Source organism: Sorghum bicolor, chromosome 9 (assembly GCF_000003195.3).
Source record: "Sorghum bicolor cultivar BTx623 chromosome 9, Sorghum_bicolor_NCBIv3, whole genome shotgun sequence".
Lineage (NCBI taxonomy): Eukaryota > Viridiplantae > Streptophyta > Magnoliopsida > Poales > Poaceae > Sorghum > Sorghum bicolor.
Window position 1 is genome coordinate 51,729,437 of NC_012878.2, and position 126,152 is coordinate 51,855,588.

The window sequence follows — 126,152 nt, forward strand, 5'->3', positions numbered from 1 at the left end:
AGCGCCCCGGTTTCGCTATTTCCGAGATCTTAAGGGGGCTGCGTGGAGAAAATTGTATTTCGCTTTCATCCGCCTTCAGACTTTGCAGAGTGACAAATTATTGATAACAAAATTCCGAACATCATAACTGCAAAAAAAATCTTTTGACAAATACCATCCCCAACAAATTGCAACCCAAAGGTCAAAGAATCGTGGAAAAGCTCATCTAAACCGCAACTACTGCATTTGTTCCAAACTATAGTTTAGCTTGACTTTGTAATAAGTTAAACTTTTCTAACATTGATTAAGTTTTTTTAAAATATGGTAGAAACATCTAGAGTTCAGTTAAATGCACTTTCAATATGTATTTCATAGGTAACATAACTTACTAAACAAATTTCATGTTGTAAATGATGGTGTATGAACTTGTAAAATTTTAAAAATTAAATTATTGATAAAACCAAAATAAGGGGAGAACCCCTCTCCTTCGTGTACTCTCTGCATGTATATGTAACCTAGCCCACACGACTTATAAGGGGAGCCAAGCCTTCTTTCTCACAAGGTTAGATGATTGACTTCAAATCAACTTCCCAACAATTAACTTTCCCTTCTTTGAACACTTCCTACCTATATGACTGTAGCTTGCATACACTTTGTTGTAAGCCTTTTGGAGCACTTTGGCATTGAGGAACACATACTTAGAGGTCTGCGGCACTTAGAGCTTTGTCCTAAATTAGTATAATCCTTTGTTCTGAGTGCTAGCATTGAGTCCTGAATTTGATGCATGGGTATCATGGAAGTAGATGTGAGTACGTGTGCATGCATGTGAACATTACTTCATTTTGAAAAAAGAAGAAAGAGAGTAAGTTTACACAAAATCTATGAAGATATCACTTTGACTATTAACATTTTTAGAAATGTATTATTCAAATAGAGGAATTATATATTATGGAAGTATTCTAAACTTTATACAGGTGGTCTATCTAAATTTTAGATTTTATTAATTCAAATAAGGTTTATTTTCAATATAAGGAGAAAGTATTCACATTTTGCTTGCATTATCGTAGATCCCTTGAATCCCATGTACGGCTTCACCGTGAAGCGTGAACACCGACGTCTGAAATTTGGATCTAAACAAGACCTTAAGTGAACACAACAGTAGCACCATACCTTCGAACTCTACAAATCTTTTCACATCTTTAACGTCTCCAAAAATGCACTGACCAGTCGCCAGAATGTACGTGTTGACAGAACAGGTTCCACAGCACCACCCATATCTTTTCACATCCTTCTATACGGATCCAAAAGGAAGTGCTCGATCTAACGAGCATCACCGCAACTCGTGCCATTTGCCACCACAATTTCAGCACAAGATGCTCATTCCTTTTCATCTAGAATCACCTTGATGGCCAGCATTGACCGATTCCAGTCTGACTTATTTGGCAAAGTATCTACCTGCGTTGACCCATATAAAAGACTAAGAGCAACTCCAAGAGAAAAGTTATCCATGTTATGTATTCTATATTTGGCTATTTGGGGAGAGAAAAGAGAGTCCAACAACTATTGTATTTGGTTTGCTAAAATAGCAAGTCATCTATTCCGGAGTTCTCGCATGGTAAATATAGTTTGCATGTCCCGCTAGCCATACGATTAGACTGTTGGAGTTTTTTGTTTTTTTACATGATTTTCTATTTTAGAGGTTGGCTAAATCTTGAATTTAGCCATCCATTTTTATCAACTCTCTTGGAGTTGTTCTAAAGGGGTGTTTGGTTGGAGTTGTTAAAGTTTAATAGATACTGTAGCATTTTATTTTATTTGGTAATTAGTATCTAATCATGGACTAATTAGGCTCAAAAGATTCATCTCGCAAATTACTCTCTAGCCATGTTTTTAGTTTCGTAAATAGTATACATTTAGCATTTCATACATGTGTCCAAATATTCGATGTGTCGTAACCAAATAGGCCCTAATATCACCTACGCGAGAACCTTCCAATTAACTACACTAAGGTCTTGTTTAGGGTGGCTTATTAGGCTGTTTAACTTAAAAGCTAATCTCTCCAAAAAGGCCAACTTTTTTGTTTTGTAGCCTTTTTTCGAAAGATTCTCACAACTACAATCTTTTTAGTTTGATTTTAGAATCTAGACCCAGAGCTTGACGCCATTCACATCTTGGCGCCAGTGCCATTGGCGGTAAGCTCCTAGACCACGTGCACGTCGACACAGAGCTGGCAGTGACGTGTCAAGCACCTTGGCGCCGTCACATGTGGCGCCAAGCCTGTTGTGTCTTTGCTTTTTTTCTCCAGTCCAGACCATCATAGCATCAATGTTCATGGGCGTCCAAGACAAGCGAAAATACTATTCGCTGATTTATTATGAGAGAAAAATACTGTTGGCTGACAGAAAACTTATAAGACGAACACGCTCATTGTAAAGGAGAAATGACAGATTTTCTAATGTGTTGTATCACATGATGAAGGGAGGTGAAGATGGACCAAACGTCCCCAAGAGTTTTTTTCCTAGTGTTTCTACTAAATAAATCACACATGGGTTTTTGTGAAAGAAGTCCATAGAAAAGAGCCACCTTACACATTGCGCATGGGACCGCTAGGCCCATCCCCCTTCTAAGGGTGTCGGGAATGGAGATCTCTCCAAATCCCTAACCCCAATCTCAACACTACTCCACTGCCGATGGCCTCGACTATTGCTCATGATTTGCCACCACTAGTGCTCCCATATCCCGAATGGGAGGAGGAAGAAGACGTGACTCGCTAAATCGTGCATCGACTGATGTTGGTGCATCACTTACAGTTGTTGTGCCCACATGCTGTATAATAATTTTGCATGCCCCTTACACCTTGCCTTGATATTATTCACACAAGAGGATAAGGATCATCACCAGTGGTGGAACTAGAACTTTTGATGAAGGGGGTGGATAATACAATGACACCCTGTAAACATGATAAATATGTACAACAAATGTATATCTCAATAGCTTTTCAACACTCTTACATATATGTTTAGTACTTATAACGAAAACCCCTAAATTTTTTATATTTATTTTCAAAATTCACTGTGCTTTGGACCCTGCTAGCCCACAGTCATCGAAGAAGAGAAAACCGAATTAAACCACCTCAAAGCCAAGAGATCATGATAGGTGCGAGAACCCACTAAAGCAAGTTCAATAGTGGACTCCTATTATTGATAGGATTGGCAAGGCTTGAGTGCATAAGATTCAGTCTTACAGAAGGAGTGTGTAACATCCCCGATGTTACGGTTACTAAAACTGGATCATGTCATCATGAGCATTGCATAGTATATTTGTTAAGCACACACTGATGCACTAACTTAAAATAAGTTTGATTTGGATGAATGTGCTTAGGAATTAAAGTGTGCTTATATTGTGTATGGATGTTTGTGTTGGTGATTAAAACTCTAGGGTAAAAGTTTTCCGAGAGCTTAAGGGGAGAAACCCTAATTTTAAAACCCTGGATTTGCCCCCTTTTGTGCAATTCAAAAACCAAGAAAAATTTGAAGTTGAGTTCAAAAGCAAAGTTGTAGATCTTGTCAAGATGTACAACTTTCGTGTTTTGAGTTTTTGAAGTTTCAATACAAAATTCAGAATAATTGTGAAAATACAGATTTCCGGAAAGTGTCCCCTTTTCTAACTTGAATCTCCAATTCCAAATATGTTTGGAATTTTGAAAAATGGTCAACATGAAAGTTGTAGGGCTCAAAAAGTTGAACAACTTTCATGTTGGGAGTTTTTCAAGTTGTTATGGAAAATCAAAAGTAATTTTGGAAATTCTGATCTGCCCCAATTCAAAAATTGAAATTTCCCCAATTTGAGATTTGAAATTCAAACTGTTTTACTAAATTCAAGTTTTTCCACTCAGATTGAGCTTTGGGCACCAAAATATGTTTTGTAGCTTGTAAATTTCTGCACACTTTTATTTTGGTAAATTTTTTACTGCAGTTCACTTTTTGGTCGAAATTTTGCAAAACAGACAAAAAAATAAGGGGGGGATATGGATGGCTACAGTGGCCGATGTGGACCTCGGCGCCCTGTCCATCGCGGCCGCCGCCCGCGCAGCGCCGCCTGCGTGCGTGAGGGCACGCAGCTGCTTGGCTGCCTGTGTCGCCAGGCGACGTGGAGGCACGACGTCTCTTCTTTTCGCGATAAAAGCCTTTCCTGGACGACGCGCTCGTTCCTACTCTCGCACCGACGCCGGCGACCTTGCTGCGCTCCTCCAATTCGCGTTCCTCGCTCCCTTTCCAAGCCATTCGAGTGCACCAGCAGCTCCGCCTCGAACCAAGCCATCGATTGCGCCCCCGAGCGCAAGCTCTAACCCACCGGAGTCCTACACCGAGCCGTTCTTCTCCAAGCCCGACCGAGCGCCGCCGTGATCGAGCTCCACCATGGCCAGCATCACTCCGACCCTCTCCGCTGCCACTCCTTGCTCCTTTGAAGTCGTGGTGAGCCCCTCATGCTCGTGCGCCCTTTGGTTTGCTTTCTATCTGTTTGCAGTAGCCGGTGTCCGCACCGTTAGCCTCGTCGTCCGCCATGGACGCGGGCAAGGGGAGTAGGAGGGAGTAGCTTGTGCTTTGTATACCTCAGTAGGTGCGAGTGGAGTTGCAGAAGCTAGCCCGCCCTACCGCGGAGGCCAAGGGCTCACCGGTGTTGAGCTTGAGCTCGCCGGAGTGGAGGCGGAAGGAAGGAGAAGCTTCTGACGGGCGGGACCCGCCCGTCAGTGGCTGCAGGAGAGGGGCAGCGCCCGCGCGTGACGCGGGAGGCTCTTGGGCCGACTTGGGCCGTATCCAAGCGGGCCGGCCATAGGAGCAGTGACCCTTTTCTTTTTCTTTTATGCAAAGTTGTGGTATATGTTTGAATTTGTATAGAAAATTGCTTGCTGATCCAAAAATTATGAAAATTTTTGTGTAGGTTCTATAAATTTATTAGAACACAGGAAAAATATTAGATTTTATTTTATGATAGTTTGCATGTACATATAAATTGCCTCTGTTTATTAATAAATAAGTCTTCCATGATTTTTAATAATTTATGGGTATATCCAAAAATCATGAAATTTGACATGTGAACTTGTGTTACTGTTATCTAGCTTCAAGAATAATTTCAGCTCTTTTTGATAAAGTATGCTCTGTTTCTTAATAAAACTATTTAAAATAATTATAAAAGAAATAGAAATAATTAATCCTTTTAGGATTTGAGTGGTATTTTGGATTGATTGACAACCAGTGGTTACTTATCATGATATGCTCCCTGGTTATGGATTATTTTATATAAATGATCTTTGTTGTTTGATAGCTACACAACATTGCTTAATGAAGATGATAAAATTTGTTTAGTAGTAATCTATGCTTTGATAGCTAGATTAGTTTGTTTCTTTACCATGAAGGTAAATTGTACTCGAGGTAGTTATGTTTGTTGTTATCATCCAAGAACATGTAACCTGTCTTTATCATGTCATGAGCATCTAATTGATCATGCATATGCACCTTTACGTGTAGACTACGCTCCGGAGGAATCTAATCCTCAATGGGTTGCTTCCGAGTTTGTGGATCCATCTGGTTTTGCTGAGTTGTCGGACTTCCCTTCCGGCCAAGGCAAGCCCCGGACATTAAACCCTATCCTTGTATTTTCATAAAGTTATTTATATCACTTGAGTTAATATGATGCATTAGGTGAATAGGAGATGAGTGAATCATATTTGCTGCATTATCTACCTTGATGATTTCAATATTAACCTTGATACTTGTTTTATGAAAATACTTAGTATGCTTAGCCCTGCTTATTAGATAGGTTTTCAAATGGGAAAGTTTGAAGGGTTGTTGTGGAATACTTTTTTGGTCAATAATGTTTCAACTTGAGACCGGTCGGTGGACTTGCTTTAAGAATGGAGTCTTAAAGTAGTGTCTCCAACTGTGTCGATTAAGGACCGTTCCGTTGGTGGCCTGCTGTGTTTGAGACCTTTGAGTACGCCCACATGCGATGGTAAGCCTTACCTATAGCTATTCCGATACTTGAGAACGGCTAACCGCGTACTGGGAGTGGAGAGATGGCGAGAGTAGCGTGTACCCACCTTACGGATCTGAGATGACCGGGAAACATCTAGATTGGCTGTAGGATGGTGGTGTACTGTACTCTCGGGTGACACTGGACCCGTTCTTGTATGGGAGGATCTATAGAAACAGGTTGACATATGCAAGATTAAGTTCTACATATGTCGTGTGGTACTGAATCCCCAGCTGGGTTTAATCGATTCGAATCGCCGTGTTTCCTCGGATATGGAGCCTCAATCCTCACCCCATCATCGTAGTAATAAATGATCTTTGGTAAGAGAAAGAGGTGGTATGCTTATGAAAGTTTGATAATAGTTTTGGTTAGTCATAAATGATGATCTTGAGTTAAAACTTGAAAGTAGGTTTTACTCTTAGTAAGCTTTTATGCAAAAGAAATGCTTTATCTTGATAAAGCTTTACCTTAAATCCCTATAGCCTGCATACCTGAGTCTTCACCTCTTTTCTAGTCGGTTAAGTCTTGTTGAGTACTTTTGTACTCAGGGTTTTATAACCCCTGTTGCAGGTGCTGACTTAGACTGCTAATGGAGGTCATGTCGGTGGGCGCGACATGATTTATCCACCTCTTCTACCTTAGAAGCTTCACCTAAGATGCTTCCGCTACTCTATACACCTTTTGGAAATTTAGTTAAGTTTATACTTCATCATATGTTGTAAATTAAGTTATAAATCTTCCGCACTCTGATGTAAGTTATTTTTGTAACAAATGTTGTAATGTTGTGGTAACTCCATGTTGATCCTTGTAGGGGTATAAACCCCTATACCCTCATGGGCCTATATGGGCCGCACCATCAGAGGTGGCTCGGCCCACAAGATGAAGACGTGCGGCGCACGACTGGTCGGCGTGCACCGCAAGGCTACAAGATTTTGTACCAAATAGGATACTTTGCTTGTAACTCTGTCCCTTCAGGATATATAAGGAGGGGCAGGGGTCCCCTAGAGGACAAGTCATATACATCATATTCTCTCAACACAAATCAATACGACCAGACGCAGGACGTAGGTATTACGCCAACTCGGCGGCCGAACCTGGATAAAAAGCTTGTCCGTGTCTTGCGTCACCATCGAGTTCGTAGTTTGCGCACCGTCTACCGATAAACTACTACCGAGGGTATACCCCAAAGTAGACTGCCGACTAGCTTTCGTCGACAATCCTGTATGAGTTAAAACGTGGATGATTCGGGTTTTCCGAGGACACCCGACAGACTTCTTGAGTCATTTGGAACTCGTGCACGCTGATCAGAAGTCTTTGAGACAATGATGGGTGCATGTGGGCCACTTAATTCAGGAGGTTCTGCCACAGAGTGTTGAAAGGTCATGTTCAGAACATCTTCTACTAGGTGGGCTGTGAGATGAGAATCAAATTGTTAATAATTAGGTAGTTTTCAGTTGTATCTTGAGTCAAGGGTTCTATATTGCTTAGAGTTTATGTTTATCAGATCTCATTCTTTTATCTTCATTTTCCTATTTATTTTACAATGGCTGCGTGTACCATCTTTATTTGTAGCGGCAGGAACTTTAATTAAAATGACCTAAAAATTTCTTCATACAAAAAATGGGTTAGCTAGCAACTGTCTCACTAGTTGTCTCAATCTAGATAATAGCAGCTAATATAAAATATTAAAAACCATTTTACCCTCTAACTTACCCTCCAACAACAGCTAAATTAGAGTATTATAGACAAAACTATCAAGTGCATCTATATTTTATCTATCGGATCCAAACAATACCTAACTAATATTTAATTAGTTAATATTATTTATGAATTATTATTAGCTAGCTAAGTATTATCTGCAAGTAATTAATATCATAGCCTTAGGTCATAAGATAATCAAGAGATATCATGGCGTATGGTTACCATCTTAAGGGTATATAAATCTTCGTGTCAAATGCGCACTAGGGTTAGCGACAAGTATTTAATGTCACGATCTGGAAAAAAAGAGTGTCTAATCACGAGTATCCGCCAAAATCTTTTCGAGTGCTTGTTCGAGAACTATGATCTTTGGCTCTAGAACTGAACCAAAGCCTTGTTTAGTTCACTCCAAAAACCAAAATCTTTTCAAGATTCCCCGTCACATCGAATCTTACGCCACATGCATAGAGTATTAAATATAGACGAAAATAAAAACTAATTGTACAGTTTACCTGTAAATCACGAGATGAATATTTTAAGCCTAGTTACTCTATGATTAGATAATGTCTGTTAAATAAAAACGAAAGTGCTACATTTCCGAAAACTTTTCAGTTTTCGGAACTAAACAAGGCCCAATTTGCGAGATGAATCTTTTAAGCCTAGTTAATTCATAATTAGATAATATTTATCAAATACAAACAGATAGAACTAAATAAGGCCTGGGTCCAAGTTGGTCAAGATACTACTGCACGACAAGTTGTAGAAGGTATTGTGAAACAGATAGAAGCAGACGTTAAAATAAGAGGTATTTTTAGTTTATAAATAAAGAGTATTTGCATACTCAATTTTATCAACCAATAAGGAACGAGACATCAATTTATGTATACGTTATATAACGCCTGCTGATACCGGAAAGCATCATCAGGTAATGGGATCCCAAAACGTCCGGGTGCTATACAGACGTACCCAACTAAATTTGGCTTTGCTTATATGCTAAGGCCTTGTTTAGTTTCCGAAAAATTTTGTAAAATTTTTCAGATTCCCCGTCACATTAAATCTTTAGACGCATGCATGGAATAATAAATATAGACGAAAACAAAAACTAATTGCACAGTTTGGTCTGAATTGACGAAACGAATCTTTTGAGCCCTAGTTAGTTCATGATTGGATAATATTTGTCAAATACAAACGAAAGTGCTACTATTCCTATTTTGCAAAAAAATTTGGAACTAAACGAGGCCTAAATCAAGATAAAGTCGAAGATGCAGAGAAGTCTGCATGCTGCGAATGAAAGCACGTGTTGATTGAATGTGATAGGGCCATGCATATCAGCCTGGTTCGATCGGCTCCAAAGCCTTTCACATTGATGGCATTGTTCAGTTGAGGGAAATTTTTGGTTTTGGCTACTGTATCACTTTCGTCCGATCATGGACTAACTAGACTTAAAAGATTCAGCTCGCGAATTACAGGTAAACTGTGTAATCAGTATTTGTTTTTGTCTATATTTAATACTTTATGCATGTGCCACAAGATTCGATGTGACGGAGAATCTTGAAATTTTTTGGGAACTGAACAAGGCCTGAAAAAAGAAGAAGCTTCCATCTGAATCGGGAAGAAAGGGAGAGGGAGAGAAGCTTCGGTCGACAGAGCATCAGGCATTGGCGCGCAACAGGCAAGATGCCCCTTTATTTTCTACTCCACTCCTATCAGGGATTAGGATGCAGCAGGCTGCAAAGTACTAGGAGTAGTATCCAGCTGCGGTATTGCATTGACCACTTGGCACTTTTGACTTGCAGTTCCCGCTGCATTAGGTTCACCACGACCACGAGCACCATATCTCCGGCGGATCGGAGATCCATAGCAGCATCGATGCAGCCGGCCCAATGCAAAAAGGCTTGTGCAAGATGGCAACTGGGACCGACCGACCGGCCGAACCATTCGCCGGCGGATAAACTCGCTGGTCGCTGCGCTCGCACTGCTTCCCAAGATATTATCACGACAAGTGGAGTGGATCCCTCTCCCTGGCCGGAAAGCAAAGCTTTGTGTGTGTGTCTGCAGAGATGAGATATGCGCGCGTCAATAATTAAGCACGGGAGGCCATCCTTATCTCGTCATCGCTGCTTTTTTCAGGCCGGGCTCATCTCTCCGTCTCCTTGTCCTTGCCCAGTGGCAGTTGGAGGGCCGGGGCAGGCAGCAGGGTAGAGCCCAGCACGGCGATGGGTGCGAGAGTGATGCTGCATCCGGCGGCGGGCCCCTCCCAGCTTTTTATCCGTTTGACGTCAAAGGTGACTGCTAGCAGAGGATGATGAGACGAAAAAGGCGTCTGCAGATTTGGATTCAGAGAACGATCCGTCTCTATCCTCCCGTGCGGGAGTCTGACACTGGCAGCCTAGCGCGACAAATGTTCTTAGATTATCTAGTCTATTTTTACATTTTTAAAGCAAAAATTAAAGTCCAACAGGTGTGGTATCTAGTTTGCTAAAATAGCAAGTTTGCTATCCCTAAACTTTCGCTTGTCATATATAGCATGTCGTCCTCACTAGCTATCATATACAAATACTGTTGTGGAACTCTATGCTTTGAGTGAGGTTTTTATTTTACATAATGGCTAAATCTTAAAGTTTAGAATATAATTTTACCTGGTCTCTTGGAGATGCTCTTATTTGACCCTTTTAGGCCTTGTTTAGTTTGCAAAATTTTTGCTTTTTAGGCTACTGTAGCACTTTCGTTTTTATTTGACAAATATTGTCCAATCACGGAGTAACTAGGCTCAAAAGATTCATCTCACAAATTACAGATAAACTGTGCAATTAGTTTTTATTTTCGTCTATATTTAATGCTCCATGCATGCGACCAAAAATTCGATGTGATGGAGAATCTTGAAATTTTTTGCGAACTAAACAAGGCCTTAAGAAACTAAAATTAAGATATGGCAAGAGCAAATCAGTTAGGCCTTGTTTAGTTCACCTTAAAAACCAAAAAAATTTCAAGATTCCTCTTCACACCGAATCTTGCGGCACATGTATTGAGTATTAAATATAGATGAAAATAAAAACTAATTGCACAGTTTATCTGTAAATCGCGAGATGAATCTTTTAAACTTAGTTACTCTATGATTAGACAATTTTTGTCAAATAAAGCAGAAAGTGCTAAAGTGTGGAAATCCGAATTTTTTTCGATCTAAACAAGGCCTAAAATCAGGAGAGGAAGAGCTGAGAAGAAGCATCGATAGATATGGCAAGAGCAGCAAATCTCACTGGATACATTAGATCTCGAGGTGGTTTAAGGATAATCTAGTTTAATGCGCCAAGCCGTTATCCAGTTTATCCTGCAACTGTGCTCTACACTACACTACACCTACGTACGCGCGCGGTGCGGCGCACCCGGACGGACCCGGTGCCGATCGCCGCTCTGGGTGGTTGGGCGTTGGCCGCTGACGCGCGCGCGTCGGCGTCACCCAGAATAAAAGCGCTGCACGAGCACGGCACGGCACGGGGGCTCGGCGCCGCCGAAAAGTTGGCCGCGGGTCTCGTCGCTGCGTGCGTGGCGTCACGTGTCGCCGACGGACGTCGATGGGGACGACGGGATGGGAGGCGCGTCGCGTCCCTTGGCGGCGCGAGGGGCCGGGCCCGGGCGGGGCGGCAAAAGATCGCTGGCGATTGGTGGAGTGGGCTTTGGGTCAGTACCGCCGGTCTTTCATGGGTCGGCTTCAGCGAGTGGCGGCCGGGATGGGGTAGACTTTGGAAAGCCTGTTGGTCGGGCCCAAATGGCCCGTAGTTCCCATTCTTGCTAGGTCTGGTACGGGTAGCCATAGAGCCTATTTACTCAAAAACCTAAAAGTTTACAAGATTCTTTATAATATTGAATCTTGCGTCACATACATAAAGCATTAAATATAGATAAAAAATAATTAATTGTACAATTTATCTATAAATTGTGAGACGAATTTTTTAAATCTAGTTAATTCATAACTGAATAATATTTTGTTAAATACAAACAAAAATGTTACAATGTCAAAATCTATTTTGTATCTAAACAAAGCCGTAGCCTCAGATGAGCACTGACCAGTGACCAGTGACCACTGAGCAGGAAGTAGTACTAGGTTGAACAGCCCCTTCGACAAGTGTACAAGGACGACATGGCGGGGTAAAACTGACGAAAGGTAAAGCAGATGAGAGGGGACAGAACTGGGCCGAATGACAGCGGAGACCTTGAAATCGCTTGGACCTATGCTTGCTGGACTGGGCTCATCTTGCTTTCCCAGGCCTCCGTGAAAATCGAATTTCCTCTTGGGCCGTCTCGATCGGGGCTTCCAGCCTTTGCTTGCACATGACACAATCACACAAGGCACGGATTGGGAAATTGCCGTCCGACGAGACGCCTCTCCTGTATCGAGAATTCCCATCGAGGCGCGTCCAATCCATCGGGACCTGGCAGCAGCAAAAACGAAGGAACGCCGGCACGCATTTGACGTGCTCGTCCCGCCTCCCTTGGCCATGCCCAGCCGGGTCCTTTCCGATCGCGACGGCGACGACTGCCGCGCCTCTGTTGCACGCACCTGACCTGACAGACCCCTCCCCGGCGATCGGCACGACGGGCACCGCACCGGCACCGCGCGTGCGGGTGTGAACCGCCAGTCCGCCACGATGCGATTTGGGTCCCCGTCACCCGAGCGAGCGAGGTGACACGGGGCACTGGCGGTGTGGGCGATCTGGTCTCACGTCAGGCGACGCTACAAGCGGCGGTACCCATCAACGCGCACCCACCGCGCCACCGGTCCACCACCCGCCATCGGCCATCTGATGAATGAGATGGCTACGCAGCGAGCGACACCGAACCCGGTCCCACCAGCTCGCGTCGGTTTCCATCGTCCGGTGACGCCGACCTGGTTCTCGGACCTGTGCTCTCGCTCGCGGCGCCATCGGATTTGCCCGCGACGCGACCGCTGAGAGCGAGCGAGCGAGCGAGCGAGAGGAATTCAACAACAACAAGATGCCGCTGCGGCGCTGCTGCTCGAACTCGATCCGTTCCGCCCGTGCGTGCGCCGTGGCCTACCAGCCCGATCCATCTGCCGACTGCATGCGCGCGACAGGTGCGTGAATGCGAGATCCATGCGTGTGCTGGTGCCTGCGGTGGAAACGGAGCCACGCCTCCGCAGAGCATGAGCATCGCGCCATGCTGCGTGCTCTCTCTGTTTGCCCACGGCGCCACGGCGGTCGGGCAAGTTGGCCGCCCGCGCGCGGCAATTGGTTGTCGGGCGTGTTCCGTCGAGAAATTAGTAACCTTTTTCGATCCATCGCCGATTGGTTGGTTTGGCGCGGTTGGTGGGTGGCCGCGGGATGGATCGTTGATCGTTCCGGACGGAGCCGTACTACGTGCGCAAGTGCAGCGGCACGACCGCCCCGCGCACCTGAAGCCGGGTGCGCGCGCACTGGCACTGGCACTGGCACTGGCACAGCGACCTGGTGCTGTCTCATACAGTCCGCGAATCATCTTTATCTTGCTCCTGTCAAGACTGCGAGTTCGGTACACCGTTGCCGACGTTACGATCGTCATTTTGCCCGCAGCTGTCGGTCGACTTTTGTAAGAAAGGAACGTATACTACGCGATGCACTGACACCCAACACTCAGCTCGCGCACAAATCAAGTGCCAGGAAGTGGTGATCTTTATGGTTATATATGCTCCTTGGTCCCCGATGCTTATCACATTCTTCATGACTGTTGTCTCGATCCTGCGTGACCAACTGACCATCCACTCGGAACAGCGGCGGCCGGCGGGGCTCACCGCACGTTCGTTCGGCAGCAACCTGCGGAGTGACCGACAGCCGGCCGGCAGGACCAGGACGGCGAGGAATTGAGGGTGCAGTTGAGCGCCCATACGGGGGCGATGCGGCGGGCGATATCGAAAACCGCTGTGCCAGTCCACCATACACTAGACCTCGTAGTTATCGTCAGGACAAGGCACCTGCCAGAGGAACTGAAGCATCACGTCGTCGGCGGCGTGACACCGGTGGATAGATATGGGTCATGGGTGGATTGCTGCTATTTCCTGTTGCAGTGGCACATGCTCGTGGTGCGCTGGTGCTCGCTCGCAGAGTCGTCGCAGTCGTCTCCCGGTCGCGGATGGGATTCGAAAAGCCCACCCGCCGCACGATCGGTGCCTGCAGCCGTAACCGGAGACGACAAGGGAAGAATGAGTGAATGCAGTGCAGTGCCTGACTGGTTCATGTCGTGAAGACTGAAAACTCTCCCATGGAGTACTAAATAAAACAGTGCCTGCACTATCATTGCCGTGGTCGTGTACTCACGTGATGAAGCCAGGAAGGATTGATTGAAGGCACGAGCGGAGTTATGGGCCTTCATCACCGGCTGAGTACCTCACCCTAATCTGAATGCGAGTGTTGACGGACAGACGACCATGCATGGCTTGGAGTTGGAACGACCATGCATACCGCAATACGGCCATACGGGTATTGGGCCTTGTTTAGTTCCGAAAAGTGAAAAGCTTTCGATACTGTAGCACTTTCGTTTGTTTGTGACAAATATTATCCAATCATGGACTAACTAGGATCAAAAGATTCGTCTCGTGATTTACACCTATATTGTGTAATTAGTTTTTGTTTTCGTCTATATTTAATGTTTCATGCATGTGCTACAAGATTCGATGTGACAGGGAATCTTGAAAACTTTTTGGTTTTTAGGGTGAACTAAACAAGGCCTAGATTTCCAAACGGGCCAAATCTGGCGGGCTGGCACGGGCACGGCACGAAAAAGCCCGATCCGAAAACGGCCCGGCACGGCCTGCCTCGTGCCCGTGCTTGGGCCGCGATGGCAGCACGGTGACACGGCTCGGGCACGGCCCGCTTAAACGGTCGGCACGGGGTCGGCACTATATAAGCCGCGCGCCGCGGCCGCCCCTCTCCAACTGAAACCCTAAATCATTTCCCCCCCCCCCCCTCGGCCGGCCTCTCGCCCTCTCCTCTTCCACTCGCTCTCGATGCGGCGCCTCCTCCCCGGCTGAAACCCTAAATCCACCTTCTTCTTCCCTTCGTCCGGTGAGAAGCAGAGGGCCACGGCGGCTGATTGACACACGGATCTACATCCCCCACCCCCCCCTTCTTCCTTGCTCCAAGTCAATGTGAACGTAACCTCGTTCATCTCCTCTTATCCTCTCTCTCTCTCGTCTCCGTCGTCGACGCCGCCGTTGCCGGACTCCGGCAGGTTCGGTGCTCCGCTTTGATGCGTTGAGGTACCAGGGTGCCGGATCTTGGCAACGACGTCCTCGCCGTTGTCTCTGGTGCTCCGTCAAGCAAGGTGAGTCGTAACCCTAGATCTCGTTAGAGTTTGGATGTTCATTAGGGTTTAGATCTCGTCAAGCAACGGTTTTAATTCTCTCTTTTGTTTTGATGTTCATTAGGGTTTGGCGTTGAGGGATCAGAGACGGACGAGATGACAGAAGAGGATGAGAGGATGAGACGGACGAGATTGCTTTACACCTGCATAAGTATCAAAATGATGAACATATTAGATGTGTTGTGCAACCTATGATTGATAAGTACAATAAATACTGGAGAACCATACCTCATGTGTATTGCATTGCATTTATCTTGGATCCTAGAGCTAAAATTAAAGGTTTCAATGCTGTGCTTAGGAAGTTACATTTGCTTACTGATGCTGATTATGGTAATAAGTTGGGTGAAACTAGAACCCTGCTTTTCAAACTATATCATAAATATGATGATCTGTATGGTTCTGTTAGGGAGAAAAGGGCTGCCCCTCCAAGCCTATCTGGTAAGAAAAAAATAGCCTGGGCTGATATATATGATGATGATGATGATGATGATGATGATGATGTACTTCCTCCTAATCTTGATATGTCCAGGAGTATTCCTGCTACTACCTTGCTTCATGCAGCAACTGCTTCTTCATCTACTGGATCTGAACTCACATCCTATCTGGATTGTGACACTGTCATTCAGTATGATGATGACTTCAACCTCTTGCATTGGTGGCATCAGCATAAACTAACTTATCCTGTTCTTTCTACCCTAGCTAAAGACATTTTTAGGGGCTGTTTGGTTCCCTTCTCATCCCAACCAGGCCAGTTCTCGAGAGCCAGGCTGTCTTTGGCCAGGCTGGATACATGCAGGAAGCCTAGTTTGGTTGTATGCATACGTGGAGCCAGGCTCTGATTAGATGCTGTTTGGTTGCCTGTACGAAGGTAACTTGTATGAGATAAATATATTATAAGACTATGATTATAATTTTTATTTTTGTACGAATACACTCTTATAGGTATTATTTTATCTAATTATATCTTAATCAACTTCAAAGTACACTAATATCACTGAATATTTACTAATCACGCACTAATACACCGTTAGCCACGTAAACGGCTGCATCTGCCCAGCCTGGCTGGCCAGGAACGGCCGATTCGGGCGTTCCTCCTCAGCCTGGCTGAGGGCTCCTTTTTGCATGCCCAGAGCCTGGCCCAAAGCTGCATGCAGAAAACCAAACACGGCCAAGCTGCATCAAGAGATGCATGTATGGTCTCATGCGGGCAACCAAACAGCCCCTTAGTGTGCCTGTTTCTACAATCTCTTCAGAATCTACTTTCAGCACAAGTGGCAGGATCCTTGAAGAACAACGGCGAAGGTTGAATCCTGAGACTATGGAGGCACTGGCATGCATCAAGGATTGGGAAGCTGCTGAATCAAGGCTACAACATATGGTGGAGGACAAGGAACTCGAGGCTGCCTTTGAAGAGCTTTATCTTGATTAGTCATTTCATTTATGTAATGGTTCTGTAATCTTAAAATTCTGGATGTGGATGCTTTGGACCTTGGTTGATGTAATGAACAATTAATCTGGGGCTGGCTCCACTCTTTTTTCCTGTCTAGGGTTTCTCACAAGGGTGAGTTTTACCTAGACAGGTTTTTAATGAGGCAGCCATTGCACAGCCCCCTTCTTTTGTTATGTTTGTGTCTTTTGTGATCTCTGCGTGTTTTTCTGTTTTCAAATTCTGAGAAGTTCATTGAATTTGCAATTTTTTATGAGTTTTTTGCATGTTTTTGTAGTGTTAGTGCCTGGGCACGACACTACACTAATGTTCACTGGCGGGCTGCCGTGCCCTTGGACACGGCACGACACTAATTCTCGCCCTTAGTGTAGTGCCCGTGCCTGGAGCTTGGCACGGCAGCCCTACTCGGCACGGCATGGCTGGCACGCGTGCATGATAGGGCCGTGCCTGTTAGTGCTGTGCCAGCACCGTGCTAGTGCCGTGCCGCCCGTTTGGAAAACTATAGGTGCGGAGAATCCAAGTTCGATGCATAGCCAGTGACGCGGCGACGCATGCAGACGCACGTACGTACTCCTACGTACGTATGAGAGGTCACGCTAGATACGTACCAGTACCGCAGAGGCAGAGAGGTCAGAGGACCAGATAAACGTCGTAGTACGTGGGTAGGGACTACGGAGGGCCTTGCCCTGGGATCGTATCCTGGGAAAAGGCCGAAAGCACCGAGCAAGCATGAATGCGACAAACGTGGGCGGGCTCAGGAACAAAAGAAAATGGCGTCAAATCAGCGCTGCTGCTATGGCATCGTAAAAGCGAAGAGGGAGACCGGAAGAGGACGAGAGATCTCTGCGCCGGCCAAAGAGAATGTATTCCCGTATTTCAAAGAGCTCGTTTAGTTTTCATCTAAAATCTTTTTAGTCTGTCGCATAACATATCTTAATTTAACTAAATTTGTGAATAAGGTGATGATATTCATGATGTGTAACTAGGACTACTATTAGATAACCTATGAAATATATACTCCCTCCGTCCCCAAATACTGCTATTTCTAGCATATTTCGGACAGATTAGTGTGACAAACAAAAGACCATTCTACCCTTAATTAATTTAGGTTCCACCATTTAATCATGCACGTTAAGCCACGATTCTCTGGTTCCAACGAGCTGCATATTAATGTCAACTGAATAGACTCAACCAATTACCATGCGCCAAAGTACTACTCCCTAGAAGAAATTAAATGAGTTGGTGAACCATGCAAGTTCCAAGGATAATTAAATGGGTTGGTGGACTGAGTATGCTAGTAGAAATAGCAATATTTGTGGACAAAATTTTCTCCTAGAAATAGCAGTATTTAGGGACTGAGGGAGTATATTAGTATTATAAATCTATTTATTAGATATAGTTTATGTTGATAGCGCTAGTAGTGTTAGGCGATGTCTTCATCGACAGCGAGACGTCTGTGGTGATTTTGTGAATCTCGAGATCTGTCGACTCAGTCCATCGGAGATGAACATAGGGTTAGTGATTGTGTACGTGTATTCAAAGGGTGGATATGCGTGCGTTACGAGTGTCTATGTTGTAGTATGCAATTTTCAAAAAAAAGGATATCACCTCATGTCCCCCTCCACTCTCGTACCTATCAGTTTCGATGAGTGGGGACTTAATCCCTTTCCCTTCAAAGTTTCCAGTTAGGTTTTTTTTATCCTTATTGATCTAGGGTTTGGTTTCTGGTGCCATCGACGAGGTGATGAGTCTAATGACAATGATAGTGCTTTGGAATGAGGACCAATGAGAGTTTAATGTGTTACATCTGTTGATCCTCTTCGGATCTGGGCATTTAGTGCGCTTACCAACGAAAGCGGTTTGTTGGCTTTCATCGTGGCAATCTTAACCTCTTCTTTTGGTCATTCTATAGAAAGGTGCGGCATCTTCAACACTCTATTTTGATAACGAAAGATTGTAAGCTCGCGTTTCTTGGATATTTCCTTCAGGCGATGTTGTTTTAGTGGATACTAGATCTCGTTGTTAGCAAAGAGTGGCTTTTGTGGTCTTTGGCGAGGGTGTTTGCAAGCGTCCCTACTCTTATTGTCTTTTAATCCACTCTTCAAGCTCCAACAAGCAGTGGATGATCGAAGTGTATTATCTTTGTTTTCCTTGAGATATATATCAGCAGTGAGGGCCTCTTTTGAGTGTCTTTATTAAAAATGTTGTTAATAATATATTACCATCGGTTCATGTTTCCAACAATGAAATCTGGTATGGTTTTCACCACCGACTCACACCACCCGACGTCATAGTTATGCCTCCACCCCACACGCTTGACTCCTCCCTCACTCCACTCACATGTGCTCGGTGTCGCCTCCTCTCTCCCTCGCCCCCCCATCAATTCAGCAATGACGACCTCCAAGGGGTGGCGGCGGATCCAATCTTGAGGGTGGTGGTGATGCTAGGCCAAGTGCCTTGACGATGATGGCCTAGTCCGCGGTGGTGGCTTCCACGACGCCCACAGCCAAGTGCAGCAATGGCTTACAATGCAGCAGCGCGAGCTCATTGGGCATAGACAACAGTAGTAGCATGGGAGGCGAAAATCGAGTGTTTATTTAGGATTTGTTTGGTTCCCCTTGCTAAATTTTAGTTAGCTAAACTTTAGTCACTTTAGTAGCTAAAGTTTCAAATACATTGACTAAAAAGAGCTAAAAAATAGTTTAGTCCTACTAGTCACTCAAGAGTAGCTAAAATAATTATAGCTGGCTAAAATTCACCAAGAGGACCAAACAGGCCTAGTTGATTCTCATTGTCGGTTTGTAACTGGTGGTGATGAACTTCGTCTTTCACGTCCAATTTCACTGGCACTTTCTAAAGCTAGCGGTGATAGAGGGTTAAGAGCTGGCGGCCAAAATAATTGCGTAGGAATGACATGTTGTTTTTTTAAGTCTAAGGTGAAATAAATATAAAGTAAAAACATTCAGTTGTGGACGAGAAAAAATCCGTAGTAGTATCAAGCAGTTGTTGTCTAGCAGGAGTAAGCTGGCTTTCTCCAAACTCCATCCCTCTGAGAGCAAGTATTATATCAGGCTGTAAGCCAGCTAAATGCTGAGGTGGAGGAGAGAGAAAAAGAGAGAGTAAAAGCGGCTGTAAGCTTACAGCCGGCTCAGACACAAAAACTAAGAAAGTCTTTCAGATAGACAAGTGAGTCATGTATTAATAGTGATTAGCTAACCATTATATAAATGGATTGCAAGAAGGCTATAAAAAAATCTTACAGCCCAGCTGCTGGCTGTATATATTATAATACTTGCTCTCATGCACACTCAGATGCACAAAAACTCTCAAGGAAACAACGGGCTCCACGGCCCCATGCTTGCCTCCGTTCTGGCTCACGTGTACACTGTCACAAGGTGACACCCACCCCAATCGGCGATCCATCGATTAACCATTAAAGCCCTCGGCTGCTGCATGGACACGATGTCCGTAAGCCGATGATCACAGTGGGACCCCGCATCCATGCATGCACAAACACACAGCGAGACACGGACACGGACACAGCGCCCCATGGGCCATGTCCTGGCATGCATGCCTGCCTGCCTGCCTGACTGCCTCGGAGGTCGCGTCATGGGCTCGACGGGAAACTCGGGCGCCTCTGCTCTCAGAGAGATCTTGGTCGTCGTCGTCGTCGTCCCTGGGCGCTCGTCGTTGATGCAAAAGACTGATGCGTGCGTCGTCGTTCCAGTAGCGCCACGGCGATCAGTCCACGCCGCCGGCCCGAACAAAAGCAAACGTGTGTGCCGGTGCCTGGCTCCCCCCTCGTGGCGGTGTCTACTTGCTGTCTCTCTGACCGCCACTAACTTGGCGGGGCCCCTTCCCGTCTCTCTCTGCCGCGCGCCATGCATGAGGATTGAGCAAGGGGCGCCAATGCATGGGCGCCGGCCTGGCTGTGGGACAGGGAAAAGCACAGGGCGAGAGGCCGGCGGGCCGCTGTGTGCTTGTGCATGCGCTCATGCATGGCCGGACGACGACGGCCGCTGCGTTCCCCCTGTGAAGCCTGTGATGAGGCTAGCTAGACTAGAGTGACTGCGACCGTCCAAGCGCCGCGCTCTGGCCAATGCGCGCGCACGGTGGTACGTGCAGTGCCAGGAGTGAAGGCATGCAGCCGCTAGCCAGCTAGCTGTTGCTGCTCGCTGCGCGACGTCCGTGACCGGCCGGTCGCTGAGGCACGGGCACGTACGGGTGCGTGCGCCTGGACGACGACAAGAGTACCTCTACAGTGTGACTACTGTTTGTCATGCGTATTGATGAATCTCCTGGTCCTTGTCCTGCCGCAGCCCGCAGGACAGGAAACGGTATAGCTCTACCTGCACCGTGGCAGTTCTGAGGGCGTAATCAAAGACATCATGTTATCGGCAATCGTGAGGTTCAAGTTCAATGGCCCGAGAGTGTGTGCGTTTTAGTCTAAGGGTCTGTTTAGGTCTATTTAGCACCATGTTTCATGAGACAATTGGTTCTATGGGTCTGTTTAGCACCATGTTTCACACGTTATAGACTCGTTTTCTTGCCAAGGTTTGTCACAATTGTGGAGTAATTTTGTTCGTCACTGTAGCAGCCACAGTTTGGCGAATGTTTATAAAGAGAGAAGTTAATAAAGTTTCATAGGATGAAATAAAGTTTTGTGGATACAACACTTTTTTACATTGTTTACCACGTTAGAAAAAAATCTTAGAAATTGCATAAAAAAAGGAAAATCTTAGAAACAGTACATAACACTCCCAATAAGACCGCGCGCCTAAGAAACCCAGTTCCATTATAGTGAACGTTCATTAGAAACTAATCCAGCGAACGATCCAGTCAGCGCCTTCACTCTGCTGACGTCACACTGATGTCATCTAAAAATGCAAATCATTTATTTTAAATTGCTATAACTTCCCAACGGTTTATCCAATTTTCATTCCGTTTGCACTATTGTATTCTTCGTGACGAGACGAACAAAACTATATCCCACTTATAAATATTTCAAAGATTTTTTTCACGTAGAAATTTATATGTGTTAAATTACAACATATAACTTTACAACTTATGTACATAAATTGTATTGATTAACTTATATACACAAGTTGCATGGAATAACTTATGTACACAAGTTGGCTTTCATGACTTTTTATGTTTGTAAGTTTTGATATAAGTTATAAGTTAATTCGTTTCTTTGTGTGTTAATAATTTTTGTGTTTGCAAGTTTTGTCATAAGCTATAACTTAGTTCATTCCTTTGTTTTTAATAACTTTTTATAAATAAATTGTGTTTCATAACTCTTGCACTTTCAAGGTTTCATATATAAGTTATAAGTTATACATTATAAGTTATGTATTTTAAGTTATATATTCTAAGTTATATCTAATTATTTGGTACACATAAGCGATTACATATAAATGGTGTGTTCTAAGTTATATGTTCTAAATTATATATCCTAAGTTAGTACATATAAGTTACTCGTAGAACAAAATTCTTTGAAACGTATCTAAGTGGGGTCTAGTTTTATTCGTCGCATCGTGTAGAACACGCTGGTGCAGACGAAATTAAAAATGGACAAACTGTTTTTAAGTTATAGCATTTTTAATTTTTTTTTGTTTTTGTGGGTTATGTCAGTGCTGACATCATAGCCAGAGAAAAAGAACGAAACGTGAGAGGCAATAAGGATGCACGGGATAAGTGTTTCCTAAAAGGAAAAGAGGTGGAATTTTTTTTCCTAAAATGGAAAATTTAGATGGTTAGTTTGAGTGATCGTTCGTCAATTAGTGGCGTCGCCTAAGGAAGGCCTTGTTTAGTTCCGAAAATTTTTTGGTTTTCGGAGCTGTAACACTTTCGTTTTTATTTAACAAACATTATCTGATCATAGAGTAACTAGGCTTAAAAAATTTATCTCGTGATTTACAGATAAACTGTACAATTAGTTTTTATTTTCATCTATACTTGATATTCTATGCATGTGTCGCAAGATTCGATGTGACGGAAAATGTTGAAAAGATTTTACGGTGAACTAAACAAGGCGAAAGCCTCAGATCGGGGGCGGACAAATCACCCAACACTCCGTCGTAGTACGTACGTGTAGGTTTCCGAGTTCTGATGCATGATTGGTCTGTCTCGCTCCGTGTGCCTGCCGTGCGCCCGTGGCAGCCGCGTTCCGCGCCACATATCACAGACGTACGCGTTCTAGCGAGCCAAAGCCCAGGGGGCCGGGGACTTGCACGGTGACCGATCGAGCGTACGGGTGCGGTGCACCAGGCGTCCCCTTCAGCTTGAGGCCTTGGCCTTGTTTAGTTCCCAAAAAATTTTGTAAAATTTTTCAGATTCCCGTCACATCAAATCTTTATACGCATATATGAAGTATTAAATATAGACGAAAATAAAAACTAATTGCACAGTTTGGTCGGAATGACGAGACGAATCTTTTGAGTCTAGTTAGTACATAATTAGATAATATTTATCAAATATAAACGAAAGTAGTACTATTCATATTTTGCAATTATTTTGGAACTCAACAGACGCCATGAATGAATGGAGGCGGAGCAAGCGCGCGCAGCGCAGGGAGTGCAGCAATGGCGCACAGTGCACGCCGCTAGCGCCTGCATGGGGCCGGTCCCGTCCACGTGCCCGGTACTGTTGCTCCACTATGCCTCGACGCGTTGCCTTGGGGTCGGGATGATGACGCCGTGTACGTACGCTGCTGGCCTGGCGGTGACGATGCTACATCGGCAGCACAGATAAGACTACAGTAACAACGAGAGCTCGACCACGGACACGGAAGGACTGGTTCCTTCGTCCAGTCCAGTACCAGTAGTAGTGCCCACTCTCTCTCTCTCTCTCTCTCAGACTCATCTCTCTCCTCTCGCTGTCGTGATGGATGGACGTGACGTTAAATGGAAACAGCAGGGACGTCACCTCCAGAGACCGCCCTATCTACGTAGTACGTACCCTAGCAAAAGCATCACAGGCAGGATGACCAGCATTGCATTAGGGCCTTGTTTAGTTTAAAAAAATTGCAAAATAGATATTATAATACTTTCGGCTGTACTTAATAAATATTATTTAATTATAGAGTAATTAGATTTAAAGATTTATCTCACAAATTATAGTGTACAATTAGTTATTTTTTATATATATTTAAAGTTTAATGCATATGTTGTAAGATTTGATGTGATAAAAAATTTAAAAAAAGTATAAGACCTTTTGGGAAGTAAACAAGGCCTAGCTGTGGATCACACCAGTACAGTACGTAACGCATACGTGATATACGTACACTGTATCGTAATCTTTTGCGTCGCAGGACCGTATCTCGCCCGTATAGCCGGTAGCCTGGCCCCCTATGGGGACGTGACACGCGTCCCGTCCCGGGACCGCGACTGACATCCCTCGTCGACGTGACGACCGTATCCCGGGGAATCAACGTGACAATCCTCGCCCTACTGTACTGCTCTTGGAGACGGGGGAGAGGGAAAATTGTCCCACATGTCATTGGCAGTATCCCCCAGAAGAGTCCCGTGACGGAGACGGGCCTGGGCCAGCGCTGCGCAATGTTGCGTCGCGTCGGTGGTGGGACCCAGACGGATGCCCGATTGTTTATTTGGGGGTCCAATTATTAATGGGCCTGCTGGGGCCGCTGGCACGCTCATGCACCCCATCCCCGTTGGTTGATGCGGAGTACTCCCAACGGGGAAGATTGTTAATTAGGGCCCAAAAATCTAAAACTTTATAAGATTCTCAATCACATCGAATCTTGCGGCACATATATAGAATATTAAATATAGATAAAAAAGATAACTAATTACACAGTTTATCTTTAAATCACGATACAAATCTTTTAAGTCTAGTTACTCCATAATTAGACAATGTTTGTAAAATAAAAACGAAAATGCTACAGTGTCAAAATCCAAAAAGTTTTTAGATCTAAATAAGGCCTAAATACAATGATAATGTACACACGAATTAAGATATGATGAAATAGTTTATATTCATTAATTAGAGTGCTAATTAAACAAAATGATAATGTAGCACAAGTATTAAGAGATGAGGAAATGGTTTCTACGTGTATAGTCTATATGCATAGTATGTATAATATGGTTTAGCAAGTATAGAAGCTACCTTAGGCCTTGTTTAGTTCCTAAAAATTTTGCGGCACATGCATGGTGCATTAAATATACATGAAAATAAAAACTAATTACACAGTTCATCTGTAAATCGCGAGACGAATCTTTTAAGCCTAATTACTCCACGATTGGACAATATTTGTCAAATAAAAATGAAAGTACTACAATGCTGAAATCTAAAAAATTTTGGGCACTAAACAAGGCCTTATAGCTTTTAGTTCGGTCCCTGTAATGATGAGGTAATTGATGTGTGTGTTCTTGTCTTACAGCAAATTGATTTGAGTTGTAACTAGTAAACCGTATTTTGTAAATTAATATATAATTTATGTATGAGATTGGGTGGCTTAGAGATTTATCCACTGATGGTCGCTCATGCATTCAAATTCATTTTAGAATCAAACTATATATCATACATAAACACTCTATCGAGGCTTTTAAATTCTCTCCCTAGGCCCTCATTCCTCATGATCTTCGAGGAAGCCATACTTCTTAGTTTTAGCAGCTTATCTCCCCACCCCAATTGGAATCACAGTCGCTTGAGCTCGATAAGTTGCCACCTCGACTCCCCCATCTGACGCGCCGCCACATAATGCTGCCTCGTGGCTCCACTAGTGTACACCTCCTCCCCCAGCTCCACCACATCAAGCGGCTCTGCCTTTGCCCGGCCTCCTTTCTAACAACTCTGCCTCCATGTGGCGACGTCGCTGGAGCAAATGCGGTCTTCACCTGGTGCCTACTGTCTGACCTCCTTCGCTGGCCTCCTCCCATGATGGGAGTTGATGTCTCGCTCCTCTCGGTGGCTCTGTCGCCGCTTGTTCGAATATGGTGCTTGACGTCCTCCTCATGTCTTGTTCTCTTGTCCTGGGATGCGGCTCTACCTCCACTTGTTCGGATTCGGCATCCGCGGCTTTGCCTCCACTTGCCGAATCCAACGCTCAGATGGATGCGAGGTGCATAGCTCGATCAATGAGAGCTAGGAGGAGAGAAGAAGAGAGTGATGACTACGTCCTTTATGTCGGTATATGATGGAATAGATTGTATGCCACTTGTGTTGAGGGCTTTTATTGGAGTACATGTACAAAATTAAGCCATCAAAAGTAAAGGAGAGTCATCAAATCAAAAGTAGAAACCCTGATTGGAGGGTTCCTATGGGAGATAATCTTACCCTCCCAATAGTGCTACCATACATAGGTGGTTTTTCTACTCTCGGGTGTAGATACACCCATGATCAATAAACCATCTTGAGTATGGGTGCTCAATATCCATTTAGATGTATTCGTGCATACTCAATATCCATTTATCAATTTAAGTATGTTGCCTACCACTAAAAAGTAGCACTATTAGATTTTAAACAAATTTATAAAAATGCAAAAACTTGTGCTCAATCAAGAATTTAAACTGAGGTTAAAGCCTTCTTCGGAACAAGGGAAAAGCATAGGAATTTTAGAGGATTTGCAATTTTAGAGAAAAACTAATATGATGTTAGATTTTTTTGGAAACTTTGGTTCATGTGTAATTCCTATGTTCCATCTAAGAACTTCATAACAAAGTTGGCATTGTTTAGTTCCGAAAATTTTTTGAATTTCGGCATTATAGCATTTTCGTTTTTATTTGATAAATATTATCCAATTATGGACTAACTAGGCTCAAAAGATTCATCTCGTGATTTACAGGCAAACTATGCAATTAGTTTTTATTTTCGTCTATATCTAATGCTTCGTGCATGTGCTTTAAAATTTAATGTGATCAGAAATCTTAAAAAATTTATGAGAAATCTTAAAAAGGCCTTTGTTGCGGTATAGATTCCTATAGGATTGCAAACTTTGTAACTCTATACATGCGCTTCAAAGGAGGCCTACGCCTTGTTTAGTTTCCAAAAAATTTTACAAAATTTTTCGGATTCCCGTCACATCGAATTAGACACATGCATGAAGTATTAAATATAGATAAAAATAAAAACTAATTGCACAGTTTGGTCGAAATTTACGAGACGAATCTTTTGACCCTAGTTAGTCCATGGTTAGACAATATTTGTCAAATACAAACGAAAATGTCACTATTCATATTTTGCAAAAAATTTTGAAAGTAAACAAGGCGCTAACAGGTTCCCGCACGAATCCAGGTATGCCATTTCACCACCGCGTTTATGTGACAAGACTTTGATTCACGATTTGACATTGGACAATGGATGACAAATGATCCGGAGAGAGAAGGGTATTTTCTTGTTGCAATGATGGCTAGTCCATCCTACTCGTACTCGCGTCCTCGTTAAAAAAATTTTCACCAATCTCATTAAATCTTTAGACACGTGTATAAAACATTAAAAGTAGATAAAAAAATAAACTAATTACATAGTTTAGTTGAAAATTGCAAGATGAATTTTTTAAGCCTAGTTAGTTCATGATTAGCCTTAAATGCTACAGTAACCCACATGTGCTAATGACAGATTAATTATGTTTAGTAAATTTATCTTACAGTTTCCTGACGAGCTATGTAATTTGTTTTTTTATTAGTTTCTAAAAATCCCACCCGACATTCTTTCGACATATTCGATGTGACATCAAAAATTTTTCATCTCCAATTAAAAAAAAGCCCTAAGAGAGAAAAAAGTCTTCGTAAGAATCCGCTTGACCATTTTGGCGTCAGTCAACTTTGTTAGGCAACTCGAGTAGCCATGTAGTAGATGTACTATTCGGACACCAAATCAAAATAAAATAGATCCTTGCTAAAATAAAATAAAATAGATCCAACAGAAACTAGCATGTATATCAAAAACACAAAACATATATGAAAAACGAAATAGAGCCTGTTGGATCTACTTTGATTATCATAATCAGATAAAATAATTTAGGGTATTTAGATGATTATGATTATGATGATGATGATGATTATTATTATTATTATTATTATTATTATTATTATTATTATTATTATTATTATTATTATTATTATTATTATTATTATTATTATTATTATCTGAATTATGTATAGGATTATTATATTTATAATTATGAATTATAATAATGTTTTGGTCCCTGAAATATGAAGATTGATTATGTGGTTGGTTAAAGTAAAAATTTTATATTTTATCATTTACTTTGGTAAGTTGAACAATCAGTTGGGAGGTAAATTGGACTTTCACGAGAACTAAAGTGTAGACAAAATAAGTTGCAGAAAAGCATATTGTTTGGCGGTTAGTTTCAGCTTATTTTGGTCATAAACAGTTTAGGGCAGTCCTAACGGTTGAAACTATGCACAGTTTTCATAGCAGCCATGTCAGCAAGAAACTATCTATAGAAATCATCTCCCACAATGCAGATTTCTTTCCCTAATAAATATTACACATTATTTGTTTTTTCTTTCTCTCTTCTAAGGCCTTGTTTAGTTCCAAAAAATTTTGCAAAATTTTTCAGATTTCCCGTCACATCGAATCTTTAGACGCATGCATGGAGTATTAAATATAGATAAAAATAAAAACTAACTGCACAGTTTGGTCGAAATTGACGAGACGAATCTTTTGAGCTTAGTTAGACCATGATTGGACATTTTTTGTCAAATACAAACGAAAGTGCTACGGTGTCGATTTTGCAAAATTTTTTGGAACTAAACAAGGCCTAAATATGTGTCTGTGATCTTCCTCCTAGCCACGGGCGTAAGCTCATGCTCACAGGTCACCCTACTAGAGGAGCCTGCACGAACAAATAGCGTCGAGCAGAGGAGCGACGCGGCTGGCCTGATGCACGGTGGCGCACCTTGCAGCTTGAGGTGAGCCTTTATAGCATGGCAAGCCTTCATAGCAGCGGCGAGCCTTTACATTGGTCCAGCTTGTAGCTTGCAACTTTGCGAGCGTGACAGCAGTGGCCTGGTGCACAGCGGCACGGTTTATGTGGCAGCGGAGGCGAGCGCGGCAGCTTACTGCACCACGGCGTGACCTTCACAGCAGCAGCGGCTTGCGACGGTGAAGCGTGCGGCAGCATGCTTCACAGCGACGCGGCGGATACAACAGCGGCGACGAGCGCAGCAACCTGCTGCACGGCGGCTTCGCGGACGACGCCAACAGTCCCACCGTGGGCTCCACTAGAAGAAACCACTCGTTTCTCCTCAACGGAAAAAACATGGTTTCTTGCTGCCTCGTTCGACGAGTCGACACCGTTTCTCTATGAAGAAACCGTTTTTTAGTTTTTTCTTCTCTTTCTTCATTAATTAGACTGCCACATCATCTTTTTTATTAGCTGGCAAGGTAATTAATAGAGATAGAAACTATCATTAATATCCTATTGGGACTGCCCTTATAAGCACCAAACAAGCCACTGGGCTCGTGTGGATTATGGAATTATGATAATCAAAGATTTTTTAATTATAATAATGCATCATATAATCAATCCTATTTGAATCATAATTTAATTATGTAATCTGATTATGAAGTGGATTATTATAAATAAGACACTAGATTATAATAATGTTATAGTCTGTCTCGGCTAGCTTTTGGTGATTATGAGTATTTTCACTTGAACTTAGAGTAATTCATGAATCCAAACAACTCTGATTATTATAGCTCGTAATCTAGATTATAATAATACTATATGTAATCAAGATTATAATGATCGAGTTGTGATCCAAACATGTCCTTATGGATGCTAGAATCCAACTAGATTATAATAATCAATATAAATAATTTAAAGGTGACCCAAACACCCTTAATTATGGATTAGATTACAATAATCCAGCAACTAAACTATAATAATATTATAGTCTCTCTCTAACTTTTCTATTATAAAATTATTGTATTTCAACTAATAATAAGTCATATTTATTTTCCCCTCAAAAATATCCATGTTTATAAGCTAGATATTCACATAATCTAGATACTATAATCCATAACGAAGGATATTTTTGAGGGGAAAATAAATATGGCCTATTATAAACTTCCTTCGTCCCATTGAAAGTGACATTTTGCACTATGTGCCATCTTGTTTGCATGTTCGTCTTATTCAAAAAATTTATATAAATATTAATTATTTTATTATGACTTAATTTATTATTAGAGATACTGTAATAATAATTGATTTATTTTATAATTTACAAAAAAATAAATAAGATGACTGGTCATACACGGTACCCAAAAGTAAAAAATGACACTTTCAGTGGGACGAAGGGAGTATATTATAATATGTTTCATACTATAATCCATACTCTATATATTATAATATCATTCGTTTACAATTTAATTGGAATCAAATAGTCTTTCACATACAACCATGAATAAAAACTTGGCCGCATGTGATTTCAGTTGTTATATCTTGAGCTGAATTCTAAAAGTGTACATTGTTGACGCCGAATTAAATCTCAGATCACACCATGGGCGGATACACCGGGTATTCCTGGTATTCCCAGGAATACCCAACTTTTTATGCACTAAGTATATATAGGTATATTTATATATATGTATATCAAATATATTAGCATTTCTATATTTAACAAATAAAATTTCTCTCTCATTCTTTTCAAAGGAATTTGTACTAATTTGTTGTTTCTGCAAATGAAAATCTAATTATTTATCTTCCACATACATATTGACCATGTCACTAAATATTAGTACAGATCATATCTTATTTCTAATTTTTTTCCAAGATAAGGCCTTGTTTAGTTCATCCTAAAAACCAAAAACTTTTCAATATAGATGAAAATAAAAACTAATTGCACAGTTTGTGTGTAAATCACGAGACGAATCTTTTAAGCCTAGTTACTCCAATCTAAAATCTTTTTGGATCTAAATAAGAGAATATGCACATGGCAGCATGTATAATAAAAGTATTTTTTTCATGTGAGTGAATGAGACATGAGTGGGAGACAATTCTATAATCCTCATTCCTAAATCTCACCCTAGCCTACCAGACATGACGTGGTGGCGGTACTGCTGGTTCCCAGTGTCCTAAGCTCCTGGCAGCGTGGGACATGCAGCGCGGGCGCGACCTCTATCTCTATGCTATGCTTACATGGCGACCGGCGAAGGTGCACGTCGGTCGTAAGGTTAGAGGCAACAGCTGAATGACGACTCACTAGACACTAACAAGGGAATACCCAAGATTCAAATCCTGGCTCCGCCACTGGATCACACACCAATAAGGGCTAGCATGCCTGAGGTTGCACACAAATTTGTGAGTTCTAGTAGGAAACATATTCAAGACATGTTTTACAAGTTTCTCACATCAAAACAAGAGCGGAAACCGAGTTGGACTCTTTATCAAACTCGGAGCAGAGCTGGATCCTGAAACCGTCCTTGGGCCAGCATAGCTGGTTTTGGCAGATTGGGCAAAAACCCTTCTTCTTTGGGACTCTAAACGCGATGATCCAAATGTTATTTTTCATCGTCTTGATGTCTAGAAACCTCATGGTGGAGTCCTTTACACATGTCACATGTCATACATTTTTTGTTGTCAACACAAACAAATAATGGTATGTGTACTAGCATTCGATATACATATATAGCAGAGTCATTGTCGGCCCTAGGCTCCAAGCCACCGCTTCATAGGGCCCCTCTTTGTTCCTCTCCGGCAAGATTAGCGGTGGGAAGGAGAGAGGATCGACCCCTCATCTACCTTAAGTGCTTCTTTATGTTTAGTTTGCCTAGGTTTAGTACAACTAAATGTACTAGCTAGCAAAATTATCTTGCAATGACTTCAAAGGTGTCCATCAAAGTATTGTAGTTAAGTCAATTTCATCAACATGAGCGCAGAATGTAGCTACTACTCCCTCCTTTTTTACATGTCATATTAGGTTTATCCTAAATCAAACATTACTATATTTGACCATTCACTTCAAAATCTAGTTCTACAATATATGAATTATATTTCCTGAAAGTATTTTTTGTAGTAAATCGAAAGACATAAACCTTATGGCATGAATCTATATAATATTTTTGAAATAGATGGTCAGAGATATAAATGTTTGACTTAAAACAAACACAATACAACATATAAATAAAAATGGAGCAAGTATTCCTAAGGTTTTGGGTTGGTCGGTGGATTTGGCATGAGGACTCTATCTGAGTTTTGATATTCGACTGTGATCTATTCATCTACAATATCAACTGTATCAATTAAATCCACTGGGAAAGAAGACAAAAAACTTGGATAAATTATTGTTTCTTGTCTATTTTAAAATTTTTCATATTTGATTTAAGGATATATTGTGCCAAGATTTAATATATTTTTTCCTTCGAAAAGATCTATGCTCAGTTTCTCTTGACATGTAGTAACCTCTTGATAATTTTTCGAAGCCTGCAATGGATAACTAGGAAACTATAGAGGGCACAGAGTTTATAAGCTTCGTATCAACTATAATTACCTTTTACCTGTTCAATGAGGAATGAGCATAAAAGACCCTCACAACCAATCTCGTAAGCCCTCACAATCTCCAATTGAGAGTTCTCACAAGGCTTGTTCCAAAATCACTTTAGATCAATAGTCAAGTTAGGAGAATTAGAGCTTAGAAACAAGCTAGTCGTTAGACCTGCAGAGAACGAAAAATAGAAGAAAGGTTTTTCTGCTTGTTTCCGCACGTTTTCATTCATACAGCCACCTAGGTCATGCTTATCTAGTAGAACCCATTTGGATTCATGTTTTTTTTCTTTTTTTTTCTATGAAAATAAACTAATTTTTATATTAAGAAAATATAATTTCCGAGGCACTTGACTTTCCGCAGCCTGCTAATCTGCTACGCCGGCGAGCGGCGGCCACGAACACCTGGCGACGTCGGAGTTACCCGGTGCCGAGGACCCGAGGTACAAATAAGTCCCCCCTGACCTCTGGGCAGGGTCTCTACCCGCACGCCCAGGCGCGCGCCCGCGCCCGCGCCCTAGCTCGCGGCCTCTCCTCGCAGGCTCGCACCACAATCACACGAGCAGACAATCACCAACTCCCTTTCTGTCTTTCGCTTTCACTGCTCACCATTTCGCGTCGCCCTCTCGCCGTCGTCGCGGGTGCCTCCCTCTTTTTCACCTCCCTCCCCGCATCTGCCACGAACCTTTGCAGAAAGAAAGGTGCCCCGGGAGGTAGAGGCAGTAGATGTAGAGAGCCCCGGGAGCCCAACGCCTCCACCAGCAGCAAAGCACCAGCACCAGCACCACCACCAGAGCCGAGCGCACAAAAGCGCGCGGCCGGGACGCCGGCACAAAGCAACGGGCAGCCTGTACTGCCCGCTGCTGCAGCTACCCTTCCAGTCCCAGTCCCAGTTCCAGCCCCGGCCAGGCGCTCGCAAAGTGCGGGAGCCGCGCGCCCTCTTCGCTCGTGCTCTCTCTCTCTCCGCCCTCTCGCTCCAGGTCGTCTACGACACCCCGCCCGTACGTACGGACCCCGGCGCTCGTGCGCGGGCGAACATGTCTTCGGCGGCGGGCGGTGGTGGATACGGGGCCGGCGGCGGCGCCGAGCACCAGCACCTGTTGCTGGGGCAGGCGGCGGGGCAGCTCTACCACGTGCCGCAGCACAGCCGCCGCGAGAAGCTGCGGTTCCCGCCCGACCCGGCCGACTCGCCCCCGCCCACTGCCTGGCCGGCGCCCCCACCCTTCTACTCCTACGCGTCCTCGTCGACGTCGTCCTACTCGCCGCATAGCCCAACGCCGCTGGCGCACGCGCAGCTCGTGGCGCACGCGCTACCTGCAGGCGCCGGGGCCCAGATCCCGAGCCAGAACTTCGCGCTCTCGCTCTCCTCGGCGTCCTCGAACCCTCCGCCCGCGCCGCGGAGGCAGCTCGCCGCGGGGGTAGCCACGGGGCCGTACGGCCCGTTCACGGGCTACGCGGCCGTCCTCGGCCGGTCCAGGTTCCTCGGCCCCGCGCAGAAGCTGCTCGAGGAGATCTGCGACGTGGGCGGACGGCCCCCGCACCTGGACCGGCGCTCCGACGAGGGCATGCTCGACATGGACGCCATGGACGTGGTTGGGGACGTGGACCATGACATGGACGGCGGTGACCGCGCTACCGCTGAGGCGGTCGCTGTCTCCGGCGCCGAGCAGCAGTGGAGGAAGACCAGGCTCATCTCCCTCATGGAGGACGTGAGTTGATCCGCCTTCCCCAGCTTCTAGCTTGATCCTTCTAAGAAAAACACGGGTTTTCTGCTTTTGTTTCGTATCGCAATTATTTCTTCTTCTTCGGCGAGAAGAATCTAACGAACACCTCATGGTCACGTCACGGAGCCTACATCCTGGTTGAATCTCTATTTACTGTTCTGGCACAGCTTATTTCTTGTGCTTGTGATTTGATGATAGTAGATATGGATTGTGATTCGAGCTCTTTCGGATATGTTTCTTTGGTTATTATATGCATCAAATCATTGTTTTGCACTGTTGATGTTGAGCGGTTTTCCATTCCTTTTTCATTTCTCCCTTGTGAAAACTAGCAACATGCTGTGATGTTCTTGATGAACAGAATTGCTCAGCACTTCAAAGCATGAAATTGGAACATCAAAATATATCAGGAATCTCTAGTTTTACCCGATCCCGTATAAATTTTCAAAGTTGCTACTCGATAAGATTCCGAGAGGTTTTGTCTTCTTTCGAAAGGATGCCATATGCATCAGTGTAACCTGCAGAAAGATTCTGTTTATCTGGTCACCACTCTTTTGCTAAAATAATTCTATTGTTCACGGTTGGAATTTTGCCAGGTAAAGCACAGTACGTGCTAGCATCTTGGTTCCTGAACATACATGCTTTGGTGCAGTCTTGTCGAGCGGGAGGAAAATAAATTCTTGCTATGTGTCCTATATATGTTTAACTTCCTGAGTTTATTGGCTGCACTTAGTAGTTTTTAGTTATGTACTAAATTTTGGGTGTGCTCTACCTTTAAACTCAGAGTACATGAACCTTGCAGGTTTGCAGGCGATACAAGCAGTACTACCAGCAGCTGCAATCTGTGATCTCCTCGTTTGAGACTGTTGCGGGGCTGAGCAACGCCGCCCCCTTTGCTTCCATGGCTCTTCGGACAATGTCGAAGCATTTCAAGTGTCTCAAGGAAATGATAATGAGCCAATTAAGGAACACAAGCAAGGTTGTCGCCAATGATGGTATTGGCAAAGACGATATGGCTAACTTTGCGCTTATGGGTGGTGGAGCAGGCCTCCTGAGGGGAAACAATGTGAACGCATTCGGCCAGCCTCACAACATTTGGAGGCCTCAAAGAGGGCTTCCTGAGCGTGCAGTGTCTGTGCTTCGCTCGTGGCTGTTCGAGCACTTCTTACATCCGTAAGTATATGAATGTCATATCTGCTGATCTTGTTATCTTTGAAGTATTTTGGTTTTGGTGAAACTAATATTACAAAACATTGTACATAGTCGCATGTATACTTGTAGTTGCTATTGAATTCAGGTATGGAGCAGCAGTCCCACGTATTTGCCATTTTCAAACTACTATGTTATGATGCTAAGGTGAATGTGGTAACCATTGGATACAAAAGACATGTCATGATGATATGCTGCTTGCGCAACATGATCTTGATTACTATTAGTGATAAAATCATGAAAAGATCCGAGATATGGGATAAGTGCCTACACAGTTCTAATCAAACCAATGGCCAAAATCTTTGCTTTATTGAAAGTTTTTTTTCTTGTGCATTCACTTATTTTTTGCTAGTGATAGGTGCACATTGGCCACTGCTAGTGATAAGTCTGAGTTATATTTTCACAAATTGCTGAGAAGTGTGCTTGAAATTTTCTTTAGTCACAAATCGTTAAATATCATCGATGTTGATTCATTACTATCTGATTACATATTCTGATATGAATGACTCAAACTGTTAATAAATACACAAAAGGAGCCCAATTGCTGTTAGTTCTTCTTTATTGTACTTTGTACAAAAGCTTAAAAAAAACTTATATGCATCGACCTTAGACATGTACAGAAGTCTAGGGTAATGTTGTCATTATACTTGCTTTTGTGATCACCCTCGGGGGCCTGTGCATCCAACGCATGGGGGCACATGCCCTTAAGGGCAAAAACTCCACATCCTCGTCCACAATTTTTTGATTGATTGTTACATCTGTTGGAATAAAGCCTTGCATCAGAAGTGGAGTTTGTTCTGGTTGCGGAAACTGCATATTTCTGGTGTTTTTAGGCCCTGTTTAGTTGCAGAAAATTTTGAAAAAATGACTATTGTAGCACTTTCGTTTGTGTTTGACAATTATTGTCCAATCATGTATTAAATAGGCTTAAAAGATTCGTCTCGCTAATTACAAGCAAATTGTGCAATTAGTTATTTTTTTATCTATATTTAATGCTCTATGCATGTGTTGCAAGATTCGATGTCAGCATGTCACAGAGAATCTGAAAAATTTTGCAATTTTTTTTTTGGAAACTAAACAGCCCCTTAGTCTCATGCACCACCGGTTGGACAAATTACTCGTTAGAGACTTTCGAATTACATGCTATATGTAACTTTTATTGCAGCGTGTTTGTTTGATTATTGTTTGATCACTTGCTTTGACATGCCATGCGTGTGCTGCTATCTCTGCTTGCTTGGTTTCTGTATCCTAATTCTCATGTTTGGTGGTCATTTTCTAGGTATCCAACTGATAGTGACAAGCAGATGCTGGCTAAACAGACAGGCTTAACAAGGAACCAGGTGAGTAACCATGAATGCAAAACTAATAATATTACTAGAACTTTGCCATCAGCAATGTTTTCAGCTGTCAAAACAAACCTGCTGTATAAAAACATCATTGGTCATTGCATTTTGTGTCCCTAATAAGCTCGTGAATGCAACGAGCAGGTGTCAAATTGGTTTATCAATGCAAGGGTGCGGCTCTGGAAGCCCATGGTGGAAGAAATCCACAACCTGGAGATGCGGCAGGTGCAGAAGAACACATCGGTGGACAAGAATCAACTTGGCATGCAGCAGATTCAGCACTCGACGGACAGCAGTGGGAAGCTTTCTGACCCTTCAAACTCTCAGCGTGGGCAAAGCAGCGGCATGACAAGAAACCTCAGCTCTCCGGCATCACGCCATATCCAAGACGAGCTCTCCCAGATGCCCCACGACATGCCAGGCCAGGTGAGCTTTGCTTACAATGGGCTCCCCACACACCACGGTCTTGCGCTGTCACACCCCCAGCAAGCTGAAGCAGTCAGCGCCGGCATTGGCCTTGGCGGCGTGGCTGCCGGCGGTGGCGGCGTTTCCCTCACACTCGGCCTTCACCAGAACAACAGGACTTACATTGCCGAGCCACTTCCGGCCGCGCTCCCGCTCAACCTCCCGCACCGTTTTGGGCTGGAGGACGTGAGCGACGCCTACGTGATGGGGTCATTCGGCGGCGGCCAGGACCGTCATTTCACCAAGGGAATAGGTGGCCACCATTTGCTCCATGACTTTGTTGGTTGATCTCGTATTGGAAGTGTGTTGTCAGCATGCATGTATTGTATTATTAGGGGTAGGACAGTCGAAGAGACCATTTAATTTGGTCGTCCATGCATCCAAGAATGCTGTCGATATTTGACAATGTGAGGGCTATAGAGGGCATGACATACCGTTGAAGATCTGTTCCAGTTGTATGTTGTAGAGTTGAACCCTATTTGTTCTAATCCCAGGTGATCGATTAAGCGGTGTTAACACATTATTGTACCACTACCCCTTTGACATGCGATTGATGTGAAGGTTAATTGAAAACAGTGCTCCTGGAGGTTGAGATGGTTTTCCACAATAATTTACAGTGTAGCTTCATTGTGTAGCCCTAAAATATGACTGGTGGATAGTGGACAGGTGGTGGTAGCCTTATCTTGATGGTTGGATATATGTGGTTAGCCTTTCCATGTTACTCCATTAAACTAAGAAAGCAGGTTGGTGGCAGTATTAATCCGTGCCAGATCTTGCATCCTTAGATGGAGTACGCCTCCTAAAGCTTGGACAGGCCATGATTTGGCCATCTGCTACATGACCTTCGCATGCAGTTCCAGCACACGCATACTGTACGTTGTCATCACTCGCACCTAGCTAGCTAACCGCTAACAACACTTGCTGTTAGGGCTGAGCTGTGCGCCTGTGCCTATTGGTAACCAAGCTTTCGCCTTGATTTACGCACTAAACAACCAGCCAATTAGCCAGCGGCGAACATGGGCTACGCCATGATCTGGGGCTGTCCTGTCAATATTTTTTTTTCACTTTTCCCCAGGGTAAAAAGCCCATGTTACCTGGGATCAGTTATCCATGGCCCTCGGTGGTGCAGCGCGCCCGATTTGACGTACGCTTTGGCGAGGAGTAGAATAACAGCTGGGGGCTCCATGCACGCCCTTTTTGCGTGGAGGGAATCCATGCACGTCACTGGACTACTGCTGCTCCGGCTCTTCAGCTACTCGGCGTGCATGGACCGGTGTGTTCTTTGTTTAAAAAGGGCACTGTTGCGAGCCCCTTCCTTTGGGCTCTACTACTAGCGACCGCTGCTCTCTCAAGTGCTGCCTGCATGGGCAGATTATTGCCCTCTGATTCTGCATGCCCGCTGAGCAAGCCTTGTTTAGTTTGCAAAAATTTTCGTTTTTAGGTACTGTAGCATTTCGTTTTTATTTGACAAACATTGTCCAATCACGGAGTAACTAGGCTCAAAAGATTCATCTCACAAATTACAGCTAAACTGTGCAGTTAGTTTTTATTTTTGTCTATATTTAATGCTCCATGCATACGATCAAATATTCGATGTGACGGGAAATTTTGAAAATTTTTGCGAACTAAACAAGGCTCAAAACATGATGTGCTGCCTTTTTTCTATGCCTTGCCTTCATGGATAAAGCAGGGGTGATCATTGCCACTCATGGAGAGGAGGGAGAAACTGGACTTGCCAAAGCTTCAGCCTTCAGGGTTCAGAGCAGCAGCTTCATGGAGCATGCATGGGAGCTAGGAAAGGCTGCCGGGACATTACGGTTTCTATGTTGTTGCTGGCACTCTAGTGTTTGTTCGACGTGAAAAGGAGAACGCTAGGGTCTCTTGTCAAGTCAAGATCAGGTTAACTCATGTCAGCAGTTCATGAGCTGTAAGCATCTTTCACCAGAGACGCGTCGTTTGGCGTTCGAGCATGAGTGACGACGGTAGTGATGGTATAGGAAGGGATCCGAGCTGTAGGTGTTTTGATTTTGATTTTGGTGTGGAGGAGCTGTACTCCTCCCTAACTTATGATGGGACCAAGAAGAGGGCCATCAGTTTAGGTGCTTTGTTCCTTTTGTCGGCAATTTTGGCCTTGTTTAGTTCCGAAAAGATTTCAGATTTCGGTACCGTAGCACTTTCGTTTGTTTGTGATAAATATTATTCAATTATGGACTAACTAGGATCAAAAGATTCGTCTCGCGATTTCCAGCTAAACTGTGTAATTAGTTTTTGCTTTCATTTATATTTAATGCTTCATGCATGTGCCGCAAGATTCGATGTGACGGGGAATTTTGAAAACTTTTTGTTTTTTGGGTGAACTAAACAAGGCCTTGCTTTGCTCAAGAATAGACAGCTTAGATTAGCATTCATAAGTAGTATTTTCTACGTTTTGTCTAAGGTTAAATCTTTTCATGAAACGTTGATGCTACTAGCATGCTAGTGCCTACTCGTAGTAGACAACATCTTTTTTCACTCTGGCTGGCTGGCTGGCAGCTGAGAGCAACTGCAACACAGGAGGACATCAGTGCAAACGGTGCAATAATTCTCTTAAAATATGTCACCTCAATTCAGTACATGCATCCGAAACATGTTACAGTATTTTTCCTATGAATTGTTGTATATCTATTTTACATCTTGACTTTTGTGACAAAAGTATATTTGAATGAATTATGGATTTGTTAAGTTTGAAAGCTTTTTAATATCAATTCATGGACGTCACTGGAAAGCCTTTGCTTGCATCCTTCTCTGATCATGATCAGTAGTGCCAGCTTCTGCTTTTGACGCCAAGACCTTTTGCACGATTCCTTCTCCTTGTCACAAACATTTCTCAATCAAGTGACAGAGCATTGCAGCAGGTGTAGTGTAGGTGCATGCAGCTAGCTGCATGGGGCACACACCTGGGTGCCAAAGCACCCAAAGCTAAAGGCCAACGGCCTTTTGATCCTAGCAAAGCCTAATCCGCGTCAGGTAGTGAGTGAGGTTCCCGTTAAGCATATGTTCCTTCCACCCTTAAGATATGGCTGATCTGACGATCCGTCCCTGGATTTGCCACTTTCAAAGAGATGCCGTGCAATGCCGTCCCCTCGTGGCTTTTGTTTGTCTAATCCGAGTGGCCACCACCTCCTCCTCCTGCTGCTCCGTCCGGCCCGTCCGCGGCTGTGCCATGCTACACCAGGCCAGGCACCACCACCGCTAAAGATGTCAATGGAGCCCATGACCCGCGACCCGATGGGTATTTACTCTATTAGGGTATCAATATGGAGTGAAACCAGTATCCATGGGTACACAAACGGAGCAAACCCTTCACCCATTGGGTACGCGGGTATGGAGACGTTCTAGTAGTCCCCATACCCATTTACCCATAGGTGAAAAATACCCAGCCCAAAACTAAAGAAGCAAACCAGCTATTAGTCCACTGGCAGCCCATACACAGAAACCCTATGTAGTGCTAGCAAAGTACTACTCTCTACTACGTGATTTGTATGGACAATGAACTATTATAGTGTTGTGACTAGTGGTTGCAGCAGAAATTATTATGTTGCTATTTGCTAGGTATATGGTGAGGTGGCTATGTGACGATGCTTGTGAATGGCTATGTGATGATGCTTGTGAATTGCTACTACGTGACTGATGCTTGTGAATTGTTGATGTTTGACGGGTATGGGTGACCCGCCGGGTCTAATTTACCCATCCGGGTATGGGTCTGGAGAAATTCTCCCACCCATCACTGTATATGGGGATACCCGTGGTGTCATATTGTTGTCACGGGGATTGGTCTGAGAAGTTCATACCCGATGGGGGATTTACCATTCCAACACTAACCACCGCCTCCTCGTCGCCTCCCGCCGCAGCGGCAGTGGCGCAACGTGCTTTCGCCTCGGAAATGTCATGCGGCACTGTGCCCGCATAGAATAATTGCTTTTCTTGGGAAATGCGGGTGGCAGCAGGCAGCTCAGGCAGGCAGAGGCGGCATCGCTCTCCAGAACTGGAGTGCAAGTGAGCGTTCAACGGGGATTGGATGGCTTTTGCATCATGCATGCTACACCCTCACGGCACCCTCCTGCTCACCTGCAGCACTGCTACTGCTACTCTCTGCTAGCCTGCAGCTGCCTGTTGCATGGATGGATGGATGGATGGATGGATAAACAAGTCATCGGGACTCTAGCCTTTTTCTATAAAGAAATTGTTCAGTTTGTTGGGGTTGGGCCTTGCTTAGTTCCGAAAATTTTTAGAAAATGGACACCGTAGTATTTTCGTTTGTATTTGACAAATATTGTCCAATCATGGACTAACTAGGCTCAAAAGATTCGTCTGGTCAATTTCGACCAAACTTTGCAATTAGTTTTTATTTTCGTCTATATTTAATACTTCATGCATGCGTCTAGAGATTCGAAGTGACGGAGAATGTGAAAAATTTTGCAAAATTTTCTGGTAAGTAAACAAGGCCTTGATAGGTCGGGTTAGGCTTTGTTTAGTTCACCCTAAAATCTAAAAAGATTTCAAGATTTTCCGTCACATTAAATCTTGCGGTACATGTATGAAGCATTAAATATAGACGAAAACAAAAACTAATTATACAGTTTGTCTCTAAATCACGAGACGAATCTTTTAAACCTAGTTAGTTCATGATTGGATAATATTTGTCAAATTAAAATGAAAGTGTTACAGTAGCGAAATCCGAAATTTTTTCGGAACTAAACAAGGCTTTACAGGAACTGAAACAAATTAGGCACTTGTTTAGTTCAACCCGAAAACCAAAAAGTTTTTAAGATTCCACATCTTTCGACACATGCATAAAAACATTAAATATAGACGAAAGTAAAAATTAATTGCACAGTTTATCTATAAATCGCGAGACGAATCTTTTGATCCTAGTTATTCTATAATTGAATAATTTTTACCACAAACAAACGAAAGTGCTACAGTAGCGAAATCCAAAAAAATTTCGCATCTAAACAAGGCCTACGTACGCTGTTCTCTTCTCATTTCCCTGTGATGGCTGCTTAACGGTTTTCTTGGGCCAAGACAGCAAATCAGTGACGAAAGAGGCGAACATCATTGGCCAAATGTTAGCCACGATTTCAGCGAAAAATATTTTTTATATAAATGATCGTTTTGCTGCAATAATCTTGCATCCGATGGTGAATCTATATTTTGACCTCAAAAATTTAATTTTATTAGTTGCTCCGACGGTCGTATCCATGTGCTTTTGGACTTGTTGTATCTATTAAATTATTTTTTTATTACACTAAAACTAAGGACTCTAGATCTTAGATTACACAACTAATAATTATGATGCTACACTCGGTCCTGCTGTTTGGTTAGTGCCGTAGTTTGCTACGCTGAACCTTCGGGAAACTATGGTTACCTTAGAAAATGCAATGACAAAAAACAAAGCCACACTTATGATAAAAGTTTGGCACGAAAATAACCCTATAACATGTAGAACATTATGCTAAGAAGATATAGCATGCCATAGTTATGGAAGCGAGAACCAAACAACGGTTGAAAAAACCATGATATGACTAATCTTTGTGTGCCAAGTTTTGGTCATGAACCAAATAGGCTCTAAGGATCCCTTTGATAGGGCTTAGATTTTCTATTAAAAAAAGCAAAACCAAGAGAAGCCACATTTTGGTGGCTTTCGATTCTTCCTAAACGGTTTCGCGTTCACCATTGTTATCTTGGTTTTGATTTCAGAAATAGTTCTCATATGTGCTCACTTGGTAGTACTTTTGTAAGCCAGTGGATACGTATAAGTCCAATCAAGCTCTAAGTGGGTTTTGATGATGTTGACTATTTAATTAAAGGATGCATGCTTCCCATTCCTATTCATCTATAGTGTGTATGAAACCTCCACACCCCTTGTTTAGTTCCTAAAAAGTTTTGTAAAATTTTTCAGATTTCCTGTCACATCAAATATTTAGACGCATGCATAAAGTATTAAATATAGACGAAAATAAAAACTAATTGCACAGTTTGGTCGGAATTGACGAGATGAATCTTTTGAGTCTAGTTAGTACATGATTATATAATATTTGTCAAATACAAATGAAAGTGGTACTATTCCTATTTTACAAAAAATTTTGGAACTAAACAAGGCCCTAGAACGCTTTTGTATGTAGGAGTTGAGTGAGGTGTCTATACCTTCTCCTCTCTCTCCGGAACCGATCATCCCCTTCACTCATTCATTTTGACTAGCAGCTCCCTCTCCCTCTCTTCCATTGATGCCCAACCAGCTTTGTTCAAAATCTAAGTGATTCCATGAGGTGCTTGGCTCCGAGAGAGTGAGAAAGGTAGAGAAGATCAAGATTCTTTATTTTTGAACACTTGGTGAAGCTCTAGCTAGTCGGTGTGTTTGTTACTTACAAAGGTTTGCTTCTAGTCGACTAGAGGTTGCTCGAGAGCTTCAAATAGGTTGTGCTAGAGCACCAAGACATTTGTATTGTCATTTGTGACTTAGGTTTTGTTTAGTTCACCCCAAAAACCAAAAAAGTTTTCAAGATTTCCTGTCACATCGAATCTTGTGGCACATGCATGAAGCATTAAATATAGACGAAAACAAAAACTAATTGCACAGTTTACCTGTAAATCGCGAGATTAATCTTTTGACCCTAATTAGTCTATGATTGGACAATATTCACCACAAACAAACGAAAGTGCTACAGTAGCGAAATCCAAAATTTTTCCACATCTAAACAAGGCCTTAGTGGAAACCTCTAACTTACTACCTTGGTGGTGGGTCGGGACAAGTGGAGTGGGTTTAAAGAGACTTCATAGCCTTCATGGCTTCTTCAACAACGTGGTCGTAAGCAAGCCTTTATGGCAAGCCGAGGCACATGATAAATCCTTGTGTCACATGTGTTGTGCTTGTTGTTGCATATTACTTATGTTTGAATTTGCCTTTTAGAGTTTGCACCCGATTTAGAAAAATAGAAAATCGATGTGAAACATCTCTCTACCTTCTCCCTCTAACTCCCTTGAAACAGATGTGAAACATCCCTCTACTTTCACCTATTTAGGAAAAATAGAAAATTGAAAGTAGGGTGTAAGGTACTGCGAAAATACTATGGACAACAACGCTTCTCAATAAAAAAAACAGCTTGAAATTCTATTTGTTTGGTTGGTGTTATGCTTTTTTTCTTAGCAAAAACACTTTTTAGAAAAGATGAACCAACGGTCTTAGTAATATAGTTGAGAAAAAGGGAAAATGATGCAAAGTTGCTTGGTCGCCCAACCTAGAACTCCGGCGACGGCCCACGTCTGATCCAACAGAGTGATAACAGTGGCCCACGCCTGATCCGTCATAGAAACAGTTGGCTGGAGCCCTGACATGTGATCCGGTCCACGCCCGCATCCACGCAGCCCAACACTCGAACCACAAGGTCCACTGAACTCCCGCTGGGCTGAAACTGAAATCCAAACGCGTCTGCGTGTGCTCACCAGACGCGTTCGGCCTCCTCGCCGTTTCGCTGCACGGGCCACCGGCCGCAACACCACAGCGGCCTGCGTTTCTCGCAGCGGAAATACATAATCGATCCCGCCGGTAACGAAGGCGATCACAGCTTTGATCGGGCGTGGCGCCGCGGCGGCACCTCGGGGACGGTTCGGCCGGCCGTCATGGCCTTCCACTTCGTTCCACGCTCACACACCGTCCTAATCAGACGACAGTCGCGGTGCCACGGACCTTGGATGGAAGCCCTCCTATATTCTCTCGTGCAGTAAGGCCTCGTTGGCTCTTTGGTTCTTCTTACTAAATTATTTTAGTTACTCTTTAATGATTAGTAGAACTAAATTATTTTAGCTTGATTTAGTCAATGTGTTTGGAAGTTTATAGCTACTAAAGTGACTAAAGTTTAGCTAGCTAAAATTTAGCAAGGAGAACTAAAGAGACCCAATCCAACATTTTTTAGCAAAATGGACTCTATAGTAATTTCGTTTGTATTTGACAAATATTGTCCAATCATAAATTAATTAGGCTCAAAAGATTCATCTCGCAAATTACTGACAAACTGTGTAGTTAGTTATTTTCTATTTATATTTAATGCTCCATACATGTGCCGCAAGATTTGATGTGACGAGGAATCTGAAAGATTCGATGTGACGGAAAATCTGAAAATTTTTGTAAAACAACTGAAAAAATGTTGCATATACTTGCCGCAAGATTTGATGTAACTAGACTCAGTTTCGATGTGACAATTATTTCTATTTAACCCATTCTTTTGTTTTGATGAAGAGAGATGCTAAGAGCTTCATAAAAATAGAGATAGTTTTATAAAAACAAAACTTTTCTGCATCGTTTTCAAAATATGAAACTGAGCCATGAACCCTGAATGGCTTAAGATCGCACGAAATTCCCCCGAGCTCCTGGCCAAAAAACTCACCAGCACGCACATCACATACCAACACCACCATCACTGACCTCTAAGGCTGGTGGAACATTTTCTCTCGTGGAAATTAAAAGAATGAGCTAGAGATGAGCATGAGCATGGACCGTGACTGGAGAATCTTTGCAATTTGCATCATTTAACGGGCCATCCGTCACCCAATGACATCGTCCGGAAGACGGCAGCCTCACAATGTGGCCACCCACACACAAGAGTCAATGATAAGCCCCGCGCGGTTCTATTATCCTTGTAGCCTAGTATCAAAATTGTGCAAAAATGCTGGATAAACAAGAGGATATATACTCCCTAGTCCTAGCCTGTCCCTCTCGGCTCTCCCTCCCACACAGGCCTTGACAAGTTGGCCCGGGGTACTGTGGCGGACACGGTCTCGCCGTTAGCGACTTGCGTCGCCTAGCCTTCAATATCTTAATTTGATTCTGGAAGCTAAAGTAAAGGGATTATGTTAATCCCAAGTCGGGGAGCCTTTCCGGCTTGTGTGCTAGTGTGGCCACAGGCCTAAACAAGTCGTTGGCCTTTTCGAAAAAATCAGTTCAATGGATCCTGTGATCAACAAATAATCGAATGCATCTTACTTTCAATAGCCACGTCCCTTGCCATTACAAAAAAAAAAAAGTTAACCGAAAATATGAGTACATGCCTGGTTATTGTACATTATGTTTCTCTAGAGCAAATGCATGAGACACCAAGTATGAACCAGTCATTGTGCACGGCTGGTTATTACTACTGTATTGTAGATTGAGTAAAGAAAATGGTATGAATCACCAAGTACATATACATAGGCGAGTCTCAATGGGGTTTCATCAGGATGTCATGCACATTTATTACAACGCCATATCAGCAAAACTGTACTTTTTGCATGAAACGATGAGGAGAGAAAAGGAAGTAGTTTCACCATGGTGAAACTCCGTGGGCGTTGTTTCCCACGCGGTGAAACGAGATGAAATCCCCACTAAGGGCTAAATCGTTTCACCATCTTGCATGTTATGCTTTGCCCAGCCTAGGAAAGGTCAAGGTGAAACTCATGCATTGTGGAGGTTGTTTCATTATTCGTTTCATTGATGCCCTATCAACAGATTTGTTTTGGAAACAGTGCATTGAAACGGACCACTGAGACTGGCCTTATACCAGACGTGTTAGGTTTGAAAAGAGGACGTCCACTGTCCACGCCGAGTATTCGTGGATCGGCCATGGAGTCACTATGAGTATCCGATGTCGTCACCGTAGCATTGCTTTCCTTTTAAAAAAGGATTAAGTGAAGGTGAGAAAGCCACCACGATCTATGTTAGTACTCCTATGGCATATATTTAGGCCTTGTTTAGTTCCAAACGACACTAAAGTATATTTGTTTTTATTTGACAAATATTGTCTAATCATAGAGTAACTAGGCTTAAAAATTTCGTCTGACGATTTATAGACAAACTGTGTAATTAGTTTTTATTTTCATCTATATTTAATGCTCTATGTATGTGCCGCAAGATTTGATGTGACGAGAAATCTTAAAAAGTTTTAGGTTTTTGAGGTGAACTAAACCAGACCTTAAATTCACTTGAGCAAGTAGCGTGGCGCCGGCGCCCACTTTCTATCATGCTTTTGTGTTCTGGAGTAATAAATAATGCTCGCAAGCCATAACAAATTAGGAGTACTCTAAAATGTTTTACGCTCGCAGGCATGGTAGGAGTAAAGGCTAACCAGCATATCTTCAATGTATTGAAAATACGGTCTTTGCTTCTTCTTCTTCCGGGTCATCATCGTTAAAACTACTATAAGGATTTGTCATAAGCTTAGTGATAATATACTCCATGGTGATGAAGCATGTAATGAGACACCTTCAAAATTTGACTACAGACACTAATGTGGATTAGCCATAATTGATGCATTAGAGACATATTATTGTGATTTTCTAAGTTTTACCGATAATTTGTAACACGTTTTAAATTGGCTCTTATTTTGTACCTTGCACTAGAAGATGTTTGAGATATACTTTGTTTTAAACAATTTTCTTGTATCTAGTACTTTGTACATATATTAATTGGTACTTTGTATGAGGGGGTATCCATTTTTTGTTTCTTCTCAGGCCAAAAAGAAATATCTTATGAAAATATATTTTATAATAAATTTAATAATACTAATTTGGTAACATAAATCTTAAAGTTTTTTTCTAGAAATTCAGTTAAAATTTAAAAAGTTTGACTTAAGATTTTTTAGGAATTAAAGCTGTCAGAGACAGAGTGAGTAGTTTTCAATCCTTAATAAATATGAAAACCATACTGGTTTTCTCTCTCATCATGTTAGGCGGAAAAAAAAACCTTGGCGACAGTCGTTTAAGAATAGCATGATCCTTTCCACATCCCCGTAAGGGCCCCTTCGTGTCTCTGTCGTCGTGGACTCGTAGTTACTACTGCGGCACTGCACGGAGAGCTAATTAGGCTGTCTCCAATACGAGACCTATTTAGAAACCCAAATCCAAAATAGCTTTCCAACACGATACTTATAGCCTCCAACAGAAGATCTATTTTGAGTATCAAGAGAGGCATAACTCGTGTTGTCTTTTAGGTCTTGTTGTTGGAGAAGACTAAAAATAGATATGGAACCTTTTATCTGTAGCGCTACTCAAAGGACAAATGAGTCTTGTATTTTGGGTGACGATTGTTGGAGATATTATTAGTCGACGGAAATGGGACGAGATCCGGGATGGTGAAGCGATCGAGTGACGCGCCGAAAGGCCATCGAATCTCGACTCGCTCGACGACGTGCCGCGTGAGCGTGACGTGAACCCGCACGACACGAGCATCACGCCCCTGCGCCCCCGGCTGCTCTCCACACGCCTGAAACGCCCCCACGCCCTCGCCCGCGGCCGCGCCAGCCCCACCGAATTCCACCCCCATTTTTTTTGTGAAGCAACCAACGCGACACGCACCCTCAGCCCCGCCGCACCCAAGTCCCTCGATTTAAATATGGATTCCGTCGGAACCATCCGCCCGCTCGGCGGGGCCCAGCCGACGAGCCGCACCTGCACACCCACGCGCCCGCACCCAAGCGCCCGCGGCACCGTATTCTATTCGCCAAAAGCCAAGGGATGGGGAGGGGGCCGTCCAAGTTGCGTGTTGTTTAGACGCGCCAAAAGGCAAAAAGGGTGGGAGGAGGAAGCGGCAGGGCTCCCGAGCACAAGCACGCCACGCGATCCCCGCCGCTCCCCCGCACACGGCAAGCAACGCTCGAGGTCGAGGCTCGTGCTCGCCCCGCGCTACCCGCGAAAGATCTGTGCTTGCTTCGCTCGCTTGTGGCGGGTCTCGCCGCTGCGTGGGTGCCGATGAGCTGCACGGGGGCGGGGCAGGCCGGCGGCGGGTGGCTGCTCGATTACGGGCTGGTGGAGGAGGAGATCCAGGGCTCGGAGTTCATGTACATGGTCGACGACCCGGCCGTCTCCAGGTGAGAGAGCCTCTTCCTCCTTGATGCTGGATCCTCTTTGATGCTTCCTTGGTGGCTTGGATGGGTTCTTATGGGTGGTTGTTGGCTGACTGTTGACGATGCCTGGTTGATTGATTCGGTGTGCACTTGCAGCGTGATACTGGGGTTCGATGCTCCCAGGAAGGACGACGGCGGCGTCCAGGACAACTCCGGCGCCAAGAAGAGGCAATTTTTTCCTTTCTTCCTTCCTTTTCAGTTGATCTCTCCTCACCCTACAGTTAAGCTTTGTGAATTTGGCCTGCCTAGGAGCTTGCAGAGACATAATCATGGATGCTTTGGGATATTTCTTATTCCTTTTTTGTCGCTAGTATTAGCTTCTGCTTGAGTAATCTGGTATACAGATTACTTGATTAGCAGTACTCCGATTTGGTTGACAACAAAAGGTAGAACTAGTGGTATCCAGGAGTTGGCAACCTATTTCAGATTTCAGGTTGCAGTGAAAACTCAAGAAAGCTCATCGTTCTAGAAGAAAACTCGCAGATTTCAGGTTGCAGTGAAAAGACTTGCAGTGTTTGCAGACACGCCTAGCAAATTTGCTTTCTCATAATTAGACTCCACTTTGAGAGCTACGACTTGTGCAAATTCGTGGTCCATGGTCCCATTTCACTGCACTATCAAAGTCAGAACTAGCACAATAAAGCGGAAAAGTGTCACACATCACAGATCCTGGGAGCCATCACATATACTGTACTTTACGTCCAATTCTGTTGCCCCTGAAGTCCGTGAGCATAATTTGTTGTGGTTTTCCTATTTCACTTTCTTGTTACCAGATCCCGGCCAGAGTCCAGCGCACCACCTGGCACCAAGGCTTGCCGTGAGAAGCTCCGGCGAGACAGGCTCAACGAAAGGTGTGTTTCAGAGTTCAGACTCTCAGTGACCAATACCAATCTCCCCGCTGCTTCAGACTAGACATGCATGTTCAGCACTTGTAATACCGAGTATGATCATCTTTGATCATTCCCTCATGATGCACCATTCCAGGTTCAACGAGCTCTGCGCCATCTTGGAGCCCGGCAAGCCACCAAAGGCTGACAAAGTTGCCATTCTAAGCGACGCTGCCCGTCTTCTGAACCAGCTGCGTACCGAGGCCCAGAAGCTTAAGCAATCAAATGAATCACTCCAGGACTCCATCAAGAGTCTCAAGGTATGTCAATCAATCAACTGACAAAACGCCTGGTCAACCACCATTCGTCCAAATTGTATGGAAGTCTATATATTGATTTACCGGTGTTCAATGTGTGGCTGGCTGCAGGCTGAGAAGTCTGAGCTGCGAGATGAGAAGACGAGGCTCAAGGCCGAGAGGGAGAGGCTGGAGCAGATGCTCAAGGGCGTCAGCCACGCCGCAGTGGCGGCTCCAGCGCCCTTCGTCCCGCACCCTGCTGCTGCAGCCGCCGCTCCATCTTTCCACCCGGCGGCGGCGTTTGCTCAGGCTGGTAAGTTCGTGCCGTACCCCAGCTACCCGCCGCCGGCTGCGTTCTGGCAGTGGATACCGCCGACGTCCCTCGACACGACCAAGGACCCCGCACACTGGCCGCCGGTCGCCTAGTCGATCTACCTACCAGCTCGCCATGGCATCATTGATCGGTGATGCGTTGCCCGCCGTGTGTACTGAGCTTCTTGCTGTGTCGTATAGAATTTGACCAAAGCATGCCTGGAGAACAACTTCGGGTGCTGATTGTGTAGCAGTGTGTTATGCTTGTGGACGTGGCGTGCTAAAATTCAGGCGATCAAGGCCGATTGGATAAGTCTATGTAACAGCCATAATGCTAAAGCAATGAAGGTGATAATATAACTGAATCAGACTATTGTAGTAGTGTTTCCCGAGATCAGTAGACAAAGATCAGTGCCAAGAACAAAGCATATTTGGGTGACATTGCGGCCTACAGTATGAATATGTGATAGATATATTAGTAGCTACTACTTCGGCAGCAGTAAAGCTGCGTCTACCGCAGCTGGCTTCTGCTGTCAATACTCAATACAGTGATCTGAAGATGGCGTAAAGCCACAGCTACAGCATCTAACACACCCGGTATCAAGATGTCGTGTAATCACAACCCGGTTAGGATAGCTCATAAGAAACAAGTCGGCACAAAAAACCTGTGACATATGGGTTCGATCGCACCAAAAAAAGAAAATAAATATAAGAATATAACCGGTTTATCTTGTTTAACCTAGACACCCTCGGTACACGGTACATCAGTGCCCTGACTCCCAGCACTGCTTTATTAGGGAGGGTGGCCTCCAAGCTCATACAGAATGAACCACCAGAATGATGGTCTACACACTGACTGAACATTGCAGTCCATGGATTCACAGTCCTCAATCGAAAAGATTCACCATTCTCTGCTCCTATCTGATGAAACTATCATACATCACTGGATCGACACGAATCCTGATTAAGCACAAAAATGCCCTGCATAATTTCTTAGGTTTAGTACGCTTTTCCTACCATTATCATTTAAAAGTACTTTATAAGATCAAATGACTTGCATCAGCTTTATGAAAAAATAACCATTACCTGCCTCATTGCAAAGGAAGGTTCTTATGGGTGTATGCAATATCCTTGTCACCGTTCACCACTTGCCCACTCCCTCGCATGATCCTATAGGTTAAAGTGAACATCCATAAATATACAATATTGTTGTAACCAGTATTAAAATAGCAGAGAATTAGACAAACCAAAATTTAGAAAATCCACTATTCAAGAGCATATAAATTGTTCAGGTGCTTTATCGGGAAGGTGGGTCTCCAACCTTCGAACATATAAACTGACATAATAGTAGCTTTAGTCCATCAGTGCTCTATTACTTCCAGCACTGCTTTATTGGGGAGGTGGGGTCCCAAGCTCACACAGAATGACCAACGAGCTATCAATATTGTATATATTGAGGACTCAAATGCGCAAATATAAGGAACCCGTATAACATATAAACTGCAAAAACTATGTTTTGCAATATAGGGAGCTTTATGTTAAATACCCTGCACATCTTAGCGGAGAGACTCTCTGTTGCGAAGTGCAGGGTATTATTTATCAGTGAGAGCAGAGTATAATATCCTAGCACCAGTCAAGAACTCTACCAACTGCACATCTCAGTTTTACACTTCTGATAAGAAGCATGGCTGTGCAGTTATTAGGAAATAGGGTTACAAGAACAGAAGAATAACTGAAGGGTATAGATTGAATGGAAATCCACTTACCAGCGTGTTGTTAAGAGACCTTCAACACCCACAGGTCCGCGAGCATGTATGCGCCCTGTGCTTATGCCAACCTATTCAAGATATTCCAAAGGTAGAAATATTAAGATGAAAACAGTAAGCAATCGCTAGAAACGATAAACTTTATGCCAATGTAAGATATTCCCGCTTATTCCAAAATTTTCACTAAAAACGCCATAAAAGATAGGACGTACCTCAGCACCCAATCCAAAACGAGCCCCATCAGAGAATCGTGTGCTCGCATTATAAAATACAGCAGCACTGTTGCAATTGTAGAAGTAAACTAAAATCAGTGAGATATCTAATCATCATTGAATTCAGAACAAAACAACATTGTACATACAGTAAAAATGTATAAAAAGAAGGGACGCTGATGTTTAAACGTACCTATCAACTTGACGCAAAAAAGTTTCTGCTACTTTATCATCTGTAGTAACAATGCAATCTGTATGTGCACTGAAATAAAAAGCAGTGAATCTCAGGTTTACTAGATTTTCAACAATGAGGGAGGGGAGGGAGACTACCTTCCGTAACGATGTATATGGTCAATTGCTGACTGTACATCATCAACGAATTCAATTGTGCAGGCCATAGAGCTATATTCATGATGTAATGAATCTGCTTTTGGAATGCACAATAGTTCATGTGCAACAGGCCCTCCATAAATAGCAACTCCTGCAATACATTACAAGTTTCTTTTCTAAGAACAAGGAAGCAATCAGAAGTATAGAAGTATAGAACTTTGATGAAAGTGGTCAAAGAAGCAATCCACAAGTTCATAGAAGTATAGAACTTGATGAAAGTGGACAAATGGAACTGCCTTGCATAACCAGATTTATCCAAAATGATAACAAATGGCCACATACTAGAGATGTAGGCATCTGCTAACAAAATTCTAACAAGAGTTGAACGTATTACTTACATGTGTTTATTCTTCCATGCAAATATACCTCATTTCATGTACTAACAACTTATTTTGTGTGATATTAACAAAGGCATATTATGAGAACTACAAAGGATTGACTAAGTGCAGCCAAACAAGCCCTTAGTTGTATCTAGAAACAAGGAGCAGATATATACTACATTTTAAGGATGAGCAAGTAAACTTTTAACCTTCTGTTTTGAGTGCTAGCAGTAGGTCATCAAGACCTGGAGCATTTATGAGATCTTTATGAACAAGCAATGTCTCCTGCATTATACAAGCAAAATATGTTATATCTGAATCTGAAATAAGTTAAGGTGTCTAGACTTATGAAAAAAAAGGAGTAACAATATCATGAGTTGTACCGAAAATATCATACTTGTCACAAAGATCTCTACTGTGAAAGTAAATATGTTATACGAAAAGGTGGGTTACAAGGAATCAACATCTTAATTGACTGTAGTTATATATATTAAATTAATTTTTGAAAGAGAAAGATTAATGGTGAATCAAGGATTAAGAAGGATTTTCTTTATAAAAGAAAAACACAAAATACTAGGATGATTGGAGAGGCACTGAGTGGCTCATGTCGAGCACGCTCTTAAGTTGTCTAATGTGTGTAAAGGTTTTACTTGGTTCTCGAGTAAAGATGTGCCAACAAAAGTAATTAACAAGCTGAAAAGAGGCATGTTAAATAATATAAATTGTAGACATACCATAGCATTGCAGGCTGCTGGGTAATCAATTTTAGCGTCCAGCACTATTCGTTTTGCCATATTCATGTCAGCTGATTTGTCGATGTATACATGACAGATACCATCTACATAGGAAAAATACAGAAATCAAACACTAGTCAACATATTTTAAATATTGTAGAGAACTGTTTGTACCAAAACATACTATTGGGAGATAAATTTACCAGCATGACCAAGGACAGGGATCTTAGTTGATGACTTGATTTGCGACACCAGCTTATTGCTGCCTCTTGGAATGACAAGATCAATCACATCATCAAGCTGTAGAGTGTGTTATGAGTTCAGGCTTATTTGGCATATTGGTAGAATCATTAGTCTCAAAATATATAACACTCACCTTTAGTAAATCAGCGATTTCATCTCTACTTGTAACAAGGCCAATAAGTTTTTCACCCACGTTGCTAGGAATTGCACTAGTTATAACCTATAAGAAATTTATTACCAATTATAACCTATATAAGAAATTTATATCATGACACCAATCTAAAAACATGGCATGTCAGCATGAGAAAATACCTTATGCAGTATTGTGTTTGACCTCATGGCTTCTTTTCCACCTTTCAGGAGAAGACCGTTGCCACTTCGGATTGCTAAAGACGCAATCTACACAATGATATCAAGATCAAATATAGCTTATAATTTATAAATATGCTTAAGTACTAAGCATTAACAAAACAACAAGTCACATGGTGAAATGAAAAGTAAATGGTAAATTATGATTAAAAAACTACCTGGACCAAGGCATCAGGCCTGGACTCAAAAACGATCAATAGCACACCTAGAGGACAAGATGTTTTTTCGAGAACCAGATCTTCAGCAACCTGAAATCAATATGTAACATTTATCTTTGGTAAAATATGTTAGTCTTTCCTTTGTTAAAGAGTTTATAGTCACCTCTGTTCTTTTAATTATCTGATTGATTGGGTCTTCCATATATGCAAGAGTGCGAATGGATTTCGCAAGGCTTGCTATCTGTAACATGATAAAACATTAAGGTGAATCAAATTGAAAAGAAAAACACCAAGAAGAAAAAATGCACAACAATCCAATAAATAAAAAAACAAGGAACATGAAATTAATATACGATTGCGGTTATAATATATGCTGAAATATACACTAAGGCTACCTTTCCTGGCTTCAAAGTCAATCTCGCAACCAAAGATGGTTCATATCCTGCCTCTTGTGCTGCAGATACATCTATTTCATTCTCAGTTCTAATTAAATCCACATTCTCTTCCAAGGCATCTGCAACGTCCAACAATATTTTCTTGCGCTCATCAGATGACAAATTCTGTTTCATAAATGTCCAAAGTTAGCATAAAATATTCAGGAAAAAATGGGCTAGTATTTTGTGTCTTCCAGTAGGCATTGTTTTAATAAGATACCTGCAAACGCCTTGAAGACTCCCTTGCACCAAGGGCCATCTCACGAGCACTAACATCTTTGGATGGTTCCCACAAACTTGCATCCTTATGAAAGAGAGTACCAATTTTCTCTCCTTGGAGAACTCTAACAATGCTCTGAGACGCAAATCCACTTCAACGATAAAAAGAAAGTTAAACCACTTCGCTATTCGTCGTAAAGAGACAAACATAGATTACAACATATGAATTTACTTGTCTTGTCGAGGTGAAAAAAGAACACTATTATGACAAGCTAACTACTCAATCCATTTTGCAATGTTTGTCCATAACACACCAAGCGCAGGGACTAAGTACTATTTCCAAGAAAAACAAACTTAAAATTATACCATAGCATGATACAACTACTTATCAATTCAACACATTTAATTAAGGAACAGTGGAAACATAGCAATAAGATGTAAGAGCACTTGACTCCAATGCAGTCTACAACAAATATGTAGTCAACTACTTATCAATTCAACACATTTAATTAAGGAACAGCGGAAACATAGCAATAAGATGTAAGAGCACTTGACTCCAATGCAGTCTACAACAAATATATAGTGAGTCACACCAACTATCAGCTATTTTACTTGTTGAACATCACATGGGAATTTTGATATATCACCTGGACAATATATAAATGAGTAACGAAGGGCAGTTATCATTCTCTTGCTAAAGAACGGTACATACCTTGTAATAACAACAGGTGTGCCACTGTTTGAAGCCACGAAAGCAGCCTTCACTTTAGCTGTCATTCCTCCTCTACCTACACGTGACTTATCCCCAAAAGTAATTTCATTGTGATGTTTTTCTTTGATGTAGGTATGTATTATCTTTGATTGAGGTTCACTTGGTGGACCACTATAGAGGCCATCCACGTCACTGAGTAGAACAAGAAGATCTGCTTTGAGTTCTATAGCCAGAAGACCGGCTAAACTATCGTTATCCCAAAATATACCAGATGAATCCTGTAAAGACAAACTGTTAATGAGCATGACATCGAAAATGCTACCAAGAATTTAACAGACTCATGCATTGGTTAAGGTCCAGGTGCATAAGTAGCACAGAACCACAGAATAACATTTATCAAGCAGTGCAGCAAATGCTGTTGAAATTTTCAAAGTCATTCATGGTACAACACAAACCTCATATGGAGCCTTTCTAGTGCTGATGGCATCATTCTCATTAAATATTGGTACAACTTTAAGATCTAATAGTGACTCAACAGTTTCACGGAGCCTCTCCCGGAAGTTTGGATTCTCAAAATCACTGTCTGTCACAAGAAGCTGGGAAGAGGATACATCAAGCTGCACAACGGGAAGCTCAACATTAGAAACATATGGACACAGCACAGAACAGTCGACAAATTTCGATAGCAAGTTAACAAACACACTTGAGTAAATAGCATATCGTAAAGAGCCATGAGGCCACTCTGTCCAACGGCAGCACAGGCCTTTCCATCCAGCTCCATCTGTGGCTTTTGCAGATCAGCAAAGCTGCTATTGACAAGCTTCCTGTACTTAAGCCTCTGCTTCCCCACACCAACAGCACCTGAGGTCACAATGATCACCTCGTATCCTAGGGCGTTCAGCTCCTTCACCTGCATTGCCACGAATATTTGGCTAAGAATCTTTCCAGACTTCACTAGTTGATAGAACATTATGAAAGTTTGAATTAGAACTGCTACCTGCTCACAAAGAGCCCCTAATCTACCCAGAGCTAGTCGCCCATCATGCCTCGTGACAACTGCAGTGCCCACCTGTTGTTGTGAAAAGGGTTAGAATCAGCTGTAATCAAAACCAGAAGATCCAGACGGATATACTCGGATAGGTAATTCCCAAAAGTTGCCAACTTTGTGGTGGGGTGGGACGGCACACTGGTACTGACCTTGCACAACCCCGACCCCCGCAAAACCAACTTTTTTTTTCCGGGCAAGCAATTTCATAGTAGATAGACTAATCTAGCTCCCGATATTCCCAAAATAACAGAGGAGAAACAACCCGGCAATTCGAATAAAAAAAACAGAGAAGAAACAATCCGGCAAAAACAGAGGAGAAAGAATCCGGCAATTCGAACGAGTTGATTCGCATACGAAAAAAAAATCAGACAGGATGGCTTCTCTACGCACTCGCATTTCACATCTGACAAAATCTGATAAAAACCATATAGCAAACTAAGATTACGACACCAAAATTCCAAACATAGGAGTCAGCGTATCAACTTTCACCATCAACCCGTCAACTCGACTATAAGGGATAGAAGCAAAATATAAAACCCAAACAAAACCCTGCTGCCTCGCCACTTACACTTACCTAGACGAAGAAAACCCAGAATCGAACACGGTTACTCAATAATTATTCGCGCTATAAAAAAACACGAGTCGAAAACACACAAGAATATGAAAAAAAAAAAGGAACAACGCAATGCAAATAGCACCAAACAAATCGCGCGATTCAGATCTAACAGGTCGGCGGCCGTCGCCAATCGTACGATTCAATCACCTTGATGATGACGCGTTTAACATCCTTCATGAAAGACCGGGTCCGGTCCGCGGTGGCCATGACCGCCGCCGGCGCTTTTAGCTCGACGCCGCTCCTGGTCCTCCGTCTCCCCCTCGCTGTCAACTTCTCCCTCTCTTATCCGTTTTTTTTCTTGCGGGGCAGCTCTCTCTCTCTCTCTCTCGCCGACTCGTCGCCGCAATCGCGAGGAGGCCGGAGGAGAGATAGGTAAAGGAGGGTGGAGGAGAGAGAGGTGTGAGGAGGGTTTTGAAGTGGCTAGATGGGGCTGGGGCGAGCAGATCGCAACAACAACCTACCGCGGCGCGTGTCTGGGCCGCCGTCATCCAGATGGGTTTATCTGGGCAGGGTATCAACGGATGAGAGAGAGGAGGGAGCGCAGCCGGAGCCATCGGATGCACGAGGACTCGTTGGACCCACGTACTACTGGGATGTCAGGGACTAGTAGAGGTGTAGGGGTCGCAAACTCAAGCAAGCAAAGGGTTCGTGTGCGTGTGGAGCGCACCATGACCGCACTTGCCTGTGCCCGCGCCTCGCCAACATTAGAGACGACGAGCTTGCACCTCTGGTCTCTCCCCCTCTCCTTCCCAACTCCGGCGGGTATAGAAAGGATTGGCGGGGAGCGGCGGGCTGGTCAAACGGTAGAGAAGGTGGTCAGGCGGTTAGGGGCTTAGCGACGGTAGAGGTGGCCAGGCTAAGGAAGGGAAGGGGCGCCATGCCCGTGGAGCTCGCTGTCGCACGAAGAGGAAGGGGGAAAGGTGGCCATGTGGGGTACCAATCCCAAAATGGATGATTCCACGTTTTGTTTTGGTTCGGCGTGGGAATAAAATAGTTGACAACGTTAATAAATAACCCTCACACGGAAGCGGTATCTTGTTTCCACACGTCCATATCGGATATCCGTCATAACTGATTGAGGGGCCACTTGAAACAGACAAAAAACAGCGCAACTGGATAACAATGCAGATTACGTTACAAAATCTTCAACCAGATGTGTGACACGTCTGCGTGACCCCGCCCACAATACTGATGTCTCCTCCTTTGTTTTTGGTTGAATCGGGTTGCTTCGTCTCCCCATGTGTAGTGCTTTTGCGCTCGTGGAAAAAAAAGGAGGCGTCATTCATCGCTCGCCTCGCCACTAGCTCCTCCACCCCCTCGCACACCAATCATGGCGAGGTCGATGCAACAAAGGCATGGAGGGTGCGCTCGCGGCCAGACTTGACGCAGCGAGCGGAGCACGACAGATCGACCACGAGCGCGCCAAGGCGACACCCGAGGGGCGTCAAGGTTAGGGCATCGTTGCTAGGCCTCCGGTAGCGAAGTGGCGTCGGAGTGGGAGCGTGGAGGGGCGATTTGGAGGTGGTGAAGAATTGTGGTGAGAGAGGTACAACATTGGGGTCAGGTCCAAGGGTGTGGAGGTTGGAGAGGTCGCGGAAGGGGAGGCGGCGGGCTCGCGGCAGCTCATGGTAGACGAGGAGGAACACTCTAGAAGGTTTGGGGGCTAGCGTACATGGATTCGGGAAGGTTCAAATTCGAGGGGAACAGGGGAATCGAGGGGGAGGACGGGAGGGGGATTCGAATGGACGAAGACCTCCTTGGCCTCGCACGGAGACCTCATGTTCTCCCATTGTAGCAAGGTGCAACACCATGCTCAGTAGGGGCTATATCATGTGTGAGGTGGGGAAGAAGATGGATCAATTCCCAATTCCATGACATGCACATGAAAACAAGAGTTTATATTCGGCACTGCATTTGATTTCAACTAATAATCTACATCCAAACAAGTACTTTGTTATTGGTACCATTTTCAATATAAATCTAATTTGGTATTAGTACCAATTCAATTCCAAGTTTCCAACATCTCCAATATCTACGTTCAAACGGGCCCTAATACTTTTTTGGAATGTGGAATGTGGAGAGGTTTCATTTTATTCAGTGAAATTCTTGTATGATTTTTTTTTTATAGAAATTTCTGTGTTTCAACTCCCTTCTAGCCCAACGCTACCCACTCCCTTGGTGTCTGTGGATCCGGACTCGCGAGAAAAATCAAAGCACACTGTAGGACAACACTGACCAAACAAAATGTTTGTATCCCTCGCTAGTGGTTTTGGTTGCATCGCTGTGGCCGTTTCCAATCCTAAACCAAACAACACCATACGTCATACGTTACAGGAAAACAAAGGCGTTAAAGGCATGAACATGACTAGGATATGAGAGGAAGAAACGACCAGTAAAACCCACGTCATCGGATAAGTACGTTTTTAATAAATCTATAATCTCATAAATAAATAAATAATAAATAAATAAATAAATAAATAAATAAATAAATAAATAAATAAATAGTAGTAGATGAAGGTGAAGGTAACAATTGATGGCTCGTGACATTCCGTTAACATGAAACATGGAAAAAACAAAATTAATAAGAGATAATAATCTTGCAAAACTCCATGAAACCCAGGATGTTCACCCTTTTTTTTCAACCTTTGTAATTATTATTAATCTTTTATTTAATAAAAAAATAGGTAAAGGACTCCCTGCCGACTCGTTCTAGAAAGAAAACATAGTTTAAAATGTTGTGTATTATATTATTTTACAATCTCTTGGAACAACAAAGGAAAATCATTTTATAAGTTCGTGTCAAGCTAACACATCAATATATTTTGTCAATATATATTGGTTTGTTTGGAACTACCTAACTTAACTTAGTTAGCTAAAATTTTAAAATATTTTTAGCCAACTAAAAGTTGTCCTAGCTAAACTTTAGCGGGCGTGATTGAATTCTCCAGCTAATAGACATAACTAAAATTCAACTAGCTCTAACTGGATTGAAACAGGTAAACTCACATAAATTTCAGCTTGACTTTTTAGCTGGATCGTTTGGTCTCTAGCAACTAAATTCACCCAACTAAAATTTAGCTTGTGGATCCAAAGAGGCTCTACCTTGTTTACGCCTGTTTTTTGTTCTCTCCAAAATACGTAGGCACGCACATGTACTGCTAATGCTAATACAAACACAGGCCGTTGTGGACAGCAGAAGCGAACGCGTGTGCAGGTTTCTGGTGTCTTCAGCCAACGGGGCCGGCGAGCCGCTCCAAAGTCCAAGCGCGTCGCTGTGCGCGTTGCCTAACCTAGGCGCCGCTAACATGCCACACTCATGAACGATGGGAATATGGGATCAGTATCGCCCACTGGTATATACTGTATCGCGATGGGAGGACTGTGCAGGTGGCACGCACACGAGTGGCCAGCGATCGGCGATCGAGCTCGAGCACGGTGGCCTGGTTTCGGCAGCCGTGGCGAGCTCGGACTCGGAGCGCGTGCTCGTGGCGCACGACGGCACTGCTGTGCCTTCCGTGGAAAAAATGTGGCGCACGCGACAAACGTCTTTTGTTGGCAACCTGATCTGATGGGGTGGGGTGGGTGGTGGAATCTGCGGCGCTCACAAGTCACAGCCAAGCAGGCGCCGTCCCCTGACAGCGCCAAAAGGGGATCCACGCCGGGCCGCGCCGCGGCGTTTTGGCGCGGCTCGCGCACGGCGCACAGTGACAGGTCACAGGAGTTCCTCCCATTGGAACACTTGGCCGCGGCAGCGGGATGCGCGGCCACCTGGCCTTTACCGTCCCGTCAGGCGGTCAGGGTCTCCGGTTCACTCCGCTACAGGTGCAGAGAGCCAGATACCACAGACCAGACACGTGACGGAAGAAAAAAAAAGCTGTTCATCAGCGTTCTCTCAAAGGCCTTAATTATATTTTTTTATTTATATTTAATACTCTATATACGTGCCGTAAAATTTGATGTGATGAAGAATCTTAAAAAATTTATGAATTTTCGGGTGAAAAGTCTGTACCCGGAAAACTTGCCTGACTTTGATGCTACAGGATTTCTGCACCGTGCACGCATATGCATAACGCATTGGTTGAAGCCTGCGGTACACCGTTGACCAGGATAGGGCTGCGCGCACGGGACAGGACAAGTCACAAACGTCTTGGGAAGCAAACGACAACACGTCACGGGTCGAGTTGCAGCCAGCCCAGCAGTACCACATCAGGCTCACCAAAAGTTCAGCCCAAAGGTCCAAAAGCCCACCAGGCCAAAGCCCAAAGGTCACAGCCCACCAGGCCGACCCGGCATCGCGCGATGGCCAGTTCTCAGCCGCATGCGAAAAAGAGGAAACGCGATCGGCCCACTAGACCCCACCAGGCCGAGCGGCGGCGCCCCACTCCACCACGCGCACGCCACCCTCCAACCCAAGCAAACGAGGCAACGAAACGCGGCCGCGGCACACGCGAAACGGCAGAAGCATTCTCTCGTCTCCAGTTCTCCTCCGCGCAGTACTCCGCATCCGCGATTCCCCAACCCCGCAAGGAAGCCGACGCCCACCAGCGCGACCGGACCACACCGCCCGTCCGACGCGACCCAGCCGGTCCAGAAGCGTCGCCGCCGCCGCCGCCCGTCCTTCCACCACCCCGCTCGCGCCGCCGTCGCACGCTCGCTCCCCCTAGGGTTCCGCAGGGTCGGGATCGCCGGAGATGGACTGGAGTGCGGTGACGGCGGAGGACCTGGTGGACGCGCTGCGGGAGGTGGACTGGTCCACGCCGCCGCGGCCTGTGCCGGAGTTCTTCTCCCGCTTCACCGTCCCACGCTCCTACTCCAAGTGGACCAGCCGCCTCAAGTGCAACCTCTACTAGTACGATCCGCCTCCTCCCTCCTTCCCTCCCTGACTCTCACCGTATTGGTGCCTATAATTGCCTAGTATACCTTTTTTTGTTCTTTTCCCTGCCTCGTGCTAATCCACGATTTGCCCAGGTCTCGCGTACTGTATTGAATTTGAATAGTGGCCCATGTTTTGGCTGCTTCCACTTGGATTTGTGGGCATGTAGAGTGAATTCTGCTGGATCAGGCCCCCCCCCCCCCGCGGAAAAGATTAGATTTGTGTGTATGCGTGCTCGAGGTTGTACTCCTTTTGGTAGGTTCAGACTGCAGGACATGTTGCTCGTACGGTTAATGCAGATAAATCGGGTGCAGATTTCCCTGAGTGAACTGGTGAATTCCTTAGAGCGTATTTGTCCAATCTCAGCCCTTGTTTCATTCTCATGGTTCACATACTTGCATAAGATGTCAAGGCTATGAAAATGTATGCTGCTTATAGGTGTAAGCATTATTTTAGAGTCTCAGCAAGTCAGGTCGTGATTAAAGGAGTTACACAGGACTACAGGAGGATACCGTCTAGCTGTGGGTTAGCCTTTTTGAAAATTTTGATTGATGAATTGGTAGTTTCATGATACAGATCATCATAATGAGTAGCCCTCTGTATTGACTTCTGTGGCCTCAGCTTGTCTACTGGCTTACATATGCTAGATTAGGATATGTTGGAATAACTGGAATACACTTAATTCTTCCTAGTTGATTTTCATATATGTTCAGTGGCTTACTCTTGGGGTAATAAATGTGCGTATGTGCATATAAATTATGTACACCAGTCTTAGTCTTAGAGCTTTAACTTTGTGTAGTTCACGTAAGCATGATACACAAAACTTTTTTTTTCTTTTTGCTACTCTAGATCTAGATGCATCAAGCTTAGAGAGCCATATAGTGCACTAGCCAACTTGTTAGAAGGGCACGTAGTTTTAATTACTTTTGTGCCTAGAATTAATTTCTTAATTTTGATTTGCAGCTACAGGACAAACTATTTCATCTTGATCATGTTCATCCTTGGTAAGGAAATGATATATAAGCTTTCTTTTCCTCGTATTTATAGGCTTATTGACATGCAACAACGGGTATATGCAGGGATGGGCTTCCTTTGGAAGCCAGTTGCTATCCTTGCTGCTTTTATGACTGGACTTAGCATCGCATTTCTCAATGATAGGTAAACATTTCTGTGCTTGTGCCCTTATTCACCTTTCTTTGTGGTTTTTCAACTGTTCAGTTATTACACAGGTTAAGACTTCTGTTTACCCTGAAGTCCTGAACGGCTGAACTAACAAAGTATCAAAGATATTGTTAATGTGAAGTTCATACTTCTTTTAATAAAAAGCATTCTGCTTTAAACTGAAGTAGCAGATAGCTAGTAGTTTTTTTATCTTTGGATTAATGAAAAGCTGTTCAGTTTGAAGCTACAGTTTGGTGTTAACCCTGTCTAACAAATTATGTAATAAACTATACTTTGGGAATTCTATTCAGTTCATCATTAGTTTGTATGTACAAGTTAATGGGACATTGACAATTTGCAGTTTACTAGTTCAATGCTCCAGATTTTTTCCTTTTGGCTATGCTTTAAGCCATAGGTCCAGGTGTGTACTAGAGTTGAGAGCCATGATATTGTTTTCAAAATCCTCACAAACTACTAAAAATTGCATGGAAGTACAAATGTTGTTGAATGGATTCATAGAAACCAATACTGCATACATGATTTCGTATTTGGTCATGGCAGACTAAACTCCAAATTATACATTCTATCTGTGGATATATTGCATAGTGCCTTTAAACCTGATTGCTTGCATTCTTCTGTGCGTCTTTGCCATTCAGTGGCCAGTGTCTTTTCTAAAAGTTTACTGACCTAAAGGGAGTATCATGTAAATTTAATTCGTGTGCTGCAGTTTGTTCCATCAAAGTGTTATGCTCTTTGATACATAAAGTGTTTTAGATTTTATATAGTTTTTTTTCCAAAGGACGGCAAAAGCTTTGCTGCTGTTTCACTAGAAGAGATTGACCTATTTTTTTAAGGGGAAAACCTTGCCCGAAAACCTTTTTCTATTTTTTTAGTGATCATTGTTTTTGAGGTGTTGTGGTGTGGCGCGGCGCCAAACCCCCTTCACAATGCCTAGGCGCTTATGGCGGACGCCTAGGCGACGCCACATGCACATTTTAGGCGCCATGAAGGTGTTGCATAAGCTAAAATTATTATAGATACTAGTGCAGCACATACATGCCTTGTTTATTCCCAATTCTTTAGGCCAGCACATACTAGTAGAGCTAAGAGTACTAATCAGTAAGTATTATACTAATTAAAGGAAGAAAAACTTCTACTTTGTGTTCTGTAAAAGTGTAAAGATTAAAGAAAGAACCCAAACAGATATTACTCATCAAAGAAAGATCCACTTTGTGTTATGTAATGGTCAAAGAAGATAACAACCCAAGCACAAGCAGGCACTAGTCTACTCCGTATGTGGGTATGTGACAGGCCAATAATATAATATAAAAAGCGGAACACTGTATTCACCAGTATGAGCAAAGCCAGAGCAAACAAATATGAAAAGCGGCAGATTTGGTGAGCCAAAACACGAGATGAGGCAGGGGGTGTACAGGTGCGGACAGACTCGAAGCGGACGGACAGGTGCGGTGCGGATGGACCTGCGAAGGCGACAGTGACTCGAAGCGGGTGGACCTGCGGACGGCGATGGCTGCTTGAAGCTGCATTGCGGATGGCCGGCGGCGTGCGGAAGGTGCGGACGGCCAGCAGTGGCAGGGACTCGAGGAGGCGGACATCAATAGAGGAGCACCCAAGTGGAGATGCAGGAGCGGCTCCACGAAAGGTGCATAAGGCTGAGCGGAGATGCAGGGGCGACCGACCAGCGGACTCGAGCAGAGGAGCAGCCAAGCAGAGCTCGATGCCCGCCCACCCCTTTCTCTTCCTCTCCCCTTGCCCACCCCCTTCTCTCTTCCTCTCCCTCTCCTGCACTCGTGGTAAAAGCCTCGAGCAAGAGATTTCGCGCGCGAAGAGCAGTATAGGCCTGGTCGATTCTTGCCCTTTTGCTTTTGGCGCGGATGCGCAGTTGATTCCCGTGGGCCACAGTGATTTCGGCGCTTTTCCTCCGCAAGTTTCGCATATGCCGCCTAGTAGACGCCTAACCGTGTGAGGCGGACGCCATACCATCGGAGGTCGTGGTGACCCTGACGCCCAGCGCCTGTTGCACACCTTGTCGCCTAGGCGATGACTAGGCGACACCTCAAAAACAATGATAGTGATAGAATTTTTGTTTTGGGAACACAGAAACATCTCTACATAACACTGTAATTTCCTTCTAACAGTCCTCATTCCTTGATTCAGTACTAAGCTACCAAAATATCAGATATGATGGAAGTAATTTTCATAACTTGTCTTTCTTGGAACAATTGAAATATTGGGAGTAAAGACAAACAATTGAATGTCCTACTCTTGAGTCTTGAGTTTTCATTGGAAGATTTAACTATCCATTATTGACATTGGAAATATGAAAGGATCAATAGTATATCATGTATTTGCATTGCACCTAGAATAGTTATGACTTCCCTTGAGTTTATCTGTGATGCATGGTTCTCAAATTATGTGCCAAGGAATCATCAGTTCCTTTTCTAGTATATGGTTAGTTTAAACTAATTATCATGTTTGATTTGATATTTCAGTTTTGCAGTCACTTTCAATGAGAAAGTCACAAGGACCGTAAGACAGTTTTCACCACATTTAGCTGCAAAGATGAGGCCACCAATAACGTGGGTATCTTAGTTTCTGATGTTTCTTTTTTCTTTATATTATTGTTGGTAACTACAAAGTGATGCTAATGTCATTTTTATTTTCATTAGTCCTGTTCTTCGCGGTCGACCTAGCTCGAAGAGATCAATTCATATTTGTGGGCGACCTCGCTGGGTGTTTGTCCTGTTCTTTTCTGCAGGTGTGCAAACACTATACCTGGGCTTCGTAAAATTCTATATATCAGTATATCACCATAGTCTTCAAAACTGACACCACCTGTTTCCTTGGTTGCAGTTAGCTGTATGCTCTGGTTGACTTCATGCAGTCTTCTCACAGTCCTCTGGGCACTTCTCATTGCTCTATTTGGTATGACCAGTGTATGGTTTTGAAATTTTGTGTATCGCAAACAATACCCTTATGGTATTTTCTGTTGTCCACAGCAACTGTGCTCCATGCAAGCTTCAGAACACCAAATCTGAAAGCACGTCTGAATACATTCAGAGAGGAATTCCGGGCTGTTTGGCGGAATTATAGTGAGCTTTAAGGTCTCCTTTGTTTCTCTCATGTAAGTACCTCTTTGGCTTCTAGGTCCTCAGTTTATCAGTACCTGTATTTCCCTCATCATTTGTTTCTATGGCATGCCATTTCAGTAGGTTAATGTGGCCTGTGTATTCCATAGATGTAGATCCTCCACTTCCATAGCTTGTTGATTAAATGTATCTTTCATCACAGGTTCATGTGGTAAGGAAAGGTGTCTCGTGCTGAAACGTCCATGCTGTTTGTGAGTTGTGCTAGGACATCTAGTGGAAGGTGAAACGCCATTGGACATTACTACATGGATTACTTGCTCTTTCGGGAGGTGGGGATTTTGGTTCGGTTGACTCCGGATGCGATGCTATGCCTTGCACACGATCCCTCAAGAACAATAATTTTTCTTTCAGATTTCTCCCTAACCGAGCATTGGAGAGAGGACAGCATGTAAAGGATGTAAAAATGTACCTGTTCTCGATCAAAACGTATGTTGTTTGTTGAAATTATTACTAATTCGTATTGCATCCACTTTTGGATTATTTGTTTGGTGACTACAATTTTGCTTGAGATTTTGTGTCGAGTAAGCTGAGTTACAGCGAGTAGATACTTTCTATGATTCTATCCCTCCATTCGATCACTTTTGAGAAAATTGATATTTTTCAAAGACCCTTGGAAGGCCAGGGCCAGCCAAGTACTAAGTGTGCTGGAGGAGCACAAGATAACATGATGGCAAACCAAGGGGTCTGAAGATGAAAAAACTAATAGCCGAGTACTTGGCTAAAGATGAAAAGCTAACAGCCAAGTAGCTTTTCATCTTCAGACAAAGAGGCATCTTCAGAGGACTGTTCAAGAAGGGCTTTTGATCACTTCCCTCATATTTACTTTGGGATTGCCATGCCAGCTTTATAGCCTTAAAGGTTTGCAAGGCCATGAAGAGGAGATATAACTGAATTTTTTAGAAACTTGATCCATATAAAAACTTCTTATGGCACTGGAGTCCTAATGGTATGCTGAGTGGTGTCAGTTCTGAAATGTTTGATCTGGAGAAGTGTAAAGCTAGGGAGTTTATTATTATTGCAAATGTTTATGGAAAAAGGTTGAATAGAAATGGTCAGGGCCATTGTCATAAAACTCAGTTCCTCACTGAACTTTCTAACTGCTGGTTGAAAGTGAAATATCCTCTAATTATTGGTGGTGATTTCAACATTCTGCTATTCAATAATGAGAAGAACGAAAAGTTGAACATTAATAAAATTTTTGATATGTTCAATCGGACTATAAATACCCATGAGCTCAAACAAATGAAATTAGTGGGCAGGAAGTTTACTTGAGTAATAACATACATGACCCTCTCGGAAAAACTAGACAGTTCTAATGTCTGGATCCTATGAACAGGAACTACCCCTGTAATTAAGGATGAAACGGAACGAAAATATTTCAAACTGACCACTTTTGTTTTTTTATATTATGATACTGTTTTCTATATTTTGATACCATTTCTGACTTTTATCAAACATAAAAATTTGTTAGTTTTAGTTGGTTTCACAACCATTTTTTATACTCTTTAATTGCTAAAATATAGAAATACCCCGAACCAATCGAGTTCGTTTTCTATATTGTAATTCCATTTTCAATTGTTTCTGACCGTTTTCATCCTTACCTGTAATAACCTAGAAAAATTCCAAGATACATGTCTGACCATCAGCCTCTTATCTTCAATTCTAAGCTAAATGGCAAACAAATCTTCAAACTTTTTTGCTTTGAAAATTCATGGTTAGATCATGCTAACTTTATCCCGAAAATCACCAAAATCTAGGGCAAGAACATTATTGCAAGTAATGCAGCAAAAAGATGGTGCATTGAAATGAACAGAATTAAGAGTTCCTCAAAGTGTGGAGGTTAAGTATCAAAGGGCATAGCAGAAAATATAAGAACAATCTCAGAGATAAGCTAAATAATTGGAATTTTTGGAAGATGAGAGAAGCCTCTCTGCCATGCTTCTTGCCAGGAATTGTTTTATTCAAATTGAATTAAAGTTTATGAAAGAAGAGGAGAGCTGCCAGTATCTTGTGCAGCAGCTACATCAGCTTCATTCTCAGTTCTAATCAGATCCTCATTTTCCTCCAAAGCATCTGAAACGTCTAGCAATATTTTTTCTCGCTCATCCGATGACAAATTCTGTTTCATAAATGTCCAAAGTTAGAATAAAATATTCAGAAAAAGAGTGGCCTAGCACTTTGTGTCTTCCACCAGGCATTGTCTTGATAAAATACCTGCAGACGCCCTGAACATTCTCTTGCAGCAACAACCATCTTATGAGCACTAACATCTTTGGATGGTTCCCACATACTTGCGTCCTTATGAAAGAGAGTACCAATTTTCTCTCCTTGGAGAACTCTAACAATGCTTTGAGACGCTAATCCACTTCAAGGTTAAAAGGAAAGTTAAACTGCTTTGCTATTCCTCATAGAGACAAACATAGATTGCAACATATAAATTTACTTTCTGTCAAGGTGAAAAATGAACACTATTATTACAAGCTAACTACTCAATCCATTTGGCAATGTTTGTCCATAACACATCAAGCGTAGGGACTAAGTACTATTTCCAAGAAAATTCAAATTTAAAAGGACCAGCTATACCATAAATAACATGATATAACCTTCTCTTCTTTCAACACATTTAATTAAGGCAGAGTGGAAACATTGCAATAAGATGTAAGAAGCACTCGAGTCCAATGCAGTCTACACCAAATATACAGTGAGTCACACCAACTATCAGCTATTTTACTTATTAGTTGAACGTCACATGGGAATTTTGATATATAACATGGGGAATATATAAATGAGTAACCAAGGGCAATTATCATTCTCTTTTTTTTTGACAAATCATTCTCTTGTTAAAGAACGACAAACGCAATACATACCTTGTAATAACAACAGGTGTGCCACTGTTTGAAGCCACGAAAGCAGCCTTCACTTTAGCTGTCATTCCTCCACTACCTACACGTGACTTATCCCCAAAAGTAATCTCACTGTGATCTTTGATGTAGGTATGTATTATCTTTGATTGAGGTTCACTTGGTGGACCACTGTAGAGGCCATCCACGTCACTAAGTAGGACAAGGAGATCTGCTTTGAGTTCTATAGCCAGAACACTGGCTAAACTGTCATTATCCCAAAATATACCAGGTGAATCCTGTTAAGACAAACTGTTCATGAGCATGACATCGAAAATGCTGTTAAGAATTTAACAGACTCATGCATTGGTTAAGGTCCTGGTGCATAAGTAGCACAGAATCACATTTATCAAGCAGTGCAGCAAATGCTGTTGAATTTTTCAGAGACAGTCAATTCATGGTACAAAACAAACCTCATATAGAGCCTTTCTAGTGCTGATGGCATCATTATCATTAAATATTGGGACAACTTTAAGATCTAATAGTGACTCAACAGTTCCACGGAGCCTCTCCCGGAAGTTTGGGTTCTCAAAATCACTGTGTGTCACAAGAAGTTGGGAAGCGGATACATCAAGCTGTATAACGGGAAGCTCAACGTTAGAAACATATGGACAAGGTACAGAACTGTCGACGAATTTCGATAGCAAATTAACAAACACACTTGGGTAAATAGCATATCGTAAAGGGCCATGAGGCCACTCTGTCCAACGGCAGCGCAAGCCTTTCCATCCAGCTCCATCTGTGGCAATTGCAGATCAGCGAAGCTGCTATTGACAAGCTTCCTTTTCTTGAGCCTCTGCTTCCCCACACCAATAGCACCGGAGGTCACAATGATCACCTCGTATCCTAATGCATTCAGCTCCATCACCTGCATTTCCAGGAATATTTGGCTAAGAATCTTCCCAGACTTGCACCATTTGATAGAGCATTATGAAAGTTTGAATTAGAACAGCTGGTACCTGCTCACAAAGAGCTCCTAACCTGCCTAAGGCCAGTCGCCCATCATGTCTCGTGACAACTGCAGTGCCCAACTGTTGTGAAAAAAAAGGTAATAATCAGCTGTAGTCAAAACCAGGAGGATAGGTATTCCCAAAAGTTGCAAACTGATTGCTCAGACGATCCAATCACCTTGATGATGACGCGTTTGACGTCCTTCATGAAAGTCCGGGTCGGATCCGCGGTGGCCATGGCCGCCGCCGGCGCTTTTAGCTCGACGCTGCTCCTGGTCCTCCGTCTCCCCTCCCTCTTTTTTCCCCTTTCTTTTCCTTTTTTCTTTTTTTGAAAAATGTCTCCCCTTGCTGTCAACTTCGCCTTCTCTTATCCGTTTCGTGGCGTTTGCATCGTGGGAAATAGAGGGTCCATTTCCTTATCCCCAACCCTGCAACTATCCAAACAAGGGTGAGGGGACATTTGGTTGGCCCCCGTTGTGCGCCACAACTACCAACCGTTTTGCATATGGCCTTTGCATTCTTATATTTGTAAAAAAAAGTCTAAAAAACACTTATCCAACGGTTTCACAAATGAGGTTTTGCATTTTTATTAACTTGGCAAATACTAGAGAAAGATTCGCATATATGCAAGCCGAGCCCACTTGGCATTGTGACCTTGCGCGATTTCCGTCGCCCCCGCGCATGCTCCGGTGCTTAAATTTATTTTTTTGCAAAGTGAAAAATTATATGGATCCACAAATTCCTTTTTTTGCAAAGTAAAAAATGTCAAACCATTAGAGATTGACTTTTTTTATCTTTGACATATTTATTTAGGACTTGACAAACTCCCTCATTTGCCAAACAAAATATGTAAAACGTTGGTGGTCACCGCAACTTCAGCTTGCCACAAGAGCACGTGGCGAAGTATGGCCTCAAACCAAACAGGCTCACTATCCTACCCCTTTGCATGAGCGCCACAATCCAAACACCACGTCAGAGATAGATGCATGATTTATAAAAAAAACAAAAACCGTCTTATTGATAGTATCATATGGAACTGTAGAGGACTGTCCAATAAGGGCTTTTGATCACTTCCCTCATATTTAATTTGGGATTGCCACACCGACTTTATAGCCTTAAAGGTTTGCAAGATACACTGATATTTTTTTAGAAAACTTGATCCATAGCAAAACTTCTTATGGCACTGGAGTCCTTCTAATGGTAAATCTAGAGGTATGCTGAGTGCTGCTGAAATGTTTGATCTGGAGAATTGTAAAGCTAGGGAGTTTATTATTATTGCAAATGTTTATGGGAAAAAAAATTGAATAAAATGTGGCCCCTGGCCAATGTCATAAAACTCAGTTCTTCACTGAACTTTGTAGCTGCTGTTTGAAAGTGAAATATCCTCTAATTATTGGTGGTGATTTCAACATTCTGAGATTCAGTAATGACAAGAACATAAAGTTAAACATTAATAAATTTTTGATATGTTCAGTCGGATCATAAATACCCATGAGCTCAAAGAATGAAATTAGTGGGCAGGAAGTTTACTTGGAGTAATAACAAACATGACCCTACTTTGGAAAAACTAGACAGTTCTAATCTCTGGATCCTAGGAACAGGACCTTCCCCTCTGTAACCTTAAAGAAAATTCCAAGATATATGTCTGACCATAAGCCTCTTATCTTCAATTCTCATCTAAATGGCATACAAATCTTGAAACATTTTTGCTTTGAAAATTCGTGGCTAGAGCATTTTAATTTTATCCCCAAAATCACTAAAATCTGGGGCAAGAACATTATTGCAAGTAATGCTGCAAAAAGATTGTGCATTGAAATCGATAGAATTAAGAGTTCCTCAAAGTGTGGAGGTTAAGTATCAAAGGGCATAGCAGAAAATATAAGAACAATCTAAAAAATGAGCTAAATAATTGGAAATTTGGTAAAGGAGAGGAGCCTCCCTGCCGTACTTCTTGCCAGGAATTCTTAAAGTTTATGGAAGAAGAGGAGAGTTACTGGCATAGAAGATCCAATTCCACTTGGTAACTTAAGGGGGACAACAACATAAAATATTCCTAGAGTAGCTAATGGAAAAAAAGGGGAAATATCATTTTGTCTTCATAATGAAGATAATATCATGGAGGGTGATGAACAAATTGTTGAACATGCCGCAAACTACTATAAAAATCTCTTTGGCTCGGATGACAAGCCTAATTTCTCGATGAATTCAAATTTAACAAAAATAGTTTGAAGTTTGATTTATTCATAATGATCCATAAAGCTTTTTGCTTTGGTGCAGCTAATATAGTATACAGAAAGGGGTGCTAGGAAGCACACTGGCCTAACTCGATCTATATAAACAAGATAAAACACAATGAAACAGTTCTATTCCGTCGACTGGCAAAATATTAGAGACCACTAACTTCAATAATCCATCATTTTGAACGGAACATTGTTCTCTCAAGAAGATTTCACCATCTGGAGACATTTGAACTAGCCATATATTCTACGCAATCATACAGAATGGGTAGCTACAAAATGGTAGGCAGCTGGTTGTAACACTGAGAAGGAACAAAATCTCAATGAAGGTAATCTACAGCAATGAACACTTCTACTCGCAGTTGCTCCATTCCTGTGAAACTCAAGCAAAGATTCTCGCAGGTCGAGCACTGGCCCAATCAAATTGAGCAGTCTGATTATGTGGCAAAGCTTCTGTCGCCAGCATCCCCCAGTCCTGGAACTATAAAACTGTGGGCACAAAACAACAATGGAAGTCATTAATCAGCAGAAGCAAGGACCAAATGGGGTATTTATGCAGCAATAACAATTACTAATACGTCCTCCATGAGTTTTGCAATGAGCTGATAAGTTTAGAAGAATACCCTTTCTCATTTACTTCCGGATCAATTATTCCTGTGTACACATGGAGCCTGGAATGGAAGAAAATTGTAAATGCTGCATGCAGCATGTAGGTGAACTTGTTATAACACATAAGATTGTCTATTTCTTACCCAGGGAACTTGTTATTGAGCTTTTGCAGTGCAGGAGGTGATGCAACAGCAGATACCTGAATGGAGGAGGCATTAGAGATTGATAAAATGGTTAAGTAACAGAAGCATATGGAGGTTTTGACGAACTTACAACTTTAATCTGCTTGCTGGTAACTCCGCGCTCGATTAATAAGTCAATAGCAGCAACCATTGTCCCACCTAAAGAAACAAATTTAACCATGATTCTTAGAGATTTATACAGCAATAGCCTAGAATTTTCATTTCTACTCATTTCATATCTGGAAAAGAAAAGCAATTTATCATATATCGCAACTTGTTTAGCACCACGTTGTTCAACCACTAACAACAGTTTTTTTGTGCATAATGCTGGTTAGGTACAGGAACTTATTTTAAATTTTCGTTTTGAAATTAATTGGTATGTGCAAATTTAAGAACCTTAGGCAGAAGCAGAACATAAATTGTTTATGCAGAGCTAAATGTTTACCAGTGGCCAGCATTGGGTCAACAACTAGTACACGAGTCCCCTCTGGAATTTTGTCTGGCAGGCTGGATTGAAAGAAGAAAAAGAAAGAAATGTTAGGGGTGCTCAAATTAGTGTAGGCATTTAACTATTTATGAAATTTTACAGTGCTGAACAGATCAGCACAATAAAGTGATACTAATTAACACAAAGAATGGTATATGTTATAATGAATAACTACTACATATTAATTTTAATCAAGATAGCAATGGGACCCTTGTGTGCTAATATCTGCATTCCATACTATTTTACACAGAGAGGGATTTACTTGGATAGGAAAAAAAAAACTTGCATTTGCAATATTTTATTCTTCAATAGTTCTGTAGGGTCTCATGATCCAAGAGTGACAATCAAAGCAATTGCATAAACTAAAGCATGGATGACCCCAATTGTTCAATCTGGTAAAAAAAAACTTTACACTTTTGACTTTCATGGTTTCAAGGTGCAACTTTGACCACTACTTTCTGTTAGAATATACTTACAGATTCTAATACTTTTTGTGAGATTATGGAAGTCCTTGTAAGAATGCCCACAGATTTTTTTGTTCCCAAACCAAATATTTTAGAAGCTATTGACATTCCAAGTTTCTAATGATTGGATCTTGGACAAAACAGTGTGTGAGAAAATAGTGTGTGAGAAAATAAAGTAGAGCTTGCAGTGTGTGACCAAAGGGAGCACAAAACAGTGTGTGAGAAAATAAAGTAGAGCTTGCAGAAAGGAAACATACTTGTTCAGGTATATTGAAGGTTGAAGTGTTTCTTCATCTCTACGGAGGCCTTCATTTTCAATGAAATGGAATGGATAAGAATAGTTGCTCATAGCTTTTGAGATGAATACTGGTTTGTGTAAGTAATTAAAATAGAGCCACTAAAATATTGTATTTACAGAGCATGTAAATAGTTCAGGTAATCTTATTTGTTTATTTAATATTTTTACAAATGCATTATTAGCAAGCAGAATAATAGTAGGATGTGGTGGTTAAGTACAGAATATATGGATATTAGTCTGCACATTTCCAACTTTATTCATCTGACCCGCAAAGATGCATGCATCAAATCAAGAGTATCAAACATTGATTTGGTACACAGAGAACAAAACAAATCAGCTTGGAGTGCTGAAATTTTGGTCATGAAGCTTATGTTAGCAATATATGAGCATAAAAGTCTTACTTTGATTTCAAAAATACAGAACAAAATTTGGCTCTAGTTTGCTTAGACAGAGATACATGGACCATTGTTTAATTAACTTACCAAGGTGATAAGTCTTGGTTGCTGGCAGAACTGATGAAGCAAGTTCAGCTAGTGCAAGACCAGCTCTCAGTATCGGAACAACCTGTTAGCCATGCTAGTAGAAAGACTAAATATAATCGTAGACACTACAAATGCCATGTACAATATCTGGTGTTAAGAAATAGACTTACCAGAACAGGCTCTCTTGGATCAATAAATTCAACGCTAGCTACAGCTACGGGTGTTTCAATCTCTCCTGTGATTGTAGGCTGCAAGGGTTCAGCACGATTTATCATGACTCCTGATGTTCTATTGACAATGAAGTGTTGATTGACGTGTATAAGAATGACTGTGATCCACACATCTTTTTATGGCGCAACACATTGTTCATGATATAGAAAGATAAGGGAACTTGTCCACATATGACTTGGTGTTGTGAGGCTGGATTCTCATAAACAATACACAACTATGTGTTTTAAAAAAAAATACATGAGAAAACTGTGGCAAAAGAAGTGGCCATGAAGACATCTAAAAAGATTAGTTTTGATTCTTATGTTCCTGGCATTCAACATTCTTCCCAACAAATATTGTCCATACCATGTCAAAACTGTGTTTTACTCTGACTTCACTAGCAGGTTAATTTCAACCTTAAAACATTAGAAGAGAAAAAAGAATAACAGAAAATGATTAACCAGGCAAAAGATTTCAACTCACCAACCAATCTCTGGATGCTTCATATATGAGCAGCCGACCAAGCTCTGCCATGGCACTCTCTATGACAGCAATTAACAAAGGCTCAGTGAAATCCTATGAAATGGTGTTCAATTGCTACTATATCCAACTTCTACTAAGGGGATGTTTGGTTAGGGTTGTTAAAGTTTAACAGTTTGGGCAATTAGTGTTCAATCATGGACTTAAACATTTGATGTGACGGATGGTAAACTACCGCAGTCAACCAAACAGGCCGTTCCTCGGAACAAAAAAAAAATACTAAGCCGTTCAGAAACACGCACTGAAGATGGCGCACGGTGTCTGTTCGTTGCGCAGCACGGAGACCCAATGCTTTATCAGCGGGTGCGGCGGGACGAACACCTGCGAAAAAAACACGTCAGACCCTGTCACCCCACACCATCTAAGCGGATACGCACGTGCCAAATGCTGTATGGATAAACAAAAGAAAGCCAACGAGCAGAGGGAGGCAGAACCAGATCCGCACCAACATCTGGCCGCCAGATGTGGGCGATCTCGCGCCCGTGGCGGCGTCGTGGCTTGCCGCCCTCGTCGCCGTCGGAGGCAGCCTCAGCGCGTGAACGGGCAGCGGGGCCGGGACGGTGAGGCGCCCGGAATTGGGGAGCGCGCGGGGTGGGAGGAAGAAGAGGGAGGTTTGAGGGAGGCGCTGACGCGCGCATGCGATGCGGTGGAGAGGCGCCGCGGCGGCCGCGGCGGCCGAAGGCATCGCGAGGGCCGGGCGGGGGTGTGCGGACTCCGGATGGCGAGCGAAAGCGAGAGCAGTGAGGAGGGGGCGAGGGGGATACGGTGGGGTCGCCAACGCCGTTTTATGGTTTTCTTTTTCATTTTTCAGAAAAAAACTTATATATATTACGGTTTTCGTTAGGCCATCCAACGCATCTACAGTGGTGAGTCCCGGCTCCTTGTTCGTCAGTCATTCAAAAAACAAGTTGTTGCGTCTGATAAAACACAAAGGGACGCTCGTATGCGTTGTGGAGATAGGAAAATTTTCAAAACTAGTTAACCAACATTTAGTTAGATATTTAGCTAAAAAAATCAGCCCAAATTCTCATATTTAGATACACTAGAACTAAATTTAGCTAGCTAGCGATTAACTCTTATATTATAGAGACCCTAAATTTGTTTAGACTTATATAAATGTGATTTTTGTTAGAGTTGCTACTAAATGTTTCTATTTCAATGCGACATTCATACTCTTGTGGGTACAAAACTAGACACCCTCTTTTCTATATTCAATCTGCTACCGAGTGTTCTAGCTCTAATCTTCTTCGTGCATAGGGGATTGGAAGACCAAGTCTCTGGAATCAACACTCCTCTACAACACCTGCTTCATTGCTTGGCGTTATTGTCGGTGATATCCAATACTCCTTCGTCTTTTTCTTGGTGAAGGTGAAGACTGTGCGCATATTCTTCCTGACAAGGAAGGATTTCTTTATCTATTTTCTATTGACTGTTTGAGAACTGCACAACATACATCTTTCTACATCGGACTATGGTCCACAACTTCAAGCAACCCACTGTTGAGAATGATGTCGTCAATGCTTTCACATTGATCCTTTCTTTAGGTGTATTTCTGATCTTGGTAGTTTTATATTCAGTAATGTGTTAATCTCATCAATACCGAATAGATCACACGCACACGTGTCTCTAGATTAATTTATGTATGAATTTACCAAATATCAAATACATAGCTTAGTTGATTGGAATGACAAATGGTGCTCCACCCTCTGCTTCCTCCCCTTAGCTCAGCTGATTGAAATGACTTACGAGTAGATTTCATATACCGGTATCTACTTGAATTGACCTTTTTTTTTAGAATCACTATAATTGATTTAAGGTTGGGTTGGAGATGCTCTAGGGCCTGTTTCAATCCTTTTATTTGGGGAGTTAAAACCTACTTAATAAATTATGTTATTTGGCTTGAAGTTAAAAATTTCACCACCTTTTGATGTTCACATATAAGTCTATCTCAAATTCATAGGGTAAAAGATAGGAATTGATTCTATAGATCACTATTGTATGTTTCTACTTTGCAATTTATAATATTCTCTTCAATTCACTCCCTACGGTTGAAATATAACACTTAAGTATCTCTCCTATAGCCAACAATAATATATAAAATATAATCCATATAAAATCTTATTAGTTTAATTAATGTTTGTCTAAATTATGATTTATTAAAATAAATTCAATTCTAGCGACCCAAATAGGATCTAAGGGTTGACTTACTCTAATTTTTTTTGTGAACTATCAATACACGCGCAGGGGTTGGGGGGGGGGGATTGAATCTCTACCTTGAATATATATTGCAACAGTCTCGTTTTTAGGGAAGAACGAGATAAAACCCTTTTGTCCAGTTTTTTTTTTTTGGAAAATTAGACTAAAATCAATACAACAGACCTAGTATAGAGGTGAGGTTGTGGCATATCACTAGTATAGAAAAAATAACAACAACAACATGCCCCCAACATAAGGGCGAAAAGGAGACACACCTATAAATATATCACAAGGAGAAAGCAAGAGGCGAATGACGCTAGAATACAATCATTATCAGTTATAAGCAAGAGCTTAGGAAGGCTTTGGTCCAAGTCATGTGCCGAGAGGAACCGCCCGACGGGAGGGTGTGCGAGAGGTTCTTCAGCAATGCATTTTCGTGAAGAAAAAATCATCGTCGCTGATCCACCTCTGAGCTGGGCTGCTGACTCCAATTCTTGGTGGGCCTTTTGCTAGTTGGGCCGACGCCGTCGTTGTACCAGCCTCGTGACCCGCCTTCGTTCCGAAGCAACACCGAGCACGAGGGCGTTCGACGACGACTTCCCCTCTCCCACGGCAGAGTCCTGGCTTTTGCCCCCTTTCCCCCTGCCCCCCCCCGAAACCACTTCCGATCCCAATCCCCGTATCCGGCGAACGCGCGCCGCGGCCATGCGCAGTTGCTGAGAGAGGAGCGAGCGCAACGACGCCACCGGCCATGGACGAGGGCTACGCCAACCTCCCCACCAGCCACCTCCTCGGCTCCGTCCCCGTACCGATGCAATCCCTACTCGCTTATCCGCGTCTCTCGTTTCGTTAGGGAAATAGTCGCTGATCTGGGGTGGTTTGTTTCTGCAGGCTGTGACACAGGACGACAGGAAACACGTCCCCCCCGCCGCCCAAGGTTGTGGAATATTGTGAAACTGTGAATTGGTGCGGGCGCATGTGTTGCGGGGTTTTTTTTTTTGAGTGTTACTAATTAATTTTCGGTTGCAGATGCAGCTGCCACCTCTCGGTTGCAGGAGTTCCCGCCTGCTCCTGGTGGTAATGGAGGAGGGTATCGTCCACCAAGTGGCCCTGCAGGTAATTAATGTTGATGCCAATTGTCGCCACGATCTGCAGTATTTTGTTTGAGTTTCGAATTGATCTATCTAACTATGGATGCACAATTGCACACGGTACCTGATTGATGAGTGCAGATAACTTGGTATATTATTGTGCAAGTAGGTTGTTATATGAGGTTACATTTCAACCTGAACCATGGGGACGCAGGCTCCACATGTTTTTGGTCATTGGGTCAACCCAAAACTTGCTAAAATGAACTAGAATTGAATGCCATCTCATTATATTTAGGAGGAGAAATGAATTGAGTTGGCTGACCCACAAAACACTGTTGGGTACCCACTTGCATCTTTATTGAACCATATCGAAATGTGAACTGTGGATTTAGGAGAATTAGGAGAATTAAGAAGAATATCCTGATGTTCTTATGTCAGAAATTTTGAATGAATACGTTGTGTGTAGTGTAGATAAATGGCCTCTTAAATGTGGCAACATCAGCCCTGCACTGCTTTATTTTTGGGGCATGCTAAAGGATACTGTTGTAGAAGTCACATAATGAGAAACGAAACTTGTGGTCTGATTTTTATCTTGTAGATAGTGGTTGATAATTGAGAACAACCTTTACTTAAACCTTTGAATAAGTCACTAAGTATCATGACTTGCATGAAGTGACAATTATGTTGCACTTTTGATGAACCATGCCTCCTATTAATCAAGCGTGTTAAATTTCTATACATTTTATTTTTTCAGAAGTCTTTAACACGTAACCATGATGGTCTAATATTCTAACCATCTCAACTAGAAGCAAGGCACCAGAGAGTCGTTTTATTGTTTCTTTCGCTACTTTGAATTTTGATCCTTGTCACTGTTCTATTTTGATGAGTATAAATGAATAGATTTTTCTTAATGTCAGCTATTGAATAGAATTCTGGTTTTGTTTTTGTATATGCATTGCTCCATATTGAAGTCTCTCTTTACTTTTTCAGATGGAGATGTAGAAAACCAAGCAGATTGGAAAGGATACTTCAATGTTGCATCTTATGCTCCATACTTCAATGTTGATACTGATGTTGTAGTTGACAGGCTCATCAGTTCAATTTATCCAATGGATGGGTTTTACAGGAAAATTGATGCTAATCCTGACATGTAAGTTTCTAATGGACAAGATCTGCCATCTGAATCATTTTCTAAAACAAAACCTGGCTCTTAGTTACTTTTCTGTTGTTTCAATTTTAACATTTCTAGTGAATAGTCTAATATGCAATAATGTGATAAAAATGTCCATTATGATATTTTCGTTATAACTAAGCATCGTTATAATATGGAAAGATATGTCGTTTGTATAAGATGCATATTATGAATCTGTTTTAACACTTCACTGTTTATTAACTGATAATAGCACGAGATGATGATTCAGATATGATAGTTGCAAAGTTCTTACAAGAGTATACGAAAAATATAGTGCCTACCTGGCTTTATACAGACTGTAGTGTTTATTTGCCACAGCATAGTTTTGGGAGAACTGGACAACTCAGTGTTTTGAATGGATTTTGATCCAATTTTTTGCATACTTAAGGTGCTTGCTGGATTACCTTCTGACTTAATCTTGTCGGAAATTTTAGTTTTTTTGTACTTCAATCAATCATTTGGATCTCTTGCCTCCGCATTCTATTGTGTTATGAATTATTTGAATTTCTGCAGGTATGGGCCTTTATGGATCACCACTACTCTGGTTTTCATGCTAGCTGCGTTTGGTAACTATGCCACTTATCTGATGCAAAATAAAAAGGATCTGGACATATGGAACTTTGATGTTGGTTATTTCAGTTGGGCAGCATCAGTCATGTATGGTTATGCTATCATTGTGCCCGCTCTGTTCTTTTTCCTGTTTCAGTATTTTGGATCACGCCAAAGTCTTGTTCGATTTTGGTGTATGTGGGGCTATTCTCTGTTTGTCTTCATACCTGCATCTGTAAGTATTCGACTTCCATCTATTTGTTTCGGTATTTATATCACTGGCAAGAATATGCAGACATTCAATTTTAACATTATGTACATCCATAGTAATTTTCAGTTCTCTATCTTGCAATTATATATAATGGTTCTAAAAATTGATCCTCTTAGTATAAGTAATCCATGATGTTATCATGGTTGTGACCACTTGGAACTCACTTTTGTTCTTCGGGATGAAGGGTGCCATTATGTTAACATGAATTGCCCTCCTATTTTGTCTGGTTAAGGTACTTTTGCTTATTCCTGTGGAATTTCTTCGATGGGTCATCATAGCTCTTGCTGGTGGTGCATCATCTTGGTTCATCGCTTTAAATTTGAAGGAATGCACTGAAGGAGCTGATCTGATGGTTCTGATAGCTAGTGCATCGGTGCTGCAAGTTGCTCTGGCACTGTTCATCAAAGTTTTCTTTTTTGCCTGAGGTTTGCTTGTTGATTTTGCAAAAGGTCTGCCTCTCTTTTTCTTACACCCCAGTACCCGCTTCCCTTCCATTGCTTAATTGAGGTTTTGGATTCTGAAAAAAGAATCTTTGTTTTTGGCAGGTGACCTGATGCGCTCTGTGTCCACGGCTTGTTCTGGAAAACATCTTTGGAAAGGGCAAGGGCAGACAGACCTGTTTTACTCGACAACTTGACATACATATTGACCCTAGATTGTTGTGCCTTGGGCATTCTTCATTTGAAGTGGCTAATTTGCAAGTTCTTCTCCAGCTAGCTAGTAACAGAATTTTACTGCGTGCCTTACAGAGTTTACTGAGTTCGGCACCAAAAAGTCTTCCCGCGTTGCTTAGTGAGAACGTGCACAGTCCTACACTTTGATTTGCATACAATCCTTTCTTGGGTAACAGTATTCTCATGATCTCTACTGTGTATATGTGCGCTATTACATCTCTTCCGGTTTTCTAACGTCCAACTGGCAACATGATTTCGCATAGTTACCGTGCACAGAGCTGAGAAACTGGGGTAGGGTTTCTACTTTGTAGCCTGAAAGTATAGCTAAAGAAGTTGAAAAATCGGAACCGGCAGCGGTAGAATTCACAGAAGTTGAAAAATCTTCCATTAGGGCAGAGAAGAGAAGCAGCTGACACGTACCAAACATTGGAGTGCAGAGGTCTAAAAGGCTTAGCAAGCACCCTCTGCACTAATGTCGTCCAGGCTTCGGTTCATGCTTGCTAGCTTCGGTGGGGGCAAGATGATGAAATGGTTCGGCATGGTAGTCATGAACCCGAGCCTGACTTGTTCGTTTCGCTGAAATTTGATTTATGCTAATGCTGAAATGTTATTAGAGAAAATAACTATTCTTGAATTAACGAGGAAGGCCATTGCTGCGACGGTGGCTTCTGCCAGCCACTCCACGTGGGATCTCCATCTCCGCACGGACTGGATATTGCAGGCACCACAGCATGATGTTTGCATTTTTCAGGTATATACTATGGAGTAGTATGGACGGGAGCTCTGGGTCTCACCAGCATGATGTTGTTAATTACTCGTATTTCTTGCAAGTTGAATTGGCTGTCTTGCCCACAAGTATCTTTAGATTTTGGAAACACTATCACTGTACGTCTGTAGTTATAAGTTATAACCTTCCTAGTACTCTTATACATTTGACAATACCAAAGGACGTGTGAATAACAATTTTAACGAGGTTTGGACCTCAGCAAATGACATTGATGAAATATTTGGAGTTCAAGGAAGACATCTTGTAACAGTCCAAAGACAATCTCGTTACTAACCATAAGTGAAGAAGCAAAGGACACCAACATTCACATACATGACCATAAATGGTGCGTTTATAGCAGTGTTCCTCCCCACCTATCTTGACAACACAATGCCACTGAAAATTTCGCTCAAAATAAAATAAAATAAAAAAGACACACAATGCCACTGAAAAGGGGCCTCAAGAATTCATGGAAGAAAACTAGTCCAAAACTGTGTAAAAATAAGGAACTTCTGTTGTACTTCATTTACTTTTTATCAAACCTTTAAGTTTTCTCAGCCAAGCGAGATACTCATGGCACTCTTTGTTTATCATGTACGCATGCAAGAAGTTGGTAACATCTGACGAAATGGCTCTACTTTTCAAGTAGGCATAAAATGCATGCTGAAGTTCCTCAGGAAGATTACTGCAGAAGAATGCAAGGCCATGATCAGTAAAACTGCAATACGAGAGAACATCACAGCACAATGCTACAGGTGCCAATGCTCACCTTATCTTAGCTTCAACATTTGATGAATCAACAGACTCATCCGTCGGTCCAAACGCCAAGCTCTCAATGGCAAGTTCATCAGGGTAAGATCTACAGCTGATCTCCAGCCACGAAGCCATCCCTTTGTGAATTTTCACCAGCAGCGGGATATAGTACCGATTTGCAGCACCATTGATAGCATGAGCCTGGCTGTTGTCATCTTTGGTGCCATCCTTCTGCTCACCATTGTGCTCCACTGGCTCGGCAGGGCTCGGCAAGAACACCTCCACTTCAATTTGCTCCTTCTGATCTCTCCTGGTGAGAATTATCCTAGTGGTACCCTCCTTATCCTGGATCTCAAAAGGGAACCACTCCCCTAATTCCTTCGCCTGAAACAACACAATCAAATAGTATGTCCCCAGATCAAAGAGATGATATCTTCCTCTAACCCCATGTTATCAACACTAAAAAAAATTAGTGAATCCTCTCCAAAACAGCTCGCCATATGCAACCCTATAATCATCAACTGTAAAGTAGACAACAAACCCACCATGGATACAGTTTCTATAAAAAACTATCTCACCGCATCTTCAAATCAAAAAACGGAAAATTAATTATTTTTGGGTTGCAATTTGTGTATCCGGCCACTATCTGTGAGGAAGGTGCATCCAAAACGGAAGGACAATAAAGAGATGGCAGGGTCGCATACCCAGTCGCGCTTCTTGCAGTCTTGCTGGGCGCAGGAGATCTCATAGTTTATGACCCGGAGGAGGTGGGCGTCGGCAGCGGCGCCCGGCTGCGGGTCGGAGAGGGAGGAGAGAGCTGCGGAGCGCTCAGCGCGGTACGGGAGGCGACGGGGAGGAGGCACCCGCGAGCCACTCATGGCGCCAAGGAGACCGCGCGCCGCCGCCGCCCAGGGCGCGCGGCGGAGGGCCGCGGAGGTGGCCATCGCCGATTCGCCGGGGGTTTTGCGAGGGTTCCTTCCTTGTTCCGGTCACTAGCAGTTGCAGAGTTGCTGGGTTGTTGGGCCGTCCGTTGTTTTCGGCGGCCCGGATTGGAAGATACAAATGGCCCGCTGTGGTCGGCCAGTTGCACTTGCACCCCATACGCCGCCGCAGCGCTCCGGCCTCCGGCGGCCAAGCGCTCACGGCGACCGTACGCACGCACGGCGGGGAACAGGGGATCCGTGACACCAGGGAAGTGTTCATCGAGGAAGACATGGACATTTGTACGAAAGTGGGAAACTTTTCGTTCATTTTGATCGACAGTTCAGCACTACATCGAGGTGAGTGACAAAGATTCATGATCCATCTAGCAATTATGTGTATGCAAAACATTCCAACCAAGAAGAGATATACATTTGGTGTCCTCAGATTTCGCCGTCCCAGAAATCCTCCACGGACTTGTAAAAGCTGGTCGGATGAGTCACGAACTCGTACTTGAAAAGCCTGGCCTGCAATTATTTTCCAGACAGAAGCAGGCAAAGAAACGATGAATAATGCCAGGAATTCAGCTACAAACTCATCAGGAAACACCTAAATCAAGATTCGTGGCATGCCTGCTTGATCTCGGAGAACTTCTCCATCAGCTCGTCAGGGATGCACCAATCAAACAGGTCAATGTTCTCCCTGGTCCACGCCTCGTTGTCGCTCTTCGGGAGCACGCTCTGCCCCATCTGAATACCCCAGCGAAGAGCAACCTGAGCCGGGGTTTTCTGCAGCTTATTGGCGATGGAAATCAAGGTGGGGTGGCTAAGGACGTCCGGTCCGTCATTTCCTGGCGATCCAGGCGAACCTAGTGGTGCATATGCCTGCAAGAACATACCACCAATTAGGTTTGTCATCAGGTTCACAAAGGATCTGAATCTGAAATAGGAGTGGAACTTACAGATAAGTGGATGCCCTTGGACCGGCAAAGCTTGCGGAGCTTGTCTTGTTGCCAAACCGGGTGGCACTCCACCTGGTTGACTGCTGGTGGCACACGTGCGACCGCGAGCAAGTCCTCCAGCTTCTTGCAGGAGAAATTGCTCACGCCAATGGCACGAGCTTTGCCTGAGTCGTACAGTCTCTCCATTGCTTTCCACGTAGCAGGGATGTCGGGCTTGAGGATGTTTTCGGTGCTCAGCCTAGTTCCTTTCTTCGCACGAACTGGACCATGGACCTGTGAAGCGATCAGTCAGGAACTGTGGAAGTGTGGACCATGGACCATGGACCTGCCTGCAGTAGCAAAGGCAATGCTTGGCAACGATGACACATGATGGGCTCCAGCTTTGAGGCATAGAACTCCTTGGGTTGTTTGTTTCTTTTGGTGCGCGACCGAAATTCATGGTGTGAGATTGCAGAGGTGGAGTTGGAGTTGCTTGTTGTTGGGGGCATGACGATACTAGGCAATGATGGCATCCTGCGGTCTCTATCTAGGTGTATGGGTGCTATCTGTGTGCAAGAGGGGCGACATGGCGGATTTGGCTGATGTTGATCGCCGCTAACTGTTGATCGTCTAGGCTGTTGTCTGGGTGTGTCTAGGAATGTGTTTTTACGAGTGTCTTGTCTCGTGTTGAACTTTTCTTCTTCTTAATTGATGGAGCTCTTGCCTTTTCGATCTAAAAAAATAACACCCTAAAATCGCTTCAAGTAGCATAATTTTTCAATTAAATAGAAGTATGAGCACTAGGATTGGATAAAAAAGCTGCAGGCTTAGAACTTACTAGGTAAAGATCTAAGTAATCAAGCTGCAGATGCTGTAGTGTGTTATCAATCGCCTCTGGAACATCTTCTGGATCATGATCAGTGCACCTGAAAAAAAAATCAGAGCATCGTCAAGAATCCACTTGGCATCACAGCAACTGGAAGTACAAGGTTGATAAAATACCACAGTTTAGAAGTGATGAATAGATCTTCACGTTTAAGTATACCCTCCTCAAATAGTTTCCTCAGGGCAAAACCAACCTACCAAAAAAGTCATAATAACTACCCGCCATAGAGAAGTGAAGAGTCTTCCCATGAAGGATATATGAATAATTTGTTTCAAAAGGATAAATGAATAATTGTCTGGCACTCTGGCCATAACCAAGATTCTTACATCAATGGTATCATCATGCATACAAACATAAGGATGGGGACAGTGCTCCAAACGGGTACCCGCGGTTCTTCTCTTGTGTAACTAAATGAACTAAATGAAAAAAAAATGAGAAAAGGAATTGTCTATTTTATTCATTAAATTACACTAGAGAAGAACCGCGGGTATCCATTTAGAGAGTCATCCCCATCCTTATACAAACACAACCATATTCGAGTCCTCTTCAAATTGAATTTGAGTGTCTATTTTATTTTTAATAAAAATCCCTTAGTTCCTCTTAAGCTGGTCTTTTTCCATCTGTGTGATGCTACTTTCTTCTACATTACCATCAGCCTCTGTTTAGCTGTTCTTGTTTATCTTAGTACTTGTTACATACTCAGGCCTCTATCCCAAAAAGAGTGTCTCTATGGGATTCGTGGCAGATTCTTAAGTTTAATTATATTAGTTTGTGGAAAATATTAGGAATATTTATATCTCCAAATAAGTTTATTTATTCAGTGCATTATTCCTCTAATGATACTAATTATGCACTATAGATATTAATTATTTTCTTATATATATTGGTTAAAGTTGAAAATATTTGACTTCTCAAAAAGTGAGATCATACTATTTGTGGGACGGACAAAGTCGTAAGCTGACTGCTGACGTTAAAGATTAACACAAACTAGTAGCATGTTTGTTTCAAGGGCTCTTTATTATGCAAAAGAAGGGCTTAAAAGTTATTACCTCTTTCTGATTACCATATTGTGGAGAACAATCAATATGATGATAACCTGCCTGCACTGTTACAAGTAGAAACATTACATCCAAACTAAGAAGCCCATATGACATGCTATGCAATTAAAACCTGATATCTTCCGTTCATGTGCAATTAAATTGGCACAAAATAGTAAAGGGCTCTGAAACTAAACTATGCTTTCACAGTTTCCATTAGTATATTGGGTTAACTGGATGATAAACCAACATGTTCTCCACTTGAGCAATAAAGGATTCTTACGCTAGATCAATTGAATCCGATCCACAAAACAGAAAAGGAAAATACCATAATAAGTAATGGATCTAAACATAAGCAAGAAGTGGTAAGACCTGGAGAGCTGCACGAATGGCATCTTCGACAACAGCTGGTGATATTTGCCATGTTCCAAGGCCAACCGATGGGATAGCAGCACCGGTGTTTAGGAGGAAGGACTTGGCCATCTGCGCCCTCCAGATTCCAGAGACCAAATTGAACCGCGAAAGTATGATAGCAGGTAGCCTTTGTTGCTGGAGCTTGGCAGGATGAAGATACCTATACTTGGCCACACTTCTACAATTGCCAGCAAAAACATTGTGGATTTTGAACTCACCAAATGTGTGAAGAGGACATTCTGAACGACGGTGGCTGGACGCCTGCGGAGCAGTTGAGAGCATGGTAGCTGGTAGGTCAAGTCATGTGGCAGGACGCCTGCACCCCAATTTTTTGAGGATCCATCTATCTCAAAGAGTCATCATGAGTTAAAGCTTTGATAAAAAATATATGTGACGATCATTGCAACTTGATATAGTTATTGATACTGAAAGCTAACCTCAACCAGCTATCAGTCATTTGTATCGATTCGATTCTTGAAACTCAATCCAAACTTTGCAAGTATTGCCATTATTAAGGACTCACAGTTTCTGCAGCCCTCCTTGAACAGTGGACGCTCCTTCTCTCTATGCAACATGGACCACTGCTGACTGCTGGATTCAAAACATCACCCTGAAAATTACCTTTATAACAGTGTTAGATCTAGCCTTGTTAAATACCATATTATTCATATTCAACCACATTGGCAAACAAAGAGCGGCTGCCTCTAGCAGAATTTGGTTTTGAAGTTTAGAACGTAATCTATGAAGCCAAGAACCAAACAAATTAACAAAGCTAGTAGGTGGTTGAATTCTAAAAGTGATATACACGGTATTTCAAACAAAGCATGCAAAGTGACAGTCAAAGAATTTGTTGGATAGTTTCAACTGAACTATAAAGACAACACTTGGCACTTCATTGCTAGTTTCTTTTTGCTAAATTATCTTTTGTAAATGTTATCCCTTTTAAAAGTACCACAAGAAAATCTTAATTTTCAGTGGTACTTTTAACTTCTAGATAAGGCTTTTCTCAGGGAGAAGGCCTTGTCGGATCAAAGTTTTATACATAGATCGGACTGTGAACATGTCATTCTTACTAAGGTTCCATCGAAAAACATCATTCCCGTTTGAGAGGTGAACTTGTACAACTTTGGACACTAAGTCAAACTAGGCATTCCGATTTTCATTAACTAATCCCCGCTTAAAGGACATATTTCCACCTCACAAATCTATATAAATTAGGGTAAACCTCTCTAAGAGGTTTGTCTCCTAACTACACATCCTCCCAAAACCTTACTTGTTCTCATTCTGCACCTTAAAAGTGTCGCATGCTAGAAAATCCGCCTTAGCTTTCATGAGGCCGGCCCATAAATGAGAATTCCCAGGCCTATATTTCCCAAAAATGATCATCGGGTTAATCTAGTGATCACACATACATCCCACCAAGTCAGCCCAACAACTAGTTTCTCGAGGCTGCATATTGGCCTGCTCTTTGAGAGCTATCTTGGCAATGTTAAGCGAAGCAACACACTTATGAGCATCCAAGAACACTTCCAACTCATCTCTTGACTTGTGCTTGATCCAAAGTGAGATTGGGAGAGATGTAGTGCATTTTCTTTGGAGTTTTGCTTATAGTGGCACTAGTTCTTGATTGGACTACTGATTTCTTGTTACTCTTGATAGTTGCCACCACCTAGACGATTTGGAGCAGCTTTTATCGTTTTTTTAAAAGAAAATGGGGAGCAATGGCTCCCCAGCACAACACTAACTTTATTCAAGAAAAAAGACAGAAAACTTACAGAACAGTTAGCCAAGAGCTAACTAAAGAAGAGACTTGCTAAAGAGCAGGCTAGAGAAGCAATGAAAAAAACTCTATAAACCGTTAAGCCAATTCATTACTGAAGGGTGATAATCTGGACTGATCCTGTGTAAATGAAGCTTAACTTCATTTAAGAGCTTTGTTGTGGTACTCTCAAATTATTGTGAGCCATTCATTTATTTTGATCGGACGGTTATGATCACATACCACCTCATAAGAAGTAATATGAAATATATATTTATTTTATTTTTAGTTTGTAAACTACAATGAATTAGGAAAGTTTTAGATATAAAAATCTTTTTTTAGATCTGATTGATACATGAGTGATCTGATGGATATGGTAAAATCTATATTATTTTGTAACTTTTGGACTTAATATATTTTGATTACCAGGTAATTTTGATCGGACATTGAATTTGCTTGTTTATGATTAATTTGCATGTGTGTTTGTGATCGATTTAGTGATTAGCGTGTGGGTGTGCAATGTGATGTATGTGGATAACGTGTGCATGTCATGCCCAAAGTATTGTCACCGTTTGCAACTTTTGGTGACATGTTAGGGAGATTATGATTGCATATCACGTACTTGATTTGGATGTGATATTGTGTGTTAGATGAGTGAATAACGTGTGTTTGTACATGTAGTATTACCGGTTACAACATATCATAATTTTGTAATGTGTCATGTGCATATGTAATCCATTGGCCATGGTTGTCCATGTAATCCATGGACCACTATTTAAGCACTTCAATATAAATATACTGTTCATAAAGATTTAAAATAACTGTGTGTAGAGATTTAAATTAATTGTCCATGTTTTTTTTCTTGCGAACCATGGAAAAGGAAGGGCCAAGCAGCTAGAAAAAGAAAGTGGCATCCGCTGGCTTCTCTCTATCCGTGACTTGGGAATTCGACGATTTATTTTTCTTTTCCTTAATTAATTAATTCAAAAAATCCAAAAAAAATCAAGGGCTCAGATTGATTTGAGATATTACCTCCTAGCAAGTAAAGGTTGTACCTTAGCATAAAAAGAAAGCTTCCTAACCGCAAAGGAGGGTGTCTTTCCATTGAAAATCCACGTATTGCGTTTCATTCCAGATGCACCATGCTGCTATCATGCACACCTCCATGAAGAAAGGAAAATGCAACATATTCTTCTAGCACTCTATCACCTGAAAAATACTACCCTGCACAGTCCAAACGAAGCCAATGTAATTTTAGTTGCTCTGTAGTGTAGCCAGTGTTCTTAGTAGCTAGTGTGGTGTTGTGCTTTAGATTAGAACTCAAAGCCACTAGAATTGTGTAGGGCTTGCTTGGGTGTTTGTAGAGCTGCAAGTAGTGGCCTTAGTATCTCTTGTTATTGTATTTTTTTTAAAAAAAATTATAGGTTATTTACCCTCCTCTAGTCATCTGAATGCTATCATACGTCCTCTCAAGGGGGCGGAGCGGTGGCAGAACTTGTTCATCTGGAGCCACAACGTTTTAGTTGTTGAAGGTCGGCGCGGAATGACGGGCGATGGTGCCTACCTCGAGGTCGGCCATGACCAATCAGCCGTGTGCCCAGTGGCGGAATCGGGGGCCAGCAAGGGCCGTGCCCCCCCCCTCGGCAAGCACGGTAATTTTTTTACTACCTATATGTATTTCAATTACATAGTCATAAAAATAATTATTTCACCCATTTTTAATGATAACCATGTATATTTTTTCTATGAATATTAAATATATGCGTAAAAGCATTGAAAAAGCTATTGAGACACTATGTTTATATATTTGTCACACTGATAAGGTATCGTCATAATGTTCAGCCCCATTAATCAAAATTCCTAATCCTCCTACTACGTGTGGCACTACTACTGGATTGAACTATCGCAACGAGATCATTTTCACCTCCGTGGCGGGCGCAGTTTTTGCCCACCACGGTTATTCAACCGCGCGCAATTGCTTCTGGCCACAGGAACGCCCGCTTGGGTAAATGATTAACCACAACGGGCAACATAAATTAACAGCAGCGGGCGCGTTATGTTGACAGCTGCGATTAATAGATTAACCGCAACAGGCGCGGGCGCCCGCCGCAGTAGTGGCCACGATTTACCGTGGCCTTATGACCGTGGCGGACGTGTTTGCCCGCTGCGGAAAAGAGAAAACGCCTGCCACGATTATTTCTGCAGTAGTGTGGCCAAGGAAGTGAAAGCATGCACAAGTATGCCGGTGGCGGTGAAGGCCATGTCACCTACAACCAGCAGGTGGCTTGTGGTTGCACATATGTCAGCTAGCGTGCTTGCAGCGGAATGCGACGCTTGGCCCTACTTAACAATGGATATTACGGTGTGTTACAGCATTGAAAAAAAAGATAACACATTGTAGTTTTACTGTGAACTCCAACTGTATTTGTTAAGGAAGTAGCAGTCACATGTGGATAATCTTGAAACACAACGATTATATATTCTCAGGGTTTCTCCACGCGAAGGCGATATTCTTTTTTTTTTTTAAATAGTTGGCAGGACTTCTGGCAGGTAAATATATTAATAGAGAGAGGACGAAAGCGATATTCTCAATTGTTCATGAAAAACATCTCAAAAAATCAGAATGGTCCTGATTCTCTGTTCTTTCGTCTTCGTATTCCACTTCACCATCCCAAAGATCCTCCAAGGTATTGTATCCACTGTTAGGGTGAACTGCAAATTCGACTTTTAGCAGCCTAACCTGCATGTTACGAATCAAAAGAAATATCAGATAGGAAAAAAAATTGAATACCTAAATAGAGGAGGTCTGCATTCAAAAAAAAGAGGAGGTCATTCATCATTCATTGTGATTCTACATGAAAAGATCGATGTACAAATACAACATACTAGATTTTGATTTTCATATGCATATTGCTCTTCTACAGTATAAAGAAAATAGTAACAAACATAGATCAGAAGTCAATGACATGCTGCAACTGATTGGAAAAGGTTGCTTTGGTACATGCCTGTTTGATTGCAGAGAACTTCGCCATCAAATCATGAGGAATCGACCAATCAAATATGTCGAAGTTCTCTTTGATCCTTCTTTCGTTGGCACTCTTGGGAAGCACACTCTGGCCCATATGAAGGCCCCAGCGCAGAGCGACCTGAGCAGGCGTTTTCTGCAACTTCTCAGCAACAGATGTGACAATGGGGTCGCTAAGGACGCTTGGCCCACTGTATCCTGGTGATCCAGGTGAGCCTAATGGCGAATACGCCTGTAATGTGTCAACAGAACCATAAGTGTACAAGCAGAAACTCAGCCAACAGAAAACTGAAAACATATACTGGAATATCAGATTGCTGTATGTTCTCTGAAACTTACAGAAAGATGAACGCCCGTTGACTGGCATAGCTTGCGTAGCTTGTCTTGCTGCCAAACTGGATGGCACTCAACCTGGTTGACTGCTGGAGGCACACGTGCAACAGCAAGCAAATCCTGCAGCTTCTTACAGGAAAAGTTGCTCACACCGATCGCACGAGCTTTGCCTGCGTAGTATAGCTTCTCCATGGCTCCCCATGTTGCAGGGATATCAGTAGGGATAAGGTTTTCCGGGATAAACATGGTTCCTTTCTTGATACGGATTGGACCATGAATCTGTAAAATAAGCTCGTTACAGTTTACAGTAGCACAAGCCAGATCTTATATTAGCAGGTAAACAGTAGGCAAACTATCATCTGATAGGTACCAAGATCAAGAGTAGGAATTTACAAGGTACAGATCTACGTAGTCAAGCCGCAAATCTTCAAGGGCTGAGCAAATATCCTCCTGCACATCTTCAGGTGCATGATTACCAGGCCTGCAAAATTCAGGGTTTCTGATTTTAGAGCATAAAGCACTTATCCATCATTGCTTTAGATAAGGTTGGGAAGAGAAGCTTAACCACAGCTTGGAGGTGATAAACAAATCTTCACGCTTAACCACGCCATACAAAAATAATTTCTCCAAAGCCAGTCCAACCTACATAAAAGATATGTAATACAGTTCCATCTGACAACTGACTATTTATGACCTTGGCAATGAGTTCATAGGAATTTTATAACTTCCCTAGTATCTTGCATGTGGTTCATGCGTTTGTATAAAAATGCAACGGGACAAATTGTATGATAAAAGTGATTTAAATAACTTGGAGATCAAAGTTGGTAGTTAAAATTCCATATTGAAGTCTCCTTAGCTACAAGGATTTTGGATACCCCTGCTGATTCATCATAAAATGAAAAAAAGGTTGAAATAATCAATTTATTTAATAATAAAGAGAAATTAAGAAAAAAATTATGCCCCGGCGCATGTTCACTAAAATAAAATAAAAAGTAATTAAGAAAAAGATCAAATTTAGAAGAAATTAAGCACCTTTTCTTATTCTTAATAAAATAGTTACCTAGTATATTCAAGATGAAGTGATTTGAACTTGAGTGGTTAGGATGCACGGCCATACCATCTACCCTAACCAAACCTACACGAACCAGTTTAGTTATGCTCACTTCCTAAGTCCTAACAACCAATAGAAATTGAAAAATGTGTTATATAACTTAATATATTTTTGCAGGACTAGTAGATAAACATGAGCAGTATTGATCAAATGTATCCATATTGATTTTAGGGTACTCTCTTAAAACAACTTATAAGAGATGCATATAAGCGATCTGGCGAAGGTACTCTAACAACTACAAGGTCATACTAGTCATACCCTTTCTTGTTGCAACAAGGACAGGGTGGTACAAGAGATAGGTAGCAAGAGCTGACCAGATTACCAACAACAGTATGTCATATTCATGTGAAGTGCAACATCAAAACTATATTTAAGATTTTAAATCATGCTTGTCATATCATACTGTTCAATTAAAAAACGGAATGATGTCATATTCAAGCGAAAAATCATAAAGTCAAAAAACAATTCCTGAAGGTGTCAACCAGTCCAACTTATTAATCAGTTACAATGATTCAATGAAAAGTAGGAAGAGGTAAAAAGCTCATGGGGTGCTATGGTTTCAGTCACCTCGATGGTAGACATTAAGTTACTAATTGATTACCTCCTTCTGATTGCGGTATGCTACAGCAGAATCAATATGCCGATATCCAGCCTGTGTCAGGAAACCATCAAAAACTTTAGACTTGAATAGGAGAGAAGGAATTTAATGGACGGATATCAGAACTTAAGAACAATAAACTTCCGCCTTGTGCTTCTTGCTAAAACAACATTGGAGCAATTTTTTTTCTCGGTCGGGTTTTTAACCCATTTTTTAACATTGGAGCATAGTAGCATACGAACACTTCAAGAGCAAGCTAACCTAGAGTCTGTCAGTTCTTTGTAACAAATGAAACAAGTTAGATGGCTACCTTGGGTAAGTTTGTCAAAGCTCATTCTACAGACTCAACAAGGTCAACATAAAGCAAGGATGATTCAGCTCAACTTATACACATGCAGGCAAAAACTTTAGAAATAAAGGAAGAAAAGCAACAATTAATGAGCAATATGTAGAAAGTTTATTCTTCAAAGGGAAATAGGCCAGAATAGCAACCAGAAAAGACCTTAACAGCAGCATAGATGGCGTCGCTGACAGTTCCAGGCTCTATTTGCCATGTGCCAAGGCCAACCGAGACGGAATTCTTGCGCCAGTATTGAGAACAATGGATTCAGCCATCCTAGGACAGGAAGAAAAAACAGAGAGTGGAGGAAATGGCTTGGAAAGAGGTGTTATCAACGAAGCTACGGGCAGCCGGGCAGGATGGTAGTGGACCAGTGGTTGTTCTCTTGAATGTTTATATGCCTGACTTTTCGGATCTGGTGGAGAAGGAGCTTAGTCCAACAATTACTAGTATATATCTGTGCATGACTGGAAGCCATATGGATGGCAGTATGGCACAATGGCACCCCATCAACGGTAGCTCACAAATTGTTTGGAGTACATCTCGCCCCTCCTTTCAACGTGGGTCGGTGGGACACCAATTTCTTGATTCTCAAAGCACGTTGCTTTCCGTGATACTTTCTTTTAATTAGACCTCTAAGAGAGTGTCTCGTATCTAAGGACACTCCCTTGCAAGGATATCTAAGCATTTTGCTAATGTGGTAAGATAATTATTGAAGAGAGAGAGAGAGCAAAAATCATAGAAACCGGGTCTAAGTTAGAAACCATGTCTACACGAGATCCAAGACATAAAATGATATGATTGGTTGGGAATGGAGAGAGAATGAATGTGACTGGATAAAAAATTATTCTATAGAAACTATCCATTGTGATCATAGTTTCTATATATAGTGTCTATAACTATATATAGTTTCTAGCATTGAGAGTGCCCTAATACTACTCTGCTCCCTTTTATAAGCCGTGGGTTGGAATGACACAGTCTCTTAAATTATATTTTAACTATTTTTTCACTTTATATTATACTGTATCCATCCCAAATTATAAGACATTTTAAGAATCTTGAAGAGTCAAAATATTTCAAGTTTGACCAAATTTATAGAAAAAATTATAAAGATTTATGAGATCAGGTGGATATACTACAAAAATATAATCAATGAAGAACCTAATAATACTTGGTTGGTATCATAAATGTTATCATTTTGTCATATAAATTTGATCAAACTTGAGATGCTTTGACTTTCCAAGATTGGACTTATGATTTAAGATAAAAGGAGTATTATTTATGTTTATAATTTTATGATTATTAGATAGTACAATTGGTTACGAATCTAATGTATCAATTTTACATTATAATAGTTAGAAATTGTTAGCCAAATTATTGGTCAAAGTTTTTAGAGTTGGACTCTTGATATGTGTCAGGATCAAATTACCCGGAAATCATAAGCCGTTGAATAGTTAGCCTCTCGAGTGGCGCAACTACCCAAGGCCCAATAGCCGCGACCCACCTAAGCCAGCCTTGAGCCAAGTGCCAAGGCAAATGGTCTACCACGACCTCTCCCTTCTCCTTTCACTATGCACTATGCAGTCCTGCTTGACCTCTCTCTCGTCTCGATCCTCAGAGAGAGACAAGAAGAGGCCAGACGTGGCCAATTACGCCTGCCCTAATAGAGACATGCATGCACCACTCACTCCGCCAAGACTGAAAGGACAACCATCTTGGGTGCAGAGCCATCCTTGTGTGCTCCTACGCAGACAAGATAGCACCGCCATACGGTGATGACTGATACGACACCGCACCATTCAAATCCAGCTCAACAAGATGGATGTATGGCCCCACCCCGCTACAGGATGGGGCACATGACCCCGACCTTGACTTTCAAGACCGACCAAGTCACCAAGGACCTCGACCTCACAATCCAAGGTCAAGGCCACCAGCATCATTACCAACAAAGGAGACTGATGATCTGAGAGTTGATACTTGCCCTCGCACTGTCACCATGGCGCCATCAAGAGAATAGGAGATGATGATGAAGGCCATGGCAAAACCACATCATGTAGGACAGTTGGTGAATTGGCAGCGTGCCAACAATGTCGTCACAATCGACACTGTAGCATCATGCCATGCCACGCCATGACATGGGAGCAAAACCATAACGACCATGATGATGACCATACTTGAACGTGTGATGACGGCAGGATAAGACAAGCTTGCTTGCAGGCCAAGTTTACTTGTTTCTCTCTCCCTTGGGCTCACAACCGTTTGGTCAGGAAAACCTCTCTCTCTATATGTAACCTGGCCCCCCGAACTCTATATAGGGATGGTTAGGCCTCCCTTCCAAGGAGACGAACTCTCAAAGAATTCATTTGGGCATTCATTCACCTCACTTCTTCTACCTCTTTCCCTTAGCTTACACACCCCCATTGTAAGACTTTAGAGCATTTGAGCCGAGGAGCACAAACTCGAACCATCTCTAAGACTAGACATAGGGCTCTGGCCTAAACCAATATAATTCCTTATGTCTTTGAGTGCTATCATCGTCTTTCTTGAGCAGCACAACACACTTATTGTGACTAACCAAATTGTATTTACCACTACAAAAAAACATACTAGTCACAATACTTGTGTTCGAGCACAAAAACCTCCAAATTCACCGTATTAGCGACTATGCATTCAATCTCCTTTTTTGGCGATCAATGATAACACAAGACTCCAAAACAAATAAGGATAAGATGAAAATGCCATTACTGCATTTTATTTGGTCGGAATTGGAACAGACATCTTTGGATACAATGAAACACAAAGCTTCTATTGGAACAGCAACAGGGGCAACTATCCTCAGTTTCTCTCTCTCGAAACCAAGGCAATCATATCTCAGCTGTCCAAGCAAAGCATCTGCCATGTCAGAATAGTTTCCTCGCCTGGCTCTTCTATTCTGAACAAATTTGTATGCTTTTTATATTTCACCATCCCAAAAATCCTCTAATGTATTGTAGCCGCCTTGAGGGTGAACTGCAAACTCAGCTCTCAGCAGCCTGACCTGCATGTTATAAACCAGAAGGAATATCATATTGGAAGAATGAAAGTGTAAGTACCCAAAGACTTCACTCATTAAATTTCTACAAGAAAAGACTGGTGCATTATATTGAAAAAATATGCATATTGCTCTGGTACATGAACAGTTGTAGCAATCATAGACGAAGACAATCAATGAAATACAACTAGCAGGTTGCATTAGGGCATGCCTGTTTGATTTCAGAGAACTTCGCCATCAAATCTTCTGGAATAGACCAGTCAAATATGTCAATGTTCTCCTTAATCCTTGATTCATTGGCGCTTTTTGGTAGTACACTATGGCCCATTTGAATTCCCCAGCGTAGAGCGACCTGGGCAGGTGTTTTCTGCAACTTCTCTGCAACAGAGACCACAATCGAGTTCTCGAGGACACTTGACCCATTGATTCCAGGAGATCCAGGTGAGCCTAAAGGCGAAAATGCCTGAAATAACAGCAGGTTAGCAGCATGAGTTTAGAGAAAGAAGCTTGATTAGTAAAAATAAAAATAAAAAATGAAGGAATTATTGGTTATGTTCTGACAAGCTTACAGAAAGATGAACACCCTTGGATTGGCATAACTTCCGGAGCTTGTCTTGCTGCCAAACCGGATGGCACTCAACCTGGTTCACTGCTGGAGGCACTCGAGCAACGGCAAACAAATCATCCAGCTTCTTACAAGAAAAATTACTCACGCCGATTGCACGAGCTTTGCCAGATTCGTATAACTTCTCCATTGCTGCCCATGTAGTAGGGATATCTGTAGGGATAAAATTTTCAGGGCTCGTAATGCTAGTTCCTTTTTTGATACGGATTGGACCATGGATCTGCGAAACAAGGTCATTTAAGCAACCAAGTCATGTAAACGGTAAGAGACAAAAGGCAGTCACATCAAGCAGTTAATTGAGCTTAGCGATCCATAGTCCAACTGAGTGATGCATATGGAATTTTCTTTAATATTAGTTGTAGACTTCTGTTGTGGAGAGCTTCTTAAGATGGAAACATAAGCATGTAAATTCAAGATGTGACTCTCATCTGGAAAGGAAGCTGTGATTGTCTTATATGAGAAACACACTACACAAATAACAATCTTTTTTTGTATCCCTAGTGTCGACACATTTTTGCCAAGCAACTAATATTTAATGAGTACTGCACCTCATTATCACAATGTTTGGACAGATTCACAGTTACTGAAGTGAATGGAATCCAAATATCTAATTGGACAATAACTTTAGCTTCTATTGTTTGGTTAATCATAGGCATGTATAGGCACATTACGAGGTACAAATCTAAGTAGTCAAGCTGCAAATCTTGAAGTGTGGTATCAAATCCCTCTTTCACATCTTCAGGTGCATGATTAGCAGACCTGTAAATTTCAGCAAATTTATCATTACAGTTTCCACTCTGAAACGAAGTTAGGTAACCTACTTATCCAAACATTGTTTGAACAGAGGCTGAGAAATAAAACTAACCATAGCTTAGAGGTGATAAACAAATCATCACGCTTAACCACACCATCTTCAAATAATTTCTTCAAAGCCAAACCCACCTATGAAATGAATATTTAAATTTACTTACCACTTATGTAATATTTTTTCAAATCGAATCAAACAAAAGTAAAAATGTAGAAGGTTTTTCCTCCAATGGTCTCTTTTTTACTGTTGAATGGTTGTGCTACATTTACACCTTTTTTTCATCTTATCACTTGTACTTGATTGTGAATACCATAAGAGAATTGAATTTTGTTTTTTATCAGTATATCCGAGTATGATTCTTCTCTTGATATTGTTTTCAAAAGGCAATAACTTAATTTTGTACCAAGAAACATAAAAAATGGGGGGGGGGAGTCAAATCAAAAGTTAAGGTAAAATACCATGCTTGTTATTTATTAGTACCCAAATAATTAGCATTGAGTCATCTTCATGTGAGCTGAAACAAGGGCCTTGTTTAGATGCGAAAATTTTTTGGATTTCGCTACTGTAGTACTTTCGTTTGTTTGTGGCAAATATTGTCCAATCATAGACTAACTAGGGTCACAAGATTCGTCTCGCGATTTAGTAATTAGTTTTTGTTTTCGTCTATATTTAATACTTCATGCATGTGCCGCAAGATTCGATGTGCCGAGGAATCTTAAAAATTTTTTGGTTTTGGGGGTGAACTAAACAAGGCCTAATATGATGATGCTGTAAAAGTAAACTAAGTCAATAAATAAATAAATAAATAAATAAATAAATAAATAAATACATATATATCCTGAGAGCATTAAACAGTACTACGTAATCAGTTACAAATCATGTTGTGGAAAACTGGTGTGCAAGTAATTGCTATTACTACCTCCTTCTCATTGCTGTATGCTGGAGCACAATCGATATGCCGATACCCAGCCTGTATCAGAAAACCAACGGCAATTTTAGACTCGGGTAGAAGAGATGCAAACAATCCGATGGCACATCCATGACTTGAAAACACACTTTGAAACAGAAAAGGTCAAAAACAGAAAAAAAAATGTTGCGTTCTTCTTCTATATTTAAATTAACATTATGATCCTATGGAGCATATATATGAACACTTCGTGGACAAGCCGCTTCGACTTTACCAGTTCCTTTGTAATAGCTACTAGCTAGGTTAGCTGAAGTAACTGCATCAACAGAGATTTCCAATTGGACATAAGGTTGACCAAAAAGGCCTTATTATAATCTACAGAATACAGGCCTATCCTAATCCTAGTATCCGATCCTGATGAAACGATACAGGTAATTCAGACTGTTAACACATACAAACACAGGCGAGCTTAGAAAGAAAATTTTCGTCTGAAAGGGAAAACAGGGCAATGAAAAAGACCTTGACAGCAGCGTAGATGGCGTTGACAGCAGCGTCAGGTTGTATTTGCCATACGCCAAGCCCAACCGATGGGATCCTCGCGCCGGTATTGAGAACAAAGGATTCAGCCATCTTTGGTCAGGGAAACCTGGGAAGATTGTAGAGGAAAGCAGAGAAAAGCTATCGGAGAAGAAGCAGGTTCAGTGTGGGGATGGAATTGGGCCTTGGGTGTGTTGACCAAGCCGTGTGGGGTTGCGCTCCAACTCCGACACCTACTAGAGCAGTGAGCAGCACGGCACTCGCATCACCGATAGTTACTTGCAGCACTCGCTGTCGCTGGCATATTAGTTACTGGAATATCTCAACCGAGCTTGTGATGTACACGTTGTCTGCAAACCATCGACGGCGCAGGTGGTTCCTCGTGTAGCGGAAGCGTGAAATCGGCAATGGAAGGAGAAGGAAGAGCGGCTGTCCATTGTCGCAACAAAAGGCGACGTCATGAGCAGGCACTGCTCCTTTGATAGCCGACTCCAGAACAACAGGGCAATTCTCTGTCAGCTCACCAGGGAACGAGTGCTCAACAATTTGTCTTCCCAACTCGATTTTTCTGAAGCTGAATCAGATTCGACGCTAGCTAGTCGTGTCCAAGTTGCGGGCATTAGTCGCAATGGCAAGACAATTCCAGATTTTAAGTTCGTAAAAAACGAATGCCAAATTGCCAATGATGTCAAATTGAATATTAGTATTAGTATTATTTAAAGACGACCGAAAATTATTGGAGTACAAAGTATGCCAAGTACCAAGTAGTACCAAATACCAAGTACCCGAAAACTACGCTGTCTTTGACAGTTTCATACGCATAAATTTATTCTTCCCCGTACGTCTGGCCAAGTTCCTCACTCCAGCTCCTCCCATTCAGATCTCGCCATCCCAAAACTCTTCGATGGATTTGAACACGCCTTCGGGATCAACAAAAAAGCCCGCGCGAATCAGCTTCTCCTGCAAATCACAGCCCACGTAGACGAAAAAAAAATGGTAAGACATTCGCCGTGCAGCAGGCAGCAGCTGCAGCGTTTCAGCTTCCGAGTTTCTGATGCCATTACACTTGCCTGCTCAATCTCCGAGAACTTGGCGAACAATTCGTCCGGGATGGACCAGTCGTAGACGTCGAAGTTCGCCCTGATCCTCTCCTCGTCGGTGCTCTTCGGGAGCACGCTGTGCCCCATCTGGATGCCCCAGCGCAGCGCCACCTGCGCCGGCGTCTTCCCGAGCTTCTCCGCCGCCGACACGACGACCGGGTGCTCCAGCACCGCGCCCGCCTTCACCATCATCGTTCCCGGCGACCCCAACGGCGAGTAGGCCTACGCAACGACACGACAGCAAGCCGATCAAGAACCTTTGACTGATCACACTACCTACCATAAAACTTTTAGAAAGAACTCTCTGCAGAACTGCGTGCACGTACGGAGAGGTGGATCCCGTTGGCCACGCAGAAGGCGCGGAGCTTGCCCTGCTGCCACACGGGGTGGCACTCCACCTGGTCGACGGCCGGGGGCACGCGCGCCACGGCGAGCAGGTCCGCTAGCTTCTTGCTCGAGAAGTTGCTGACGCCGATGGCGCGCGCCTTGCCGGCGTCGTACAGCTTCTCCATCGCCGCCCACGTCGCGGGGATATCTGACGGGACCACGCTCTGCGGGCCGAACCCGGCGTCTTTCTTCATTCTCACCGGCCAATGTATCTGACGAACGGCGCACGCACCGGCATCTTCCGATGGTAAGTTTTACATTTGAGTTTTTGTGAATTGTGACAAAAACAATGCACGTATGTTTGGAGTTCCTGCAGACTTACGAGGTAAAGATCCACGTAGTCAGTTTGCAGGTTCTTGAGTGTGCCGTCCAGCGCAACCGGGACGTCCTCCGGCGCATGGTTGGTGTTCCTGCACACACAAATGAAATGTTCAGTCAGATGTGCCAAGTCGGCAAGTCCTGAATTTCTGACTAACTGACCAGAGTTTGGAGGTGATGAAGAGATCTTCACGCTTGACTATGCCCTCGTCCAGCACTTTCTTGAGACCAAACCCGACCTGCAGCGCAGAGCAGCAGCGGGTACCGGTTACTTTGGTTTCAAAATTGGGATATCATTTGCTTGCTGATGAGTGATGAGTTACTGATGTGAGGAGGACATTCAGCACATCATTCACCTCTTTCTCGTTGTTGTATGCTTGAGCACAGTCGATGTGCCTGTAACCTGCCTGCACGTTATTCAGTGGCGGGGAAAAAATCAGGAACTGAATTGCAACAGTTCAAGGAAAAGGAGAACAAGTATGCATTAAGTTGACTGAAGCAATGGAATTGGACCTAGATGGACACAGAAATGACAAATGAACATCCACATTAGGCCTTGTCTGGATGTTGTCGGATTCACCTCAATCCACATGTGTTGAAGTAGATTGGGGTGGAATTTAGTTCAAATTCCACTCCAACCCACCCCGATACATGTGGATTAATGTGAATCTGACTACATCCAAACAAGAGCTTAAGTGTCTAGGTGACAACAAGAACTGCAGCTGAAACCATGAACCAGGGGACCAAAGGTCAACGATGGACTTACCTTCACGGCGGCATAGACGGCGTCGCCGACGAGTCCATTGTCGGACTGCCAGGTGCCGAGCCCGACCGACGGGATCTTCGCGCCGGTGTTGAGGACGAAGTGGGTGGCCATACGCCGTACCGCGCGCTGCGTACCAACACTCTGGTGCCCTGTGCGGTTTTGCCTGCCTCCAAAGGTTGGAGCCGAAATATCTGCGGCCTCGACACCCCGACAGTGGCAGATGGAATGCAGTCGCGTCGGACACGGCCCGGAGCAGTTATAGGCCGGGCCCCGCAACCAGCTCTCCATTGTCGGTGATGGCGCCGATGCGGCAGCGACAAGTGCGGTGCGGTGGTCCTGACGCGACGGTGAAGTTTTGGGCGGCACTCGGCCGGTGGGTGGAATGTCAATCGCGATTTCGCGAAAGACAGGACAGCGGCGTTCCTGCACGAAACAAGCCGAGTGGGCTCGTGCCGCTCGTCGTCTCAATGAATCTGTGGGCCACACGAAGCATCTTTCAAAGTCCATCACGTTTACGGCCCAACCCAAATGTGGGTCTAGCTTTTATTTTATTTTATTTTATTTTTTATAAAAAAAATAGACGATGTGCATTTCATGGTGCACTCGTTTTTTTTATATATAAAAATATGCTGCTTTTGAAGGTGTACTACCGTTTTTAAAAAAAACACACATTTACAAACATATATAAAGCACACAACCCTATGGATACATGTTTACTATCTATTTATCTAACAATGTATAAAAAAAGTATGAGAACCTGTATGGATTGAAGGAATTTTCATAGGGATTATAGTGTTTGGAATGGATGTTTATGATCCTAACAATGTATCAAAAAAAGTATCACGACCTGTTTGGATTGGAGGAATTTGTTAGAGGTTTCAAAGGAATCTAATTCCTATGTTTTTGCTTACATCACATAGTGTTTGGAATATAGGAATGAAGTTTTCAATCATCTGCTACAAGCTCTCGTAAAAATTTCCTACACGTGAATGGAGGGATGACCAAGTCCTTGTTTAATAGAATGGAGGAATAAACATGGTCTTATATTCCTAGGTTCTAAACAACAATGCCTATAAAATTCCTGTATTTTTTAATCCTCTGTTTTTTTGCCTACACTCATTTCCTATTCATGTGTTTCATTTCTTTCCTTTATTTTACATTTCTCCGTTCCAAACAGCCCTGTAATTTTTGATAGCATTATGTTTTTTTTAAATGCTGACACAATTTTGCCTAGTGCGCAATGATTAACTCGAATTTAAAAGGTGGTTGAGTTCATCTAGTAGCATCTCCAAAAGACTATTTGCATGGATTTTATTCACAAAATTTAGAAAACCAAATAAAAAATCAGGCTCCAATAGACTATCTGAACCATTTTTCATCTTTTCTGCTCTCCATAACCACCTTCTTGCTCTCCTTTAATGAAGAAGCTACATCACTCTTTGAATATATGGCGGTTCTATCGTAATCTTTTCACACAAGAAGAATATATAGTAAATTGTTGGAGTATAGAGAAGAAAAAAATAGAGAGTACATTAGAGACAAGAGAGATATATAAAGAGAATATCCATAGGTTGACACTTCAAATAAAGATAAAGAGATCGAAGTTTAGATAGACTTTTAAAACATCTTCAACAGTCTTTCATGAACCCACTCACTAAATGTTGATTTAGAGAGCCATTCCATCCAAAAATCACTATCTATATCTCTCAACCCTCTAATAACGTCTCTATATCTTGTTTTATACTTTTGAAAACTAGCTCCGCTCTCTATCTTTAGCGAGCAATGATAAAATATTAGAGAATCGAAATATTTAGAGATCTAGATGAAAAATGTGTTGGAGAGATTTCTTTTCACGCATTGCTATCAATATTAGAGGATATAAAGACATCTTTTATTTACTCTTAGAAGCACCCGTTAAAATTACTCCTCTCATGCTTATTGCTTAATTGATTTGGCAACCTTCTCTCCCTTAAGCATCATGAATTTCACCTTCCTTAACTGTGGAACCAAACACCATTTCGTCTACAACAAGTTAAGTTGGTTAAAATTAAGAACTACAATTTTGAAGCACTTTAGCTTACTTATGTGATTTGGAGATTTTGTGAGGTTGGCTAAACTAGACGGCAGTTTAGATCTCCTCTTTGGAGTCTCAAAAGTTAAAGTGGTTAAAGTTTAGATATGGCATAAGTAAGGACTTGTTTGGATTCTCTTCTCTAAACTTTAGAGCATTTTAACTAAAGCTTTAATATGAAATGGATTAAAATTTAGAACTAGCTTCAGACTATTTGTTTGGAGAGTAGAGGAGTGGATCCGAACAGAAGCAACGCAAGCCCTCTCTCCCACGCGAGGCGTGCACCATGCTCGTTCTTTTTGCTCCGACGGGAGATCACGTCAATAAATAAATGACTTCGAATCCCGTTCGCCGTGAAAGGAAACTTTCAAGGCCGGCCGATTTGTCACTCCGGGCAAAAGTTGCAACGAATATTCGCATATTTGTACTCACTCCACTCAGACGCATCGACCATGCTCGATCAGGTCGCTGTCCCCGTACGTACGTGGTACGTGTCAGTTAACACTGCGCCCAACCCAACACCCATCTTCTGTGTGCCCGGCGTCGCGACGTCGACGCTGGACGACGAGCAGACCGCCGGCACAGCCAAGCACTACTTCATTCCTATATGGACTTGTTTAGTTCTAAAAATTTTACAAAATGAGTAATATAATATTTTTGTTTGTATTTGATAAATATTATCTAATTATAGATTAATTAGGTTTAAAAAATTTATCTCATAAATTATATAATTAGTTATTTTTTATCTATATTTAATGTTCTATGCATATGCCGTAAGATTAGATATGACGAGGATCTGAATAATTTTATAAAATTTTCTGAAACTAAACAAGGCCTATGATCAAAACATGCCGAGTCCATGGATCACATTCATCCATGTTCAGGTCTTGTTTAGATCAAAAACTTTTTAAATTTTGATACTGTAACATTTTCGTTTTTATTTGACAAACATTGTCCAATTATGGTGTAACTAGGCTTAACAGGTTCGTCTTATAATTTACAGATAAACTGTGTAATTAGTTTTTATTTTCATCTATATTTAATATTTTATGTATGTATCGCAAGATTCGATATGACGAAGAATCTTGAAAAGTTTTGAATCTTGGTGTAAGCGGAGCAGAAAACGCGTCGTTGTACGATCAAAGCTACACTCGCTCTACCAGGGCCTGCACCTGCACGTTCTCCCTTTGGAACAGGGAAATAAAAAATCCAAAGAGGCCTGCCGCTGCCGGCCTGCACGAGAAATTTTTCCCGATCCGTGAATCCCTGTCCCAAACGCGGGGCTATCGGCCCCATCGACGTCGTCCACCTCCGCAGAAGAAAGACGACGGACGACGACGCCTCGCTTTCGCTTTCCTAGTACGGCCCGCTCTCACCGCCACCCACTCGGCTGACCCGGCCGTCCCCGCCGCGCACGCGGAAGCCCCCAACACACGCAACCCGGCGGCGCTTTCCCGCCCCCCACCGGGGCCCGGCTCCAGCGACGGCGTCTGGGATACTGGTGGGAGTCTGGGTCTGGGATCCATCCAGTACCCCCGCCAGCCGGGCCCCGCCGCGTGGCCGCGCGCACGTCAGAGTCGCACCAACCTCCGCCGCCGTGACGCCTGGCAAGGCCGGCCGGAGCCGGGACCGGGAGCCTCCACCCGAAATTCCCGTCCCATCCACCATCTCGCCGCTTTTCCACCCTCCTGTGTTCTGCTGCTGCTGCTGTTGGTAGGAGTACTGTTAAAACCTCCCCCCTTCGCCGCCTCCTCGAGACCCAAATTCTTGCCTACTGCTGTTCCTGTTCCTGTTCGTGTTCGGTAGGAGCACTTGTCAATTACTGTCAAATCCCCCTTCGCCGCTTCCTCGAGACCCCAATTTTTGTTGCGTAAAAAACCCGCAGTGATCCGCCCAACTCCCAACTAACCCACCGGATTGGAGCGCGCATGGTCGATCGCCGCGGCCGCTGCTGAGCTGCGGGCTGCGGCGGGAGGCGAGAGGTCGTGGGTCGAGGGTAGGAGGCGATGGCCGGGATGCTGGGGAGGCCTGGTTCTTGGGGCGGCCTGGTGCTGCGGGTCGGGCAGACGTTCTTCGCCGCCGCCTGCATCGGCGTCATGGGCAGCTCGCTCGGATTCGCCAGCTACACCGCCTTCTGGTAAGCGACATGAAAACCACAAACCGTCTCCTCGTTGACCTTTGTGTTCTGGGGTTTTCTTCTTCTGCACTTATGTTGGTTGGGGTTTCTCGTGAATCTATCCATTTGGCGGGGAGCAGACCAATTTCCGCAGCTTAGCATGGCTCTCGCCTCTCAGCTGCAGCAATGCGAGATTACAGCGTGTTTGGTTGCTGGCCAGGCTCCCTGGATGCAGCAATGTAGTGGTTACGGTGCTGGGGTTTCAGGCGCGGTTAGGACTCAGGAGTGCTACTAGTACCCCCACTTTGCCTCGGATCATTCGTTGACGACTCTTCAGTCCTCATTATTGTTTTCTGGATGAATTGAGTCGTAATTAGGTTCATTTTTGGGGGGATTGTGGAGTGAGGGAGGGGCGATTAACAAACTGCTTGTTAATTTCTGGGTTGCGTTTTGTTAAGTGCATTTAGTTTGGACTTCGGAGGGTTAGTTGCAACATTCGAGACAAAAAATCTGAGAAGTATATGATTGTCGTCCAATTATACAGATAATCTGAAAAACATGTTAGCATGGAGGTGTATTCAAAGAATCTATTTTGTTTGATATGATGTTGGGAGCTTGAAACACGTGGTGCATTTGTGGTCATTCCAGTATCTAATGGATCCTTGTTGCTGTGATTGCTTATGTGCTGATGTTTAGTAAGATGTTAACTCAGATTGGTACAGCTCGTAAAATTTCTCCTTTCGAATTTGCAAAAAGCTCATATTGTCCTTCACATTTCAGCTACTTGATTGCATCAATGGGACTTCAAATGCTGTGGAGTTTCGCACTTGCTTGTCTTGATGGATATGCCATTACAACCAACAAGGATCTCACCAGCCCCATTCTAGTGAGCTTGTTTGTCGTTGGAGACTGGGTAATGACTAAACTCATTTTGGAACTCTTGTCATCTAGTATCTTGGGTTGACTGCTCCAGGGGTTTTTTATGTAGTTTTACCTATATGCTTTGATAAACCCTTAACATCCAGTATATTGGTATACTACTTTATAGAAGCACTGAAGTTGTCCATATGAATGTTTCAAACTCATTGATATTTTTGCAGTTCTTTTCTATATGTTTGGAACTGTGGACCTTTATCCATAAATTTTGCTATGCTAGAAGTTTTCGTTTTGTTTAAATGTTTTAGGATTCTCGATGTAAAACCTCTTGAACTATTTAGCTATCGATTTATTTGTGAATATTAGCATGGAGCACAAATACTTGTACACTTGTTTTAAAAAGGCTGAAGATCCATTTATATCAAAATAGATTTTGGTCGCCAAAGTTGTGTTTAATAGGGTACCAATTTGCAAACTATTACTTGTTTGTGATGGAGAGAGTAATAATAATATCTATTTTTCAACATAAGTGCTCTGCACATTCTAAATCAGTGATGCAGTACATTCTGTTTCCCCCCTTTGAGAAGAGTTGATAGTTTCACATTTGTACATTTGATGTTATTTTTAAATGGGCAAAGTTTGGTTTTCTGTACATGATGTTCGTTATTCACGGTCTCCCTGTTTGATGGGTCATGCATTCTGATGCCAGCTTGGGGTCATACTAAGGGGAAATATCAGATCTGTGTATTACACGCAGTCTGGTGTGGATTTGTTATTTATCAAATCGTACGAGTCTAGCCTTGTATTCATTTGGGTGACGCTCATCTAATCACGTCAATGCTTTCAGCAGCACTAATGAAAACCAATCTACTGAGTGTAGGTAACAGCAATTCTGTCATTCGCCGCAGCAAGCTCATCTGCTGGTGTAGTAATTCTATTTCAAAAGGATGTGTTCTTCTGCAGAAGGTATACCCAACTTCCTTGTGGAAAATATGAGCTCGCCACAGCGTTTGCCTTCCTGTCTTGGGCACTCAGTGCTACATCAGCCTTGATCATGTTTTGGCTCCTCGCTGCATTCTGACTTTGTGTAAAATTTGGTGGTAGCGATGTTTATAGTGCCTACTTTGCTGTTCTCTCCTCATAGCTCTTACAACTATATCACATATTTAGCAGACCACGTAGCCCAAAAATGGAAAGATGGGATCATGTAAAGTCCTTGGAGGGAACAGTTACTAATGGAAGAAATTCACTGAACAGATAATTTTGCTATCTGCTGAGTTAATTGCCTTTCGCTATCTTTGATGCAAGGTGACCTTGCACGCTGCAATCAAGCAGTTCTATGTAAACAATCTGAAGCAAGACCTTGCAATTTTAATTTTTGACAGAGATGGCATTTATGTTGTGTGATGCATTTTTTTACTCTAGCGCAACTAGGTAATGGTTACATGCTGTCGACAAAACTAAACAAGTTGGCCAATTTCGCATCAAGGCAGTTGTTTTTGAATTTCTGTGAAAGAAACGCCACAAGTATCTGCATCAGAAATCCTGACGCGTTTAGCGTAAAGATGGCGGGAGCAGTAGCAACCTTGAGCACAACAGGAATGCAACCACTGAACCATAGTAGTTTAGCAGCTAGGAGCAGCCACAGTAGCTTAGCATCTGGAGAACGGCGCAGAATCCATCAGGCGCGGCTCCACAGGTCCAAACATTCGTGAAGAAGCATCTAATTGTTCGGGTCCACTCCGGACAGGCCTTTTTGGTTGATGGCCAAGCATCAAATCACTTAGGTTATCATCTGGTTTCATGTCTCAACTTATTAGGCGTGCGAAACTTTTCGTCTAGGTATGGGAATTGATCCCACAAGAGCCATGTGCCCATAATGTCTTGGCAAGATATCCTTCCAAGCCAAGTTGTGGCTATCTTTTTCTGTGCCGCAAGTTAGACGATTTAGGCAAAGACAAAACCAAGTTGTAGGTTGTGGCTATCTTTTTCTCTGCCACAAGTTAGACGATTTAGGCCTTGTTTATATGTGAATTTTTTTTTTGGATTTCGCTACTGTAGCACTTTCGTTTGTTTGTGGCAAGTATTGTCCAATCATGGACTAACTAGGATCAAAAGATTCATCTCGCGATTTATAAGCAAACTGTGTAATTAGTTTATGTTTTCATTTATATTTAATGCTTCATGCATGTGCCGCAAGATTCGATGTGACAGAGAATCTTGAAAACTTTTTTATTTTTGGAGTGAACTAAACAAGGCCTAAGGCAACAAAAAGTGTGGCAAAAGTTAGGCACGAAAGTGTGACAACCCTTGGCAATCTTAGGAATGAAGCAAACATATTCACCTTGCAATCATGAATTGTCAAAAAGAAAGAAAAAAAACGAAATTGTACTGCACCAATGACTTTATAGCATCAATGTAGGATCCAAAAGTACCAAAATCTCAAACTTTCGTAGTACAAAGGTTGAAAGCTTTTGCTAAACAAACGGAGAGCACAATAAAGAAAAGCTAAAAGACTCTTATCCTTCTTCCAAAATTTGGATTTCGGTAAATTGGCAAAAGAATGACGCAAAGTAAATTGCATTCGTGCAGTCTCGATCGTTCAAAACTTCAGGAATATATGAGTAAGGACAAACATCCTACTACACTGATTCAAAATCCTTTTTATCAAAATCTAGTAGAAAAACCCTAGCACCTTGCCACCAACATTCTTCCTCCTGGCCTCTTCATGATCCATGATGCCAGCAGAGGTCGTCAAAACAATGAAACCAAACTGCACAACAAACAGTGACGAAGCACGTATGACGAAGGAACGGACCTGACGAGATGGAAGGAGCCTAGCAGTCCACCCTTCAATTTCCTTGACACCAACATCAAAACGAGGACTGATTACTCCACACTTGTTCAGCCTGCCGTTCAACTCAACAACAATCTTTCCAGCACGATGGTCATCAACATACTCAAACTCACCGATATACCCTGCAGAAAAGGACAGCAGTCATGAACCCTTTCCTTGCTTTCAACAAGTTTCAAACAAAATGTAACTAAAGAGAACTAACCATGCTTCTGCATCACCAAAAGATCACCTTTGAAGATGGCCTGATCATCACTTGCCTCTTCCCACGCTTCTCAGCATTATACATGCTCTTGAGAGCATCGTTCAAGACACTAACTCTCACCATCCTCGGCGAACCTGCAGAGGTGTGCACCACGCCACCACCAGACTTGTGAAGAGAATGAAAAAAAGTCAACATTTAACTTTTAGCTGTTCAATGGCAAAGTATATATGTATGTAGTTTAACTATGGTGTAGAAGCGTCTTGTAGACCAGATTCTTTTTATCATTTGGGTTTGATGCAAGAAATCTCTCCCAGATGGGAAGCAGTTTCCCATGGTTGAACTAGATGCTATTTACTTGGGTTATGGTGAGCAAGAAATAATATGTTTATTTTGTTTTCCAAAGAAGTTGGTTAGATCTTCTGCGGAGACCATGTGTTTGCTTGCTTGTTTATTTCTTCTTATTGGGCGAGACTCCAGAAAGGTGCTGGAAGGAGCAGATAATCGGAAGGAAGGAGTGCTGCAAAACATTGTTGTTTTTGCATCTAGGTGGTGGAGTGGATCAGGGGCTATTCTATGTATTATTGTCTGTTGTTTAGTATCTGTAAGAATAGAAGGTTGCTGTTAGTTAATATTGGTTTCGTTATGTGTCTGGGCTATCCGATTAGAACTCTTTGTGTTGCTTGTAACTCAAAGTACCCAAACAATGTAATTTCATTGCTTATGGCAATAAAATTGGACGTCGCCAGTTGTGGAAAAACAGACTTGTAAGGAAGCCATGTGTTACAAACCCAAAAGGATTAAACTGGCAGCTTCAGAACAAAATAATTGAGTATATATAAGAAACAACTAGTAAGACATCAAATAGAGGTCTACTAACACGGTAAGACTAACAGATAACATTTCACAAAGGTAGAAACAAAAGATAATTTGTGGCAGATGGAAGGGGTGAAAAGAAAACCTAGCATGCAAATTAAATGGTAAATCAAATAACACTGACCCACAGGCCACAAGTCTTGCAATCATAATGTTTCAGTAGTCCACAAACTAACTATGCACTGGATGTACAAATTAGGTAAGAGACAATACAACTTTTATTGGTAGCATAACATGTGAACAACACAGTGATACTGTCATCATCTCATTATTTCTTTTTGCCAAGGACAACAGTAATCACTAACATAGGATGTTGCAATGAGCATCTAGAGACTAGATAATCTTGTTCCCCAATGTTTTTTTTTGAAAGGAATGGCAGGAGCTCTGCCTCTCAATTAAGAAAGGAGTAAAAGAGTTTTTTATGTACAAATTATAGAAACAGCAGCAACAGGAAAGCCAAACACAAAGCAGCTGAACACTGGCAGAAAAACAAACTGCAACTTGCTAGCCAGCTCTCTCAATAGCCCTTTTTCTTTGTGCAATGTCTTCTTTGATTCTTGAAGCAACCTGCAAGGCCGGTTCATATGCGTTGCTGAAAATTCTACTATTTCTCTCCTTCCAAAGATTCCAGCATGTGTAAATGACCAAGCCGTTGAAGCGCCTTCTTTCTTCTTTTGTGACCATGAGTACGGTGTCCTCCCACCATGAACTCAAGCGTTCAGGGTCCTGATCAAACTGGGTTAACCGGGGGTCAAAGTGTTCCCAGTTTAGGATGTGGTTCCATACTACCTTGGCGAATGGGCAAAGTAGGGAAAGGTGTAAGCATGTTTCCAAGGGCCCGTTGCACAGTACGCAGCGGTCCTAGTGAGGCCATCCTCTTCTCTGCAGATTATCTGCCGTTAGTATTTTTCCTTGCACTAGGATCCATGTAAAGACTTTGTATTTGTTTTCTGCCTGAGCCTTCCAAATGAGGTCACTTTTGAAGATGGTATAGGAACCCTTGAACTGAATCCTATATGCAGAGCTAGTGGAGTAGGAACCATCTGCAGTCCAACGCCAAATAATGGAGTCCTTTACGCCAGGCCGCAGGTGGACAGCTTGGATTCTTATCCAAAGGGAGACAAATTGCTCTCTATGTGCTCTGTGGTGCTGACACGGTTTCTTAGGTAGTGTATCCATCTGTCGTTTTCTTAGGTAGTGCATCCATGATCGGTTGATCTAGTGCTGACACTTTTCAAGCTCTTGCTGCACTGACCTGTTTTTCCTTGCAACCAACTCAAACAAGTGTGGGGCAAGGTTTTTGGGGGCTTCACCATCAAGCCAGTTATCATGCCAGAAGCGCGCCTTGGCTCCGTCACCGATTGTGATCGTAGTTGAGGCATTAAAGAGGAGGCGGTCATCTTTATTGTAGGGTAGTTCAGAGCCTGTCCATGGTTTGGATTCATCGGTCCAGTCCTGCCAAAGCCATCGAAGACGAAGAGCTCTTCCAAACTTCTCCAGGTCTAGGATTCCTAGCCCGCATAACACATGGTTGTAGAGGCAATAGAAGTATAGCTTGCTTTGCCAGTGAATAGTTGCGCCTAGACTATGTGATGCGAGAACTATTATATCAGCAAAAATAGCTATTGAAAGACATGGTGCACGCAAAAAAAAACTTGGACCATGGATCATATTCCGAAATGGAAGGGTGGACTTATGAACTTGGCTGGGAGAGCCATGTTGACCCAGACCATGTTGTCAAACATTCCAGTGCATATCCCCATTGTAGTCTGCCTTTCTGCTTGGGCAATCGAAGCTATTGATGGTTAGCAGAGAGATTTTCTGTGGGCTGGTGCTGAATCAGTGTTTGTGTAGCAAGTGCAAAGTAACATAGGAGGTCGTTTGCAGGCCTAAAGAACTTGAAGGGTTAGGGATCACCGCTTTGCATCGCTTTAGTATGGCTCTGCACCTGTTCTGGGAGTGGCATCAGTGGTCTGATCCACAAGATGCTGGGTTGATCGTCCGAATAAACCAGATAAAGCAGTCCAAGCCTTGTTCTTTGATGCAATGGAGGTCCAAGTGGTTGATGGTGCTGCCCCTTCCTTTTGATTGGATAAGTGGCTTGATGGAAAGTGTTCTTGGTTCCGGCTCAACATCGGCCTCATTCGGTCAGGGATACACTTGACGACTGTGCATGGGTAAAGGACATTCCTAGGGCGCTGACTGTGCAGGTGCTACTGGACTATGTCATGCTTTGGGAGAGGCTAGATCAGGTAGTGCTTCAGAGTCGCATCCATGATCGGTTGATCTAGTGGTGGTCAGCGAACAAGCAGTATTCTGTTTCATCAGCTTACAGAGCGATGTTAGTTGGCTCAATCCGCATGGCAGGCACGAAGGAGCTCTAGAAGGTCTGTACTCCACCGAAAGTGAAATATTTCTTTTCGCTAGGTCTCGATAGTCAGCACTAACAACAAATAGGAGGTGGAGGCACAATTTGCAGGATTCAGAGTCCTGCGCTTTGTGCCATCAGGTTTCAAAGACTGGATCACCAGCTGATGGGTTATGTTCTCAGTCGGGAAGTTTGGTCCCGTCTGCTCCTTTGCCTAGGCTTGGAGGTATTAATCCCTTATTTGACAAGTAAGATGTTTGATTGGTGGCTTGGATCTAGGAAGTTGGTTCTGAAGCTCTCTCGTCGTGATTTTGATACACTTGCGCTTTTGGTGTCCTGGCACCTCTGGAAAGAATGTAATGATCACACGTTCCGTCGCTGCTATTCGACTCTGTTCAATAAAGTGGAGTTGATTCTGGAAGAGGTTGAAGAGCTGATTCTAGCGAGTTTCAGTCGCTTCTGTTTTCCAATGAGTATTGTATTTGAGCTATGTGCTGAGTGTTGTCTTTCTCTGTTTGGTCGCAAAGTGTTTGTGTAATTAACGCCTACGAGAACTAAGTTCTCATCTGTTAGAGGATGTTTGGTTGGAGTTGTTAAAGTTTAACGGGTAATGTAGCATTTTCGTTTTATTTGATAATTTTTGTTTAATCATGGACTAATTAAGCTCAAAAGATTCGTCTCACAAATTACTCTCTAGCCATGTTTTTAGTTTCGTAAATAGTCTACATTTAATACTTCATGCATGTGTCCAAACATTCGATATGACGGGCGGTAAACTTTACCGCCCGCAACCAAACAGGCCAGCTTAGGCTTCCCAATGACTTTTGTATTTTGTTTCCTACCCTCTTTAATGAAAGAAGTGCTAAGGCACGGTAAAAAAATGGTGTTGGCTAATCAGTCCACATGTGGCAACCGACGAATAGAATATTTGACCCTTCAAAGTTCAGATTCAGCTAAAAAAGCACTTCATCAGTTTTACTGCGTCCAATTGAGACAGTCCAACAGTGTGTTTCCTAAAACTCTACAAATAGATTGAGAATATCAGTTGAGCCAAAACAAAGCTTTATTTGAATGACAGGAAGGAAAGCCTTTTTGAAATTTAACTCAATTTCCCCCCAAACGAGTGCTCAGTTGCTCACACGAAACAAGATTTTGGTTGCAAATATCTCAAATAATACAAAATAGGGACGCAACATGAAGAAGCCTTCAGACATACAACACAATGTCTGGTGAATTTAGTTAAAAACATGATATATTTACATTCTTAGTTACAGGCTCAGGAAGAGACACAAGACACCAACAGGAGGCCAATAGCTGGGTCCTGGGTGGATTACATAGCCATTAACGGCTACGGTCGCCACTAAAGAACTACTGTACTAAACAAGGATTAAGATCCGGATCCACAGGAGAAATGATGCGCACCTCTCGAGGGCGGTGGGCAAAGCCGAGGTTACTCCTCCGTTGCGGCAGCGGCGGAGAGACAGGCAGGGAACAAGGCGACGGGCAAGGGCGGCACAGGACAGGACAGGGGACGAGAGAGACGAGTCGAGGGTTTTTACTTTTTAGGCCTTGTTTCTCTGAAAATTTTGCAAAATTTTTCACATTTCCCGTCACATCGAATCTTTAGACGCATGCATGAAGTATTAAATATAGACGAAAATAAAAACTAATTGCACAGTTTGGTCGGAATTGACGAGACGAATCTTTTGAGTCTAGTTAGTCCATGATTAGATAATATTTGTCAAATACAAACGAAAGTAATACAGTGTCCATTTTTCAAAAATTTTCACAACTAAACAAGGCCTTAGTGTTCTCAAGGTCTTGTTATGATGGGCCTGGGTTTGGGCTGAGCGAAATGAGACCCAAGAGAGAGGCAGACGGTGGACGCGTTTGCGTTGCTACTTACTATAGTTTATCCGCAGAATTTGCCAGTTATTCATGGCTTTTTAGCCAAAAGAAATTGTTAGCATGTTGACAAGTAGGCTGATAAAAAAAAAGTTGGTAAGTAGGGATGCATGGACTCATGTACGTGCTTACATGAGCCCATGTTTGTGTATAAGTATGTTAGATACTTCTGTTGTATTTGCTCAAAAGAAAGATGTTTCTTCTGTAATTTGTTAGAGCGGATGTTTTCAGAGACGAAGAAAGATTTTTTTTCTCCTGTCATTAGAGGAATCCGGAGGTTTTATTTTTGCTTTTCGGGTTTTTTTAATTTATCAAGTAATTTATAAAATCCGAAAAATCAATGGCTCAGATTTATTTAAGATATATTATTCCCTTTAGGAGTGTACCTTAGTTTTGCTTATAAATATATAGATAGAGATAGAGAAGAGAATAGAGATAGATATGAAGATAGAGAAATAAAGAGTGATGAAAAGAGTGATAAAGCTTTCTTTAGATGAATTGGGATAAATCTTTTTTTCCCTTTCCTGTGAACAAATTGAGGCATTGTGGATTCTAGCTTTTGTATCTCTAACTGAAACAAAGAGTTATAGATTCTAGCTTTTATTATCCCTGACTGGAATAAATATCTGCTTTTGACCATTCACATCCCCACAATTTGCTTAGATTTCACAATCCAATAATCTGTGCAAACCCACCTTTTATCAGATTATGGCAAAGCACACGAACCACCATTCCATTGTGTCCACATCTAATCTAGAGTGAGAAAAAGAGAGAAGAGGGATGCCAGCTTTTGAAACCCATGCACCTACTAGTCTACTACTCGGCTCAGGCCAGTAACTTGTAAGGGGACATGTAAATGCACATATATACCACCATTTTGAAAAGCATGGATTTCTGAACTAGAAATTCATGTGTTCCGTCATTTGCTTTTGCTTGACGTATTATTCCAACGACGAACGACACACAATTCTCACTCCAAGGTGCAAAGCCTCTCCTTAGGAGGACCTGCACCCATGCACACACAGTAATAACCTACACTTACACGCACCTTAGGCTAATATTCACAGTTACTCAGCATCATCCTCAACAGGTTCAGTGTGAGCAAGGCCTTCGCTTGCTTTTCTTTCTTGCCTCACGGCTTCACGATCGACTCACGGTTCTGGGGACGCCGGACGCCGGCCGGCGGTGCGACGGGCACCTCACCGGAGAGCGTCGTGCCACGCCGACCGCACTGGAGCTGGCTGTAGTAGTCTGGGAGAACAGATCGCCGCTAGTCGCCGTCACCTGTTGGTACCGGCCGGAGTCGCCCGGGAGATGGAAGTAGGACGTCGGCGAGGGCTCGTCGAAGAAGAGGTCGCCCACGGAGACCTGCCCTTCCTTCCTGTACTGCACGATGGCCCTGTAGATGAACGGGATGAGGCCTTCCATGGCCACAAATCTGCAGAAGCTCACGGGAGAGCTGGGACTGGGAGACGGGAAGAGGATGAAGGAAGGAGTAGTTACGACACTTGCTTTAGGGGGGTTTGTCTCTTGAGGTGGCAGTGGAGGCAAAGGTGAGCTTAAAAAGGGAGACAAAGATGCATGACTTGGACACTTGAAATGGATAGAGACCATTAGACCAAATGGAGTGATTTCCAAGGATCTAACTGTATCTAATACTAATATATATTCTGATAAGATGGGAGTATTAATAGTAATAGAAATTATTCTCTGACAGCAGCTTGAGAGCAACTCTGAATGAAGTAGCTAATAAAAAGTATCTAATAATATATATTCTGATAAGACGGTATTTAAAGTATGATCAAGTAAACTTTTGGCTGAATGAAGTAGCTACCAAACGCTCACATGTCTATCAAATCTAAGCCATATCGGTCCATAAAGTCAGTAACAATTTTCAGAAAGAAAAGGGGGGAGATTGTTTTGGCGCTGCGGCGGTGGTAGGATTTTAGCACGGGGAGGAGACTTGAACGCAAGGGATGTTCAGTCTTAGAAGGCGAGTTTTACAAGTGGACAGCGACGCGGTGGAGTTTCAGTGCAGGGATATCCTTTGTAAATTCAACTCTTGGAAGCATACGGCTTACCTTACCTGCTGCAAAAGAAAAGGAAGCCAAATAATGCCCGCGTCTGACTGAGCTGAGAGACCCCGACCATGATTGGTTATCCACCGGAATTGTTAATCTGGTGGCGTAATCCGCTGGAAATCCCAGCGCCAGCACGGAAGATCCCGATCGTTCTCGCGTCACTCCAACCAACTCTGCCCATCTTGACGATGACTTCTCGAGCACTCAGGTGCACCAGAGATCATTAGAGATCGATTATTCTGCAGCTCGTGTGGCTGGAACTGACGCATTCTTGCGAGATTGACCGTTCTAAACTAGTAATGAAGAATGTTTTTTTTATCTGATCATGCCGGAGACGACTGAGAAGATGCCGGTTAGGCAGCAGTTCACACCGGACAGATCATCTGATGGTGGTTTTTTTAGTATGTGCTGCGTCCGCAGCCTGCTGGTAGGAGTGCTATTTATTACGCCTGGTCAGCGGCAGATGATGAGGTCATGATTTTGTTTAATAGATATAATTTGGATCGGCAGTTTGGCACTGATGTGCTCGTCTCAACTAAAAAGGATTCAGGATGGGATCGAAAGCTGCAGCGGAATTCCAGTTTCCACGGGAAACTTGGTATGCTTGAACTCAGGCTTCAGACCTCACATCAGGGACCTGCTGCTATCGGTGTCCTTCCTGCTTTGATTTTCAGGAAACAATATCGCTGCAGAATCCTTTGGGTGTTACCGTTGGTTGCTCAAGGTTTTCTGATGGCTCTGCCGGCATGCAGACAGTTGTGACGATGACTTGGCGCCAATAAGCTCTATGCATCCGGATTTGAGATATTTGAACCTTTTTGTGCTGTGCCTATATACTGCCAAGTATATATATAGGAACTGTTTGAATACCCCTTCTAAACTTTAGTCCTCGTCACATTAGACGTTTGAACACTAATTATTAGGAGTATTAGATATAGACTACTTCACATATGAAGGCTAATTTGTAAGACGAATCTATTAAGTCAATAAACATGTGCTAGTCATGGATTAATTAGGCTTAATAGATTCATCTCACTAATTAGTCTACTCCTACACAGTTAGTTTTATTAGCTCAAGTTTAGTTCTCTAGTTATTAACATCGGAACGTCCAATGTGACACGGACTAAACTTTAATCAGACTTGGATTTTCAACTCAACATCATGTTGCACAATGAGATAATTTGATGCTTGAATATTCTCTCTCTTGAGCATTGATATATTTCTACCTTGTGGATAGTCCTAGAGAACATATGAATAAATAACAAACTTTAGGCTTCCAAGTAGCTTCGATGTAGGGTAGGGTGTCTAGCTAGGTCAGCTTAAAAGTTCTGAGGGCACTTAGATTTCTACCATGTGCTTGTATATCTTTTTTCGTCTGGATGGTTGAAGAGAGTAACGAATCTTTATATTCTCTCTTCCAAATTATAAGTTATATTGTGACTTTTCTAGGTATATATAACTTTTGTTATTTGCTATATGTATATTATACGTTGTCTAGATATATAGTAATAAATAGAATGAGTAAAATTGATAATACAATTAAGTGTTATTTTTACGAAATTGTAGAACTAGTATAATTGCTTTCTTTTGAATCCAATTTCAAGTTCAATTAGAAGGATAGAAAGACCATGAGAATGGGAAAAGAAAATTATAATATTTTATTTTAACGAATCCCCCTTTTTAGTTCCTCTTTTTTGTAATTTTCTTATTATCAATTCCATTCATTTTTAGAATATCTTTTTATTCTATATCTATAAATTTATTCTATATCTATAAACAATATTCTATAAAAAATCTTTATTTGGTAAACTAAAAAATACAGTAGTCAGTATTTCTTATAATAGATACTTATTATGTCATAAGAATCTTAAGATATATTTCGAATAGATAGAAATAGTAATTCGAATTGAGACACATTCTACTAGTGGCACCTATGAGCCAATGAATTAGTGGCATCTAATCGAGAGTGGTTGTTTTATTCAAGTTTTATTATATTTTATTTGATGTAGTATTTTTAAAAATAACAATATAAAACTCTCCATTGAGATAGTCTAAGGCAAAAAAAAAATGCAGAGTCCAGTCAGCAATTAATCAGCCCGAGCTATCTGCAATCAGCTTTTGCTGGGCCGCAGGCCTATCGGCATGTGAGCGGCCTTCTCAAGAAAGTCAAGTTTCTATGGACCAATTTGATTATTTAGGCCTTGTTTAGTTCCAAAAAAATTTATAAAATTTTTCAGCCGTCACATTGAATCTTTAGATGCATGCATGGAGTATTAAATATAGACGAAAATAAAAACTAATTGCACAGTTTAGTCGGAATTGACGAGACGAATCTTTTAAGCCTAGTTAGTCTATGATTGGATAATATTTGTCAAATACAAACGAAAATGCTACAGTGTCGATTTCCTAAAAAAATTTGGAACTAAACAAGGCCTTAGGTATTCTACTGTGGATCCGAGTCACCTTTTTTTCTAGTGCAAAACAATTAAGGAGGTGTGGCGCCTTCTGAATTTAGAGCAGCAGTGATGGCAGAAATGGAGTCGGCATTAGCAGTAGTTCAGTATATTCTACAAATCAAGTTGGAAGCGAAGTACATGACACTCATTACTCTCTGGATGTGCTGGACTGAAAGGAATTCTCTGCTTCTACTAGAGCCGGTGGGTGGGGCTTCCTGATCAGGGACTGTGGTGGAGACGTGGTGGTGGCGGGAAGAGGAAGAGTCGATCATCTATTTGATAGCTGAAATCATAGTCTGTGTTCAGGTGTTCAGGCAGCAGTTGATCATGGAATTGGTAATCTGATAGTGGAAACAGACGCGGTGCCAGTCAAGCAAGCTATATTGTCTGAAGATTTCCACTATTCAATGCCGGGTGGGCTTGTGGAGGAATTGCGGCTCCTAACGAGCACTAATTTCATTATCTTTCGAGTTTCTTCAGTTTCTAGAAATTGCAATAGAGTTTGCTCATGAATTGGTAGTTGTTGGGCGTAATTGTGACGAAAGAAGTGAGACGATTATCAACTCACTTCCAGAGCAATTGACGTAATTGTTGCTGAAGAATCTTCAGCTCATGAGTAATGGAAGTCACCCAAATTCAAAAAAAGAAGTCCACGAAGATCACAAAAAAATTTATATTTTTCAATAGATGGTAAAAATCAAACATGACCCATTTTTCTGGAACAAGTATCATTGCTTTTACAGTCGTTTTAAAATTAAAGTTTTTCCATAATGTTATATTTTAGTTTAGGCATACGCTGTTTAGCCCTAGAAGAGGAAAATGGTCTCTAAAAGGTTAAAAAATAATAAATATGCTCAAAAAATAAGTTTTAATTTTAAACCAAAATTAAAATCATACTAAGCGAGCACATATAGGGAAATTACATTACATGACAAAATACTAATTTTTAGACTATGATTTTTAAAGATTGTTTTGCGGCTACGCATATTAAGCGATAACTCAAATAGATAATGTTGATTTCAAAGCTGTAAAATCAATCATGCTAGATCCAATCAAAATTTAGCATCTACTGATAATCTACAACTACGTTACAATGGATACGGATACGGGTATCAGATATAATACATATCCGATACGCCAATACGCTATTCTCCAAAAAACAGTGACACGAGGTTATGGCTAAGAATTTTTTAATAATAATAATAATGACATGATTTAATATAAAATAACATAGTTCACATCTTAAAATATCGCAAATAACTGAGTTCACATGCACACATAACAAATAAGTAGATAACACCTATGGGATAACACATGTGATAAAACTTGCTCTTCTATAGGATTCTACTCGTCTTCATCTAAAGAAAAATTACATAAAAAGTATATTTTTAGCTCTTAGTTCTGCAACTATTTATTAAAACAGTATTATTTCATAAATTTCTTCTCGGCAGGCTCGAAGGCTAGTGTTGCTTTTTTTCCTTTTTTTCTTTGTTGAGAATCGGCTCGAGGGCTCAAGGCAGGTCAGCGGTCAGCCCCGGGCGACACCAACCCAGAGCAGTAATGGGCTCGGCATCTGGGCTGTAGGAGAAGAATTAGGTCGCAGGGTAGGCATATGGAAAAAGTTCATCTTCTCTAACTTTTAAAACCGTTAAATTTATTTCAATGCATAATTTTGGCTAACATGATATCAATCAACCGAGAGGAAGGTAAATCAAATTTTATCATAGTTGACATGAGTCAATTGGACTTTATAAATATATCCTATTTGGACGTAGGTATTCATCTTTTGAATTTGAAAATGTTATTGGCTAGCTTTGAATGCAGTGTATTCAAGAGCTAGCCAAAACTTAGCCCAACCAAATAGTACTTGCACCCCTCTCGTCCTCAAAACTTAGCCATGCCCCCTCTCTATTGCTCTGTATTCCCTAATTTTTTACAGTTTGGTCTTTTTTTTAAAAAAAGTTCACAATTAAACTCCTGGAAAACTTAAATGCAGAAATGGACCCAGGGGGTCGACGCCATGCATCATGGCGTCGAGGTATCATGTCTCGACGCCATGGATCACGGCGCCAAGGTCCTGGATGCGGCCAGCGTATATTCTGACGTGGCAGTGGCAAAAAAAAAAAAATAGGTCGGCGCCACAGATCTCGGCGCCGAGCTCGGCGCCACGGATCTCGGCACCGAGCTCGGCGCCACAGATCCTGGCGCCGAGGTATTGAGACCAAAAGCCCCCGCCCGAGGCCGCCTCGTCCTCCCGCCCGCCACGCCCGCGGCTGCCGCTGCGCGCCTGCCTGCCGCCACTGCGCGCCTGCCGCCGCTGCGCACGCCCGCCGGGGCCGCCGGCGCTTCCCCGGCCGCCGAGCCGCTGCCCACGCCGGCCGCGGGCGCTGACCCCGGCGCTGCCCCCGGCCGTGTCCCCGCCGGTGCGGCGGCCGCGCCCCCGCCGGTGCCCCGGCCGCGCCCCGAGGCTGCCACCGGCCGGCCCGGCCGGCCCCGCGGCTGTCACCGGTCGGCTCCGCGACTGCCCCGGCCCCGGCGCTGCTTTGCTTAGGTAAATTTTTTGTTCTTGTTCTAGTTGTATAATTGTTTAGATAATGTAGTTTGTTTTCTAAGTTGTATAATTTTTGAAATAATTCTTGTAGCAATTTTCTATATTGGTATTATTTATATGAATATTGTTATGTAATTTAGAGTTGTTTATTTAATTTAGAGTAGTTTATTTAATATTTTAGAATTTAGTTATGTAATTTAGTTAGATAAATCTAGTTTGTAATTTTAGTTATATAGTTAGTTACATACGTATTTTCTTAGATAGATATTTAGGTGTTTTATTTGTATTAGTTATATGCCTAGTAACATGGTTGTTTTGTATATCAATTAGATGGACAATTTATTAACCTTATATCATGGAGGAAGTGTGGAGAAAGATCAGTTTGGCAATGTTGATTTTGTTGGAATGCAAACGGTCCCTTTGATGTTTGATGAGCGACCCTTGTTTTCTGAATTGATGGGTAGTGCTCGTGATGAGCTTAAATGTAATTCGAATGAAGAAGAAATCTTAATTGAGGGGGTCATTCACCATGGCGGGTCAGGGACAATTTTTAGGCGGTTGGTCCCAATTGTATCCGAGGTTCAGTGGGACAAATATGTCAAAACTGTCATGAAGAGTGACTTTAAATGTTTGGATTTGGTTGTGCGCAACTTGTCCAAGGAGCCAGGCCCTCTAATGGATTCTCCTCTTAATTGGCAACCACCCATTGGTGGGTTCTCGCCGGAACCGGACAATCCGGCACCCTCAGCTTCTCTTATACCCATTCAGGACGTGGGTGTGGAAGATGTGGTTGTCGTTCCTGATGCTCAATCAGGTCCCAATGAGGCTGGAAGATTTGTCGGTGGTGTTGGTGTTGGCTGCCTAGAGACCCCTATGACCCAGACTATTCAATGTAAGTGGCGTAGTTGCATTATTCATTTTGTTAGCCTTCCTTCGTTCTATTTAGTTGTCTCAATTGTATCCATATTTGTGGTTTTGTTGTAGGTGACAATCCAAGTAATGATTCTTGTCATCCTGTGCCTCCATCATTTAATGTTGACGCAGCTTTTATAGCATCTAATAGTTTGGATGTCCATATTGAGGATGATGAGGAGCCCTATGGCACAGCTAGAGCTGTTGATTCCGATGATGACCGCCCAGTTGCACCTTTAAGTGAACAAGAAATGGAGCTTATCAGACGTTTTTGTCCTGATCGTGATCCACTAGTTCACGAGTTTAGTGACCTCAGTCATTCTCAAAATGCTTATGCAGAGGGAAGAGATGATGAGCTGCTGGAGGCTCCTGAGCCTAGTGACAGTGTGCAAATTCAGAAGGGCATGATCTTTAATGACTTGCCCAGCTTAAGAAGGTGGTTACAACAATATTCTGTAATACGTAAAAGACCCTTCAAGGTGATGCACTCCCATGTTGAGCGCCGCTACACGGTTGTGTGTGAGATGTCAGATTGCAACTGGAGGGTCTGTGCTCGTAAACAGAAGGCCACCGGGAAGTTTAAGATCACAAAAATTGTAGGTCCACACACTTGTGCCCAGACTGACCTTCAACAGAAGCATCGACAGTTGACCTCTACACTTATTGCTAGTACGTTATGCACAACTTTAAAGGGTCAGCCCAACTTGAAGGTCAGAACAATTATGGACATGGCTCAGAAGATATTTAAATATGACATAAAGTATGGCAAAGCATGGAGGGCAAAGCAAAGGGCCTGGAAGATGATATATGGGGACTGGGAGGAGGGGTACGAGCAGCTGCCAGCAATGTTCAATGCAATGAAAGCAGCTAATCCAGGCATGCATTACGAGTACATTCCGAAGCCTAATGAATGGAGGAATGGGAGGCAGATATTCTTTCGTGCATTCTGGTGTTTTCCACAGTGTGTCCAGGCCTTTAGGCACTGCCGTCCAGTGTTATCAATTGATGGTACTTTTCTGCTTGGCAAGTACATGGGCACTCTTTTGGTAGCCATTTCCTGTGACGCTGACAACGCATTGGTTCCTTTGGCTTTTGCTTTGGTGGAGAGAGAGAACAAAGACAGCTGGGGTTGGTTCATGCGCCTTGTTCGGATACATGTCATTGGCCCACATAGGGAGGTTGGTGTCATATCTGATAGGCACCAGGGCATACTCAGTGCCGTACAGGAGCAGATTCCTGGTTATGCACCTTTGCACCATCGTTGGTGTACTAGACACCTTGCAGAGAATTTACTTCGGAAAGATGGTACGAAGGACAACTTTCCTCTATTCGAGGAGGTTGCTCGAATGCTTGAGGTGCCGTTTTTTGAGGAGAAGTTGGAGCAGTTAAAAACCGCAACCTAGCAGCAATGTTCAATGCAATGAATGCAGAAGGTAGGCAGTGGCTGCTAGGTTTGATGAGGGAACCTGAGAAATGGACAAGAGCCCATGATAATGGTGGATGGAGGTACGAGTTTCAGACTAGCAACATGGCAGAGTCATTTAATAGTGTGCTCAAGGGTATACGTGCCATGCCAGTCAATGCCATTGTATCTTTTACGTTTTATAGGCTAGTGGCCTGGTTCAACGATAGACATGCTCAAGCATTGCAATTACAGAGTAATAATATGAAATGGGCACCTAGAGCTAAGAAGCACCT

At 42.6% G+C, this 126,152-nt stretch overlaps 13 protein-coding genes, 1 long non-coding RNA gene and 2 pseudogenes across 20 annotated transcripts; 6 read left to right on the top strand and 10 right to left on the bottom strand.

The window, feature by feature from the left end:
- LOC8061755 (BEL1-like homeodomain protein 9) lies at positions 32,479-37,312 on the top strand. The gene is made up of 4 exons (XM_002439861.2): positions 32,479-33,691; positions 34,506-34,876; positions 36,192-36,252; positions 36,400-37,312. Exons 1-4 carry the CDS (start codon positions 33,020-33,022, stop codon positions 37,006-37,008), a joined length of 1,713 nt encoding a protein of 570 aa, XP_002439906.1. The 5' UTR covers positions 32,479-33,019; the 3' UTR covers positions 37,009-37,312.
- LOC8072534 (transcription factor ILR3) lies at positions 48,199-50,473 on the top strand. Its single transcript, XM_002439862.2, has 5 exons — positions 48,199-48,596; positions 48,729-48,800; positions 49,406-49,483; positions 49,617-49,779; positions 49,888-50,473. Exons 1-5 carry the CDS (start codon positions 48,478-48,480, stop codon positions 50,179-50,181), a joined length of 726 nt encoding a protein of 241 aa, XP_002439907.1. The 5' UTR covers positions 48,199-48,477; the 3' UTR covers positions 50,182-50,473.
- LOC110430203 lies at positions 48,807-49,290 on the top strand. The gene is made up of 2 exons (XR_002447513.1): positions 48,807-49,065; positions 49,123-49,290. It is a non-coding gene; the product is annotated as an uncharacterized LOC110430203 (long non-coding RNA).
- Positions 50,674-57,769, bottom strand: LOC110430201 (delta-1-pyrroline-5-carboxylate synthase 1). Of its 2 annotated transcripts, none has more exons than XM_021447400.1 (20): positions 57,436-57,769; positions 56,622-56,693; positions 56,328-56,534; positions 56,080-56,241; positions 55,625-55,902; positions 54,914-55,064; positions 54,655-54,819; positions 54,423-54,500; positions 54,260-54,349; positions 54,045-54,131; positions 53,866-53,952; positions 53,693-53,789; positions 53,490-53,593; positions 52,965-53,040; positions 52,376-52,526; positions 52,239-52,307; positions 52,046-52,112; positions 51,834-51,904; positions 51,158-51,237; positions 50,674-51,048 (listed from the first exon to the last, which is right to left on the bottom strand). In XM_021447400.1, exons 1-19 carry the CDS (start codon positions 57,493-57,495, stop codon positions 51,159-51,161), a joined length of 2,151 nt encoding a protein of 716 aa, XP_021303075.1. In that variant the 5' UTR covers positions 57,496-57,769; the 3' UTR covers positions 50,674-51,048; position 51,158. The 2 variants fall into 2 exon arrangements, with proteins under 2 accessions (XP_021303075.1, XP_021303074.1); XM_021447399.1 differs by having other exon boundaries at positions 51,154-51,237; positions 57,436-57,768.
- LOC110430202 (PRA1 family protein A1-like) lies at positions 61,718-66,990 on the top strand. The gene is made up of 8 exons (XM_021447401.1): positions 61,718-62,137; positions 63,125-63,165; positions 63,241-63,319; positions 65,836-65,922; positions 66,013-66,101; positions 66,197-66,268; positions 66,343-66,467; positions 66,635-66,990. Exons 1-7 carry the CDS (start codon positions 61,980-61,982, stop codon positions 66,444-66,446), a joined length of 630 nt encoding a protein of 209 aa, XP_021303076.1. The 5' UTR covers positions 61,718-61,979; the 3' UTR covers positions 66,447-66,467; positions 66,635-66,990.
- Positions 68,273-70,717, bottom strand: LOC8072535 (delta-1-pyrroline-5-carboxylate synthase 1). The gene is made up of 7 exons (XM_002441159.2): positions 70,521-70,717; positions 70,352-70,423; positions 70,054-70,260; positions 69,806-69,967; positions 69,360-69,631; positions 68,707-68,857; positions 68,273-68,611 (listed from the first exon to the last, which is right to left on the bottom strand). The coding sequence occupies exons 1-7, from the start codon at positions 70,578-70,580 to the stop codon at positions 68,471-68,473; spliced, it is 1,065 nt and encodes a 354-aa protein (XP_002441204.1). The 5' UTR covers positions 70,581-70,717; the 3' UTR covers positions 68,273-68,470.
- LOC8061756 (uracil phosphoribosyltransferase) lies at positions 72,564-76,642 on the bottom strand. Of its 2 annotated transcripts, none has more exons than XM_002441160.2 (11): positions 76,297-76,642; positions 76,094-76,172; positions 75,795-75,853; positions 75,272-75,349; positions 75,102-75,183; positions 74,579-74,627; positions 73,816-73,877; positions 73,462-73,529; positions 73,332-73,387; positions 73,203-73,250; positions 72,564-73,068 (listed from the first exon to the last, which is right to left on the bottom strand). In XM_002441160.2, the coding sequence occupies exons 1-11, from the start codon at positions 76,534-76,536 to the stop codon at positions 73,017-73,019; spliced, it is 873 nt and encodes a 290-aa protein (XP_002441205.1). In that variant the 5' UTR covers positions 76,537-76,642; the 3' UTR covers positions 72,564-73,016. The 2 variants fall into 2 exon arrangements, with proteins under 2 accessions (XP_002441205.1, XP_021303036.1); XM_021447361.1 differs by having other exon boundaries at positions 76,286-76,615.
- Positions 78,620-82,017, top strand: LOC8061757 (protein YIPF1 homolog). The gene is made up of 7 exons (XM_002439863.2): positions 78,620-78,852; positions 78,939-78,984; positions 79,077-79,163; positions 80,129-80,288; positions 80,844-81,114; positions 81,383-81,599; positions 81,696-82,017. Exons 1-6 carry the CDS (start codon positions 78,799-78,801, stop codon positions 81,572-81,574), a joined length of 810 nt encoding a protein of 269 aa, XP_002439908.1. The 5' UTR covers positions 78,620-78,798; the 3' UTR covers positions 81,575-81,599; positions 81,696-82,017.
- On the bottom strand, positions 82,866-84,366 carry LOC8072536 (uncharacterized protein At2g39795, mitochondrial). Its single transcript, XM_002441161.2, has 3 exons — positions 84,048-84,366; positions 83,360-83,727; positions 82,866-83,275 (listed from the first exon to the last, which is right to left on the bottom strand). The coding sequence occupies exons 1-3, from the start codon at positions 84,285-84,287 to the stop codon at positions 83,113-83,115; spliced, it is 771 nt and encodes a 256-aa protein (XP_002441206.1). The 5' UTR covers positions 84,288-84,366; the 3' UTR covers positions 82,866-83,112.
- Positions 84,507-87,881, bottom strand: LOC8061758 (NADPH-dependent aldo-keto reductase, chloroplastic). 3 transcript variants are annotated; one of them, XM_021447359.1, is made up of 8 exons: positions 87,500-87,881; positions 87,140-87,190; positions 86,207-86,283; positions 86,043-86,130; positions 85,226-85,498; positions 84,897-85,148; positions 84,697-84,791; positions 84,507-84,613 (listed from the first exon to the last, which is right to left on the bottom strand). In XM_021447359.1, exons 1-7 carry the CDS (start codon positions 87,821-87,823, stop codon positions 84,708-84,710), a joined length of 1,149 nt encoding a protein of 382 aa, XP_021303034.1. In that variant the 5' UTR covers positions 87,824-87,881; the 3' UTR covers positions 84,507-84,613; positions 84,697-84,707. The 3 variants fall into 3 exon arrangements, with proteins under 3 accessions (XP_021303034.1, XP_002441207.2, XP_021303035.1); XM_002441162.2 differs by having other exon boundaries at positions 84,564-84,791; positions 87,500-87,880; XM_021447360.1 differs by having other exon boundaries at positions 84,564-84,791; positions 87,140-87,195; positions 87,500-87,682.
- On the bottom strand, positions 91,810-95,223 carry LOC8061759 (annotated as a pseudogene).
- On the bottom strand, positions 97,427-100,874 carry LOC8061760 (aldo-keto reductase family 4 member C10). Of its 2 annotated transcripts, XM_002441164.2 has the most exons (7): positions 100,598-100,868; positions 100,091-100,141; positions 99,229-99,305; positions 99,035-99,122; positions 98,308-98,583; positions 97,950-98,201; positions 97,427-97,744 (listed from the first exon to the last, which is right to left on the bottom strand). In XM_002441164.2, exons 1-7 carry the CDS (start codon positions 100,706-100,708, stop codon positions 97,661-97,663), a joined length of 939 nt encoding a protein of 312 aa, XP_002441209.1. In that variant the 5' UTR covers positions 100,709-100,868; the 3' UTR covers positions 97,427-97,660. The 2 variants fall into 2 exon arrangements, with proteins under 2 accessions (XP_002441209.1, XP_021303542.1); XM_021447867.1 differs by lacking the exons at positions 99,035-99,122; positions 99,229-99,305 and having other exon boundaries at positions 100,598-100,874.
- LOC8061761 (NADPH-dependent aldo-keto reductase, chloroplastic) lies at positions 101,292-103,417 on the bottom strand. Its single transcript, XM_021447866.1, has 7 exons — positions 103,187-103,417; positions 102,777-102,827; positions 102,583-102,659; positions 102,425-102,512; positions 102,042-102,314; positions 101,686-101,937; positions 101,292-101,575 (listed from the first exon to the last, which is right to left on the bottom strand). The coding sequence occupies exons 1-7, from the start codon at positions 103,295-103,297 to the stop codon at positions 101,492-101,494; spliced, it is 936 nt and encodes a 311-aa protein (XP_021303541.1). The 5' UTR covers positions 103,298-103,417; the 3' UTR covers positions 101,292-101,491.
- LOC8061762 (CASP-like protein 5B2) lies at positions 106,522-109,646 on the top strand. 2 transcript variants are annotated; one of them, XM_021448448.1, is made up of 4 exons: positions 106,522-107,394; positions 108,154-108,286; positions 109,130-109,215; positions 109,423-109,646. In XM_021448448.1, exons 1-4 carry the CDS (start codon positions 107,264-107,266, stop codon positions 109,508-109,510), a joined length of 438 nt encoding a protein of 145 aa, XP_021304123.1. In that variant the 5' UTR covers positions 106,522-107,263; the 3' UTR covers positions 109,511-109,646. The 2 variants fall into 2 exon arrangements, with proteins under 2 accessions (XP_021304123.1, XP_002439909.1); XM_002439864.2 differs by having other exon boundaries at positions 106,532-107,394; positions 109,130-109,646.
- LOC8072537 lies at positions 110,775-116,031 on the bottom strand (annotated as a pseudogene).
- On the bottom strand, positions 117,300-118,014 carry LOC8061763. Its single transcript, XM_021447994.1, has one exon. The coding sequence runs from the start codon at positions 117,880-117,882 to the stop codon at positions 117,595-117,597; it is 288 nt and encodes a 95-aa protein (XP_021303669.1). The 5' UTR covers positions 117,883-118,014; the 3' UTR covers positions 117,300-117,594.

Excerpts from the sequence above, each read along its gene's own strand:
- LOC8061755 (XM_002439861.2), top strand. The coding sequence starts at position 33,020 with ATGTCTTCGGCGGCGGGCGGTGGTGGATACGGGGCCGGCGGCGGCGCC. Across the intron at positions 34,877-36,191 it reads TTCGAGCACTTCTTACATCC|GTATCCAACTGATAGTGACA; the intron begins GTAAGTATATGA and ends GTCATTTTCTAG. Across the intron at positions 36,253-36,399 it reads CAGGCTTAACAAGGAACCAG|GTGTCAAATTGGTTTATCAA; the intron begins GTGAGTAACCAT and ends TGCAACGAGCAG.
- LOC8072534 (XM_002439862.2), top strand. The coding sequence starts at position 48,478 with ATGAGCTGCACGGGGGCGGGGCAGGCCGGCGGCGGGTGGCTGCTCGAT. Across the intron at positions 48,597-48,728 it reads GACGACCCGGCCGTCTCCAG|CGTGATACTGGGGTTCGATG; the intron begins GTGAGAGAGCCT and ends GTGCACTTGCAG. Across the intron at positions 49,484-49,616 it reads CGAGACAGGCTCAACGAAAG|GTTCAACGAGCTCTGCGCCA; the intron begins GTGTGTTTCAGA and ends GCACCATTCCAG.
- LOC110430201 (XM_021447400.1), bottom strand. The coding sequence starts at position 57,495 with ATGGCCACCGCGGACCGGACCCGGTCTTTCATGAAGGATGTTAAACGC. Across the intron at positions 54,132-54,259 it reads GGCCTGATGCCTTGGTCCAG|ATTGCGTCTTTAGCAATCCG; the intron begins GTAGTTTTTTAA and ends ATCATTGTGTAG. Across the intron at positions 52,527-52,964 it reads GCTAGCACTCAAAACAGAAG|GAGTTGCTATTTATGGAGGG; the intron begins GTTAAAAGTTTA and ends AATGTATTGCAG.
- LOC110430202 (XM_021447401.1), top strand. The coding sequence starts at position 61,980 with ATGGACTGGAGTGCGGTGACGGCGGAGGACCTGGTGGACGCGCTGCGG. Across the intron at positions 62,138-63,124 it reads CTCAAGTGCAACCTCTACTA|CTACAGGACAAACTATTTCA; the intron begins GTACGATCCGCC and ends TTTGATTTGCAG. Across the intron at positions 66,269-66,342 it reads ACTTCTCATTGCTCTATTTG|CAACTGTGCTCCATGCAAGC; the intron begins GTATGACCAGTG and ends TGTTGTCCACAG.
- LOC8072535 (XM_002441159.2), bottom strand. The coding sequence starts at position 70,580 with ATGGCCACCGCGGATCCGACCCGGACTTTCATGAAGGACGTCAAACGC. Across the intron at positions 69,632-69,805 it reads CTAGAAAGGCTCTATATGAG|GATTCACCTGGTATATTTTG; the intron begins GTTTGTTTTGTA and ends TTGTCTTAACAG. Across the intron at positions 68,858-69,359 it reads ACACCTGTTGTTATTACAAG|TGGATTAGCGTCTCAAAGCA; the intron begins GTATGTATTGCG and ends TTAACCTTGAAG.
- LOC8061756 (XM_002441160.2), bottom strand. The coding sequence starts at position 76,536 with ATGCCTTCGGCCGCCGCGGCCGCCGCGGCGCCTCTCCACCGCATCGCA. Across the intron at positions 73,878-74,578 it reads CCTTCAATATACCTGAACAA|CCTGCCAGACAAAATTCCAG; the intron begins GTATGTTTCCTT and ends CTTTCAATCCAG. Across the intron at positions 73,069-73,202 it reads CCGGAAGTAAATGAGAAAGG|TTTTATAGTTCCAGGACTGG; the intron begins GTATTCTTCTAA and ends TTGTGCCCACAG.
- LOC8061757 (XM_002439863.2), top strand. The coding sequence starts at position 78,799 with ATGGACGAGGGCTACGCCAACCTCCCCACCAGCCACCTCCTCGGCTCC. Across the intron at positions 78,853-78,938 it reads ACCTCCTCGGCTCCGTCCCC|GCTGTGACACAGGACGACAG; the intron begins GTACCGATGCAA and ends TTGTTTCTGCAG. Across the intron at positions 79,164-80,128 it reads TCCACCAAGTGGCCCTGCAG|ATGGAGATGTAGAAAACCAA; the intron begins GTAATTAATGTT and ends TTACTTTTTCAG.
- LOC8072536 (XM_002441161.2), bottom strand. The coding sequence starts at position 84,287 with ATGGCCACCTCCGCGGCCCTCCGCCGCGCGCCCTGGGCGGCGGCGGCG. Across the intron at positions 83,728-84,047 it reads ACTGCAAGAAGCGCGACTGG|GCGAAGGAATTAGGGGAGTG; the intron begins GTATGCGACCCT and ends GTGTTGTTTCAG. Across the intron at positions 83,276-83,359 it reads AATGTTGAAGCTAAGATAAG|TAATCTTCCTGAGGAACTTC; the intron begins GTGAGCATTGGC and ends ATTCTTCTGCAG.
- LOC8061758 (XM_021447359.1), bottom strand. The coding sequence starts at position 87,823 with ATGCTCTCAACTGCTCCGCAGGCGTCCAGCCACCGTCGTTCAGAATGT. Across the intron at positions 85,149-85,225 it reads CCAAGGGCATCCACTTATCT|GCATATGCACCACTAGGTTC; the intron begins GTAAGTTCCACT and ends ATGTTCTTGCAG. Across the intron at positions 84,792-84,896 it reads AGTTCTCCGAGATCAAGCAG|GCCAGGCTTTTCAAGTACGA; the intron begins GCATGCCACGAA and ends AAATAATTGCAG.
- LOC8061760 (XM_002441164.2), bottom strand. The coding sequence starts at position 100,708 with ATGGCTGAATCCTTTGTTCTCAATACCGGCGCGAGGATCCCATCGGTT. Across the intron at positions 99,306-100,090 it reads CATACAGCAATGAGAAGGAG|GTGGGTTTGGCTTTGAAGAA; the intron begins GTAGTAATAGCA and ends TTCATTTCATAG. Across the intron at positions 98,202-98,307 it reads CCAAGGGTGTTCATCTTTCT|GCATTTTCGCCTTTAGGCTC; the intron begins GTAAGCTTGTCA and ends CTGTTATTTCAG.
- LOC8061761 (XM_021447866.1), bottom strand. The coding sequence starts at position 103,297 with ATGGCCACCCACTTCGTCCTCAACACCGGCGCGAAGATCCCGTCGGTC. Across the intron at positions 102,315-102,424 it reads ACTACGTGGATCTTTACCTC|ATACATTGGCCGGTGAGAAT; the intron begins GTAAGTCTGCAG and ends GCCGTTCGTCAG. Across the intron at positions 101,938-102,041 it reads CCAACGGGATCCACCTCTCC|GCCTACTCGCCGTTGGGGTC; the intron begins GTACGTGCACGC and ends GTCGTTGCGTAG.
- LOC8061762 (XM_002439864.2), top strand. The coding sequence starts at position 107,264 with ATGGCCGGGATGCTGGGGAGGCCTGGTTCTTGGGGCGGCCTGGTGCTG. Across the intron at positions 107,395-108,153 it reads GCCAGCTACACCGCCTTCTG|CTACTTGATTGCATCAATGG; the intron begins GTAAGCGACATG and ends TTCACATTTCAG. Across the intron at positions 108,287-109,129 it reads TGTTTGTCGTTGGAGACTGG|GTAACAGCAATTCTGTCATT; the intron begins GTAATGACTAAA and ends TACTGAGTGTAG.
- LOC8061763 (XM_021447994.1), bottom strand. The coding sequence starts at position 117,882 with ATGGAAGGCCTCATCCCGTTCATCTACAGGGCCATCGTGCAGTACAGG.